Raw genomic sequence first — 110,595 nt, 5'->3', positions numbered from 1 at the left:
AAATATGCAATATAGATCTTGTTTGATATTTCTCGATTAATTCTATTATACAAAATTTTCAAACTCATGAAAAACATTATCGCTAAAGATATAGGTACCGACCGGCCGATAGGGAAATCATACCGACGGTCCCGCCGGGCCATTTTCGGCTACCGGACGGCCGATCCGAGCCGTCCAAAAATTCTTTAAAAAAAAACCGAGGGACCTAATGTGGGAATCAACGGCATCCGAGGTGTGTAGAGTGCTTGATCCGAGCACCCTTTTTTCGTGTATATATCAGATCGGCCGTCCAGTAGCCGAAGACGGCCCGGCGCGGCCATCGGTACGATTTCCCTCCCCGGCCGGTCGGTGTATATAGCAGCACTAAAACATTATAGATTGAAAGATATAAGCGACGAAAAATTATACGAATTTCAAAAATTATCATTCTTTTTTGGACGGAAGGAGTACAAGAATTGAAAAGAGGTAGGGTCATAATGAAATATGATACACGAGGGCAACTGTTAAATAGCACTACTCCACCAATGGGCTCCTGTCCCGGTTGGTAGCTCATATCATTCCCTATGTGAGAGGCCAGGATTCGAGCTTCGTTGTGAGCGTTTGGGATTTAAGGCAACGGATAGCTTTTGAAATCCCAGTGAACTAATCTAATAACACATTGCTAATTTCCATTGATGTACACAGTATTGGCACACAAAAAAATAGCACTACTTTAATTATCTGTCTTTGACAATACAATTTGTACACCTCATGCATGCTCTCATCCTACAAATAAGAATATTCTTTATACAGTAATTTAAAGAGCTACTTAATTGAGATCTGTGAATTGCTGAAAAGAGGTAAAGAAAAATTTATGCAGGAAAAAAGGTTTATTTTTATTAGAAACATGGAAATTACTTTCAGAAAGGGGAATGCGAAATGAATTATAAAACACAAATGCAGAAAGTAAAATGGAGTTGACGCAACAAATGTTGCCATTGATGTACATACACTCATGGAAGGTACCCGGAGACCGGCTTCATATCCAAAACATTGTTGTCAGTTGACACTATTCTCATCACACACACGGAGCAGTGTCCTGAGACCACCAAATAAATTTTCCGGAGCTATGACTTAATAAAAGTATCAGAATACATAAGTATCGAGATATGACCATAGATATGAAGGCACATTGAAATAATCATACCAGAATTTTGAGTTAGAAAATTATACGCTAATTCTGTTCTCCTTTTTTTTTTTGGTTGGCCCATAAGTAACGTTTGTTGGTTAATTAGTAAGTTAGCTAGATTGCTCTGTTACGGGGCGGCGTACTTGAGGCAAGATTGTGCTCAAGAGACACCACGTGTGGCTTCCTACCAAGACATCCTTTTAGTCATGCCAAGCTCCAAACAACGTCCAAGTTTAGTAGTTGAGCACTGTATGTCAATCCGACAAGATTAAGCAAGCAACAATATAGCTAACAAAGTGAACGATGGCAAAATAATCCAAAGGAAAAGTAGTTCATTGGTGAGCCGTTGGCATTACAAAATAAACGAAGTGCTAACAAAGTAAAGACAATAACATTAGAACTCCTTTCTAGTCCCTAACTAAGAAACAAATCCAACAACATCCTCACTGGGGCTCCTTCCTTTGTATATAAATAAAATAAAATAAAGAGACTAATATGGCTTGGGCAATTTTTGTAGTTGCAGAACCACCACACACACAACCCCACCAACACACCCCCACCCCACCCCCCCCCCCCCCCCACACACACACACACACACACGCACACGCACACACGTGCGCACACACACACACAAAAACCCTACCTTGTGTGACATTTTTTTTTTCTTTATAACTCAGGTGTCTGGACTAGCTTATATGCACCTCAATTAATCACGGGACCAATCCCACTCCCATCGTGGGGTCCCACCAGCTTGTGTTGCGTTGATTGTAATCTTTTTTATGATGGCAGACATGGATTGTTGGATGTAGGTATATGTATTTAGAGCTTTTGTGTTCACATCATGTCGATTATAGCATGCATTGCCAGTCAAGGTGGGTTAATTAATAAATATACTATTAGTGTAGAGATTTTCAAGCTATTGTTAGACCATGACATGTGTCATGTATTTCCTTTGGGAATTCCACGCATGTGATGTGCCCATTTGCAGGGTCCGATCTCTTCTGTCCCAAAAATTCATGTAACTCTATGTCGAAAGATTTTTCGGCCGTTAAATTGTTTGCTAAGGGGTTTTCGGCACAGAGAATCGTGCCTCGCCCATTTGCGTATCACTACCTTGAGAGATTTGTATAAGATTTTGGGGACAATTCGATGCAACAATTCAAGGTAATCAAACCCAATGCGAATTTACACGCAGGAAAACTCTTTCATTTGTTTGGGCAAATGTGTTTGCGCATGGTTCTAGTAGCTTTTATGTGTATTTTACAATTTGGATGCAATAATTAATGCCTTTCTGTTCTAGAAAAATTCATGTATTTTTCGTAAATGTAATCAACTACTAATGATTACTCCATATCTTGTGGATTAAATGAGGAGATATAGTTTACAACACATCAACAAATATACTGTACCCATGATCCCTAATTGACGTGGGAGTATGTGAGGGGATGACAAATCTTATTTTAGCGATATATACATAAAGTGACTGTTCTTATAAGATTTTGCTATTGAATATTAGCCGATTGTACGTTCCTTTGATAATCGTGACCCTCAAACAACTCTTGCCATAGAATTACCATACCCCGAAATCAAAGTTTGGAAGGTATTAGAAAGGATAGACCTAGTAGCATGATTCGATTTATGTACTCCGATCATCAATATTACAAAAAAAAAATGTGGATGAGATTTGTACAGAGACAAATAATTGTTCGTTGATCCTGGGACACCGTTTGTGTTGCCTCCAATGCCGTAGTATATCAATTCACATGAACATATGGTATTATGTTACACCGTGTATGAATTGCACATGAATGTGTTATTGTACGGACATCTTCAAAATTAAAAGAAGAAAGAAATGAGAAGGTTATCGTAGCAGCGGTACTACTACCCCACCGCTCTGTTTCACTGCTCTCCTCACCGTAGTGTTCAATTTCACCGTCCGTCTCAACAATTAATGGTTTGGATTTGAAAAAAAAATTCTTTCAGGGGAGACTGGAAAAGTCTTTTAAAATTCGGATCGTCCAAAATACTTTTAAATGGTGAAATTGAGAGCGATGGAGGGAGGAATGAAACAAAGCGGTAGAGTAGATTTTCCGTCGTTGTAGTGCACAATGCATGTATGGATAGCGTATCGATGCAATAACCATCATGGTGTGTGAGTCTTTAATGGACGACACAAATGGAACAATGGATATCGCATGCCTCCCCAGTCCCTACACATGATCTCAAAAATCATTTTGGGTCACAGTACCATATTTGATTTGGGCTGTTAAATGACCAAAGAAAAAGGGCACCCAAGTGGGTCAGAATAAAGTACTCATTTTCATTTTCCATGTATATATGTTTATTTGTTTTTTGTTGTCGACAATCAGGGGTGTTCGATAGTCAGAACTAAGGGTTCTATTATTATGGTCAGGTTACAAGAAAATAATTTCTCATAATTTTGATTTTTAATTTCAGCGAGGATGGCATGCTTTTGACTGAACTGGGAAGGTGATTGGTTGAAATGTGCATAAATTGGCCTGAACATTTTTGACCGTGAAAAGATATTAAATTCTTTCCATCGGCGGTGAAAAACCCCATTTTTCTGCCATCGTCTTTTTTGGTCGTACCGTGTGTTTATTGTTGATCGGAACCGTTCATTTTGTAGACACTACATAATAGTGTATCTACGCAAAAAATAAATTTGATCGGACATCAACATGAGAATCAAAATTTTGAATTTTGTTTGTAAAATGGGCAATTTATCTTTGTTGTTATTGACAGAATCAGATCATCCATTTTATAAATCAAAATTTAAATTTTGATATATCTATCGACTTCCGATCAAACTAATTGTTTGCATGGCAATAATATATTGCGGGTCTTAAAATAGGAACGGTTCGGATTACAATAATAAATGTTTGGTGAGACCCACAATAGACAATGGTGAAAAAGTGATGTTTTACATCGGCGATGGATAAAATTGATTCTCCTGTGAAAAATAAAAGTGAAGTGAAGTACTAAATGCAACGAACCCATAATCGAGTGTCAATAAAAGATAAAGCAAAGTAGTTAAGGGATGATTAGGTTGGTTGGTAAAAAGTGATGAAACATAGTACGGTAACTATCTTGTTTGAAACTACTAGTTCCTTTTTTATTTGGAAAATGATATTGGCATTCCAAAAATTGATGCAAGCACTCTAAAATCAATGTAATTTCAAAGCCATTTTCTTTTGTTTTTGGAGTGCCTGCATCAATTTTTAGAATGCCAATATCATTTCCCTTTTATTTTCTCATAGTTTATAATTAATTTTTATCGCAAGTTGTTGGTATTTTTTTTCCTCATCGAAAACTAAGGAAATCCACTCATCATAAAAATATACTATTATTAGAGTAAAAAATCTCTTTGATAATTGAAAGATGTAGAAAATTAGTACTTCATTCAAGGGTGATTAAATTACTTGATTCGAATCTGATTCCATAGATAATTAAAGTCAATTTAGGTATCAGTTGATAATTAGCAACTTTCTATTATACAGGAGCTTATAAAATGCTGAATTTTTAAAGTTAATAATAAGCGAAATAATCATACTCCAAAAATGCGACTAAAATGTACTCCTTAAAATGATACTCCCTCTGTCCTAATTTATTTGTTAAATTTCAACATACGTGCCATTTAAAAAATTATCTATATCTCATAATCCATAATGTTTTATATAAATTCGAAAACATCGAATCATAGATCTAATCGAGATCTATCAAATAAGATCCATATTGCATATACGAAACATTATATACCGAAACATATAAATAATTTTGTAGAAAATCCCAAATAATGAAAAGAGATAACCAAATCGGGAAACTAATTGACTTTCTACAAATTACCATAAATTACGGTTGAGAATTCTTTTCTAGTCAAAGAGCACAAAAGCCATGTTCAGGCAGGGAAGGAAAAAACGGTGCATTTTCAAATCACAGTCAACGGCCAAGATGGAAACTGAACAGACTCGAGCCAACGCTAGTAATAATATAATCAGTCATGCTACTTGCACGTACATTTTTACACATATCTTGCACATATATTTTTATAGGTTCCACCTCGGATCTCACCAATATGATCCGAACCGATCATTATTTTTTAAAATAATGTTTTAAGAGTTTATGTAAAAAATCAACTCGATAGGATATCGGTAAGGGCTTTTTCAGAAATCCCAAGGCGAAACTTTCGCGCTGCGATTTCTAAAAAAGCCATTACCAATATCCTATCGAGTTGATTTTTTATAGAAACTCTCAAACATTATTTTAAAAATAATGAATGGTTCGGATCATATTGGTAGGACCCGAGGTGGGTCCCATAAAAGTGTATGTGCAAGATATGTATAAAAATGTATGTGTCCTGAGATTTATTGGTAATCATACTAGTAAAAGTACTATTGCTACACCAAATGTACATTGTAAAAGGCATTTTTGAATCTCACACAAATTGAAAAAAAAAATTCATACAAATGATCGGAATCGTTGAATTTATTTAAAATACTCCCTCCGTCCTATTTTTATTGTCCATTTTTGTTTTTTGTGCCGTTTTTTCAATGCTTATATCTCTCAATTTATAATGTTTTTCATAATTTTGAAAACTTTGTATTATAGATCTAATCGAGAAATATCAAACAAGATCCATATTGCATATTTTTGAAGATTTATATTGGAAGATATAAGCGTTAAAAAAATGACACAAAATACAAAAATAGACAATAAAAATTGAACGGATGAGGTACTATTTTAAGAGTTACACAACTTACACTATAAAAGATCAACAATTCATTTCGATTTTTGTCCCTCAGAATTCAAGTACGAGAACGTCATGATCAGCAATTCAAAACACGGAAAATTATAGGGCGGTATTGGGGCAAGCCCCGTGGTATCCTAACACCCATTTTAACCGCATATTTCTGTGAGATCTATCACTAAGTATATGAACCTTAAAAAAAATATAATGAAGAAGAGTGTCGGGCACACATAACCGATATGTGCTTGACATAAGGCTAGGCAAGGCAGGGAACAACATTGCTTGTTGCCGACGCCCCCCGAAAAAATATGACAGGACACATCAAGGCATGACACGACATTTGGTGGTCACCGGGCTAAGCTTCGTTCTTTTGGACTAACTTAAATTTGAAAATTGGATGATTCGTAAACACCATTTCCGATATCGGATTGAGATGATTTTTTTCAGGGACCTTAAACGACGTATTTTGAACAAAATGAGCGACTCCGATCATCTTTGCGAAACTCGAGGAGGGCGCAAAAAGAATCTGTACGCAGCTGCTGTACCAGTAGCATTTTTGATAAATTACTCACAAGACACAACACACCGAATCGGATTAGTCTCAGAATCAGAAAAGGTCCCAAAGAGAAGGCCACGTCGGAGTCCTGTGTTTGGTCATACGAATTAGAGGGGCTCTGGATAACGTTGGATTCCAATGAAACCCCAGCTGGGGATAACATACGACAACGTGGTGACAGCTCTAATCCAGCTGTATATGTACTATGTATTCCAGGGAAGGGACCACGAGTGGGTCCAGCTAATTTGGCGCCATTCGAGGACCCACCCAACCCCTTTTGCCAAACTGTCGCCACCTTCCATACACAATTCCCTAAGCAAATCTAGGCCCCATTTGGAATAACAGTTAAAAAAGAAGAAGTCAATTTGTGTTTAATAATTTGGGAAAGGATTTTGATTTTGGTTTAATAATTTGGGAAAGGATTTTGATATTGACGCTCCAAAAATAACCGTGGGCGCTCCAACAAGTGGAGTGCCAACATCAATTGCATATAGGGATCAATTTTGGAGTGCCGACAGTAATTTTTGAAACACAAAAATTAATCTTCTATGGAAAAATCTTGTACTCCCTGTTATTAGTGATTTTTGTTTTTATTGCTGGGAAATGATTTTCACGCTCTTTTTTCTATAAATGCACTCTACCCATTATTTTTTCCAAAAAAAAAAAAAAAAACAACTAAAAGACAAGAAATAATGTGCATTGATATATATAAAAAAAGAGTGTGAAAATAATTAACTTTGTTGCTAATATAGCTATTTGAAACAAGTGCCATATACGGAACTCTTCAAATGGTATATTTTTAAATGCTTCTTTGACTTTAAGAAATTTATTTTGTTTCCAAAAATTCATTTAGTTGACCAATCATAACGAATAGAATCGATGAGATGCCAATTTGAATAGTAATTTCTCATTCTTCAAACGTCACACAATCGTTGTGTGTGTTGTGTAACTAATTCTGACCGTTCAGATGTGTTTGGACGCTCTAGATTTTAAAAAAACTCTTCAAAAGAAAAGTTTAACTCTTTCAAGGAAAAGTTTGAACGAATCTTGACAAATTATTACAACAATAGACGGATGAAGATTGGTTGTGTTTGATGTTTTGCACAACCGTTGTGCATGTAGCATCTTTGGGACTGCCTTATGCTACATTGTTTTTCAAATATTGTTAGATTTTTTATTTTGCTATCTCTCTCGGAAATGCTCTTACTAGTCTACTTTTTTTTTTCTGGTCGATGATGTCATCAAATACAAATGTTACGGAGTAGTTGTTTCTAAAATAGATAAAATTCAAGTTTGACAAACTAATCCTCGTAAGTAATTAACAAAAGTTTTAAAAGTAGAGAATCAAAAGTAATATAGAAAATTCAATCAAAGTTTTTAAGGCTAATAAAAGTGTTCTCCTTAAAAGTTAGGTTCTCCCAACGAGGAAAAAAGAAAAAGAAAAAAAGAAGTTGAAATCTCACATATGGCACCGCAAAAATGAAACAAATAAAGCATCGATGTTTGCTACCAAATCGAGAACCCTGTATTGAGCAACCATGTAGTGTTTTTTATAGTGCACAATCCGAGTTGTTCATCTCAACAAAATGGTTTACATGTGTTTGTGGAGTAACTCTTACCAGCAAAAGTATACTTTGACCGGTAAAAGTTAATAACGAATCAGAATCATCAATTAGGGAAACATACGTTTTGGATAATCACTACACCCCTACAATAACTTACTCGCTGCAGGTCCCCAGGTCTAAGGACGGAGTTAGGATTTTACTCTAGCAGTAACGAAATGTATACTAAAAAAAATCTAATGGTGGCGAGACTATATAAGTTTGGCATAATTTTTTTTAAATATAATAATAGTATTTTCTAAAAATTTTGTCGTGATAGTCACTGTCACTAGACCCTGGTCCCATCTTTGCCCAGGTCCCGTTTACTACAGTATTCACTTCGTAATCACGTTTTTAGTAATTTAGGTTTTTTTTTGATAAATGTTTCGAGTGAGTTTTACAATTTTGTTTTCTCAAAACTGTTAGTAGTAATTTTTTGAACAGAAAAAAAAAAAAAAAACCAACCATTTTCTAGGAGACACCAAACAGGCCGTATGAAGAAATGGTATCTTCACGTCACATGATATGGAAACAAGAGAGAGAGAGAGAGAGAGAGAGAGAGAGAGAGAGAGCCAGCGAGAAAGCAGAACATGTTAAAATAGTAGCTTTCGGGCCTTTGAGCCGACATTCATCTGTCTAGTCGATGAAAATAAGTACACAGTTGTTTCCGAAGCCACCATTCTTAAACTAAACCCAATCCTCTCTCTCTCTCATCCACTCCATAGTAAGAAACCTATAGATACAAAGTACAAAAACAGAGAGAGAAACACCAGAGGAGGAGGACGACGGCGGAGGAGGAAATGGATCCGTGCCCATTTGTGCGCCTGATAATCGAGTCACTAGCCCTGAAACTACCACAAGCCACCAAACGGGCCGGTTCGGGAGTCTACCCGTCGACGACGCCGTGTTACTGCACCATCAAGCTGAAGAGCTTCCCTTCCCAGACCGCCCTCCTTCCCATCTGCGCCGCCGCCGTGACCGACACCTCCCCGCCGGACTCCTCCGCCGCCTCCGCCGAGTTCCACCTCGACCCCGCCGCCCTCCGCCGCCTCTCCGGCAAATGCGTGACCCTCCGCGTGTCGGTGTACTCCGGCCGCATGGGCCGCACGTGCGGGATCACGTGCGGGAAGCTGTTGGGAAAAATCCACATCAGCGTGGGGCTGGGCGGGGCGGAGGCGAGGGCGGCGGTTTTTCAGAACGGGTGGGTGAAGCTGGGGAGGGAGCCGGAGAGCCCGGCGGCGAGGTTTCACTTGACGGTTCGGACCGAACCGGATCCCCGGTTCGTGTTCCAGTTCGGGGGCGAGCCGGAGTGCAGCCCGGTGGTTTTTCAGATTCAGGGGAATATAAGGCAACCGGTTTTCAGCTGCAAGTTTAGCGCCAACAGGAACGAGAGATCGCGGTGAGTTTTTCCTTGCCTCCCGGCGCATTTTAGCTACATTCATTTACTATTACTCTTACTGGCGAACTAGTTTGCGCACACATTGACAAATTTTGGGATTAATTCCACCGTTCACTGGCGAGAGCAAGTAAATAGGAGTAGTTTACTACTTTAGTAACTTTGAAGAAGTGATTCGGTTACTCCCTCCGTCCCATTTTTATTGTTCGTTATTCTGTTTGTCTTTTTTATGTCTTTTGCCTATATCTTTTAATGTAGATCTTGAAAAATATGCAATATGGATTTTATTTGTTAGATCTTGATTAGTTCTATAATATAAAGTTTTCAAAATTATAAAAAACATTATAGATCGAAAGATATAAATAATTAAAAAATGACATGCAATTAAAAAATGAACAATGAAAATGGAACGGAAGGAGTATTATACATAGGTCTTGTTCCGTTTTTATTTCTTAAGTATTTATTCTCTGTTTGACGGGAAAAGTTATTTTATTACAATGTATTATATTTAATTCAAAAAATTAGTCTTATTTTTCTTAGCGGAATGGGCCATAATATTGCTCTTTGACGGAAAAAAGACAGAGCTAAGAAAAATGGTTTTTACCTTTTGAGGTACTTTAGGGAGGATTTTGGGTTATATTAGCAAAATTTTTATAGACACGCCAAACACCGCCTAAATTCTAATGTAGCCTGGATGTTGTATATTTGTGCAAGTCTATTGATAATCCACTTCCTTTTTCAAAAATAAAATAAAAAATTCTCGTCGAGATTTCTTGGTTAGCTTTGTTTGTTGGAGCTTTTTAGATTTTTTTTTTCCCGAATTGGTTTAATTGTTTTTGACGAGGGATTATTCAGTGTTACTAGATCGTTGCTCGACCCTTGATCCATTTGGAGGTGTGAGGCCACCCATTATCAGTGAGAGAGATTAGTCACATAGTCTTTGATAAGACCCTCCGCTCCAAGTCTCAATCCTCACTTTGCACTTGTAGCATTCTCAATCCTCAGCATTGTGAATTTAGTAGTTTGAGATTCATTCGAAAGACCCTCTCGTGCTCCCACTCACGCATTCACATTATGTGACTTAGGTAATACCCCGGGAAGACTGAATAATTTTTTGGATAATGTTCGATATTATGCACGGAAGATCCACTCGACGCATTGCCTGTTCAAGAAAAGACAGTGGATTTGTTTTGATTTAACGTCAGTCTAGCCTAGAACCATCTAAGAGTAAAGAAATCTAAAGCAAATCTTATGGAAAAAAGACTCCTCTAACTGCGATTTGGACCAATTTTCCCCCCCTTCTCCTACTGGTTGTGTGTTAATCTGGCTGGGGCCTTTGTGTTGGTGGTCCCTGGTATAAAGTGCCCGATACCCATGTGCTTTTGTCTTCTTTTTTTGGTCCTACTATAAATGATGTTGTCAATTAATTTTGGGCTGGTCTTTAACTTCATATGTCAAGTTGGGCAAGACATAATCCAGTACTCCCACCTCCCAAGCAATAATTTCTCCCAAGTTAACCACTTTCAGTTTACCTTTTCATCTGTTTGTATTCCTTTCTTTGTTAGTTACATGTTTCTTGTCTGTAAACAATCAACATCATTTGGGTTTGTTTGGATTCTTTGGAACTCAAGGAAAAGAAAGGAAAATTAGAAGAAGTTCTCTTCCATTGTTGGTTTGGAGAGAAAGAGGGGAGAAAATAGCAAATTCAGTTTTCGTGAACAGTAAACTTTTCCTCCCATTTCCCTCTCATTTTCTTTGAGAGTTCGGAACACAGGGTAAATCGTAGATATTTAGACCTGCCAAATGAAAGAGATAGGAATATGGAATATAGACCCATCACAGGAAAACCCCACATGACTAGCTCCATTTCACCACTTGGCTTCGGAATTGATATTTCATTGCCCTTTCTTTGTTTCTTTTTGTATTGATTGCTTTTCCATGTGATAATGATCAAACTCTTAATCCTCTGCTATCGAAGCCATCAAGTATTGCTAGACAGTGTGTCACTGCCGTTTGGTAGCTGCAAAAAGCCAAAACACACGCCTAAAGATTACGCTTTCTACAATAACTATTTCCAAATTGATCATGTCAGTTTGAACTTTGCCTAGTTTAAACTTCTCCTTTGTCACAATTCCCCATCAAGGGTAAAATTCAGGGTCAAATCTAGAGCAGTATTTTTGGTTAAAAGATCGGTGTAAAAGCTGTTAAGTGTTGGAAGTTGTGATTTATGGTTACAGGAAGCATTTGTTGTGATTGAAAAACATGAAATTCAGCCAATGCACCTAATGTATACGCACGCTTTGAGAGATTTGGTTTCACAATTTACGAATTCGTTGAAGGACTTTCCTTGTTATGCTGTATTTCTCCGATGTGACAATGGTGACAAAAGACGGTAGATATTCGAATGTTCACATCTCACTCATAGTCTACTGAAATTTTCACCGTGTGAATTCTGTTTTTTGTGATAGTCACGCGAGGCGAAATTCTTTGTTTTTTGGAGTTTTGGAAAACCAAAGTAGGGAATCTCAACTTGTATACCAGAGCGTACATCAATGATGCTGATGACCACCTTCGAATTTGTTTTCAGCAAATGGCTTCCAGCTTACAACTAACAAAGTTCTTTATTAGTCTCTAGAAACTTGTCTTAATCATGAAGGCTTCCAAATCTGCATTCCCTGTTTGGGTCAAATAGATGAGATGAATATCTAATTCCCCCACAAGCTGTGTCTTTCTCAACCACCATGTGAGTTCCCACCATGTGCACTTATCTAGTTGTGATGATAATGTGCTTTGCATTATTTGCTGATATTCTTGTTTGACCTTTTGCTGTTTTCATAACTAAGCTATATATTTTATTTAGGTAATACATTTTGTTGTGTTCTTGATTTTTTTCTTTTTAATTTACATTTGCCTGTCTCTCTCTTTCCTTTTTTTTTTTTGTCAAAACCAGATCTCTCCCATCAGATTATACTACCAACAACACTAGAGGATGGCTGAGAACCTTTTCAGGCGAGCGGGGAAAACCCGGAAAGGAACGAAAGGGATGGATGATCACGATCCACGACCTCTCCGGCTCCCCGGTTGCAGCTGCCTCGATGATCACTCCCTTTGTCCCGTCGCCATCGCCAGGCTCTGACCGTGTTTCCCGGTCAAACCCCGGTGCGTGGGTCATCCTCCGCCCCCATGGTTTCTGTTTCAGCAGTTGGAAGGTGTGGGGCCGCCTCGAGGCCTGGAGGGAGAGAGGACCCGTCGACGGCCTAGGTTATAAATTCGAGCTTGTTACGGACGCCGGGACTGGCCTCACTAGTGGAATCCCCATCGCTGAAGGCACGATGAGCGTTAAAAGCGGCGGTCAATTTTGCATTGACAGTAGATTGAAAGACTCCGCGTTGGGTTCTCTGTCACTCGTTCGAGGGTTTGTCATGAATTCGACTGTGGAAGGGGAAGGAAAGGTGAGCAAACCAATGGTTCAAGTCGGGGAGCAGCACGTGACTTGCATGCCGGATGCTGCCCTGTTCGTTGCTCTTTCGGCTGCCATTGATCTTAGCATGGATTCTTGTCAGCTTTTCTCGCGTAAGCTTAGAAAGGAATTCTGGCATGATGAACAAGAATTCCTCTAGCACTTGATCCGTTATTTTTTTGAAAAGAATTTCCTTTGCCAAATTTTCTCTTCATGTGCAGTGATAACCAATTATTGGTTTGAGCATAGAACACATTCCCATCCTTTGCTTTTCCAACCCTGATTTTTCTCGCGCTCGAAAATATACTTTGGTTCGATTATTTTTTTCCGAATGAGAGTGTGATCTTTGAGTTGGCCTGTGAATTTTAATCTCAACTGATTATCTTTGATTCTTTTGTCCTTCTGTCCCAATGTTTTTGTTGCTGGTTTTGGATTTTTGGTCAGTTTGGTTGTGGGTGGAATTTGCTTGTAGAGTTGTACTAGTAGATAACTGTTCTATTGGATTGAAACTGTACAGAGTGAGAAATGAGCAATTGTTTGTCTATGTTTATCTACTTTTCTGGTATTGTCGTTTTACACTTCGGTCTTTGGTCTCCTTACAAGCCCGGCCCTAGGCATATTTCATCAGGCTACCGCTTAGGACCTCCAGTTTTGAGCATCCAAATAGTGGAATATATTAAATATATTTTACATCAATGTGAATGTGGCATGGCGGTGAGGCACGTGTGATATAAGCACTGCATCCCGAGTTCGACTCTTGGCCCCTTCAGTTTTTAGCTTGAACTCACGACTTAAAGTTTTGAAATGGTAGTACAATTAGGGTGTGCCACTAAACAAGACTCTCTTGTTTTCCATATCGAACATCTAATTAATATAGAAAACATGAGAGGCTCCGTTTTCAAAAACTCCACTCAGAACCCTGAAAATCTCGAGGACGGGCTTGTCTACTTACCTAGATTCCAAGTACACATAGTGAAAGAATATTGCTTACCATATGCTTTGGATTTTATCTGTCAAATCATGTGCCTGTAAAGTGCCATAGAGTAAGCTTAGAAAAAGTTTACAAATATACTTTCGAAACAGAAACACTACCATATTCAATATTGGGGTCACTAGTCAAAAGCACGCAAACTATCCATATCCAACAGGCACCTTCACATGGCCTGGTAGTACAAATGGCCAATGATAATTATTCCACTTTGCAATCACGACAACCTGTGATTTGGCTTATTCTATGGGCACTACTCGCGAGTAGGTAAGAGTACCCAGTCAGGTGTGGTGACAAATCGGGAGGGCCGACGACATTTCGGGTTTGAGGGTGTTTAGGATTTTGTTGGTCTTTGATCAGCGCTTGGGTCTCGGATAACTATAGAGATTAATTTAATTTTCTTGTGCTTTTATCCTTTTAATCTCTCTAATTTTTGAATTCGGTAATTAATAAATTTTTTTGTTGATAAAAAAAACTCCCTACTCATTGTGGCACCCACACGAGAAGTAAGCATGGTATTGTATTCGAAAATGCTTGGAACATAATTAAATAAATGGACATAAATGTTCCGCCGTAGCTTTAGCACACTGATATGCGTGAAATTGTTCAGTGTGTGTAAATTTTACGTGCATCGGGGACAGTCTTACGTGCTCGAGACGATGCTGAACCCATTTGTGTCCGTAACAATGCTCATTATACTTGCCAAGAGGTCTTTGGCCCAACGACATTAATATAGGACTAGTTTCACTCACCAAAAAACAAAGGAAAGCACCTTCCATAGTAAAAACTCGTTTAAATAGTACTCCGTATATTGTAGGGTATCAACATGTCATGAAAGTCATGTTACGAATTATATTTTAGGGTAGGGTCACATTTAATTTGTTTAAATTGTTTCCACTGATTTTTGAAAATGGGATCCCAAAAGAATTAACATTTAATTTGTTTAAATTGTTTCCACTGATTTTTGAAAATAGGGATCCCAAAAGACACCAACATATAGTGCCTCAGCTCCTTATTTCACTACAATTGAGTGAGATCTACATACCTTATCTTAATCTATGTATCATATGTGGCGGAAAAGAGATCATGGGTGTTCAATAATTTTCTTTTTTTATCGGCAACATTTTAATAATTTTTCAAAAATGACCCTGCATTTATTCGTTTTCTAACTGAAACTTACATCACAAATAATAAGAAGAATCAACAAACTAGTAAGAGAAATAGCTAACAACGTGATTCATACAAAACTTCGAGAAAGGAAAACGGAACGGTGCCGTTCCGTTAAGGTTCTTATTTTTAAGTACTTCTTTCCGCTTTACGAGACAGGTCATTCTCTCACAATACATCACCTTTAATTCAAAAAATAAGTACATATTAACAGAACAGGGAGTAAACTTTGGTCACCAAAATTTCTCACCATTGACCACCCACGTGCGAGACAGGTAGAAAAGGAGGTGCGACGGCGTTACTTCCTGCATCTCTAATCACCAGAACTCCAAGTCGTGAATCCCTTGGACTATGAACTCCATGGTCAGGCTTGCTTCTCCAACTTGCCCTTCAGAGCCCAAGTTAGCCCGGAAATCCATTCTGAGGGCTATGAACAGTGACGGAATCTGTAAAACCAATTGTATTTTCCGCGGTTGTAGGAGTTAGTCCCCTATGGGTATTTCGCCCCAGGCTTTCAGCATTTCCAACCGATTCTACGTTTAGCTGGTCCAACTGAGGATCCTTGAGCCGGCAAAACTGCTGCAAGAAGAGGACCATGGAAGGAAAAATGGAGTTTGTTCTTCAACGAGGCATCACGGCTAGTAAACTTTCCTTATGAAGTTGACACAAGAAGTGCTTCACAGTTCAAACTCCTGGATCAGTGTATCATCTTTTATTTGGGAGAAAAGGAGGCCAGGAAAATAATGTTTCATCTCTCAGATAGCCACCACAGCCCTTTTGCACAGGAGACGAGCATTCTTCTGCACGAGCCATTTCTTGATGCAACTAAAATGAAACTCATGCCCACAGTCGAGCTTTCCAAGTTCCTCGCCGTCTGCATAGTTTTCCTGGCATATAACACACATTTCTTCCACTGGATATCCTGAATTCAGCAGTTGATAGCTATGCCGCCCTACTCCTGCCACACCATCAGTGGGAGCCACATATGAAACCACAATGATATCAACCATGTGTATTCATATCATATTAAGAAATTCAGATACACAAGGATATGATGAAGCATAACAAAAGTAGTCGTTAATAATGTATATGGAAGATGAAAAAATAAAGGAAACCTAAATCTTATGCCGGCCGAAGTCTTAATGCGAAGGACTAACAGGCATTAATCCAACTAGTATTTGTTTTACATCAAATCCTACTTATTTTCCAAACTTAATAATGTATATGGAGATGCCTAAATGGACCCTTGTTTCTCCCAGGTGCCCAAAATTGTTCGAATACTAACAGGAAGTTCAGGAAATTAGACTCTTTTTAGATGTGTTAACAAAACGTGGATGTCCATGCCGATGTCTGACATAACTGCGACATGGACACGCATCTTCTTAGAGATGTCCGAGCTTCTTAGATGCTAAGAAAAAGTTCACAATTACAATGACCAAGAGGAAAGAGCCAAAGGAAAAAAAAACAGTGGTACATATAACAAAAATACTGACCACATGAGTGCACACATGCAATGCAATCAGTTAATATTTTTTTGAGTTTTACCAATCAACAAAATAGTGGTAGGATCTGGACAAAAAGCACTCTATAAAGTACAACTCGGTAAAGCTAAGGTTTAGGGGGACGAAACAGCAGTGAAGGAAGTACAACCACACAGACCGCAAGCTTACATGTTGTCACAGAGACAATCAAAGGAATCCCCATATCTTCTAGTGGGTTTTGCCAGTCAATTCCTACCAGTTTCAGATAGTTCCATAGTCTAGAAATATGAATTCATTTACCTCATCCTTTTCGAGGATATATTCCGCACAGTCGTCTGGTATCTTGAGGTTTATTGGTTTCGACCAAGTAGATATTTTTGGTGGAGCCTACCTGCAATTGGTGTAACAAATGGAAATATCACACCATTCTTAAAGGTGCCATAGAAATGTCCAGGACTAAGATATAAATTTATCTAGGTCGAAAAAAAAAGAAAAGAAAACTTCATCCAACATTTAATAGGAAGAATCACACAACTATATCTGTGTATTTTTTATTTTCTGCACACACATGTGGGTGTTTGTACTCATATTTGTAGACGGTCTACGACTATTTCATGACCTAGTTACGAATAATAGGAAGTAGTTATTGTTGTCAACATAAAGATACGCCCCATGCTATCATGGTAACTTCTTTACAATGTGGACCACATTATTAACTGCATCCGTTAAAAGTAGTTTAACATCAACGGGATGTAAATGGTCTTTTAACGGGTGCAATTAATACGGTGGTCCCCATTGGTAAGAAGTTCGTTAATGTACTATGGTCGTTTGGTGTGTATCTTTAGGTTAACAACATTTAATAGTTTCTATTATTCGTAGCTAGGTCATGAATTTGTTGTTCTCACAAACGCACATATAGAGAAGGTGTAAAGAAAGAGTCATAGAATCAAGTATAGTAAGTATAAATGGGGTTTCGTCACTCAAGTATAAAAACAAAAAAAAAGGGGCTTAGATCAACTAGATCTAGGGTTTAAGAATCTCAACATTTGGTTTCATGGATGAAGCAGATAGCCAAAACCACATACCTGAACCATCACAAAGATACCGTCATTCATGACGACCTCCTCCTCGGGTGTCCGATTATCCTCCCTTGAGTGCTATCAGAAATGAAAAACAATTAGTAGTTGCATAAGTTCATCAAGGAATACAACCTTCTATGTTGTCCTATGTATAAGCAAATCCCAAAAACCCAGTGGTGGCTTTTGTCAATCAATTTGAGCAGCCTAGAGATAAGATGAATGTCCAACTTAAAAGAACGTGACAACTAGACACACTCCCTTGCCAACAACGTCCAAGTCCATGCAAGCCAAGCCACAACAAACAGCAAGGGTTTGTAATTAAACCTTAAACTACCTGTCACCAAAGAAACATACATAACTACAAGAAGCAACCATTTAACTTCAAGGTCATTGCCTACCAACAACACTACTAATGCTTGGATCAGCTAAGAATTCAAGAATGTGCAAGCATCTACAACTCCCAAATCCCAAATTTGGACATTAACGTAATTGCAGAAGATAAAAGAGAACTAAATGAGAAGAGATTAGGGAAATGGAAGCTATCCAATACATCAAAGCAAAATGGATATAAGAAACCTGTTACCCTGTGACAGTCAAAACCCGAACCACAAACTACAAAGCAATCATAAGCTCAAGACTCCCTATATCTTGCGAACTTATTCAATGGTTAGGAGCCATTGGTCCGGAAAACCTTACAACCACACATTTAAAAGTCCTGGCAATATTTAAGTACCCGGTAAACAAATCCCCACAAAAGCCTAGAAAGTGTTCACCTGGTACAAGTGAATGAAACTGTAGGACGATGATGCCAAATTTATCAAAAGCATAGTAAGTAATGTCTTTGACATGTTGGGAAGCGAGGGACTGAGGGAAACTATCACCTCTCAAGAGTCAAGATGAGCACATGCATAGATCTAGAAAAAAAGCATTCAGGACATCGATAACGTTTTAATCCCACACCCAAAGGACCACCATTATACCCCAATCTGTTGATGGTAGAACAAGAAAAGCATGCGCTTCTGAACTAAGCATTTAGACAATGATGACACAGAATTGGACCCAAAGATATAACCCCAGATGCACACACAAGGGAATAGTTAAGTCGTAGAAATCAAATACATCTCAAATCGGTAAAAGAATAAGAGTCAGAAAAAGCTAATGCAGCAATACAAAAAATAAAGGTGAATAACTCAGATCGTGAAGCACAAAACCAAAAGACATTTCAAAGAGCAAAGTTCTCATCAAACCTCGCAGTCTGGTAAATCACTGATCTGATGCTCAAAAGACATGCACATCTCCATGTCTTTGTCATCTTCATCTTCTTCTTTGACCGAACTGTCCATCGTTATCAAACAAGGACTGGTGTGCGAGAGCCGAGAGTAGTAGCCGCCTTCGGATGAAGTTGGGAATATATAAGAGGCACATTTAGGGCAACGCTTGTGCGAGAGCCAAGAGTAGTTGCCGCCTTCAGATGAAGTTGGGAATATATAAGAGGCACATTTAGGGCAACGTGTGGATTTCCTTAGTTCTGTTGAAACTACCAAATTGCCCATTGCATTTTTCTCTGTTTTCATCTTTCATTTTCCTTCTTTAATGGGGTAGATTTTGTTGACTCGTACAAAGCTCAAAAGGGTACATGTGCCCGGTAAGGCAGTAACAAACACAATACGAACACAATCCGTCCATTAATATATTTGGTGCATATAAAACTGACAGTAAGGAGATGTTAATAGCAATAAAAAATAAAATTACTAAAGTTAACATAATTGTCTAAAATAAAATTATCAGCTCCATGTGACTAATTTTGCATTTATCTAGTCCGTTAGTTATCCTATTTAACCTCATCAAATAACATACAGAATCGTCAAAAACCTGTGTCATGTTGCATTAGTATTACTTTATGTTTAAACTCCAAAATACTAGATGGACACCTACAAGAGTATCATAAACACGATCGTAGTCCCCAACAAATTCAGTTGGCCAACGGGAACATTTTCCTAAGATTTGGAAATGCAGAATAACTTTTCCATCATCAATAGGCCAATGAAAAATCAGATGTGCATCCTATTACGTACTGAATGTATTAGTACCCGGAGAATATCCTACCGTCCCTCCTACTACGGTCCCTCCTGAGAACCAAAAAAGCCACTTAAAGAAACAGTTGAATCAGAATAAAGCAGGCAATAATAATTTATTGAACCATTACATAATGGTATTTAGATTGACTTAAAATCGAACCATCATGGTTACTAGGACTAAAACAGGAATGACTTCCTCTTTCATTACTTCATTCTTTCCATATCCCTCTCCTTTGTTCTCAGTTACTCATCAAATGGCACTCAATTCATATCTTTAAGTTGCCATTGTGGCTGCAACTGATACAGTCGAGGATTTAAAATAGAGAAAAAAAATTACTGCAGGCTCCACATTTAAGACCAGAAAAATAATTTATGTTTTTAAGACCGCCTGTTCATATTGGGAAAACAAGAATAAATAAACCTAAACTACATTAGAGTTACTGTTACCTAGAAAGATATGTGGGATGAAATAAAGCAAAGGAAAAATTGTCCTTATAAAACGTTTTGCATTACTAGTTTCTTTTTCCCTTATGACTACCAGGACTCCCTTGCAGACAATTTGTAAACACAGAGCAGGCAAACAAGACAAATTTTTAAATACTTTGCCAAAGGATCCTGGGGAGGATGATCTCAAATGCCCATCCATGTATTACTTCTGAGTGGAAGACAATAATACTAAAAATCACTGATCAGCATGTATCTAAGTGCTTAACTCACCTCCCATAGGAGCTCCAAGTAGCCAATAATAAATGTGGAACAAAGGCATCAGGATTCAGAACCAGCCAAGGCCCAACAAATAGCACTATAGCAGTAAAGCAAGCACTATGGTCCTAGAGAAGTCCAATAAGAAATGCAGAAGTCGGATATATGTTGCACCTAACAGAGGAGCATTCTGGTTCAAGGACTCTTGAAGCCAACAAATTTCCAAACGAAGCGCTGCAGAAACTGGAACAATTTCAGCAGTCAACTGCACAACTGGCATCCAAGCAACCACAAGTGGCGTAGCATTGCGCTGCGAAAGGCATGCAGATCTGCAGTTATGAGTGGGCAATCAGATCTATCTTGTATTTTCCTCCGTGGTTTTGCTTTAGAATCATAGTGTCTGATATGTTCTAATATAAAAGGAGAACACCAATTTAGTGTCTCATGCTTTTGTCATTGTGTCAACTTTTCATCATTCCAAATTACCATAAATTGAACTGTTTGTGCTTTCTCAAACCCAAGGACAGAAAGTAAAATACTTTATCCTTAACCACCCACAGTCAATAACTACCTCTTCAAATTGAAGTGCGCACACATACTATTCCCCGTCTCAACCACCAGAAATCCAGTAATTAGAATTTAGAGGGAGAGTGCTTTCCTTTGTTTTCCGCCAATGGCCATTCGTAGGGCTGCAAACGAACCAACTTGCTCAAGTAACTTGTAGCTCGGTTCGTTAAGGCTCAGGTCGGCTTGTTCAATGATAGAGTTGGGCTCGAGGTTTAAGCTCGTTTTTGCTCAAGAAGCTCATGGTTCGGTTCATTAAGGCTTGGGTTGGCTTATTTAATAATCGAGCTGAGCTCGAGTTTTAGACTCGTTTAGTAAACGAGCTGAGCTCAACACTCAAAAGCTCATCTCGGCACGCAAAAGCTCAACTTGTTTGAATAGGCTCAACTTGTTTAAAGAGGCTCGTTAAGTATTTAACCGAGTTCGGCCCCTTTACAACCGAGCCGAGCTCTAACACTAGAAAGCTTGTCTCCGCTCGTTTGCACCCCTAGCCACTGGCCGATACATAGTCGTTCTACTCATCCTAAGCCTCGTAACCAATCCATCTTGTGACCAATCATTCAAACCAGGCAAAAAAAAACCTTTGAATTTCCCAACCCGACCCGTACTCCATCATACGGTTCTAGGGCCACGGCGGTGAGTACTTGTACTACGACAGCTGGAGGTACTCTGTCGAGACCAATGACACTGGAGTCAGATTCGAGCGAGGAGTGAACAATAGGTGGAGGTGTACATGACCTGTGGCCAGTACCAGCGGAAGTGTTCGTCCTTTACAAATGTGATTTCTCCGACAATTGTTTTCCAAGGAAGCAAAGGCAGAGGCCTGAACCAGAGTGCTATGCGATCCCTAGAGGTGGATTGAATTGCAACCCTAGGATTCATGGAGCAAAGACTATCCTATGTGGAGCATTGGGTGAAACCCATGCTAATAGTTCTAGACATTCATTACCATGAGAGAATACAGGGACAGATTTTTCAGAACATGTGGTAATGGCTGTATCTCATCAGAGCTTATGGCTCACAACTTCCTAATTCAAATTTTGGTAGATTTGGTAAATCTGGTCTTTGTTCTGTCTTTCTTGTTTGGATAACATATGTCCGGAATGCAATTGTAATGGATTCAAATGGGAACACATGTTACAAAACGAAGATTTAACCCATTGAAAACTATATGTTTGTATGAATGTCTGTATGCATGTATACATACACAAACGTAACGAACCCATATTGTGGAGTGAAGTCTGTGCAAATGTATCATTGTATCTTGCTCACCATGTAAGGATCAAGAAATGTAACACATAAATCTTGAGAAAATATGGGCTCCAAGTTAACCCTGCGATGCTAACATTCGTTCTAACATTCTGTTGCGAATTATGAGCTAATAATTAGTGAAGAAAGCATTTATCCTGCTGATCTCAATAATTCAGTCTTCGTCAACAGTCAGAACAATCTCTCACCTGATAAACAGAGCCAACTAAGTTGATGTCATGGCAATTAGGATCAGAAGTCCACGAGCAAACATATCAATTTCCACTAATACACACAAAATAGCCAACAAAAATGGAGAAAAGAGGAGATGAATAAGACATTGAATTATTCAAATGGATCGTGGAGGAGCAACAATGAGTCAGTAACATCCAATAGAGAATTTTTTTCATAACAGCACCAGATTACAGGATTACCGATTACCTATTTCAAGCAATGTAATACATCGGATTTGGTAGTTTAAAAGATCAGGCAGCTATTGCACAGCCTGCTCCACTGATCTCCAGAGCTCCCATGCATCGTATAGCCTTCATCTTCTAGCGCCTTTCTCCTCTCAGATTTGTATACAATAGCCAGAAGATGCTAAGTCTTGCGAGCTTGTCTTTTCGAACCCATGTGGTCTATTCTACAATAACCTCCGGGTTTTGCTGGTTTGTTTCTTCATACCGAGCCCATGCTTTTTTAATGGACCGGTATTGTTTCTGTGTCCCCGGTTCAAAGTAGAACTAAACTCTTTTGTTAAGTTTAGGACCTGTTGCCAACAGGACAAAGGTTAAGTAGTAAAAAATAAAGAGAAGAAGACAGAATCAAGCAGACTGAAAGGAAAGATTCAAAATGACCAAATTTTTTTGCAAGTTCATGTTGAAGCCCCATAGGAGCATGATTTTTGGTAACTTAGGTGTCGGGGCCAGCATTCGTGCACGTCAACTATGAACTCCATAGTCAGGCTTTCCTCCAGATCACAATGTGGGGCCCACTAAGGGTCCCACAAACTATTCGAGCCGTTCATTAAGTTTACAGATCCTAAAATCCGAATGAAAACTTATATGATTGGACTTTGGAGAGCTCTTTGAGGTATCGTATTGAGCTGGTTTTACATGAGGGCACTTGAAAAAATATTTTAAATTTAATGAATGGCTTGGATCGTTTGTGGAGACCCCATAGTGGGCCCCATGGAGCCGTTTGGGCAGGATCTGGAAAAAAAAAAAAAAAAGCACTATATAAAGTACAATCGGTTAAAGCTAAGGTTTTTGGGGGACGAAACAGGAGGCAAAGGAAGTACAACCAGACAGACCGCAAGCTTACATGTTGTCACATACACAATCAAAGGAATCGCCATATCTTCTAGTGGGTTTGTCAATCAATTCCTACCAGTTTGCAACCTTCTATGTTGTCCTATGTACAAGAAAAATCCAAAAAACCCAGTAGCGGGTTTTGTCAATCAATTTGTAGCAGCCTAGAGATAAGATGAATGTCCAACTTAAAGGAACATGACAACTAGACACACTCCCTTGCCAACAACGTCCAAGTCCATGCAAGCCAAGCCACAACAAACAGCAAGGGTTTGTAATTAAACCTTAAACTACCTGTCACCAAAGAAACATACATAACTACAAGAAGCAACAATGTAATTTCAAGGTCATTGCCTATCAACAACACTATGCTTGGATCAGCTTAGAATTCAAGAATGTGCAAGCATCTACAACTCCCGAATCCCAAATTTGGATATTAACATAATTGCAGAAGTTAAAAAAAAAAAAAAACTAAATGAGAAGAGAAAGTGAAAAAAGAGATTAGGGAAATGGAAGCTATGCAATGCATCAAAGCAAAATGGATATAAGAAACCTGTTACCCCATGACAGTCAAAACCCGAACCACAAACTACAAAGCAATCGGATCCAAAAAAAAAACTACAAAGCAATCATAAGCTCAAGACTCCCTATACCTGGCAAACTTGTTCAGCGGTTAGGAGCCAGTGGTCCTGAAAGCCTTATTTAAGTACCCAGTAAACAAATCCCACAAATGCCTAGAAAGATGATGGTGCCAAATTTATCAAAAGCAAAGTTATGTCTATGACATGTTGGGAAGCGAGAGACTGAGGGAAACTATCACCTCTCAAGAATCAAGATAAGCAGATGCATAGATCTAGAAAAAAAAGTATTCAGGACACCGATAACGTTTTAATCCCATGCCCAAAGGACCACCATTATAGCCCAATCTGTTGATGGTAGAACAAGAAAAGCATGCACTTCTGAACTAAGCATATAAACAATGATGACACAGAATTGAACTGAAAGACATAACCCTAGATGCACACACAAGGGAATAGTTAAGTTGTAGAAATCAAATACATCTCAAATCAGTAAAAGAATAAGAGTCAGAAAAAGCTAATGCAGCAACACAAAAAATAAAGGTGAATAACTCAGATAGTGAAGCACAAAACCAAAAGACATTTCAAAGAGCAAAGTTCTCATCAAACCTCACAGTCTGGTAAATCACTGACCCGATGCTCAGAAGACATGCACATCTCCATGTCTTTGTCATCTTCATCTTCTTCTTTGACCGAACTGTCCATCATTATCAAACAAGGACTGGTGTGCGAGAGCCGAGAGTAGTAACCGCCTTCGGATGAAATTGGGAATATATAAGTGTTGGGATTTGTCCCACATTGGTTAATTGTCTCCTCCAAAACTAGTATATAAGCCTGGGTGGCCTCTCCACTCTTTGCCAATTGGTTTGGAGTTGGATGCTTTAACATGGTATCAGAGCTAGGCTTTCGGAGGCTTTTCCCCTTTGTCTGTGCCATAGTTGCACTTTGTTTCATTGTGATCCGTGTGTTTCGGATCCTTTGTTGACCTCTCCACGTGCGAATCGGGGGTCGCACGTGCGGGGGAGTGTTGGGATTTGTCCCACATTGGTTAATTATCTCCTCCAAAACTAGTATATAAGCCTGGGCGGCCTCTCCACTCTTTGCCAATTGGTTTGGAGTTGGATGCTTTAACAATAAGAGGCAGTGAGGCACATTTAGGGCAACACAATGGATTTCCTTAGTTCTGTTGAAACTACCAAATTGCCCATTGCATTTTTCTTCCTTTTCCATCTTTCATTTTCTTTCTTTAATGGGGTAGATTTTGTTGACTCGTACAAAACTCAAAAGGGTACATGTGCCCAGTAAGGCAGTAACAAACAGGATATGAACACAATCCGTTACCATTAATTTATTGGGTGCATACAAAACTGACAGTAAGGAGATGTTAATAGCAATGAAGAAAGAAGAGTGCAACAACATTAAGAGTGCAAAATGGATGAATTTGCTTAATCTCAAACAGTAATGTAGGGCCAGTTTCCCTCGCCGGGAAACAAAAGAAAGCACCTTCTGTGTAGTTCTTTGTTTTCTGGCAGTGAAGATGGGAAGTCAACGAAAGTAAAGACTCGTTTAAATAGTATATTGTAGGGTGTCAACATGTTGCAAAAGTCGTGTTATGTATTACATTTGAAGATAGGGTCACATTTAATTTGTTTCCACTGATTTCTGAAAATAGGGATCCCAAGAGACCCCGGCACATGGTGCCTTAGGTCCTTATTTCACTAGTACAATAGAGTGAGATGTATATACTTTATCTTAATCTCTGCATCAATATGTGGCGGAAAAGAAGTCATGGGCATTTAATAATTTTCATTTTTTGGTCGGCGAAATTTGATAATTTTTATAAATGACCCTGCATTTATTTATTTTTTTGAACTGATAGTACATCTGATATTATAACTAGAATCAACAAACTAGTAAAAGAAATAGCAACAACTGATTCAAACAAAACTTCGAGAAAGGAAAAGGAACAAGTAAACTTTGGTCACCAAATTTCTCTCCATTGAGCACCCGCGAAAGGGTGCGAGACACGTAGAAAACGAGGTGTGATGTCGTTACTTCCTGCATCTCTTATCATCAGAAGTTCAGAACTCCAAGTGGTGAATCCCTTGGATTACAAACTCCATAGTCAGAGTTGCCTCCAACTTGCCCTTCAGAGCCCAAGTTAGCCTGAAAAACCATTATGAGAGCTATGAGCATTGACGGAGTCTGAAAAACCAATTGTATTTTCCGCTGTTGTAGGAGTTAGTCCCCTACGAGTATTTCGCCCCAGGCTTTCGGCATTTCCAGCCGATTCTACGTTTTGCTGGTCCAAGAGAGGATCCTTCACAACGGCTGCAAGAAGAGGACCATGGAAGGAAAAATGGGGTTTGTTCTTCGACAAGGCATCATGGCTAGTAAAGAAGAAGGGCTTCACAGTTCAAACTCCTGGATCAGTATATCATCTTTTATTTGGGAGAAAAAGGAGGCCATGAGAATAATGCTTCATCTCTCAGATAGCCACCACAACCCTTTTGCACAGGGGACGAGCATTTTGAGAGATAGCCACCACAGCCCTTTTGCACAGGGGACGAGCATTCTTCTGCACGAGCCATTGCTAGGAGCAATTGAAATGAAACTTATGCCCGCAATCGAGGTTTCCGAGTTCCTAGCCATCCGCATAGTTTCCTGGCATATGACACACATATCCTCCACTGGATATCCTGAATTCAGCAGTTGATAGCTACGCCACCCTACTCCTGCCAAGATTGTTTCCTCACCCAATCCGATTTTCGCATTTCCAGTATCCTCACCAAGGCCACCAACTCCTCATAAGACATATCTTTGCGCACGTCATCCTCCCAATCCTCAAGGTCCCCTTCATCAACCTCAGGGCCACGGACTTATCTGGCCCAGCACACCATCAGTGAGAGCCACATATGAAACCACAATGATATCAAACCATGTGTATTCACATCATATTAACAAGTTCAGATACACAAGGATGATGAAGCATAACAAAAGTAGTTAATAATGTAGAAGGAAGATGAATAAAGAAGGCAACCTATATCTTATGCCGGAAGTCTTAACGCAAAGAACTAATGGGCATTAATCCAACTAGTATTTCTTTTACATCAAATCCTACAAATTTCCCAGACTTAATAACGTATATGGAGATGCCTAAATGGACCCTTGCTTCTCCCAGGTGCCCAAAATTGTCCAGGAGCAAAAATATTAACAGGAAATTCAGGAACAAATTAGACACTTTTTAGATGTGTTGACAAAAGGTGGATATCCATGCCAATGTCTGACATAACTGCAACATGGACACGCATCTTCTTAGAGATGTACGCGCTTCTTAGATGCTCAGAAGAAGTTTTCACAATTACATAGAGAAAGAGGAAAGACCCAAAGGAAAAAAAGCAGTGGTTCATATAACAAAAATACTGACCACATGAATGCACGCATGCAATGCGATCAATTAGTATTTTTGTGAGTTTTACCAATGAACAAATAGTGGTAGGATCTGGACAAAAAGCACTCTACAAAGTACAATCCGGTAAAGCTAAGGTATATGGGGACAAAACAGCAGCGAAGGAAGTACAACCACACAGACCGCAAGCTTACATGTTGTCAATCACATAGACAATCAAAGGAATCCCCATATCTTCTAGTGGGTTTTGCCAATCAATTCCGATCAGTTTGCAGATAGTTCCATAGTCTAGAAATATGAATTCATTTACCTCATCCTTTTCGAGGATGTAATCCACACAGTCGTCTGGTATCTTGAGGTTCATTGGTTTCGACCAGGTAGATATTTTTGGTGGAGCCTACCTGCAATTGGTGTAACAAATGGAAATATCACACCATTCTTAAGGGTGCCATAAAAGTGTCCAGGACTAAGATATGAATTTATCTAGGTTGAAAAAAAAAGAAAAGAAAACTTCATCCGACATTTAATTGGAAGAATCACACAACTATATATGTGTATTTTTTTATTGCGCGCACACATGTGGGTGTTTGTACTCATACTTGTAGACGGTCTACGGCTATTTCATGACCTAGTTACGAATAATAGAAAGTAGTTACTGTTGTCAACATAAAGATTCACCCCATGCTATCATGGTAACTTCTTACCAATGTGGACCACATTATTGATTGCACCGTTAAAAGTAGTTTAACATCAATGGGATATAAACGATCTTTTAACGGGTGCAATTATTACGGTGGTCCCCATTCGTAAGAAGTTCATTGGTCTTTTGGTGCGTATCTTTATGTTAACAACATTTACTAGTTTCTATTATTTGTAGCTAGGTCATGAATTTGTTGTTCTCACAAACGCACATATAGAGAAGGTGTAAAGAAAGAGTCATAGAATCAAGTATAGTAAGTATAAATGGGGTTTTGTCACTCAAGTATAAAAAAAAGGGCTTAGATTAACTAAATCTAGGGTTTAAGAATCTCAACATTTGGTTTCATCAAAGCAGATAGCCAAAACCACATACCTGAACCATCACAAAGATACCGTCATGCATGATGCCCTCCTCCTCGGGTGTCTGATTATCCTCCCTTGAGTGCTATCAGAAATGAAAAACAATTAGTAGTTGCATAAGTTCATCAAGGAATACAACCTTCTATGTTGTCCTATGTACAAGCAAATCCCAAAACCCATTAGTGGCTTTTGTCAATCAATATGAGCAGCCTAGAGATAAGATGAATGTCCAACTTAAAGGAACGTGACAACAAGACACACTCCCTTGCCAACAACGTCCAAGTCCATGCAAGCCAAGCCACAACAAACAGAAAGGGTGTGTAATTAAACCTTAAACTACCTGTCACCAAAGAAACATACATAACTACAAGAAGCAACTATGTAACTTCAAGGTCATTGCCTACCAACAACACTACTAATGCTTGGATCAGCTAAGAATTCAAGAATGTGCAAGCATCTACAACTCCCAAATCCCAAATTTGGACATTAACGTAATTGCAGAAGTTAAAAGAGAACTAAATAAGAAGAGATTAGAGAAATGGAAGCTATCCAATACATCAAAGCAAAATGGATATAAGAAACGTGTTACCCCGTGACAATCAAAACCCGAACCACAAATTACAAAGCAAGCATAAGCTCGAGACTCCCTATATCTTGCAAACTTATTCAGTGGTTAGGAGCCATTAGTTCGGAAAACATTACAACCACACATTTAAAAGTCCTGGCAATATTTAAGTACCCAGTAAACAAATCCCCACAAAAGCCTTCACCTGGTAAAAGTGAATGAAACTGTAGGACGATGATGCCAAATTTATCAAAAGCATAGTAAGTAATGCCTATGATATGTAGGGAAGCGAGAGACTGAGGGAAACTATCACCTCTCAAGATGAGCAGATGCATAGATATAGAAAAAAGTATTCAGGACATTGATAACGTTTTAATCCCACGCCCAAAGGACCACCATTATAGCCCAATCTGTTGATGGTAGAACAAGAAAAGCATGCACTTCTGAACTAAGCATATAGACAATGATGACACAGAATTGGACCCAAAGATATGACCCCAGATGCACACACAAGGGAATAGTTAAGTCGTAGAAATCAAATACATCTCAAATCAGTAAAAGAATAAGAGTCAGCAAAAGCTAATGCAGCAATACAAAAAATAAAGGTGAATAACTCAGATCGTGAAGCACAAAACCAAAAGACATTTCAAAGAGCAAAGTTCTCATCAAACCTCGCAGTCTGGTAAATCACTGATCCGATGCTTAAAAGACATGCACATCTCCATGTCTTTGTCATCTTCATCTTCTTCTTTGACCGACCTGTCCATCATTATCAAACAAGGACTGGTGTGCGAGAGCCGAGAGTAGTAGCCGCCTTCGGATGAAGTTGGGAATATATAAGAGGCACATTTAGGGCAACGCAATGGATTTCTTAGTTCTGTTGAAACTACCAAATTGCCCACTGCATTTTTCTCCGTTTTCCATCTTTCATTTTCCTTCTTTAATAGGGTAGATTTTGTTGACTTGTACAAAACTCAATAGGGTACATGTGCCCATTAAGGCAGTGACAAGCACGATACGAACACAATCTGTTACCATTAATATATTTGATGCATATAAAACTGACGGTGAGGAGACGTTACAACAACAACACAACCCATCTAGTCCCCAATCATTGGGGGTATGGTATGGGCGGGGGATGATTGGAGACAGACCTAACATTTGGCAATATATGCACAAAGTGGCTACTCTCAGAATACCACTAAAACAGTAGCTCCCCAAACCTCCAAGAACCGAGGAGCTATAAGGACGTTTTGTTGTAAAACCATGCCCCCAAATCAAAGCCAAATAGCATCAGAGAGGGCAGGCCTAGAGATGCAAATCAATTTATGTGCACATCACCATGCTTCCTTCATTGATAGTTAACATACAGAAATCCTATTGGTACCGACGGTACCCATAGGGAAAATGCACCGACGGCCACCGGATGGCCGTCTCCGGTCACCGGACGGCCGATCCGAGCCATCCAAAAATTTTAAAAAATAAAACCGAGTGGGCCTACGCGAGAATCAATGGCATCCGAGGTGTGTAGGGTACTTGATCCGAGTACCCCTTTTTCGTGTATATACACGTATATACAAATATACACGAAAAATGGGTGCTCGGATCAAGTACCCTACACACCTCGGATGCCATTGATTCTCGCGTAAGGCCACTCGGTTTTATTTTTTAAAATTTTTGGACGGCTCGGATCGGCCGTCCGGTGACCGGAGACAGCCGTTCGGTGGCCGTCGGTGCATTTTCCCTATGGGTACCGTCGGTACCCATAGCAGTACTCGTTAACATAATAGCAATAAAAAAATAAAATTACTAAAGTTAACATAATTGTCTAATTCAGTAGTATCAGCTCCATGTGACTAATTTTGCATTTATCTAGTCCGTTAGTTATCCTATTTCAACTCATCAAATAACATACAAAATCGTCAAAAGCCTGTGTCATGTTGCATTACTCATTAGTATTACTTTATGTTTAAACTCGAAATACTAGACAGACACCTACAAGAGTATCATAAATGTGTTCGTAGTCCGCAACAAATTGAGTTGGCCACCGGGAACATTTTGCTAAGATTTGGAAGTGCAGAATAACTTTTCCATCATCAATAGGCCAATGAAAAATCAGATGTGCATCCTATTACGTACTGAACATATTAGTACCCGGAGTATATCCTACGGTCCCTCCTGAGAATCAAGAATCCCATTTAAAGAAACAGTTGAATCAGAATAAAGCAGGCAATAATAATTTATTGAACCATTACATAACGGTATTTAGATTGACTTAAAATCGAGCCATCATGGTTCCTAGGACTCAAACAGGAATGACTTCCTCTGTCATTACTTCATTATTTCCATATCCGTCTCCTTTGTTAACCCTGCAATGCTAACATTCATTCTAACATTCTGTTGCAAATTATGAGCTAATAATTAGTGAAGAAGCATTTATCCTGCTGATCTTAATAATTCAGTCTTCGTCAACACTCAACAGTCAGAACAATCTCTCACCTGATAAACAGAGCCAACTAAGTTGATGTCATGGCAATTCCATCAGAAGTCCACGAGCAAACATTATCAATTTCCACTAATACACACAAAATAGCCAACTAAAACAGAGAAAAGAGGCGATGAATAAGACATTGAATTACTCAAATGGATTGTGGAGAAGCAACAATGAGTCAGTAACATTCAATACGGAAATTTTTTTATTACAGCACCAGAGTACAGGATTACCGAGTACCTACTTCAAGCAATGTAATACATTGGATTTGGTAGTTTAAAAGACCGGGCAGCTATTGCAAAGCCTGACAAATCACTCCACTGATCACCAGAGCTCCCATGTATCGTATAGCCTTCATCTTCTAGCGCCTTTCTCCTCTCAGATTTGTATACAATAGCCAGCTTCCCTAAATCTGATTCTTGCCTATTTCATCAACCAAATTTTACTCGTCAATTATTCATAATATTTAACCACCTTTTGATCACAAATACTATATCAGATGTCTTAAATATCCATATTTTTAGTCAAAGAGTAGAAGAAAATAGTTTCCATCATAAAAAATGCTGCATACCTCAGTATAAGCCTTTTCCAGTTGCTGTACCCAGCATAATGCAGGTTTTTCACCGTGATATTTCTTTGGGACTCATCACGCCCTGTCAACAGAAATATTGTGAACCCCTGCTGTTGAACCTCCTTGTACAACTTCAAACTTGCTGGTAAGGCAGGGGCCTCAGCTAAATCCACCCATTCGTCCCAAGACGTTTCATTGTACTTTTCTGATCTACATTCAAAACAATATAACTTGGTAACTTATATGGAGATCCACATTCCCAAAGAAATTATATGTACATTTGCCAAAGCTGCATATTAGATTAACTTAAGCAAAAACAAGGAAATAATAGCATGATCAATAATTCAGAGAAGGAAGAATCTAAGTTAACAAAATGAGTATAAGCTAATTGAAAAGATTGAACCACAATAAACTCCAATGCAATGACCACCCTGAACTCGTGTAATGGAGATTTGGTGGTTCAACAAAAAGGTCTCTCCCGCATCGTGAAGGGGGAAGTTTTGCATTTTTGGGACTATTTCATCAGCTTGGTGTACGGTCCTGATTGGGACTATCCTGTCCAATCCAAAACTTGGACCAGAGGGAATTCAAACTCTTTCTTAATGTTGTACACATGTCAAAACATCAAATTTTGTCCAAGCACAAAGTTATGGACAGAAATAGAGAAGTCCAAGTCTTCATAGCACTCACCTTGTGCATTGAAAAATTGTTTAAAACTAATCTTTTCTCCTAGTAAAAGGAAAACACAAATGATAATAACTGTTTTCTCTTCTACCACTTATAAATTCAAATACAATGACTAAGGTGTGTAGGCCAATAACGCCCAGGCAACAGGCCAAAAACATAAGACAACTGGCCTTTCACCATGTGGAAAGCCTTGAACCATGGCATTCGTTGGATACAAATTTTGTTCACTCATTCTAAGGTGGGGAAAAATTATTCACAGCGGCAGGCACCGAGTGGTCATGCCACATAAACCCACAATTAAGTGGGGCACCCTAAGGCCCCATCAGTTGCATATAAAGAAGTTTAATTACCAAGAAAGTTGTGGAATCTACAACTCCAACTTTAGCACTAAGAAACACTTTCCTGCTAAATTGATTCTACTTAAAAGGAGGAATTTCAATTTTCCTATAAAGTTTCTGCCAAATAGATGCTACATGTAAGTAAAATGAGAAATTTTGATTTTCCTGCAAAAAATTTTGTCAACCGAACATTTTCCATCTGCTTCAAATTTTTGTAAAATATATTTCCCACGCAACATTCCTAACAACGGAACAAAGCCCAACCGGTTGAAAGCAAAAACAAAGAAAACCAATCAAAGGAGTAATTGTTCCATGCCTCTCGGGCACCACGTGGCGGTGCCCCAAACTCACCCGAACCCGCGGGCTGCGTAGTAAGGCACGTTGGAGAGCAAGGTCTCATCAATATCGAAAACCCAGGCGTCCATTCCGTCGCCGGAGACATTCACCGTCTCAGCGAACGCCGACGCATCGACGGCGACCAACTCCGAGTCAGACCGGTACCGGCCGCCGGTTATGTACTCCTCCACATACTCTTCGCACCTCGCCGGAACCAGACTCCACTCTCCGGCGTCATTGGTCTCGACGGAGTACCTCCAGCTGTCGCAGTACCAGTCGTCGCCGGTGACGCTCCGGGGCAGTGATCCGTCGGATGTCGGGTCGGGTCGGGCGGATTTTAGTAGTTTCTCTGGCGTGGTTTGGATGAAGATGGGTCGGGAGATGGATTTGGATACGAGGGTTAGGATGAGCAGTGCGACGGCGTATCGGCCAGTGGCCATTGGCGGAAAATAAAGGGAAGCAATCTCTGTGTTATGAAGATGAAGCTAACATGGACTCTGTTTTATATAGTAATGTAGGGTATTTTGGCTCGGTTTGAATGACGAAAATCTTTGTGGGTATTTGAATTTTATTTCGATGTTTGAATTAATTTATTAATTTTTTCCAGCCTTTTATTTATTTAGAAAGTTTTTTAAAGTCAAATAATTATTGTTTTTGCATAGATCGATGAAAAACCTTGGGATCACTTATGCGTAAAGATCTTTTAGTTAGAAAAAGCTGGTGGAAGCCGTAGCGATTTTGTCCTGTGGTGCTCGTAAATTGGTTCAGGGACACTCTGCGTTATAAAAAAAAATTCTAAGATTCTCGAGGGACAAGAATAATCAGATTCCTAATTAATTTGAGAATGCAATTACACTTTGAAAATGTGATCAGGAATCGTGTTTCTATTCCCGCTAATTTCAAACGTAGAAAACATGAAAAATATGGCATCACGTTTTCATTTCCTCTAAAGATTGTTGTCGTCCAAATTGAATCTTATGATTTTTAATGATCAGGATGTCGTGAAATTCGTGTTGCTTGTTAAATAGTAATATAATGTCACGTTTCATATGTTCTCCATAGTTTTAAATAAATTGTTTCAACTCTTACTAGGGACTAGGGTGTATAAAACCTATCTTCTTTTGATTTAACAAGTATAACACGACTTTTCACGACATTATGTTTATTAAACACTACCAAATCTGACCTTACATTAAACGAGGCCTTGTTTTATATTGGCTCCGTCTTCGCCATCAGAAATTGCACAGAAAGTGCTTCGCTTGATTTCGGGCAATGGAAACTGGCCCTACATCATGCGAACCTCCACTAATTCCGTGACCAATTTTACCGTCCGTGGCCACTTGCCCATTGCCAGTTGCGGTAGTCATTGATGTATTATCGCATAGCCATGGACAAATGTAAGCGTACTGAGTATGGGTATTGTTACGGACGTAGATGTTTCGACACACATTTTGCAAACAAATATTTTCGACATCGTCTAAAGCACCTAAACCCTACACGATGCACGTGAAATTCACACACATCAGACGACTTCACACACCCATTTGGACTAAGTCTGTTATCGGAACATTTCCCAAGCATTTTCCAAATAAAATACCATGCTTAACTTGTCGAGTAGGTGGCAGTGAGTAGGTAATTTTACTTGCCCCCGAGTAGTATCAGTACTAGAATAAGCCAAATCACATGTTATCTTGATTGCAATGTGGTATACTTGTGAATCTATGATTGACCATTTACTTCTTCTTTTTTGTGTAAAGGTGATTGGCCATTTATACTAGCATGTCATGTGAATGTGAGGGACACTCGCAGGTGTTTGCGCTTAGCGTAAGCTTGTCAGGATTGGATTGCACTTCAATATTTAAATAGGCTTGAGCTGACTTCTAATATGGCGATCGTTTATGGCTTAAGGGTCAATCCACAGGGTAGTTCTTGCTTTGCCTCAACGAAATTTTTCCCAACCGTTGTGAAAAATGGAAATTAATTGAAGCTTAAGACCAATAATGGAAATTACAGTTAAATCAAAGAAGAAAACGTTAGTAATTGTCAAAATAACAAAAGTTTCAAACGGAAATGGAGGAGGACATGAAAGGACAAGGGAAATTGCTAGGCTAAACTAGTCTTAGAATTTGGCTTGTTAGTTCTTCGTCGATTTTTTGAGGATTATTGTTTCGTTATGACGAGAGAAATTTAAAAAAGTAAAAAATTACAATCAAAATTCAATATTTTTTGAATAAAGATAAAAAAATTAAATTTTAATCATAATTTTTAAATTTTTAGATTCATATCAATATATCATCATGACAAAAAATCGACGTAAAACTAAAAAATAAGAACAAAAAATTGAATAAGAACCAAAAAAAAAAAAAATCATTTGACTTATTTTTTTGTTAGTACGTGGAATTACTCTCTTACCCTCATTTCAAAAAAAGCCATTTGACTTATAATGCCAAACGCTCCACATAGAAAATTTTCGGTGCTGGGTGAGTATATTCCACGAAGTATTCACTTGGTACATCCCGGCTGTCCATTACACCTTTGGACGCCTCGGATTGAAATCTTCTCTCTCCTCTCACCCCAATATTTTCTTTCTCCAAATTCGAACTGTCCAAAAATACAATGGACGGCTCAGATACACCGAGCGAACACCACGTGAAACCCAACCAGCACTGAAAAATTATCCCCTAAAACAAGTCCATACTTTTGTTTGCTCTCCCTCCTCACTACCACAAATCCATTAACTCCACAGAGAGTGTCCTTCGCCTTCCCTCTCTTTTCCACCAATGGCCACCGCCCAATACGTCGTCGTAGTACTACTAATCCTAGCCCTCGTATCCAAATCCATCTCCCGAACCACGCTGGAGAAACTCAAATCAGCCCGACCCGACCCGACCCGACCCCCGACGGAGCAGCGGTTCGGGGCCCCAGAAAACACAGGTACTGCGAGAGCTGGAGGTTCTCCGTCGAGACCAATGACGCCGGAGTGTGGACTCAGATTCCGGCGACCTGCGAGAAGTACGTGAAGAATTACATGAACGGCCACCGTACCGGTACGACTCGGGCATTGTCGCCGTCGATGCGTCGGCGTTTGCTGAGACGGTGAACGTCCCCGGCGACGGAATGGACGCCTGGGTTTTCGATATCGATGAGACGTTGCTCTCGAACCTTCCGTACTACGCGACGGTCCGATACGGGTGAGTGCAATCTCTTTGTGCTGTTTGATTGGCGGTATTGATTTTCACGGTCCCATGTTTATCCGAATGCTCGCTTTTCTTTTATTTTTTATTCACGTGAAATTACTAGATTATCATTTTTAAACTTAGGGCTGCCAAAGAACCAAGTTGTTTGTCAGCAGCGCGAGGCTCGACTTTAGTAAACAAGTCTAGCTGGAGCTCGAATTGTAAGCTACCAAACGACTGAAATGAACTAGTTGTAGAGGCTTGGCTCGGTTATAGAGTTTAGTAAACAAACTGAGGTCAAGCTCGATTAAACTCGAGCCAAGCTAAAGCTAGACTAGTTTTAAACTAGCTGAGCTCGAAGCTCACCTTGGCTCGTTTGTAGTACGATTTCAAAATGTGAAGAAAAGCATGTATGAAAAGCAATTATGTAATTTGTATGAAAAGGACCAAAAAAAAAATGGAGCGTGTTTCCACAAAAGGTAGTGCTAAAATTAATTCTCTTAAATGCTTTTTTTTGGCTTTCCCCTAGTAAATGGTGTTAATTGATTGTAAGTTGTTCGTGAGCAGCTCAAGACTTGGCTCGTTATGGATTCAACTAAATAAACGAGTCTAGCTCAAGTTAGAGTTGTAAGCGCGTTTGGTAAACAAGCTTGTTGTAGACATTTATAGAGGTTCATTAAGTAAACGGACCGAGCTGAAGCTAGACTAGTTTTAAACATGCTGAGCTCGAACACTTTCAAAGCCCGGCTTGACTTGTTTGCAGTACTTTTAAAATGGGAAGAAAAGCATGTACTAAATGCAATTATGTAATTTTGCATGAAAAGGACAAAAGAAAATTCAGAGCATTCAAACAAGGGAGAGTGCTAAAATCAATTCTCTTCATTGGTGTTTTTGCTTCCCCCAAGTGAGTGGTGTTAATTGATTGATCGTTTGTGGCATGACCTCTTGGTGCCCATGGTTTACCAAGGCAGCCCCAGGATTTTAAATCAGTAGTGATAAAATTATACCCAATTGACTATGTATTTTACCATATTTTAGGTTGCAAAAGTTATTGAGCTGCATATATTTCGTTTTCGCCTTATAATATATAGTTACTCGCTAGTTTAATGGACTGTCATTTTTTTCTTTTTCATACAAGTGATCCAACGTTGACAATACGAATGAAAATTAAAATTCAATATAAGAAGATATACTTTTTTATTGTGTTTTTGGAACTTAGGGTTCAACCGAACCCTTTCAAATGATAGTAGAGCCGCCTATGCACTAAATTTTTCCCCAGCTTAGATCCATGAACAATTTTCTATCCACGGAATGCCATGTTTCAAGGCTTATCGTTTTGTATTTTAATTGCACTTGTAAACAATGTTAGATTAGAAACTATGTGCCAGTGCAGAAGATGAGTTCTATGAAACTCTCATTGTGGTGTTTAGAATTCACCTTTAACTTTGTGCTCAGCTGAAAACTGATGAAACTAGGTTATAAATTTAGAAGCTCCCCTAGAGGAATAGAGTCATTTGTAATGAGCACCGGAGAGGCCTTTTTGTTGAACCAACAAAAGTTACAAGAATTCAGGGTAGTCATTGTCATCACCTCGCTCAATAAGTACATCAGTAGTTTACACAAGTTTTTTCTGTTCTGGATATTGTTGGCATACTAAATCCATGGCTTCTAAATACTAGAAGTCTCATACTGTTCGAAATCCATCTCCTCTTTCCACTGATGTAAGATGATTCCTTAGTCTCGCATGTATCTTAGGATCACACGATGTAGTTCTGGAGTTGCAATAGGATTATTTGTATGGCTTGCCAAATTCAGCTGGACCCTTGACACAAGATTGAGCTACACATTGTTTCAAGGGTGCAGCCATTGCATAAGAGTTCATTGTGGTTCAATCTTTTCAGTTAGCTCATACTCATTTTGGTTGCTTAGTTTTCCTTCATCTATTTATGCGATGATTACCTTGCTTTGGTTTAGCTGTGTTACGATTGTGGATGCCAGATGTCACTGGCAACCAACCTCGGAAGACGACTTATTCAACCGCCTTAATGCCCCTGCTTAGGTTACATGCTCTCGCTACAAAGCCTAAGTTAACCTAATATGCAGCTTTGGCAAATCTACTTGTATTTTCTCTGGGAATATGGATCATTTATATTAGTTACCAAGCTATCTTGTTTTTGAACGTAGACTAGAAGAGTACAACCAAACCTCTTGGGACGAATGGGTGGATTTGGCTGTGGCCCCTGCCCTACCTGCAAGTTTGAAGTTGTATAAGGAGGTTCAACAGCTGGGGTTCACGATATTTCTGTTGACAGGGCGTGAGGAGTCTCAAAGAAATGTCACAGTGAAATATACAGCAACTGGAAAAGGCTTATACTGAGGTATGCAGAAAATCTGATCATGAGGAACTATTTTCTTCTACTCCTCTTTTACAAAAAAATATTACTATTTATGACGTTAATGATTGATGAGCAAATTTTGGTTGTTATCACCTGGTTGTGAATGATCGATGAGCAAATTTTGGTGGACAAAATAGGGGAGAATCGGATTCAGGGACACCAGCCATTGTATACAAATCTGAGAAGAGAAAGGAGGTAAAAGATGAAGGTTATACGATACATGGGAGCTCTGGTGATCAGTGGAGCGACTTGTTTGGCTTTGCAATTGCCGAACGGTCTTTTAAACTCCCGAATCCAATGTATTACATTGCCTGAAATAGGTATTCTGATACACTGATACTTAAATTAAAAAAAAATTCTCTTTGGATGTTAGTGACTCATTGGTGCTTCTCCACAATCCATTTGAATAATTCAATATTTTATTCATCTTCTCTTTTTAGGTTTATGCCGTCTATTCTATGTGTATTAGTGGAACTTGTTACTGTTTTCTTGTTGATTTGTGATCTCAATGGCTATGACATCAACTTAGTTGGCTCTGTTTATCGGGTGAGAGATTGTTTTATTACTACTGACGAAGACTGAATAATTAACATTAGCAGGAGAATCTGAGTTGAATCATTTCGCAACATGTTAGCACCACAGGGTTAATTTTGAGCCCATGTTTTTTCAAGATTCATGTCACATTTCTCGATCCTAAACATGGTGAGCAAGATATAATGATAAACTTGCACGGACTTCACTCCATATCGTGGATTCTTGTATGTATACATGCATACCGCCATGGGTTGAATTTTCGTTCGGTAATACCTATTCCCATTTGAATCCATTTGTATTGATTCTGCACATATCCTTTCCAAGAAAGAAAGACATGAAAACATTAGATTTACCAAGTCCACCGAAAAAATTGACTTAGGAAGTTGACAGCCATTAGCTCTCTCATGGTTATGAATGCCCAGAACGATTCCCGTTAAGTTACATCGAATGCCCCACAGAAAATAGGCCTTGATCCAGGAATCCTAGGGCAATTTAACCCACCTCTAGGGATCACAGAGCACTCTGGTTCAAGCCTCTGCCTTTGCTGCCACGGAAAACAATTGCCTGAGAAATCAAAATGCACATTCCTATTTGACAATTTCCCACATTCATGGCCTAAATCACTAAAGAAATTGCTAGTGACAGTCAATTCCACAAGGCTCCCCTGTGAGCAAACCAAATCAGACAGTTCTCCGGAGAACCTGTTGTGAGCCAAATTAAGGACTTCAATGTCGTTCAAGCAAGAAATGGAGCCAGGCAAATGACCTGACAGCGAATTACGACTTACGTCCAAAACTCTCAAATCTTGCCAAAACCCAATCCCCTCCGGAATACAACCCGTCAGCTGATTATTTACGAACAAAATCTCCTTTAATCTTGGACCAACGTTTGCCAGACTAAATGGTATGTTACCGGAAAATCTGTTGTTAGCCAAAGTTATCACAGAAGCAGGGGAATTCCCTAAATTTGAAGGTATTTGCCCCTCAAACTGGTTATTGTTTAGGAAAATGGCATCGAACCTTGTATCAAAGATAGCTTCAGGGATAGGCCCTGAGAAGTTGTTGAACCTCAGGTCTAAGAATTCGAGGTTCGGAATGAGGAGAGACGGGGATGGAAACGGACCCGAAAACTGGTTGTTGCTAAGGTCCAATTCAGTTAGAAAAGGGAGATCCTTGAAAGTGTCAGGTATTACGCCTGTGAACCTGTTGCTGTTTAGGTGAAGAAGGGACATGTCTGTGACGAGAGACAGTTCTTTGACCAAAACGCCCTGGAGATTTGCATGGTTTAGATCTATGCCTGCAATTGTAGGTCCAGTTGGGTCACCCAATCCATCTTGAGGATCCACACAGAAGACTCCCGTGTAGCCACACACATTTGATCCCACCCAAGTGTCCAAAACCATGTTTGGGTCATCTGTGATTGCAGATTTCCATGCCTGAAGAGCGGTGTAAACCCGGCTTTGCTTCGAATCAGGCGGGGCTGTGATTCCTCTGCCTATCCAAACAGCTCCCCGAACTCCGCCAATGCTGATGGAAACACCACCACTCAGGTGGGATTGGGTTGTGACTATTTGGAGGAGGAGAAAACACAGGAAACAAAAGAAGCTCTTCGCCATTTTCTGGTGAAGAAATAATGTGCCTTTTGCCCTAGAAGTTTTTGCAGCATTGGGGAAGGGGCAAGGTGATGGTGTTAATGGGTTTTCAATGTGATTTATTGTTTCTGTGCAAAACATTCTCTTGCTCTTAATTTTCTGCTTTTATGCTTCGAGATTTATTATTGTCATAATGGAGGCTGACCTTAGATAAATGTTATCTTGGTGATGAAACTGTTGATGGGCGAATTTAAAGTTTTGAAATGGCTATAGAACCCAGGTACTTTCAAGTAATGGTGAAAAACAAAATAGTGAATGAGGTTTTTTCATTTCAAAATGTCTAGGAAACACATTAAAACACAACTCCGGATACAACCGTGTTGTTCGGAACCGTCAGATGTGTGTGGATCCATGAGCATCTAGCGGTTCCGGACAAAGTTGTGTCCGGAGTCGTGTTTAAAAGGTGTGTTTGTAGTGTTGCTCTATTTATTTTGGAGACAAGAACAATCTAGACTAGAGGAAGAGGGAAAGGATGAGACTTAAAACCCCAAACATCAGGTAAAGCCGTAAAGGTGATCCCTAACCCTCCTGGGCTATCCATATCTGTCTTATACGTTGAAATAGTCACTTGTAACATGCGAGAACATGCTTTCTGCAGAAGTCCCTACATGCCAATGACTTGCGAGCGAAAGTGAGAGCGCGAGGGTGAAAGTGTCTTCCGAAAACATCTCAAGCTATTGATATTCACGAGAGCAAGAATAGAGAGCGGGAACGTACTACTTAAAGTAAGTATTGAGAGTGAGACGCTGAGACCGAAGGCTGAAGATTGTACTATGACTTAGCCCATGACGCCCCTTGACACCAGAAAAAAGGAACAGTGGGACAGAATTTGGAAAAGTAATGTGATTATGCAATAAATGTGGCCATATATATCTCATAATACATATTGGGTAAACAGTACTAACAAAAGCAGAAGTAAAACATGTTTGCTTAAGGGTTTTCTCTGTTTGCTCTGTTTTGAATTCAATATCCATGAAAGGGAGTTTGCAAATGCCAATGTATCAGCACTCGGTTGGAGGATGGAGACCGTGCGAAAGTACAAAGTTTCTCGAAACTTCGTAATACTTTCGATATATGTGAAAATTTCCTTTCTGAATACAATGTTGATACACATTTTCGTTATGTCTTAACGTTTCTCTTGTTGAAAAAAAAAAAAACACATTCATCTCAATCCCACCAACAAAGAATTGTTTTTGGCTGCTATATACCGTATCTTTGGGGGAAAAGAAATCAGAAGGTTTTTCAGCACAAGGCCATGGATGCTGAGGCCAAAATTGTGGAGGCCATCAGAGCAAAGAATGAGCAATTGGAGATCAATTAAGGACGCGCCACAGAATAGAATGCTGAGGCCAAAATTGTGGAGGCCATCAGGCTTAATCTGTTTTTGGAGCCTGGGTTGGCCTCGAATTTGGTGGATTTTGTTCTGTTTTCTCGGGTGTGTTCGTTTCTTTTTGTGCGGGCTTTGTTTTTTACTTTTCAATAAACCGGTACATGGACCAGCTCGATTAGTTCCGGAACCGGAAGTTTGTTGGAGATTTCTCAAAATAAAAAGATTGCGGGAGGTTATTTGTGAAAATGTGCGACACCTTTTCACATGAGGTATGTCTTTATGTGAATAGTTATAACACCTATTAACTTAGAGTGTGATTATTAGAATGTGGTGTGATTGTTAAGAATGAATGTGATACATGGGGGTGCCTCCAAGAGGCATGACTCTTCCTAATTAATTATTTTCTTGAAAGGGTGTCTACTAAAAGGTGTCTACTAAAAGGTATGATCCTTTCTATTGATTAATTATGACATACCCTTTTCTAATGCGTGTTTACTAAAGACACAACCTTTCAAGTAAGGGTGCCTATAAGTCTATAAATAGGCCATTGGTTAAGTCATTCGACACACCAAAAAATATCCAGAAACTCTCCCTCTCTCTGACTTGTTGTTTTTTGCGCTGTTATTTCGTTATTCTGCAAAAACGGAATTAACAGTCCTTGGTTCAATTGATTCTCTTAGGCTCGGTATTCTGTCTGTCCTTCATTTGTGCAGATGCAGGTAGAAGATCATTGATCGGGCTTCGTTTTATCCTCAGAACAGATTCGCTGTAACCCGGTGCACACCAATTGGTGGGGGCAAATATTGTTTTCGGAAAGCGACGTCGTAACGTGACTCGAAGCGGTTTCCATCAGATTGTTCAAGTTGCAGAAAGCTCCAGATTTTGAAGGTTCCAGTTTTTGCACCAACAAAGTTAACAATTGGGCTGACCTCCAATGGCACCAAAATTCAAGATATTTGGCCTCCGTAAAATTTGACCTTGCGATCTCTCAAGAATAAGCCTTTTTCGTTGTTGTCTGGTGTTTTGTTTTGTTCCTTGGGCTGTGTCTGATCTCTCTCTGTGAGTAGCTTTTGTGGAGTTGGCAGGTTTGGCTGGCTTGAGTCACTCAAGTTGAGTGCTAGGGCCTTGCCTTGACTCTGTACTGTTCATTTAAGGCCTTTCTATTCAATAAACTAGCTTATCCCACACACACAAAAGAAATGAGAATAAACAAAAGATTGACAAAACATTATCCATCCGTTTTATTATAATGTCATCAATGTTGACTTGGGGGGGGGCGGCGGTTGGTGTCATCTGTGATTTCTTCATTTCTTGGACCATTGATGGTAAGGAAATTGTGTTGACTTTTGTGTTGTGTCCATGCAGCGGTGCTACCCTGCCGCGCTATTTCACCGCTTCCCCCACCACAGCGCTGGGGGCGGCGGCGGCTAGTGTCATCTGTGATTTCTTCATTTCTTGGACCATTGATGGTAAGGAAATTGTGTTGACTTTTGTGTTGTGTCCATGCAGCGGTGCTACCCTGCCGCGCTATTTCACCGCTTCCTCCACCACAGCGCTCAATCTCACCGTCTGTCTCGGCAATCAATGGTCCGTCCGGATTTTAAAACTCTTTTCTGGAAGAGTCTTCTAAAATCCGGACCGTCCAAAACACTTTTGGACTGTGAGAATGAGAGCGGTGGGGAGCAGTGAAACAGAGTGGTGGGGCCGTGGGGGTAAACTTTTTGGTGTCCATATTCCCTAAAGTGCTTTTCTATAGTATCACACATGGACATGGAGGCCGTAAGAACCAGAAGTTACAAAGTGCAGTGGAACTCTAGGGTGGTTCTCAGAAAATGTCCTCAGGTGAGCTTTCAGTTCTGGTTAGCTTGTTTAAAGAAGCTGTCTATATATAACTACAGAAAAGCTTGGGAGGTGGGGCATGTCTGTTGAGTCTCAGTGTCCTTTGCTCACAGCAGGATGAAACTGCCTTGCATTAATTCTTCGAATGCAACTACTCTAGACAGATTTGGGAGACCAATCTACGCAAGTTCCAGGTTCAGAGGCGAGCTGGGAATTGGTATGTTGATCTGAACTGGGCAATGGGTTATTGCAGAGGGAAAAAAACATTCAAAGACTTACTATTATATATTCAAGCTATAGCTGCAGGGGTGTATCACATTTGGCTCAAGAGGAACTGTAGGGTCTATGGAGGGAGTCCCAAGAGTCCCGGTGCGGTTTTACTGTGTTGAAGACAATATTAGGCTACGAATTTGTTGAAGACAATTTTGTGTATAAATTTTGATACGAATTATAATTGCCTTTATAATTTGGGGTAAAACATAAATTATTGAAAATTTCAGTAGGGGCCGTGCTCCCCCAAGCATCCGCCACTGGTTGAAGACAATGTTAGGCTACGGATTTGTACCAGGCTCATCAGAACGGCTAATGGTTTTGTGTAACAAACATATGAATAATTTGGCTTCTTTGGACTATCGATGTAGAGTTTTTTTTTTAACTCAGGTGTCTGGCTAGCTTACATACATCTTAACTGATTATGAGAGGCCAACTTCACCGCCCACTTGTGGTGTTCCCAATTAAAGGCAATCTGGGCGTCCAATTATAAGTTTTCTTAACCATTTCAAAATGGAACTGCCAAAATGCGACTGCTTCTCATAGTGTGGTTTTAGACTTCTTAGGAGTCGGGGTCCTACTAAAATATACTATATGTAAACTACCAAGAAACATTTTCCTTGAACCACCAAATTTTATTAATTAGTTGGTAAATTTCGGCAAGTTGATTACTGATGGGTCACATTGATAATCACTAGTCCTATTAACAATCAAATATTTGGCTGCAACGATAATACGATTTTCATGTGATGTGACTGAAGAAATAATTTACACCAATACCGACCAATAGGGTTGGAAGTTTTAGGACCATTTCCGGGGACTTGGGGGCTGCTGGACAGCAACATTCAGAATTCAGCAGCGTTCAATCTTACCGTCCGTTTCAACAATCAATGATCCGGATTTTAAAAGAACTCTTACAGAGAAGAGTTCAACTCTTCTATGTAGGAGTTGTTCTAAATTTCAAACCGTTCAAAATAATTTTGGACGGTAAAATTAAGCATTGCTGATTGCTCAGCCCCAGTCCCATTTCCGGAGCCAATAAGAGGTTGTGGGATTTTGGAAAACAATTACAAAATCTAGAATTGATCTACTTGTAGTAGTTGAGTCTACGCTTTCAGGGATTGTGCTTTGAGAGTCAATCAGCATATTCTGTGAGGATCCCTTGCTAGGAATAGGGACATATCAATAAAAACATGTGGTCACACTGACGGACCCAACTAAGGAAAGGGATGACAGGGGGCGGGGCCAGGCGGGGTCGGATTTATTATACTTTACCTCCGTCCCCATTTTTGTTAGGGCGGGAATCAAGTTGGAAAAATCGAGAAGTTGTCGGGCGGACTATGTAGCACGAATACGAACACGGAAACGAAACACGGAGTTTCTACAAAAATGAGAACAGGGACATTTAAGAAATAATAATACTTCCTTCGTTCTTTTTTAAGTGTCCCACTTCGTAACTCCAACTTATTAAAAAAAAATCATCATTACACATTTCACATCAACTTTTACCTTCATTTCCCCTACTTATCCTCTATGAAGATATTATTATTACACTTTTACTCACTAACTTTTCAAAATGGAATCTAGTTTTAGGGGCAAAATGAGAAATGTAACCATTTTTACCTATTAACTTTACAAAATGAACACTTATTAAGGAACAGTCCAAAATAGAATACTGGACATTAAAAATGAGACGGAGGGAGTATTTATTTTATACCAATAGAAACATAATTACATGTAAAAGTAGCAAGCATCAATAGTACATATTTTTCGCTCAATTTTTTTTTTTAAATTGCATATCTAACTCCTGCCGTGTTCCTACACTTGTCCCTGTACGTTTCCAATATGGTTTTTTTTTTGTTGTGTTTCAGATGTGTTGTGAACACGCTGACCTCTAAGAGTGTTGGTGCTTTATAGGTGACAGGACTGAAAAATACTCAATTACCATTTCATGATGAGCGACCAACCAGTCCGCAGTCCGTCCGGTCGTATATTTGTCATTTTTCTCATGCCTTAAGTTCGAAGATAGGACACTGTTTCAACTAATTAAAGACTTCCAAAGAAGTCACCTAACTAAAGGAACCAATGGAATGTGGGTAACTTGGAAAGGGTTCTTTTCGAACAAGTCCCCAAAGTGAAGTTAGCATCCGACCAACTTTATTTATTTGGCTGTCATCATCAGAAAACTGCCTATATCTATATGTTGTGTGTGAACAACCCAAATGGCCAGGTTGATTCTTTTTCTTAAAACCAGATATCCCGGCTATTTTGCGTCCACTTCGATTAATTCCGGAAGCCGTACTAATTCGTAAAGTTAACGATCGGACAAATTCTTGAATGGGTACTCCAAGATTTGGAATGTTTTGATCTTTCTAAAATTCGGACATGCGACCTCATGAAAGACGACGATTTATTAATTTTTTTATTTTCACTTGGCCAAATCCTTCGGATTTGGTGGGGCAGGTTGATTCACATCACACTCTTGAATAAATGAAACCACTATGTCCTCAAGTCTTATCTGATGATGCCAATTTTCATTGTCAATCAATGTATAGATCAGCTATATAGCTTTTTCCTTATGAAAGTACTTCGAGATGTTTTTTTTATGAGCTAAAAATGTAAAATTTCAGTGTTACACTAAACTCGAGTTTTACTTTAAATATTTCGCGGAGAATCTTATTTATTTTAAATAGTTCGAACTCACACTCTACCTCTCATGCCTTTGCAATCCTAAAATACAAGGCGCAACTTCAACCTCTATTTTATAGTAAAACATTGTATGTATATACGGACATGCGTCGACAAATGTGTAAGTGATTATGCGGTTGTCAATTTTGTCTATTCCTTGTAAGGTCACCTTAAAATTAAGTCTCGGATTCAAATCCATGTATCCCTCTCTCCATCCCAATTTCCATACATAAGTGTGTGTATAACACAAACCTAACGATTTATTGTGCCATTAGACTTCTCTTATCTTATTAAATACAAAAGGCTTAATTAGCTAGGCATTAGATTCCTCCCTCCATGAATAAGAGCATTTCTTGATTCCCAGTTAATTCCCCCACTAGGTTAACTGTATGAAACTTTGGATTGTGATGGATTCTTCACTAAATTACTAGTATAATTTTATTTTTTTCACTCTTAACTTTTGCATCTTTACTATTTCTTTGGTCTCAATCAAAACCCAAACCTCTTTCTTCGCTCATATTGCATGCCTGTCGTCTCGTTTATGTTAATTTCACCCTTAAATATTATAGTATAGTATTAGAACCATTTTGCAGTTGGTACATGTATGAACGCCTAGTCGTTACACATATCAACGCCTGGGCGAATCTATGTATTGCCAAGTGACCCCAATAAATTGAAAATTAAATAATTGCTAGAGTACTATCTATAGTTTGAGAGTTTTACTAGTATTATTTTCGATCCCATACAAATTGCTCGATCGGATTGCCTAGAGAACTTTTTGAAAATTTTAGTTCTTGCCCCATGTGTTCCTCATAACAAATTATTGACGGTTCTAATAATTATTAATTAGTACTTAATCCCACCATCGATTAACTATAACTCCGTCCGTTGTTGCAAATCAGCTTACATAGAGAAGATTAATAGGTTTGGCATTATTATGGAAGATAACAACTACTTTTAGGGACCATGACGATTTTTATCGCGCCTAATTCAACGATTGGAACAATTCATTCGTAGAGCTGATCGACACATCAACCGCATCAATATTATATTTATCGGATATCAATTGCATGATTGCATCATATTTTTCCTAAAAAGAGAAAAGAGTTTTCAAGTCAACGGGTAAAATTATTTGTTTAAGAACAAATGTGAAGAGATCGTACATTGATTTTTTAAACATCAATGATGTTCTCGACAAATTTGCAAGTGATTATGCGGTTGTCAATTATGGTTATTCCTTGTAAGGTCACCTTAAAAATCTCGGATTCAAACCCATGTATCCCTTTCTCCATCCCAATTTCTGTACATAAGTGCGCGTGTGTATATATATGTGTACACACATACCTAACGATTTGTTGTGCCATTAGACTTCTCTTATCTTATTAAATACAAAAGACTTAATTAGCTAGGCATTAGATTCCTCCCTCCATGAATAAGAGCATTTCCTGATTCCCAGTTAATTCCTCCACTAGGTTAACTGTATGAAACTTTGGATTGTGATGGATTCTTCACCAAATTACTATCATAATTTTATTTTTTTCACTCTTACCTTTTGCATCTTTCTTTTTCTATTCCTTTGGTCACAATCAAAACCCAAACCTCTTTCTTCACTCATATTACATGCCTGTCGTCTCGTTTATGTTAATTTCACCCTTGAATATCGTTAACTATTACAGTGTTAGAACCATTTTGCAGTTGGTATACGTACAATAATTAGTACTTAATCCCACCATCGATTAATTATAACTCCGTCCGTTGTTGCATATCAGCTTACATAGAGAAGATTAATAGGTTTGACATTATTATGGAAGACAACAACTACTTTTAGGGACCATGCTTCAACGATTGGAACAATTCATTCGTAGAGCTGATGGACACATCAGCCGTATCAGTATTATATTTATTGGATATCAATCGGTGCATGATTGCATCATATTTATCCTAAAAGAAAAGAATTTTCAATTCAACGGCTAAAATTATTTGTTTCCGAACAAATGTGAAGACATCGTACATTGAGTTTTTAAACATCAATGATGTTCTTGATTATTTTTAAAAACAATAAGTCTAGGTACACTACATCCAACTACTACACTATCCACTACATTTTTTATAGGGCCCACCTTGGGTCCCAAAAAAATACAGAAAAATGTTCATAAATTTTAAAATAATATATTATGGAGCCCTGTAAAAAATTAACACCAACAAATATCGATAAGTATTATTTCTTGATTCGTAAGGGCGAAACTGTACAGTTGAGCTATTTCACCCCTACAAATCAAGAAATAATATTTACCGATATCCGTTGGAGCTGATTTTTTACAAGGCTCCATACAATATTATTCTAAAATTTATGGACATTTTTCTGTATTTTTTTGAGACCCAGAATGAGCTCCAAAAAAGATGTAGTAGATAGATGGTAGTGTATGTAGCATCTCAATAAACTATTTCAGTTGTTATTAAGAGATTTGAGAAGAGCTGTCACAGATGGATTAACAATACCTTTCAGTCCCTAGTTTGAGTTCGATTTTGTTCACCTTCACTGAATAAGAGTGAACGTTATCCTCCCTTCTATTAGCTTCTTGTAATTGGTATGTCCAACCAAGTTTAATCATAGTGATAACTCCCTTGTAATGTAACTCCATCACCATTATTAATCTTTAATTTATGCTCTCGAAAGAACTTCGAATCTCAATCACAAAGTGTTTTTTCATCGGACCAAATGCACGCCAAAAAAGGGCATTTGTACGGGACTCGGAGTGAGCCAGTGTAACCGTCGATGCTCCTTGTCAGTTTCTGTAGCAAAGTTGGCCAAAAAATTTGTTCTGATTCTCAGGAGAGCGATACCACGTCTTTCACTCCTTGTGTTGCAAAGGGATAATTTTCTAAAAAATAAGTGGATCCCGTATTACTGTACTTCCAAATTTTTTTTTTGGAAAAAACCCGAAATGGTCCATGTAGTTTAATATTTGTGTCAACTTGGTCACTGCAGTTTGAATTGGCTCGATTTACACTTTGTAATTTTCATTTTGTTCCAACTTGGTCCAATTACTAACTGCCGTTAGCCGTCGTTAACCTTAGACACAAATTGGTCCATTTTCTAGTGAATTACCGAACCTTTTTTCTCTAACCTCGCAGACCTAAAGCATTTTCCTAAAAAGCAAAACAGTCACTTTTTTCTAAAAATCGGATTCTCTGGCCCGTGTTCTTTTCTCTAAAATACTTGAATTATTCTTCCGATATTCAAGAGGTGATCAGGCACATCTAAACTCTATACTCGGTGAAGACTCTAAGTTTTTTTCTAAACCCCTTTTGTGGCCCGAACTCTGTCCGGACTTGATTCTCCTTTACCCGGAGATATGTAGGTAACTTGATGAAAGCTCGATCCATTTTTAAAATAAAATCCACTTCATTTTCTAAAATTCAAACATTTTTTAAAAATATCCGAACCCCTTTTTATAGAACACAAAACTCCTCATTTTTTATTTCTTTTCAAGAACTACGTCGCAATTCATAGGAATCGGATCACTTATTCAAGCCCTAATCCCTCTCACTCCTTCCCCCGAAAGCAAACGAGACACGTTTCGGTCGAAGGTAAAATCCCGGGGGTGACAAATGGAGAATGAAAGTCGTGAAAAAAAATGAAGAAGGGAATAATAAGACTCTGTGTTTTGATTCAGAGGTATATTAGGGTAAGATGAGAATGACAGATTACGGTTTTAACCCTTTTGTATCAGGAGAATGACAGATTACAGTTTTAACCCTAGAAAAGGGGCCCATTCGTGTCTGGGGTTAACGGAGTCTAACGATAGTTAGTAATTGGACCAAATTGAAACAAAATGAAAACTACAGAGTGTAAATCGAGTTAATTCAAACAGCAAAGACCAAGTTTTCACAAACACTAAACTACAAAGATCATTTCGGTTCCCCCCCCCCCGCCCCCCTTCCCTTCCCCATTTTTATTATTATTATATTATACTTGAAAGCACCAACGCGAGGGTGGACAAAATCGGATTCCGCAATTCTCCGTCTCGTTCAAGAGAGATGCTAGAGGCACATCAACCACACCCCTCTCACATACAGGTGGGTCCCGTTCCAGTGGAACCCACGGGACCCACCTGTATGGGAGAGGGGTGTAGTTGATGTGTCTCTAGGTGACGTGCCTCTAGTATTTTTGCTGGTTCAATTATGAAATTACAGGTGGGGTGGAATTTTTGCATATTTATAAGGATCTCACTAAGGCCCCGTTTCAGAAACTTTCTTAAAAAATAAGCAGTTTATTTCACATTTTCAAATTTAAAAATAATGTAAATAAAAAATATTTTTAAAATTTTTTTACCACCGTATTAAAGATATTAATGAGATCTATTAAACAAGATCCATATTAGTAGAAAAATTATTTGCGTAAACACATTATTTTTGAGCTTGAAATTATCTTCTTAAAAAATAAGTACTTATTTTACGTTCCGAAACGGAGTCTAACACTCACATATCATGCCATTTTTTAAAAAGAAAAACATAGCATGCGATAGATAATATGCAAATAATGTCAAAATCATTTCGGATTTTAATACCCATCTCACGAATACTTGTACACTTTTACATACATCAATACGTTCAATGTTCAATATTCTCAATATTGATACACCTATTCTAATTATCCTCAACCGTGTTGTTGTTTACATTTGAATATCGATTTTGGGCGCTTCAAAAATTACTGTCGGCACTCCAACAAAGAGAGTGTCAAAAATTAATTTCTATTGACACTCCAATTTTTGAGTGCCGACAGTAAATTTTGGAGGAGATTAAATTCTTTACACTGGCGGTGGAAACACTCTGCCGCCCATTGTGGACTCCACTATGTGTTTATTATTATAATTTGAATAGTTTATCTTGTATCCGAACCCATAGTTTTAACATTTTCCTTTAAACAAGGGGTCTACTGTTTCCACCACCGCCCATTATGGACTTTACTATGCGTTTATTGTTATAATCCGAACCGTTCATATTGTATCCGAGCCCATAGTTTTAACATTTTCCTATTTACAAGGTGTGTAGACTGGAGATAGCAAAAAGAAGGGTGTGTTCCACGCATGTGTTTGACTTCACCTTCCCTACTCCAACGCATCAAGAACAAACCTCCCTCCCACTCTCTCTCTCCTCTCTCCTCGACAAAACTGTTGATAATCACATCACCAAATTGCCCATTTCTCTCCGAATAATCAACCATACGAGATGCCGGATTTCAATTCCCAATTGCATAATCCACTCCCATTCCGCACCCCCACTTAGGGTTGTTCCATTTTGTCACCCACTCAAATTCATCGGATTTTTAAAGTCGGCGATTTGTCGGGGTTAGGGTTTTGATTCTGTTGGAATTCCGTTTGCGATCTGTGAGATGAAGATCGAGGAGTTGTTGGACGACGCCGTCGAATCGGACGGGAGGAGTTGTTACAGTCAAGATCGACAGATTGTTAAAGTCGACGCAAAGAGAGCGATCGTCGGAGCCGGGGCTCGGATTTTGTTTTACCCGACCCTCTTGTACAACGTTTTCAGGAACAAGATTCAGGCAGAGTTCAGATGGTGGGACGAAATTGATCAGGTTTTGGTTCCAAAAATCCCTTCTTTTTCTCTTTTTCCTTTTTTTTCTTCTGATATGACTAATCTGAAGAAGACCAATCCCACAGTCTAGTAGCGGGACTCGATTAAAGCCCGAGCAAAGTTCCTGTATGGATACAGGCCCAAAGGGTTGATAGTTTGAATCTGATACCTTAAACTCTGTTTGGTTTGGTTTGGATTGGGTTTTGTTGGATGTTTTTGGGGTAATCAGTGGAGATAGATAGATAAGAGAAATGAGGGTAATAATTGGGGAAAAAATTATTTGGGACCCGCGGAGAGGGGTTGGTTCTAGAGGGATCCCCTGTGGCCTTGTATCTTTGGGGTCATCAAGGGACTCCGAGTCCACATTGATAAACTGCTTCATCTCACGAAGATAAACTTGTAAATCTTCAATCAGATAGTGTCGGCAACATCCTGATCGGGAAGAGGCATTAAATCGCGGTACAATTATGATGAAACTCGTTTTGAACCTCACCCTTTGTTCAGTTGTTACCAAGAAGTCTGAGCAGGTCACTACAAACGTGTAGTGCACCATCCGGACTATCAATTCGCCAAAGCACTCTTACCCGTTAAGAGTTAACTTCTTACCGGTAGGAGGTAACATATCTGCAACCATTGATCGCCGAGATGGATGGCTCGGATGCCGCACTATAGTAATCCCATTTCCGTTCTAGAGACCCAAAGCGAACACAATAAATCTCATCTTATACATGCATGCGATTGTGTACGTTTTCGTAGAGGCCCTTTAGGTTTTGAGAAATTGAAAAGAAAGGTGAACTCTTGCACTTAAGAGGTGAGGAATGGTGAGATGTGATGAAAAACAAATAGAAAATAGGAGTTTTTGTGGGTCCATTTTTACCTCACCATTTCTTGCTACTATCTTTCTTGGTTTTTTTTTTTTTTTTGTTGGCAACCATTTCTTGGTACTGTCAGTCCATTTTTTGGTGTAATTTGGTGAGAAATTGAAAAGAAAGGTGAATTCTTTTACTTAAGAGTTGTGAAATGGTGAGGTTTAGGAAAAAAAGAAAGAAAAAAGGGGGCTTTCTTTGGTCCATTTTTATTGCGGACCATTTTTTGGTACCATTGGTCCATTTTTTGGTGTAAATTTGGTGAGATATTGAAAAGAAAGGTAGGTGAACTCTTTCACTCTTAGAGCTGTGAAAACTAAAGGGAAGTACGAGTTTCTATCGGTCCATTTTTATTTCTCACCAATTTTTTGTTCATTGGTCCATGTTTGCGATTTGGTGCGGAATAAAAATGCTTTCTTTTCTCCTCCCTTCTCGCAATCCACCGGTAAGTGCGTGTTTGTTTGTTCGCGAGCTTATGTCATTGTGCTTGTAGGGTGTAGTTTCTGGAGTTGAATTTGTTTTGTTTGCTTGCTAGCTCGGAAAATTTAATAGCAAAAACGTAAAATGAGATGATTTATTGAGTGTTGGTTCAGTGAATATTGGAGATTGTTCTTCATGCTCCATTTGATTGATGAAAAATTAGAAAATGACTGAATTTGGATATGTATTGTGTTCCTCTGAAAACCGGTTACCGGAGAAATTGCAGGAGGAAAGATGTGAGAGGACATTTCTGGCCTCATTTGTCAACAGCGGTAGTTCTGGCATGAGCTCCTAGATATGGAATGAAACCTATGAATTTGGTACCACACAGGCAACTAATTGAGTATTGTCCGGACACTTTGATGCTTGATTAGAAGTGGAAACAAGGCAGATTACGAGCTTAAAAGAGTTAAGAGTCATTGAGTTGTGTGTATTTTCCCCTTGATCTATTTGGCTTCATGCAGATGTGTTTCCCTTGTGTCTGTTTAGGATTGCTTGGCTTGGAGGCTACTCTGGCGTCTTGAAGCTCCAAGATGGATTGAGATTTGTTCTCTGAGAATTTTTCCCGGTGTGCAGAGTGTAGGCATCCTCATAAGCATAATGGTTGATCTCATAACCAGTTATAACTGCCTCATGTGCTTTTATTACATGGAAAACACAAATCATCAGGATGCTATGCCCTGCACATTGGGGAATACCATGTGGAGATCATTATTCATTTGTGATCACAATCGATTTGGGAAATTCTAGACGCTAGAGTATCTGAAATGTGATAAGACTTCACCTCGAAGCCAAGAAACAATAATAGGAGGACCAACTACAAAGACATGTAGATCGAGGGAAGGTACACACTATTCTCGTACTTGTTGGGCAGCTTGGGCTCATGCTCTACTTTGATCCCTGTAATTTAAGCATCCGACTTTTTCTCCAGTCAACAAGTATCATTGGACTTTATGGATGCAGAGTTAGAGACGTCCTTTCAGTGTCTATGAATGACCTCAAGCCACAACCACCGTATAAGTCAGTACAAGTCAAAACAAGCGTGGCTGGGTTTGACTTTGTCCTCTCACAATAAAGGACATTGGAGTATTTGACTCTTGGAATTCTGTTATAGTAGATTAGAGAAAAATAAAAACCTCTATTAGAATTTGACCAATGCAACTACGTTACATTTAATTTTGTCAGTGTTCTTGTTACGGATATAGAAAGAGAGCTTAAAGGGAACAAGATTATTGATTCCTGTTTTATTCTTTTTTGGTTTGTAATCAGTATCTATTGTTGGGGGCGGTTCCATTCCCTAAGGATGTTCCACGTTTGAAGCTACTTGGTGTTGGTGGTGTCATCACCCTTAATGAGCCTTATGAAACATTGGTTTCGACTTCATTGTACCATGTGAGTCATTTCTGCCCTTGTCAGTCTTTTTTTGGTTTTTTTTTTTTCCCGGGTGGTATGCCGTTGACTAGTTGTAGCATTTATGATGATGCATTTGCATTCTTGGACTTCGATGTTTTAACAATTGGCTTATTACATCAGGAATAAGAGGACACACTAGTTGGCATTGCCCTGCTTTGTGTACCTGATATAACAAATAGGAGCTGACATTTACCTGGATATTAGTATCCTACTATAGCCGACTCTTATTTTCTACTTCGCAAAAAAGATGTGTGCTTTTTTCAGTTTAAAGTCTTCAGGGGTGGGCTGGAGACATCAATACTCAAATGCTAAGATCTTCTCTTGTTGATGGGGTAGCAAGAGTAACCCTCTTCATTAGGATTTGGTTGGGGAGGGTGCAGGCATGACAGGCTGGTTTCTTGGTGGGAAACGATCTATCAGCTGTCTTTAATCACAGTGTGAGAAGCAAATATCTGGTACTGATACTTGAAGGCTTTTGCGGTAAATTTGCATAGCAGGGCTTCTGTTTCCTCTCTGAACAATATTTATGATGAGAGTATAAGTATGTTGAAGGTGGATTCATATAGGTTTAATTTACGTTTTTCTAGTTTCGATCCTCATTATTTTTTTCCCTGGCTGTAGGCCCATGGGATAGACCATTTGGTCATTCCCACGAGAGACTACCTCTTTGCTCCTTCATTTGTCGATATTAATCGGGCTGTTGATTTCATTCACAGTAAGTGGAGCTTCTTTAAACTTGTTTCAGCTACTTGGATCATAAACTCTCTTGCTTGATGAATGATGATGTATGATTTTCATCTTTTTTGGATGCAGAGAATTCATCTTGTGGGAGGACTACTTATGTCCACTGTAAAGCTGGGCGGGGAAGGAGCACAACCATTGTGCTTTGCTATCTTGTAATGTCCTGTGGTTACAATTTGCCTGTCTGGTTGCTCTAAGTGCCTTAACTCCTGGTAGATCATCTTGAAATAGATATTACTCATTTGTTTTCACACTTCTTAGGTGGAGTATAAGCAGATGTCTCCTGCTGATGCCCTGGAATACGTGCGTTCTAGACGACCTCGAGTGCTTTTGGCTCCGTCACAGTGGAAGGTAAGTAATCAGATCACTATCTAGTAATGTAAAGTCGAAGGAGATTTTATGAAATCATTTTGTACACTACGTCAATTTGGAACCTTTCCCAACTGGCAAAAGTGATCAAGAAAATGTGGAGCGTATTTGAAGTGCATTCGTACTGCATGGATTTTGGGGTGAAATGGTTTCATTTCATTCTCAACGATTTTAGAAAGAAAATAATAGAGGAAGGAGGGGAATGGTGTACTAAGGTATTTTTGGTAAGGTTTTCTTGCACTGGAACTTCAAGGGTCTGTTTGGATAGATTTGAATTACAAATGAACAGACTAGATGCTTTAATTTCAACAATAATTTATGAGGTCTAGTTATTAGGATCTTGTATGCCTACAATACTTAGCATGATAAGGTTTTAGAATCATTCATGGTATATACTTATTCCAAATCTGTCATGACACGGCTTCCAAACTCAACGTTTCGAATCTAAATTTCAGCTACTCTTAATTGAATAATGTGTCGAATTCCTTTATTTAAAATCCACATTTTGAACACTAGGAAATCTGGTAATTTTTGTTTCAGTAGGTGAGATCTTCAACCTTTAGGTTAAGTAACAAATAATCCATGATCAATAATTTGGCTTTTCATTTTTGTTCTTGGCTTGACATAGATGGCTTTTGATAAGCAGGCAGTCCAAGAATACAAGCAGCACCTATTAGCTTCTACTCCTCACTCTCCCTCCTCTGGGGATGCAGTTTTGATTACGAAAGCCGATTTAGAAGGCTACCGTAGCTCTGGTGATGAAGATCACAAAAAGGAGTTGGCAATTGTCCCGAGAATGGCTAGGTCTAACCCAATGATTGCAAGGCTTTCCTGTCTCTTCGCTTCTTTGAGAGTCTCCGGTGGTTGTGGACCTGTTCCTAGGCAGCTGACTGAGAGGCACGTGCTTGCTAAGGCCTAAAGGCATCCGTAGTAGTTAAGGCGGTTGCTTGTACAGTGTTGGTGGAAATAGCATAAAGCAAAGTAACCTATTTCCATGTTTCCGGTAATCTTGTGTTTAACGGAGAGAAAGATGCTGAATAATTGCCAAGAGGGGAATTTGATTTGTTGCCCAGTTGAATCGTTATGTAATGATTGCACAGTACAACCTGCAAATCTATCTGTAGATGACTCTTTGCATCAGTTTATATTTTGCGATTTTGAAATCAAGTTCCTCGTGAAGTGTTGTCAGGCCATTTCCAGGCCCAAGCTGTCATCAAAGATACATGTTGTGCATTTTCTGAATCGTGTCTGTACAACTCCAACCAAGAGATAGGTTGCGATTTTCAGCTACTGTCACATGCCTTGTTTTCCTGCAACAAAATACTTATACAACTCCAACCAAGAGACCGTGCGGTTGCAATTTCCAGTTATTATTCTCCTATTTCTGTTTGCTGTTTAAAAAAAAAAAACGCATGCCAAGCTTATATATAGATGGGTAGGAACGCATACATTTGCTGATGGACATCTTGCATTGAACCCATAGCTCCTAAACCGCTAAACAGGTCCTTTTAGTTGGGATTATTCCTGCTCTTTTTATTTTTTTGATAGGTGTGATGAGTTTCTTTTGCTGTTTTTTTCATTATTGCTAGGTACCCAAAAAACTTACCGAGAAAGTACCCCGCGGGTCCGGATCATCTTTTGAGCGAATCTGGACCCTTGATTTCCCTTTTCGGGATACTTTCTGGGTAATTTGTTTGGGTACCTTGCATTGCTCTTGTTTGAGGTGTAACCTTTACGTTGTACTCTTCATTTGTCCTATTAATAAAAAATCCTGTTCTTTTTTTCTTTATGCTGAGAAAATTATTTTAGTGTGCGGATCAGAAAACTAGAGACCTTTGGTTTCAATTGCGCAAAGCGCCCTGTTCCGCTCTTTAGGAACCAAAAACCGTTACCGATAAGAGTGTAAAGATAAAACTTACAAGATAAGCACATAACGTCTGGAGTCTGGTTCCTCGATCACCAACTTTTTGGGTCTTAAGGCAAATGATTGTCGAGAGCTGGGGTGTCAATCTTGTTGGGATGCCAGTTTTTCTTCGTTGTGATGCCGTTTTCTTTGTCCTGTTCATGATGATGGCATGCAATGTCACCAACGGCGCCATCAAAAACCTGTGCGCAAGTAGATAAACAAACAAACAAACAAAGAATTAGATCCAACAGTAAACACCATAATTTTGTTACACTCACACCCACTGCAATCAATTGCACGAGCTCTGTGTAGCTTGGGTTTTTCTTGCCGTCACCATAGGGGGGATAAATTGTTACAGAACTACTTCATCGGGTAATAGGTTGACATGCAGTAGCTTTGAATACGTTCCGTCAAGTTTCTTATTTTTTAACTACTTTTATTTCATGTCTTACTAGACAAGTCATCTATATTATAAAACAGGACGGGTATCTTACAGAATATTCTTTCTCAACGATTCAGATTTATCCCTGTCCAAAATTTATCTACCCATACAAACAAATATGACGGTTTAGATTTGTTTTCATCTTTCCTTCTACAACATGGAAGTTTGGTAAATATCGAAAACTTCAAGACCAAAAAAGGAGCTCATTTGAATTGAAATATCCTAATCAATCATGGTAATCTAATATTACAAAAATTTGTAAGTTTGAAATATTGAAAAGGAACACAATCAAACCTTCAATTGATTCCAAACGGCAATCAAAGCTTATTTTATTCCCAAAATAGTTACAAAATAGTTAACAATTCAAATTTCGGGTTTTAGCTTGAGTAAAGATCTCTTGCTCCATGTTTCTATAGATGGTATAGAAAAACGGAAACCAAAGCTTATTATTTGATTCTTAATTACTAGCAATTCAAAGCTTAATTGATTCCTAAAATAAATCTAAATTGCTGAATTCCGGTTAGGTACGTAGGCTGTATCAATTAGGTAGGTTCCATAAAAGCTAATTCCTATGATTTTATACCTCTATACATAGAAACGAATTTTTTGGGTGAAACTATAGAACCAACAAAGTATATCAAGTTTTCAACCCCCGACCTTTCTACCGCCGACGCCGCTACTTCAAACCACTTCAGGTTAGTGGGCTTCCGAGTCTATTCTTTTTCGTTTCTTTTTTTGAGTATCTTCGTTTTCTCTCCGAAATTTTTAGTATCTTTATTTTTTTTGTCCCGCTTACAGAATGAATAATAAGAATGTTAATCCTAATGTTGTCCGACGCAATCGAAAGCGGCCATTATCTGTATGCCACACCGATACTGAGATGTCCAAACAAGCACGCCATGTTAGGTCAAGGGTCCCACTCAACAAAAAGCTTATTCGTGAAGATACTAATATCCATCACCCAATACTTCTTTTTAATCAAGTCTTGCTTACCAGTTACCATGAAGTATTTTTTTAATAATGATAATGTTAAACGATAGGGGTGCATACTCAAGTTCAACCGATGAGGTGTACGCTGGAGCATTGAGGGAGATAAATTTGAATGGCACAGCATCGCATGGTAAGATTTCTAATCGCACGATTGGGTCAACTGATCATAAATCAAAGTCGTGATAATTTTTAAAAACGCACGTGCATAGAAGAGATTCTCTTCTTCATCAAACAATATTACTTCTACTTTGATAAAGACCACCTCTACTGCTAATTAACAAGGACTGCAGCCAAAAATATCGTTTTGAGTTTTTTTAAATTGATTCAAGATCCGTTTGGAATAAGCAAAATTACTTGGCTTACAATTTCCTTAACAATTTGGAATAAGCAAAATCGATTGGCAATTCAAATTCCTTTAGCTTGAGTAAAGATCTCTTGCTCCATGTTTCTATAGATGGTATAGAAAAACGGCAACCAAAGCTTATTATTTGATTCCTAATTACTAGCAATTCAAACTTTCTTTAAATCACTTAGACTTACAATTTCCTTATCGATTTGAGTTTTTTTAAATTGATTCAAGGACCTGTTGCAATTATTGATTTCCTGAAGCATCTTTATGATGGTATCGAGTAAAAGTCCTCATCAGACATATAGCTAGAGAGATGCTTTTAGTTTATCCAAATTATGGTTTTGTTAGTTTACTTTGACTTTTATAGTTTATTTTCAATTTCAGCTATAGTTCCTAATTATTTTTGATAAACTCTTTTTTACTTTATATGGTAGCAGAAAGGAGGTGATGATTGTGTTTTTTGAGAGAGCCCTCAAAGTTAGTGTTTTATTGTGTTTCTGAACAATTTTTTTCTACTACGCACCCCGGTTGAAATTAGTGTTTTTACTTTAACGTTAGTGTTTTGCACCAACGTTTAGATTTAATATGCACGTATCTAGAGATAGAAGGTGGTGGTGAAGGTCATACTGTTGGCTATCCTTTTCCGAATGACTCACATTCTATCTTCTTCTTCTTATATTGTTGGCTAGCATTCTATTTTTTTTATTGTTGGTAGCTGTTAAGTGCTACATCAATTATGGTGGCTTCGAATTTAAGGGGGATGGCCCCCTCTATGTACTGAATTCATTAGTCTTTACTGACATTGAATACGTTTTGATCGACTTAGTTAATGTTTGTGATTGGAATAGCAGCTTCGAAACGGTTTTGATTCCTACGTAATATTTTTTATTAAAAGTAGGTAATTTTATTGTTGATAGTGCTAGAAACTTTTATATTAGGTTAATGCCTTTTAATTAATAAGCGCTTTCAAGCATAGACTCATTTGTTGAGAACGTGTTGCATCATGCCTTCAGGCAGGGGCACAATCTCTAGGGATTGGAAAATTGTTTGTTCTTTATTTGCTCATTCAAGTTAAATATGTCAATGAATATGCTTGGGTTATTATTTTCCGCATAGTTGGATTTGTTGGGCAGTGATTGATATATTGCACGTGGGTTCAAAATTTATTTGCGTGTACTGATTGTTCGTGCCGTGCCTTCAGGCACGGGCATACACTAGTTCTCTTATAATACATCACATTTAATTTAAAAAATAAATATTTATTCAAAAAATAACTACTTATTTTCCTTAGGATAATGGGTACAAGTCTTTCTTTCTTTTTTCAGGTGAAAGAGATTATTTGAAAGGAGATCATAATTCAAAAAAGGTGTTTGAATTGGGAAGATAGTTATTAATGCCGGGAGGATAGATATTTATCTCGAGGAGAATAATAGAAAGAGCATAAAAATATAAATCAAAATTGAAAAAAAAAAGTTCAAATTATTTTACTGTCGTAAGCGAACTTTTTTATTTTGTGCTTTTGATCGTAATATTCTGTTTTAAAGTTCTTCTCTTGAATATGAATAATATATGTAAAAATTGAAAACTAAACTCAAAGCTTACAACAATTAAAAAAAAAAAGACAGATAGAACTATTGAGATCTAATAAGCTAAATGGCTTATTTTTTTGTCTTTATTCAAAAAAACCTTGCATTTGATAGTTTTTTTGTCGATTTTTTTTGGATTATTGCTTTGTCATGAGAAGAAGAATTTAAAAAGTAAAAAATTACAATTGAAACCTTTTTTTTTTTTTTGAATAAAGACAAATAAACCGATAAACTAATTTGGTTTCGATTGTAGTTTTTTCCGCTTTTTCTCTAGTACGGTATCTAATTTCTGTTGGGCTGAGGTCGGTCAAGAACATGGCGAATTCTTCCCTCCCCACCAAACAATTCCTCTCCGCCCAATCCTCGTCGGACTACCGATCTTTGCAAGGGCGCGGTCACCTCAAGCTCCCTTCTCCAGCCCTCAAATTCTCTAGTCCTCGATCCCGCTTCAAGAAGCTCGGTGAATTTTTGATTAATTCAATTCGTCAAATGATCCTTCCAATAGTCCATTCGCTCGCGCTCTCAATTCTCGCACTCACGAATTTTTTTCGGGTCTAAGTCCTATGGTAAGCAACCTCAGAACTAGAGCTGCAAAATGAACCCAGCTGCTTGTGACTTGGCTCGGCTCTCTTAGTAGTCGAGCCGAGCTCGAGTAGTTTTAGGCTGAGCTAAAGACTCAAAAGCTCGGCTCAGCTCGTTTAAATTAAAGAGGCTTGTGAGGTAAATTAACCTGGGCTCGAGCTCGTGTTTTTTGCACGCTTACTAAACGAGCCGAGCTCAAATACTATAAAGCTCGGCTCATTTGCACCCCTACTTGGAACTGAAATTGACGATTCCTCGAGATTGAAACCTGAAATCTCTCTATCGCTCTATATAAAAAAACTCGTAAGTGCTTGCCAAACCAAATCTATGCTCGGCCAGTCGACGGATTTTCCTAGTGTACATGGAGATATTTTTGGTCATGCACGGCGCTAGCATAGTGTGAGGGGGTTTTTTTTTTGTCAAATGGAAATATTATATAACACCAGCGAAAGCGAGTCATACTACGAGTAACAAATACAAACCATTCTAAAATAAGATGGCCAACCCCCACGGAATCCGCAAGGACAAATTCCCTCGCCGCAAACGGAATAGCCTCAATGACAAACAATTCTTCATCTTCTTGTTGTGACCCCAGACAAGCAAGGCAATCCACAACTTGATTAGCTTCGGGGGGTTTAGCTGAACCCTTTGAGGTTTAAAAAATTGATCACAAACATATGAAGTCATGCGTATGTGTGGAGATCGCAGCCTTCCACTGAACTCTGTTGAATTGGTTTTGTATCAGTTTAACTTACAGGCTTGTATAAGAACATTTGCAATAAACTTTGGAACATGCTACACATTTTAAATGGCAGCATGGGCTACTGGTATCAGTATCACGTTTTACCAACATATTTGAGCACAAGAAAAGCAACATGATTTGATGATTTGAGTAGCGTCTTATTTTTTGTGATTTTAAGCCAATAGGGCTAAAATTCTCCTGGGTTGAAAATGTCAAAAACACTGCACACTCAGAACAAGTGCAATTAGGGGAACTTGGCAAGCTTCTATTGAAATTCTGGTCTCTCCTCAATGGAGATCAACATATGATCAAAAGCTCATCTTACTGTATGATCAAGTATTTGGATACTCAAACGTTCGTCTCTTTCATATTTGATTCGCAGTAATACAGGCAGCTGGGAATACATTTGGAACTTACTTCCGTGTTACCACATTTGGAGAATCTCATGGTGGTGGTGTTGGTTGTGTAATTGATGGATGCCCTCCTAGGCTTCCTATTTCTGAAGCTGATATGCAAGTAGAGCTCAACAGATGGTAATGGTGTGAATGGCAGTTGTTGTCTGCTTCGTAATTCTGTACTTTAGTTTCGTAATTCTGTACCAATTCTTCTACTATCGAATTCGAATACCAACATCCATTCAATAGATACGCAAGCGATTTTGTACGAGATCTGGAGGATGACGTTGATGGACCAAAGTAGGGTGAACGCATTAATCATTGCCACATTGCCGAACAAACCACCGGTTCTGTTCCTTTTTTCCTTCTTGTTCATACATTGCCGTAGTAACTTCTTGTAAAGGTTGTTAATATGGAGCAGTAGCATTGCTCAAATGTTGTCTCCTCAGACAAAATGAAAGGTGCCTTGCCCTCTCCACATCGTCTTATTCTGCTTCTGCATTGGTATCCGGTCCAATGTAATTAATGTGCATTACAAACAACCCGTCTTGGGCCAGGATTGCACACACATCCACCAAGGCACCAACCGTTACGTGCCCATCAAAGAGCCAAAAAAAATTGCAATCAGTAGCAGTAGCATTGTACCGTTGTAGCATGTCCAAAATCCTTTACCGTGTGGCCTCCATATGAGGTTGAGGACATACAGAACGGCCATGAGAATCTAGCAACCAACTTCCCAATTAACAGCATGCTCGGTATTTTTGGTTCCCCAGTATATAGCTCCCACGTGAAGGATGATCAGCAGTCCAAACATCACAAAAGTTATACCAGCAACATATGGCGTGCCTTTCATTTCTCCTTGAAACCTGTAAACGCATGAGCCAAAACCGTCGTACACAAACAGATTTGTAAATAGAAGATCACTGAGTAAACGAAAAGGAAAAGGCTGAAAAAATTAAGACAACAACATACCCTTTGCTACCTTCCGGTGTACCGGCAGCGGTCTATATAGAGAAATAGAGTGAGGCTGAAAAAATTAAGATAACAACGTACCCTTTGCTACCTTCGGGTGTACCGGCAGCGGTCTATATAGAGAAATAGAGTGAGAGATACGTATAATAGTTGAGCGAGAAATAAGAAACTGTTAGGCAAGAGGGGGGCCCCCGAGATTTGAGAGAACATAAATAGATTCATTGTCGCAATATTCTAGAATATTAGCATCCAGTTCACAACAATTACGAGGCAAAGACATGAAAGCAACTTTTTTATATTTTGAAACTTTTGTTCTTTGGTGGTTTTTTGATCTCTTTGTCAAAAAAATTTACGTTTTCCACTCTTCCTCAATTGTCGAGCGAAATTTAAAAAGTAAAAAAAGAATATGGTTTAAAGTGCAATTACACGAACAACAAAAAATCAAAATAAAAAATCGAGTATTTAATTTAACCATCTGTAATTAAAATTTCCCAACTAAAACATTTTTTTCCTGTTTCTTCTATTCAAAAAGAAACGAAGAAAGCATAATTTTGAAAATTGGAAAATAGTTAGTATGGCTGAAAATGTAATCTAACAAGGTTGCGGTTCAAAAAAAAAAAATCTAACAAGGCTGTAAGGTGGTCTGAATACTTGGGTTATGTCTGGGGACTAGGCTCATATGGATTTGTTGTTTATCCAGGTGAAAATCAATCGCCGAATATACTTAGCAGTGGCAACAAGAAACTGAAGATTTTCAAATCGGGCCCATTTGATTACCAAAGCATAATTGAGGCATGCAATTTATAGGCCTATTTTACCTTTCGAACAAGTGTTCTTACTTTTTTTAAGGGGATATTACTAAAAGTGAGGAAAGTTATTCGCACAAAGACTCGTGAAAAATGATTCCACGAATGTACTTGATCCACTGAATTAGGACTAATCGTTACGTGATTGAACAATTCAGTCGCATTCCTAATTTCCAGGAGTCCAAATACACCGGCCCCCTAAAAAGAGGGCGGTTTCAAGCGAACTACGTACACTTTGTAGTTCGGCATTTTCTTAGTTGGATCCTAAGAAAGGATGTGATGAGAAATGAATTTGTTTTATTTTATTTTTTTATTTGTGAGAAACTCTACCAATTCCTTTTTCTTTACTTACCAAATCACTCAATCCAAAAGGACAGTTAAACCAAAGGTTTTTTTTTTCTTTTTTCTTTTACCGATCGTCTATATATAAGTGTCTCGTCATCTTTATTTGATAAATCCCCAAAAAATATTTTTTTTAATCTTGAAAAGGGAGAACTATGGTTACAGATTATTAAAAGGGGGAAAATTGAACTTGAGGAGTGATTTGTTCTAAAATTAGGACTACATCTCTCTGTCTTTCACTTTCAAGCCTTTTATTATTCACCTATTGAAATGCACTGCAATTAATTTGACCAACTGTTGCTACTTACCTTAGATAAAAAAAAAAAAATTGGTCTAGGGTGCACTATAGCATGTTTGTAACCTATCTCACTATCAAATGTGAGGGGATTTTGTACAGATAGTATAGCTCCGTTTGTTTTCACTTCTAAGTTAGATTAGTAGGTTATAATTATTTTGATTACCCACTTAATTAAAAAACTTCAAATAAGTTGGAAACGTGTTTGGTGCAACTTTTTATAAGCACAAGTAAAAGTTAAAAAGTAAAATAGATTATTACCATGTAGATGTCTAGATCAATCTCAATAACATGGTAGCCCTCTTTTTTTTTTTGAACGGCAATGGTAGCCCTCTTGAATTTAGTTCATAATAAAATTTATTTTTACATCTTTAAATAAACAAATAAAGTTACAAATTGAAACTTAAAATAATTAATTGTTCTGGTGAAATAAACTCAGAAAACTAAATATGTAATTATTCACATTTAATACCAAATACCATTTATGAACTTTTTTAAGCAAATAAACCTATAATAGATATTAAACTAAAAGTGCTAGAAAACGGGGCCTATTTTATCTTTTGAACAAGTGTCCATACTTTCGTGGATCTCTATCCACCGAATTAGGACTAATCGTTACGTGATTGAACAATTCAATCGCATTCCTTATTTTGGGTACTCAAAATAGTAATTTCTCCTTCCACTATATATGTATTCCAACCCTGTCATTTTCCCAATAGTTCTGTTCTTGAAACAATCACTTCATCTTCATGATTGAAATAGAAGTGCTTTCTCTCCCTCTCTTTCTTTCTGAGGATTGTGCATCACAAATGTATAATTGCCATCTGCTACGATCCACTATGCACCCAATCCACCCTTTTACGTTTTTGGCCACATGTAAGTGCAATGTGCTTGGAATCCTAGGTTCACACCGGATCATAGTAGATGGCATTATATAGGATTCATACTGTCCATTATTTGCATTTTTATAGTAGTTTAGTTCTTTTCATCTCTATTATTTGAGAAGTGGAGTGTTCTAAAAAAAATCAAACTTTCGATCGTTCTAACAGAGACATCAGTTTTTCCGGCATATATATACCAACAAATGTCAACTCCTGGTTCCTCATTGGAACTTATTGCCCAGTTATTATCTACCCGTTCTTGAAGTATAGCTCGCCCACCCATCAATACCTTTTTTCTTTATCCCTCACAACAGGGAATCAATCTCATGACCTTCTTCCAGCATTGGTGTTTCGGCAACTAAGTTTTGAGTTGGTTGCCAATTATTTTTAATCTTCTTGCGACAAAATATGTTTTGGTCACCTAAGTATTTAGTTTCAGCGACGACATTTTCTGTTGGCTGCTTAAGTGTTAGATTTCAGCTGCTAAATATTTCATTAGTAGCGGTATTTGGTCGCCAAATGTGTAACAGCGGTCCCTGTTGTGAGGGATAAAGAAAGAAGGTATTGATGGGTGGGCAAGCTATACTTTAAGAACTGGTAGATAATAACTGGGCAATAAGTTCCAATGAGAAACCAGGAGTTGACATTTGTCGGTATATAGATGCCGGAAATACTGATGTCGCTGCTAGAACGATAGGAAGTTAGATTTTTTTTAGAACACTCCACTTCTCAGATAATAGAGATGAAAAGAACTCAGCCACTGTAATAACGCAGGTATGTTTTGGTCGCTTAAGTATTTAGTTTTAGCAACAACATTTTCTGTTGGTTGCCTAAGTGTTAGATTTCAGCAACTAAAATATTTCATTAGTCGCGGTATTTGGTTGCCGAATGTGTAATTTCTTGTAGTGACGTTATTATTGTAAGTAGTATTTCTGTTATTGAATCACTTCCCTTAAATATATTTGCAACTCTTATTCCACGACTTGTGTATGTGCTCATATACCAACTTTAGGCGGGTGCTTGGTCTACAAGTTCCACGCCCTGAAGTGATACACTTTGCTAAAGAAGTTGAATTAACTTTCTTAGGGTTTTGCTGCAACCTTTTTGTTCGTACTTGTAATGTTTACAATCGTCTTTCCAAAGTGCTATAACCCGTATCACTTTGTTTATATTACTTGGAGGTACCTCGGAATTAAAATTAGATAGTTCTATCTCCAATCATGGAATTACTAACGGCAAAGAGTAATTATAACCCGTGTCACTTTGTCTTTCCAAAGTGCTATAACCCGTATCACTTTGTTGACACACGACTAGAAAATTAAGGAAATTACTAACGGCAAAGAGTCCCTTTAAATGATAAAACAAGATCGTTTGATTTAGTTTGTATTTCAAAAAACGGAAAGCGTAATTTTTGCCAAACGCCGAAGTAGTTCCAATAAAAATAAATGATCTAATTTTACGTGAATCTTTTCTAGGTCTTCTTTCTTCAAACATGTGACTTGCAGAAGGAGTAAATAACTGTGAAAATGAAAGAGAAAGTAATGAAGTAAGGGAGCAATGCACTATTGCAATAAATTGTGGGTTCCATCGTTTCTATAGTTACTTCTTAAACGGTGAGGTCTTCACTATACACCGGAGCCTTTTACTTCATTTTTCTTGGTAACTTGTACAGTTACCACTCTTTGGCTCTACCGATAAATTATCCAGTAATAGATCTTTCACAACGAGATCTATCTATATAATCAAATTAGTTCTTTGGTTGTTGAAACGAACTCAAACTTCGCTAGGTTTCGCGTTCTTTATACTAATTTTCTTTTTTGACGAGCAAGAGAATCGCAAAAAGTGTAACAGAAGGGTAGAAAGAGCGCACTTTTGCGGCAATTCTCTTAAGAAACAAGCCCTTAAGAAACAAAAATGGTGGCAGTATTTCAGCGGCGCACGGCAGCGACAACAGGTCGACTGGCATGGGAGGGGCTTCTTTGCCGCTTTGGGGCAGCAACAGGGGTTGGTTCTCCGGATTCCGATAGCGGTGATGGAGCGTCTTCATTGTTTGGCAGCTGTTTTGGGTGCATTTGGCAGATTGGGTGGGTTTTTTCTGGCTGGTTTACGGCTCAGGCAATGGGGAGAGGTAATGCTCAGAAGATATCGGTAGACAAATTTTGACTTATGGAGAGAGGTAATGCTCAAGACTTGGCTCTCAATTCTCTTTAAAGAAATTTGGATAAGGTTGTCCTAGCAGTATGCATCTATGCATAATGATCTCTTATTGTGTTTTTTGTATGCATATTTATTGCATCTAATGGATTATATAAGCAAGTATTGAGAAAGAAAAATCCGTGTAAATTTGTTTCTGGATGCTCTATTTTATGTCTAAATGATATATGATTTGTTGGCATATGCTCTTTCTAGCCTTCTGTGGTGTGAAAGATACCCTCGTCTGCCATGCTAGACTATGTACTAGTCCCACATTCTTTTACTAGCTTAAAAATGATGTCGAAAGGTTGTTCCTTGGAGCAAGACAATGCATTCTAGTTTCCTCACTATTTGGCAGGACTTTCTTAATTATGTGGTTTTGTTCTTTGCAATGTCTCATGAAACAACCTGGAGCTATTGTCCCTTAGGAAAGCCTCCTCATGTTGGACCACAGTTTGGCACTTGTGGTGCATCATGTGCCTGTTTCCTCATATTGGAATGAACCATGTTTCAGGTAAGTAACATAGATTTGGAGATCTGTTGATCAAAAACAAACAGAAAATTCGGTTGATCTATTTTTCTCGGTTCCTCCGTCTCCATAATCGGACATTGGATGAGTTTTATTTCCATCTTGCTGACCGAGGATTGGCCAAATGCGTGTTTTTTTCTTGTTAATCGTGCAGTGTGTTTATCGCTTCTGTACAGATATAGTAGTTTAGGAAAAAGGAATCTATACAAGAGTAGACTTAATTCTCTTTCACCTTTAGAAAAGTTTTCTTACTTCATATCGTTTATGTTTTAGGAAACCTATGGAGCATTTCTTGGGGGCTGTGGACGAAGTTTCAGCTAAGGGTATTGCTTCCATTGCTCAAAAGCTTATTTCTTCCCCCCTTACGATGGCATCTCACGGAGACGGTAGTTACCTGTTTCACAAGTTTTGTGACTAGTATCCTCGGTATTTTTTGGTGGAACTTTTCCCTAACTCAACGTTTTGAATCTAAATTTCAGCTACTCTTAATTGAATAACGTGTCGAATTCCTTTATTCAAAATCCACATTTTGAACACTAGGAAATCTGGTAATTTTTGTTTCAGTAGGTGAGATCTTCAACCTTTAGGTTAAGTAACAAATAATCCAAGATCAATAATTTGGCTTTTCATTTTTGTTCTGGGCTTGACATAGATGGTTTTTGATAAGCAGGCAGTCAAAGAATGCAAGCAGCACCGATTAACTTCTACTCCTCACTCTCCCTCCTCTGGGGATGCAGTTTTGATTACAAAAGCCGATTTAGAAGGCTACCGTAGCTCTGGTGATGAAGATCACAAAAAGGAGTTGGCAATTGTCCCGAGAATGGCTAGGTCTAAACCAATGATTGCGAGGCTTTCCTGTCTCTTCGCTTCTTTGAGAGTCTCCGGTGGTTGTGGACCTGTTCCTAGGCAGCTGACTGAGAGGCACGTGCTTGCTAAGGCCTAAGGGCATCCGTAGTAGTGAAGGCAGTTGCTTGTACAGAGTGTTGGTGGAAATAGCATAAAGGAAAGTAACCTATTTCCATGTTTCCGGTAATCTTGTGTTTAACGGAGAGAAAGATACTGAATAATTTCAAAGAAGGGAATTTGATTTGTTGCCCAGTTGAATCGTTATGTAATGATTGCACAGTACAACCTGCGAATCTATCTGTAGATGACTCTTTGCATCAGTTTATATTTTGCGATTTTGAATTCAAGTTGCTTGTGAAGTGTTGTCAGGCCATATCCAGGCCCAAGCTGTCATCAAGGATGCATGTTGTGCATCTTCTGATTCATGTCTGTACAACTCCAACCAAGAGACCGGTTGCAATTTTCAGCTACTGTCACATGCCTTGTTTTCCTGCAACAAAATACTTATACAACTCCAACCAAGAGACTGCACGGTTGCAATTTCCAGTTATTATTCTCCTATTTCTGTTTGCTTTTTAAAAAAAAAAAACACATGCCATGTTTATATATAGGTTGGAACGCGAATCTATGCTAATTTCATAACCTGAAGAGAGCCCTATCTTCCCACTAGAGAAAATTGAATTGCACTGAGCAACCTGTACTTGTTTTCTATACCTTCAACTGTCATATATACATTTGCTGATGGACATCTTGCATTGAACCCATAGCTCCTAAATCAGCCCAGGGAAGCTCTCAAACCGCTAAATCGGTCCTTTTAGTTGGGATTCTTCCTGCTCTTTTTATTTTTTGATAGTTGGGATGAGTTTCTTTCGCTGTTTCATTATTACTAGGTACTCAAAAAACTTACCGAGAAAGTACCCCGCGGGTCCAGATCATCTTTTGAGCGAATTTGAACCCTTGATTTCTCTTTTCGGGGTACTTTCTGGGTAATTTGTTTGGATACCTTGCATTGCTCGATCTTGGTGTTTGAGGCGTATAACCTTTACGTTATACTCTTCCTTTGTCCTATTAATAAAAAATCCTGTTTTTTTTTTTTTTTTTTTTTCTGAGAAATTTATTCTAGTGTGCTGATCAAAATATTAGAGACCTTCGGTTTTCAATTGCGCAGAGCGGAAGCCTGTTTCGCTCTTTAGGAACCAAAAACCATTACTGATAAGAGTGCAAAGATAAAACTTATAAGATAAGCACATAACGTCCGGAAGCTAGTTCCTCGATCACCAACTTTTTGGGTCTTAAGGCAAATGATTGTCAAGAGCTGAGATGTCAACCTTATTGGGATGCCCGTTTTTCTTCGTTGTGATGCCGTTTTCTTTGTCCTGTTCATGATGATGGCATGCAATGTCACCAACGGCGCCATCAAAAACCTGTGCGCAAGTAGATAAACAAACAAACAAACAAAGAATTAGATCCAACAGTAAACACCATAATTTTGTTTGCACTCACACCCACTGCAATCAATTGCACGAGCTCTGTGTAGCATGGGTTTTTCTTGCCATCACCATAGGGGATAAATTGGTACAGAACTACTTCATAAGGTAATAGGTTGACATGCAGCAGCTTTAAATAGGTTCCGTCAAGGTTTTTATTTTTTAAGTACTTTTATTTTTTTTTTACGAGACAAGTCATTCTCTTACAATACATCACACTTAATTTAAAAAATAAATATTTATTCAAAAAATAACTACTTATTTTCCTTAGGAGAATGGGTACAAGTCTTTCTTTCTTTTTTCAAATGAAAAGGATGATTTGAAAGGAGCTCAAAATTCGAAAAAGGTGTTGGAATTGGGAAGATAGTTATTAATGCCGGGAAGATAGATATTTATCTCAAGAAGAATAATAGAAAGAGTATAAAAATATAAATCAAAATTGAAAAAAAAATAGTTCAAATTCTTTTACTGTCGTAAGCGAACTTTTTATTTTGTGCTTTTGATCGTAATATTTTGTTTTGAAGTTCTTCTCCCGAATATGAATAATACTGTAACACCCCAATCCACAAGCACCCAAAAAGTAGAAATTAAATTTGTAAAACTTAAATGTATCAACCTGGATCCTCAAATACTTTTATTTTAAAATCAACCACTCCACGCATAAACTCTACTTCCAAAACTCCCCCGCACACATAGATGAAAACTAAACTCAAAGCTCACAACAATTAAAAAAAAAAGACGGATAGAAACACTATTGAGATCTAATAAGCCAAATGGGTTTTTTTATCTTTATTAAAAAAAATCGAATTTGATAGTTTTTTTGTCGATTTTTTTTTGGATGATTGCTTTGTCATGAGAAGAAGAATCTAAAAAGTAAAAAATTACAATTAAAACCTCTTTTTTTTTTGAATAAATACAAAAATAAACCGATATACTAATTTTGGTTTCGATTAATTTTTTCCTTTTTTTCTATAGTACGGTATCTAATTTCCGTTAGGCTGAGGTCAGTCAGGAACATGGCGAGTTCTTCCCTCTCCACCAAACAATTCCTCTCCGCCCAATCCTCGTCGGACTACGGATCTTTGCAACTGCGCGGTCACCGCAAGCTCCCGTCTCCAGCCCACAAATTCTCTAGTCCTCGATCCCGCCACAAGAAGCTTGTTGAGTTTCTGATTAATTCAATTCGTCACATGATCCTTCCAATAGTCTCTTCGCTCGCGCTTTCAATTTTCGCACTCACGAATTTTTTTCGGGTCTAAGTCCTATGGTAAGCAACCTCAGAACTAGAGCTGCAAACGAACTCAACAGCTTGTGACTCGGCTCGGCTCTCTTAGTAATCGAGCTGAGCTCGAGTAGTTTTAGGCCGAGCTGAAGACTCAAAAGCTTGGCTTAGCTCGTTTGTATTGGCTTGGCTCGTTTAAAGAGGCTTGTGAAGTAAATTAACATGGGCTCGAGCTCGTGTTTTTTGCACGTTTACTAAACGAGCCAAGCTCGAACACTATAAAGCTCAGCTCATATGCACCCCCACTTAGGAACTGAAATTGACAATTCGTTGAGATTGAAACCCAAAAAATCTATGTAAGAGAATTCGTAAGTGCTTGCCAAACCAAATCTATGCTCGATTTACGTACTCAAACTATCTATTTGCCTATTTGTGTACTTTGATGTTTACCCCGGCCCGTTCGACGGATTTTCCTAGTGTACGTGGAGATGTTTTTGGTCATGCACGGCGCTAGCATAGTGTGAGGGGGTTTAGCTGAACCCGTTTGAGGTTTAAAAAATTGATCACAAACATATGAAGTCATGCGTACGTGTGGAGATCGCAGCCTTCCACTGAACTCTCTGTTGAATTGTCTTTGTATCGGTTTAACTTACTGGCTTCTATAAGAACATTTGCAATAAGCTTTGGAACATACATAAAAATGCTGTTGGTCCAAAAGCAACCCAAGAGGGGGGTGAATTGGGTTTCTCACTGACTATTCGCAAATTAAAAAACTAATTGCGAGGTGAAACAAAAACAACGCTGTAGCACAATATTTGAGTCGACTCAACTAGTAAGTACACCAGCAAGCTTAATAGATTGAACTAGCTCAAAGATTAGAAACACAGCAGATGCATATAACAACTCAACAGATTCTATGATTGCAATATAAGCACGAAATCAACTAATTATGCAAGCTTTTCTACCCCAAGTGTGATTTCAGAATTATACCAATTTTCTTATGCGATAATGATAAGCAAAACTGAAAGTAAAAGAGTAAGGGATAGAGAAAATTAACACGAGGATTTTATAGTGGTTCGGTCCGCAACTTCACGGCCTACTCCACTCCCCAAGTGTCCTACTCAGGAATTGCTGCACTATCTCCAATAATCGTTACAAACCTCTAGCTTCGCGGGTGCTAGAAAACCTTACAACGAGTGATTACTCCAAATCTACTTCCAACTAGCTAAGACTCCGGCGCTAGTCACAGCTAAACCCAAATGATTTTTCTACCAAAAAATCACTCAGAAGAAACAGTCTCAATCTCAGACGAGGGTGTGAAAAACCCTTTTACAATATGGTTCAAAGATAACACTCAACCTAGTGTAGAATAATCAAGATGAAGAACAAAGTTAACTGATAGAATTTCAAGTAATAGCTCACTGGGATTTTTGCTCAAGAGATCTGTTTTTCTTCGACCTTGCTCCTGCTTTTCTTTTTAACGTGGAAAACCCAATTGAACGTTGGAATTTCTTCTCCTAGCCGTTGCAAGAAATCAGCCACAATCTTACCTTATTTGCTCCTTAATTCAATCTTTGTATTCCCAGCAGATTTCTTCTTTCCTTGCAAAGCTTTTCCAGCCGTTAAAAATTAGGAGGAGATTTTCCTTCATCTCTCTCCTTCTTCAATTTACTTGTCTATTGGAGATAGCAATTTGATGGAGAATATCCCTTCAATTTGAATCCTTGATTGATCCGAAAAAAACTTTGATTCTTCATCCGCCGAAAATCTCTTCCCTTTGATAGTTTCCATTGCCGTTCTTATTTTTATCGAAGAAGCCTAGGTCAGGAAAGTTATTCACTGTATCAATCTCACAGCTTGTACAACTTATACAAAAGGGAATTGCTCATAAGTCCCTATAAAAATAAGTAATGGCAGAATTAGTTCGATTAAAACATATTATTCCAATTGAGCCCAATAGGCTAATTTAATCCCAATTAGGATGTGTTTGTTATCATCAAAATCTAATTAAACCATGGGCCTAACATGCACCATACAAAACATGCTACACATTTTAAATGGCAGCATGGGCGCCGGCTACTGGAAAAAACTAGTGTATCATCTATAGATTCGGGGAACTTATATTTGAAAAAACTAGTGTATCATCTACACATTTTAAACTAGTTTTACCAACATATTTGAGTCATTTGAGCTCATCTTACTGCACACTGCACGCTCAGAACAAGTGCAATTAGGGGAACTTGGCAGCTTCTATTGAAATTCTGGTCTCTCCTCAATGGAGATCAACATGTTCTAGATTTATTACTACTTGCCTTTTAAGCTCATCTTACTGTATGATCAAGTATTTGGATACTCAACATTCGTCTCTTTCATATTTGATTCACAGTAATACAGGCAGCTGGGAATACATTTGGAACTTACTTCCGTGTTACCACATTTGGAGAATCTCATGGTGGTGGTGTTGGTTGTGTAATTGATGGATGCCCTCCTAGGCTTCCTTCCTATTTCTGATGCTGATATGCAAGTAGAGCTCGACAGAAGGTAATGGTGGTGGTGTTGGTTGTGTAATTGATGGATGCCCTCCTAGGCTTCCTATTTCTGAAGCTGATATGCAAAGTAGAGCTCGACAGAAGGTAATGGTGTGATTGGCAGGTGTTGTCTGCTTCGTAATTCTGTACTTTAGCTTACGTAGTTACGTGTGTAGTTGCGTGTATGATCACTTCGTTTTGAGATAATTAGTTGGGATTCGGGAACTTAATTCGACTGCCGGAGGACACGTTGTGAAATGAATGGTGATTTTAGATTGCCTATATCTGTCTGTATATGTGAGAGACGATCCACAGCAGTGGCATAACGTTTCGAGTATAATTGCAAACTGAGTTTTGAACTCTCATATTAATCCAAACAAGTCAAATGTTCGTTGGAATCAAACAAACCCCGTGTATAAATCAACAGCAAGCGCCTATTTGCACAAATGGTGCCAGCGAGAGCCACAATTGATAGGGAAAACGTTACGATCGCATAGACCAATTCTTCTATTATCGAATTCGAATACCAACATCCATTCAATAGACACGCAAGCGATTTTGTATGAGATCTGGAGGATGACGTTGATGGACCAAAGTAGGGTGAACGCATTAATCATTGCCACATTGCCGAACAAGCCACCGGTTGTGTTCCTTTTTCTTCTTCTTGTTCATACATTGCCGTAGTAACTTCTCGTAAAGGTAGTTAATATGGAGCAGTAGCATTGCTCAAATGTTGTCTCCTCAGACAAAATGAAAGGTGCCTTGCCCTCTCCACATTGTCTTATTCTGCTTCTGCATTGGTATCCAGCCCAATAAAATTAATGTGCATTACAAACAGCCCGTCTTGGGCCAAGATTGCACACACATCCACCAAGGCACCAACCGTTACGTGCCCATCAAAGAGCCAAAAAAGATTGCAATCAATAGTAGTAGCATTGTACCGTTGTAGCATGTCCAAAATCCTTTACTGTGTGGCCTCCATATGAGGTTGAGGACATACAGAACGGCCATGAGAATCCAGCAAGCAGCTTTCCAATCAACAACATGCTCGGTATTTTTGGTTCCCCAGTATATGGCTCCGACATGAACGACGATGCGCAGTCCAAACATCACAAAGTTATACCAGCAACATATGGCGCCTTTCATTTCTCCTTGAAACCTGTAAATGCACGAGCCAAAACCGTGGAACACAAATAGATTTGTAAATAGAAGATCATTGAGTAATCGAAGAGGAAAAGGCTGAAAAAATTAAGACAACAACGTACCCTTTGCTATCTTCGGGTGCACCGGCAGCGGTCTATATAGAGAAATAGCGTGACAGAGACGTATAGTTGGGCGAGAAATAGGAAACTGTTAGGCAAGAGGGGGGCCCCCGAGATTTGAGAGAACATAAATAGATTCATTGTCGCAGTATTCTAGAATATTAGCATCCAGTTCACAACAATTAAGAGGCAAGACATGAAAGCAACTTTTTTTATATTTTGAAACTTTTGTTCTTTGGTGCATGGTTTTTTTGTCAAAATTTTATGTTTTCCACTTTTCCTCGACTGTCGAGCGAAATTTAAAATGTAAAAAAAGAATATGGTTTAAATTGGAAATTAGTGCAATTACACGAACAACAAAAAATCAAAATAAAAATCGAGTATTTAATTTAACCATCTGTAATTAAAATTTCCCAACTAAAACATTTTTTTTCCTGTTTCTTCCATTCAAAAAGAAACGAAGAAAGTATAATATTGAAAATTGGAAAATAGTTCGTATGGCTGAAAATGTAATCTAACAAGGTTGCTGTTCAAAAAAAAAAAAAAAATCTATCAAGGCTGTAAGCTGGTCTAAATATTTGGGTTATGAAAAAAAAAAGGGCTCATATGGATTTGTTGTTTTTCCAGGTGAAAATCAATCACCGAATATACTTAGCAGTGGCAACAAGAAATTAAAGATTTTCAAATCGGGCCCATTTGATTACCAAAGCTTAATTGAGGCATGTAATATTTATAGGCCTATTTTTCCTTTCGAACAAGTGTCCTTACTTTATTTAAGGATACTACCGAAAAGTGAGAAAAGTTATTCGCACAAAGACTCGTGAAAAATGATTCCCCCAACGTACGTGATCCACCGAATTAGGACTAATTGTTACGTGATTGAACAATTCAGTCGCATTCCTAATTTTCAGGAGTCCAAATACATCCCCTAAAAAGAGGACGATTTCAAGCGAACTACGTAAACTTTGTAGTTTGGTATTTTCTTAGTTAGATCCTGAGAGAGAAAGGATGTGATGAGAAACAAATCTCACGATTTTTTTTACTCTACCAATTCCTTTTTTCTTTACTTACCAAATCACTCAATCCAAAGGGACAATTAACCCAAAGGTTTTTTTTTTCCTTTACCGATCATCTATATATATATATATATATATATATATGAAAATAAGTGTCTCGTCATCTTTATTTGATAACTCCCCAAAAAATATTTTTTTAATTATTAAAAGGGGGAAATTTGAACTTGAGGAGTGATTTGCTCTAAAATTAGGACTACATCTCCTTTTTTTTTTTTTTGACACGGACTACATCTCTCAGTCTTTCACTTTCCAGCCTTTTATTATTCACCTATTGAAATGCACTGCAATTAATTTGACCTAGTGTTGCTACTTACCTTAGATAAAATATTAGTCTAGGGTGCTCTATAGCATGTTTGTAACCTATTTCACTATTAGGGATTTTGTACAGATAGTATAGCTCCGTTTGTTTTCACTTCTAAGTTAGATTAGTAGGTTATAATTATTTTGATTATCCACTTAATTCAATAACTTCAAATAAGTTGGAAACGTGTTTGGTGCAACTTTTTATAAGCACAAGTAAAAGTTAAAATTGTTTGGTAAATAAATGGTAGAATAGATTATTACCATGTAGATGTCTAGATCAATCTCAATAACATGGTAGCCCTCTTTTTTTTTTTTTTTTTGAACGGCAATGGTGGCCCTCTTGAATTTAGTTCATAATAATAGATATTTCTGTTTTAAAGTTCTTCTCTCGAATATGAATAATATATGTAAAAATTGAAAACTAAACTCAAAGCTCACAACAATTAAAAAAAAAATAGATAGATAGAACTATTGAGATCTAAGAAGCCAAATGGCTTATTTTTTTGTCTTTATTAAAAAAAAATAGCATTTGATAGTTTTTTTGTCGATTTTTTTTGGATTATTGCTTTGTCATGAGAAGAAGAATTTAAAAAGTAAAAAATTACAATTGAAACCTTTTTTTTTTTTTGAATAAAGACAAATATACTGATAAACTAATTTTGGTTTCGATTGTAGTTTTTTCCATTTTTTCTATAGTACGGTATCTAATTTCTGTTGGGCTGAGGTCGGTCAGGAACATGGCGAATTCTTCCCTCCCCACCAAACAATTCCTCTCCGCCCAATCCTCGTCGGACTACCGATCTTTGCAACGGCGCGGTCACCTCAATCTCCCGTCTCCAGCCCTCAAATTCTCTAGTCCTCGATCCCGCCACAAGAAGCTCGGTGAATTTCTGATTAATTCAATTCGTCAAATGATCCTTCCAATAGTCCATTCGCTTGCGCTCTCAATTCTCGCACTCACGAATTTTTTTCGGGTCTAAGTCTTATGGTAAGCAACCTTAGAACTAGAGCTGCAAAATGAACCCAGCTGCTTGTGACTTGGCTCGGCTCTCTTAGTAGTCGAGCCGAGCTCGAGTAGTTTTAGGCCGAGCTAAAGACTCAAAAGCTCGGGATCGGCTCGTTTAAATTAAAGAGGCTTGTGAGGTAAATTAACCTGGGCTCGAGCTCGTGTTTTTTGCATGCTTACTAAACGAGCCGAGCTCAAATCCTATAAAGCTCGGCTCGTTTGCACCCCTACTTGGAACTGAAATTGACGATTCCTTGAGATTGAAACCTGAAATCTCTCTATCTCTCTCTATATAAAAAAACTCGTAAGTGCTTGCCAAACCAAATCTATGCTCGATTTACGTACTCAAACTATCTATTTGCCTATCCGTGTACTTTGATGTTTACCCCGGCCTGTCGACGGATTTTCCTAGTGTACATGGAGATATTTATGGTCATGCACGGCGCTAGCATAGTGTGAGGGGGTTTTTTTTTTTTGTCAAACGGAAATATTATATAACACCAGCGAAATCGAGTCATACTACGAGTAACAAATTACAAACCATCCTAAAATAAGATGGCCAACCCCCACGGAATCCGCAACGACAAATTCCTTCGCCGCAAACGGAATAGCCTCAATGACAAACAATTCTTCATCTTCTTGTTGTGACCCCAGACGAGCAAGGCAATCCGCAACCTGATTAGCTTCGGGGGGTTTAGCTGACCCCTTTGAAGTTCAAAAAATTGATCACAAACAAGTCATGCGTATGTGTGGAGATCGCAGCCTTCCACTGAACTCTCTGTTGAATTGGTTTTGTATCGGTTTAACTTACAGGCTTGTATAAGAACATTTGCAATAAACTTTGGAACATGCTACACATTTTAAATGGCAGCATGGGCTACTGGTATCAGTATCACGTTTTACCAACATATTTGAGCACAAGAAAAGCAACATGATTTGATGATTTGAGTAGCGTCTTATTTTTTGTGATTTTAAGCCAATAGGGCTAAAATTCTCCTGGGTTGAAAATTTCAAAAACACTGCACACTCAGAACAAGTGCAATTAGGGGAACTTGGCAAGCTTCTATTGAAATTCTGGTCTCTCCTCAATGGAGATCAACATATGATCAAAATGTCAAAAATACTTGCCTTTTAAGCTCATCTTACTGTATGATCAAGTATTTGGATACTCAACGTTCGTCTGTTTCATATTTGATTCGCAGTAATACAGGCAGCTGGGAATACATTTGGAACTTACTTCCGTGTTACCAAATTTGGAGAATCTCATGGTGGTGGTGTTGGTTGTGTAATTGATGGATGCCCTCCTAGGCTTCCAATTTCTGAAGCTGATATGCTAGTAGAGCTCAACAGAAGGTAATGGTGTGAATGGCAGTTGTTTCTGCTTCGTAATTCTGTACTTTAGCTTACGTAGTTATGTGTGTAGTTGCGTGTATGATCACTTTGTTTTGAGATAATTAGTTGGGATTCGGGAACTTAATTCGACTGCTGGAGGACAAGTTGTGAAATGAGTGGTGATTTTAGATTGCCTATATCTGTCTGTATATATGCGAGACGATCCACAGCAATTGCATAACATTTCGAGTATAATTGCAAACTGAGTTCTGAACTCTCATATTAATTCAAACAAGTCAAACGTTCGTTGGAATTAAACAAACCCCGTGTATCAATCAACAGCAAGGGCCTATTTGCACGAATGGTGCCAGTGAGAGCCACAATTAATAGGGAAAACGTTATGATCACATAGACCAATTCTTCTACTATCGAATTCGAATACCAACATCCATTCAATAGATACGCAAGCGATTTTGTACAAGATCTGGAGGATGACGTTGATCGACCAAAGTAGGGTGAACGCATTAATAATTGCCACATTGCCGAACAAGCCACCGGTTCTGTTCCTTTTTTTCTTCTTGTTCATACATTGCCGTAGTAACTTCTTGTGAAGGTTGTTAATATGGAGCAGTAGCATTGCTCAAATGTTGTCTCCTCAGACAAAATGAAAGGTGCCTTGCCCTCTCCACATCGTCTTATTCTGCTTCTGCATTGGTATCCGGTCCAATGTAATTAATGTGCATTACAAACAGCCCGTCTTGGGCCAGGATTGCACACACATCCACCAAGGCACCAACCGTTACGTGCCCATCAAAGAGCCAAAAAAAATTGCAATAAGTAGCAGTAGCATTGTACCGTTGTAGCATGTCCAAAATCCTTTACCGTGTGGCCTCCATATGAGGTTGAGGACATACAGAACGGCCATGAGAATCTAGCAACCAACTTCCCAATTAACAGCATGCTCGGTATTTTTGGTTCCCCAGTATATAGCTCCCACGTGAAGGATGATGAGCAGTCCAAACATCACAAAAGTTATACCAGCAACATATGGCGTGCCTTTCATTTCTCCTTGAAACCTGTAAACGCATGAGCCAAAACCGTCGAACACAAATAGATTTGTAAATAGAAGATCACTGAGTAATCGAAAAGGAAGAGGCTGAAAAAATTAAGACAACAACATACCCTTTGCTACCTTCCGGTGTACCGGCAGTGGTCTATATAGAGAAATAGAGTGGGGCTGAAAAAATTAAGATAACAACGTACCCTTTGCTACCTTCGGTTGTACCGGCAGTGGTCTATATAGAGAAATAGAGTGAGAGAGACGTATAATAGTTGAGCGAGAAATAAGAAACTGTTAGGCAAGAGGGGGGCCCCCGAGATTTGAGAGAACATAAATAGATTCATTGTCGCAGTATTCTAGAATATCAACATCCAGTTCACTACAATTACGAGGCAAAGACATGAAAGCAACTTTTTTATTGTTTGAAACTTTTGTTCTTTGGTGGTTTTTTGATCTTTTGTCAAAAAAATTTACGTTTTCCACTCTTCCTCAATTGTCGAGCGAAATTTAAAAAGTAAAAAAAGAATATGGTTTAAATTGCAAATTAGTGCAATTACACGAACAACAAAAAATCAAAATAAAAAATCGAGTATTTAATTTAACCATCTGTAATTAAAATTTCCCAAATAAAACATTTTTTTTCCTGTTTCTTCTATTTAAAAAGAAATGAAGAAAGCATAATATTGAAAATTGGAAAATAGTTAGTATGGCTGATAATGTAATCTAACAAGGTTGCGGTTCAAAAAAAAAAAAATCTAACAAGGCTGTAAGCTGGTCTGAATACTTGGGTTATGTCTGGGGACTAGGCTCATATGGATTTGTTGTTTATCCAGGTGAAAATCAATCGCCGAATATACTTAGCAGTGGCAACAAGAAACTGAAGATTTTCAAATCGGGCCCATTTGATTACCAAAGCATAATTGAGGCATGCAATTTATAGGCCTATTTTACCTTTCGGACAAGTGTTCTTACTTTTTTTAAGGGGATATTACTGAAAGTGAGGAAAGTTATTCGCACAAAGACTCGTGAAAAATGATTCCCCGAATGTACTTGATCCACTGAATTAGGACTAATCGTTACGTGATTGAACAATTCAGTCGCATTCCTAATTTCCACGAGTCCAAATACACCGGCCCCCTAAAAAGAGGGCGGTTTCAAGCGAACTACGTACACTTTGTAGTTTGACATTTTCTTAGTTGGATCCTAAGAAAGGATGTGATGAGAAACGACGAATTTTTTTTATTTGTGAGAAACTCTACCAATTCCTTTTTCTTTACTTACCAAATCACTCAATCCAAAAGGACAGTTAAACCAAAGGTTTTTTTTCTTCTTTTACCGATCGTCTATATATAAGTGTCTCGTCATCTTTATTTGATAAATCCCCAAAAAATATTTTTTTTAATCTTGAAAAGGGAGAACTATGGTTACAGATTATTAAAAGGGGGAAAATTGAACTTGAGGAGTGATTTGTTCTAAAATTAGGACTACATCTCTCTGTCTTTCACTTTCAAGCCTTTTATTATTCATCTATTGAAATGCACTGCAATTAATTTGACCAAATGTTGCTACTTACCTTAGATAAAAAAAAAAAAATTGGTCTAGGGTGCTTTATAGCATGTTTGTAACCTATCTCACTATCAAAAGTGAGGGGATTTTGTACAGATAGTATAGCTCCGTTGTTTTCACTTCTAAGTTAGATTAGTAGGTTATAATTATTTTGATTACCCACTTAATTAAAAAACTTCAAATAAGTTGGAAACGTGTTTGGTGCAACTTTTTATAAGCACAAGTAAAAGTTAAAAAGTAGAATAGATTATTACCATGTAGATGTCTAGATCAATCTCAATAACATATATGGTAGCCCTCTTTTTTTTTTGAACGGCAATGGTGGCCCTCTTGAATTTAGTTCATAATAAAATTTATTTTTACATCTTTAAATGAACAAATAGAGTTACAAATTGAAACTTAAAATAATTAATTGTTCTGATGAAATAAGCTCAGAAAACTAAATATGTAATTATTCACATTTAATACCAAATACCATTAATTTATGAAGTTTTTTAAGCAAATAAACCTATAATAGATACTCCCTCCGTCCCAATTTCATCATCCAAAATTCCCCTTTTTTGTGTCCCAAAAAGATTGTCCATTTGACAAGACAAAGGCACAAAATTCTTTAGTTTTCCCATTTTACCCTTCTCTCAAATTTGTAAGAAGAATGTTTGAATTTTAAATTTTGTACTGTATGTCTTTCTAGACTTGCCCAAACTTTAAAATACCCGCCTCAATTTTTGGGATTGATACCACCAAAATTTCTGACTCTAACTTTAAGTGCATGAGTGGGAAATTCAAATTGAGGCCAGAAAAATTACTCAAAGGTATTATTGGAAATGTGAAGTTTTGAAAAGGTAATCATGATGTTCCCTTAAATTTGTAGTATTTCGAAATTGGACGATGAAAATGGGACGGAGGGAGTATTAAACTAAAAGTGCTAGAAAACGGGGCCTATTTTATCTTTTGAACAAGTGTCCATACTTTTGCGGATCTCTATCCACCGAATTAGGACTAATCGTTACGTGATTGAACAATTCAATCGTATTCCTTATTTCGGGTACTAAAAATAGTTATTTCTTCCACTATATATGTATTCCAACCCTGTCATTTTCCCAATAGTTCTATTCTTGAAACAATCACTTCATCTTCACGATTGAAACAAAAGTGCTTTCTCTCCCTCTCTTTCTCTCCAAGGATTGTGCATCACAAATGTATAATTGCCATCTGCTACGATCCACTATGCACCCAATCCACCCTTTTGTGTTTTTGGCCACATGTAAGTGCAATGTGCTTGGAATTCTAGGTTCACACCGGATCATAGTAGATGGCATTATACAGGATTCATACTGTCCATTGTTTGCATTTTTACAGTAGTTTAGTTCTTTTCATCTCTATTATTTGAGAAGTGGAGTGTTCTAAAAAAAATCAAACTTTCGATCGTTCTAACAGAGACATCAGTATTTCCGGCATATATATACCAACAAATGTCAACTCCTGGTTCCTCATTGGAACTTATTGCCCAGTTATTATCTACCCGTTCTTGAAGTATAGCTCGCCCACCCATCAATACCTTTTTTCTTTATCCCTCACAACAGGGAATCAATCTCATGACCTTCTTCCAGCATTGGTGTTTTGGCAACTAAGTTTTGAGTTAGTTGCCAATTATTTTTAATCTTCTTGCGACAAAATATGTTTTGGTCGCCTAAGTATTTAGTTTCAACGACAACATTTTTTGTTGGTTGCCTAAGTGTTAGATTTCAGCGGCTAAATATTTCATTAGTAGCGGTATTTGGTCGCCAAATGTGTAACAGTGGTCCATGTTGTGAGGGATAAAGAAAGAAGGTATTGATGGGTGGGCAAGCTATACTTTAAGAACTGGTAGATAATAACTAGGCAATAAATTCCAATGAGAAACCAGGAGTTGACATTTGTCGGTATATAGATGCCGGAAATACTAATGTCGCTGCTAGAACGATCGATCAGAAGTTTGAATTTTTTTAGAACACTCCACTTCTCAGATAATAGAGATGAAAAGAACTCAGCTACTGTAAAAACGCAGATATGGTTTGGTCTACAAGTTCCGACGCCCTGAAGTGATACACTTTGCTAAAGAAGTTGAATTAACTTTCTAGGGTTTTGCTGCAACCTTTTTGTTCGTACTTGTAATGTTTACAATCATCTTTCCAAGGTGCTATAACCCGTATCACTTTGTTTATATTACTTGGAGGTACCTCGGAATTAAAATTAGATAGTTCTATCTTCTATCAAGGAATAGTAGTTGAAACACGACTAGAAAATTAAGGAAATTACTAACAGCAAAGAGTCCCTTTAAATGGTAAAACGAGATCGTTTGATTTCGTTTGTATTTCAAAAAACAGAAAGTGTAGTTTTTGCCGAACGCTGAAGTAGTTCCAATAAAAATGATCTAATTTTACGTGAATCTTTTCTAGATCTTCTTTCCCCAAACATGTGACTTGCAGAAGGAGTAAATAACCGTGAAAATGAAAGACAAAGTAACGAAGTAAGGGAGCAATACACTATTGCAATAAATTGTGGGTTCCATCGTTTCTATACTTATTTCTCAAACGGTGAGGTCTTCACTATACACTGGAGCCTCTTACTTTATTTTTCTTGGTAACTTGTACAGTTACCACTCTTTGGCTCTACCGATAAATTATCCAGTAATAGGTCTTTCACAACGAGACCTACCTATATAATCAAATTAGTTCTTTGGTTGTTGAGACGAACTCAAACTTCGCTAGGTTTCGCGTTCTTTATACTAATTTTCTTTTTTGACGAGCAAGAGAATCGCAAAAAGTGTAACAGAAGGGTAGAAAGAGCGCACTTTTGCGGCAATTCTCTTAAGAAACAAGCCCTTAAGAAACAAAAATTGGAAGACAAATGCTCCTGCAAAGTCTTGGAAGGTTATTTCGATTTCTTTAATTAGCCGAATGTATACCACTTAGGACGTGGGAATTCTTGTAGGCCAAACACCCAGCTAAAGTTGGGATCTGAGCTCATACAAAAGTCAGGGTAAAAGAGGTGTACATATTAAAGAAAAGTCATCGAATAGCTAAAATACTACTTGCAATAATGAATATTCCTTTTTACTCTCCCCTCTCTCTCTCTCTCTCTCTATAGAATTCAAACAGGCATGGTGGCAGAGGGTTGTTTGCTGGTGGCGATGTGTGCAGGTTGCAGGAGCAAGGGTTCATGGATCTGGCGGTCATTGGCGGTTCAGGTGTTGGAGTCGTTGGTGGCAGATGGGGGCTGTGTTGGGCGGCGGCATCATGGTGGCAGCGGCGGTGGCGATTGGGGCACATGGTGGCTTTTGGGTCAGCAACAGGGAGGCGGCAGTGATGGATCGGCAACAAGGGGGCAGCGATGTAACGGAGCAAGGCGGCAGCAGTGCAATGGAGGCAACGAGGGTGGTTTCTCAGGCGGCAGCTCTCACGTCATGGCAGCATGGTGGCAGTATTTCAGCGGCACACGGCAGCGACAACAGGTCGACTGGCATGGGAGGGGCTTCTTTGCCGCTTTGGGGCAGCAAAAGGGGCTGGTTCTCCGGGTTCCGATAGCGGTGATGGAGCGTCTTCATTGTTTGGCGGCTGTTTTGGGTGCATTTGGCAGATTGGGTGGGTTTTTTCTGGCTGGTTTACGGCTCAGGCAATGGGGAGAGGTAATGCTCAGAAGATATCGGTAGACAAATTTTGACTTATGGAGAGAGGTAATGCTCAAGACTTGGCTCTCAATTCTCTTTAAAGAAATTTGGATAAGGTTGTCCTAGCGCTATGCATCTATGCATAATGATCTCTTATTGTGTTTTTTGTATGCATATTTATCGCATCTAATGGATTATATAAGCAAGTATTGACAAAGAAAAATCCGTGTAAATTTGTTTCTGGATGCTCTATTTTATGTCTAAATGATATATGATTTGTTGGCATATGGTCTTTCTAGCCTTCTGTGGTTTGAAAGATACCCTCGTCTGCCATGCAAGACTATGTACTAGTCCCACATTCTTTTACTAGCTTAAAAATGATGTCGAAAGGTTGTTCCTTGGAGCAAGACAATGCATTCTAGTTTCCTCACTATTTGGCAGGACTTTCTAGCCTTCTGTGGTTTTGTTCTTTGTAATGTCTAATAAAACAACCTGGAGCTATTGTACCTTGGGAAAGCCTCCTCATGTTGGACCACAGTTTGGCACTTGTGGTGCATCATGTGCCTGTTTCCTCATATTGGAATGAACCATGTTTCAGGTAAGTAACATAGATTTGGAGGATCTGCTGATCAAAAGCAAACAGAAAATTCGGTGGATCTATTTTTCTCAGTTCCTCCATCTCCATAATCGGACATTGGATTAGTTTTATTTCCATCTTGCTGACCGAGGATTGGCCAAATGCGTGTTTTTTTCTTGTTAATCGTGCAGTGTGCAGTAGTTTAGGAAAAAGGAATCTACACAAGAGTAGACTTAATTCTCTTTCACCTTTAGAAAAGTTTTCTTACTTCATATCGTTTATGTTTTAGGAAACCTCTGGAGCATTTCTTGACAGCTGTGGACGAAGTTTCAGCTAAGGGTATTGCTTCCATTGCTCAAAAGCTTATTTCTTCCCCCCTTACGATGGCATCTCACGGAGACGGTAGTTACCTGTTTCACAAGTTTTGTGACTAGTATCCTCAGTATTTTTTGGTGGAACTTTTCCCTAACTCAACGTTTTGAATTTAAATTTCAGCTACTCTTAATTGAATAACGTGTCGAATTCCTTTATTCAAAATCCACATTTTTAACACTAGGAAATCTGGTAATTTTTGTTTCAGTAGGTGAGATCTTCAACCTTTAATTTGGCTTTTCATTTTTGTTCTGGGCTTGACATAGATGGTTTTTGATAAGCAGGCAGTCAAAGAATACAAGCAGCACCGATTAACTTCTACTCCTCACTCTCCCTCCTCTGGGGATGCAGTTTTGATTACAAAAGCCAATTTGGAAGGCTACCGTAGCTCTGGTGATGAAGATCACAAAAAGGAGTTGGCAATTGTCCCGAGAATGGCTAGGTCTAAACCAATGATTGCAAGGCTTTCCTGTCTCTTCGCTTCTTTGAGAGTCTCCGGTGGTTGTGGACCTGTTCCTAGGCAGCTGACTGAGAGGCACGTGCTTGCTAAGGCCTAAGGGCATCCATAGTAGTTAAGGCAGTTGCTTGGACAGAGTGTTGGTGGAAATAGCATAAAAGGAAAGTAACCTATTTCCATGTTTCCGGTAATCTTGTGTTTAACGGAGAGAAAGATACAGAATAATTGCAAAGAGGGGAATTTGATTTGTTGCCCAGTTGAATTGTTATGTAATGATTGCACAGTACAACCTGCAAATCTATCTGTAGATGACTCTTTGCATCAGTTTATATTTTGCGATTTTGAATCAAGTTGCTTGTGAAGTGTTGTCGGGCCATTTCCAGGACCAAGCTGTCATCAAAGATGCATGTTGTGCATCTTCTGAATCATGTCTGTACAACTCCAACCAAGAGACCGGTTGCGATTTTCTGCTACTGTCACGTGCCTTGTTTTCCTGCAACAAAATACTTATACAACTCCAACCGAGAGACCGTGCGGCTGCAATTTCCAGTTATTATTCTCCTATTTCTATTTGCTGTTAAAAAAAGAAAACGCATGCCAAGCTTATATATAGGTAGGAACGCGAAGCTATGCTAATTTCACACCCTGAAGAGAGCCCTATCTTCCCACTAGAGAATATTGAATTGCACTGAGCAACCTGTACTTGTTTTCTATACCTTCAACTGTCATATACATTTGCTGATGGACATCTTGCATTGAACCCATAGCTCCTAAATCAGCCCAGGGAAGCTCTTAAACCGCCAAACCGGTCCTTTTAGTTGGGATTATTCCTGCTCTTTTTATTTTTTGATAGGCGTGATGAGTTTCTTTCGCTGTTTCATTATTACTAGGTACCCAAAAAACTTACCGAGAAAGTACCCCGCGGGTCCAGATCATCTTTTGAGCGAATCTAGACCTTTGATTTCTCTTTTCGGGATACTTTCTGGGTAATTTGTTTGGGTACCTTGCATTGCTCTTGGTGTTTGAGGCGTATAACCTTTACTTTGTACTCTTCCTTTGTCCTATTGATAAAAAATCTTGTTTTCTTTTTTTTATTCTGAGAAAATTATTCTAGTGTGCTGATCAAAAAACTAGAGACCTTCGGTTTTCAATTGCACAGAGCGAAAGCCTGTTTTGCTCTTTAGGAACCAAAAACCATTACTGATAAGAGTGCAAAGATAAAACTTACAAGATAAGCACATAACGTCAGGAGTCTGGTTCCTCGATCACTAACTTTTTGGGTCTTAAGGCAAATGATTGTCGAGGGCTAAGGTGTCAACCTTATTGGGATGCCCGTTTTTCTTTGTTGTGATGCCGTTTTCTTTGTCTTGTTCATGATGATGGCATGCAATGTCACCAACGGCGCCATCAAAAACCTGTGCGCAAGTAGATAAACAAACAAACAAACAAACAAAGAATTAGATCCAACAGTAAACACCATAATTTTGTTTGCACTCACACCCACTGCAATCAATTGCACGAGCTCTGTGTAGCATGGGTTTTTCTTGCCATCACCATACGGGATAAATTGGTACAGAACTACTTCATAAGGTAATAGGTTGACATGCAGCAGCTTTAAATAGGTTCCGTCAAGGTTTTTATTTTTTAAGTACTTTTATTTCTTTTTTGACGAGACAAGTCATTCTCTTGCAATACATCACACTTAATTTAAAAAATAAATATTTATTCAAAAAATAACTACTTATTTTTCTTAGGAGAATGGGTACAAGTCTTTCTTTCTTTTTTCAAATGAAAAGGATGATTGGAAAGGAGCTCAAAATTCTAAAAAGGTGTTGGAATTGGGAAGATAGTTATCAATGCCGGGAAGATTGATATTTATCTCGAGGAGAATAATAGAAAGAGTATAAAAATATAAATCAAAATTGAAAAAAAAAAGTTCAAATTCTTTTACTGTCGTAAGTGAACTTTTTATTTTGTGGTTTTGATCGTAATATTTTGTTTTGAAGTTCTTCTCCGGAATATGAATAATACTACATGTAAAAATTGAAAACTAAACTCAAAGCTCACAACAATTTAAAAAAAAAGACGGATAGAAACACTTTTGAGATCTAATAAGCCAATTGATTTTTTTTTTGTCTTTATTCAAAAATAATAGTCGCATTGGATAGTTTTTTTGTCGATTTTTTTTGGATTATTACTTTGTCATGAGAAGAAGAATCTAAAAAGTAAAAAATTACAATTAAAATCTTTTTTTTTTTTTGAATAAAAACAAAAATAAATCGATATACTAATTTTGGTTTCGATTAATTTTTTCCTTTATTTCTATAGTACGGTATCTAATTTCCGTTAGGCTGAGGTCAGTCAGGAACATGGCGAGTTCTTCCCTCTCCACCAAACAATTCCTCTCCGCCCAATCCTCGTCGGACTACGGATCTTTGCAACGGCACGGTCACCGCAAGCTCCCGTCTCCAGCCCACAAATTCTCTAGTCCTCGATCCCGCCACAAGAAACTTGTTGAGTTTCTGATTCATTCAATTCATCACATGATACTTCCAATAGTCCCTTCGCTCACACTCTCAATTCTTGCACTCACAAATTTTTTTCGGGTCTAAGTCCTATGGTAAGCAACCTCAAAACTAGAGCTGCAAATGAACCCAGTTGCTTGTGACTCGGCTCGGCTCTCTTAGTAATCGAGCTGAGCTCGAGTAGTTTTAGGCCAAGCTGAAGATTCAAAAGCTCAGCTCAGCTCATTTGTATTGGCTCGGCTTATTTAAAGAGGCTCGTGAAGTCAATTAACCTGGGCTCGAGCTTGTGTTTTTTGCACATTACTAAACGAGCCGAGCTCGAACACTATAAAGCTCAGCTCGTTTGCACCCCTACTTAGGAACTGAATTTGACGATTCCTTGAGATTGAAACCCAAAAAATCTATATAAGAGAACTCGTAAGTGCTTGCCAAACCAAATCTATGCTCGATTTACGTACTCAAACTATCTATTTGCCTATTCGTGTACTTTGATGTCATTTGAGCTCATCTTACTGCACACTGCACGCTCAGAACAAGTGCAATTAGGGGAACTTGTCAGCTTCTATTGAAATTCTGGTCTCTCCTCAATGGAGATCAACATGTACTAGATTTATTACTTGCCTTTTTAAGCTCATCTTACTGTATGATCAAGTATTTCGATACTCAACGTTCGTCTCTTTCACATTTGATTCACAGTAATACAGGCAGCTGGGAATAAATACATTTGGAACTTACTTCCGTGTTACCACATTTGGAGAATCTCATGGTGGTGGTGTTGGTTGTGTAATTGATGGATGCCCTCCTAGGCTTCCTTCCTATTTCTGAAGCTGATATGCAAAGTAGAGCTCGACAGAAGGTAATGGTGTGATTGGCAGTTGTTGTCTGCTTCGTAATTCTGTACTTTAGCTTACGCAGAAACGTGTGTAGTTGTGTGTATGATCCCTTCGTTTTGAGATAATTAGTTGGGATTCGGGAACTTAATTCGACTGTCGGAGGACAAGTTGTGAAATGAATGGTGATTTTAGATTGCCTATATCTGTCTGTATATGTGAGAGACGATCCACAGCAGTTGCATAACGTTTCGAGTATAATTGCAAACTGAGTTTTGAACTCTCATATTAATCCAAACAAGTCAAATGTTCGTTGGAATCAAACAAACCCCGTGTATAAATCAACAGCAAGCGCCTATTTGCACAAATGGTGCCAGCGAGAGCCACAATTGATAGGGAAAACGTTACGATCGCATAGACCAATTCTTCTACTATCGAATTCGAATACCAACATCCATTCAATAGACACGCAAGCGATTTTGTACGAGATCTGGAGGATGACGTTGATGGACCAAAGTAGGGTGAACGCATTAATCATTGCCACATTGCCGAACAAGCCACCGGTTGTGTTCCTTTTTTTCTTCTTGTTCATACATTGCCGTAGTAACTTCTCGTAAAGGTAGTTAATATGGAGCAGTAGCATTGCTCAAATGTTGTCTCCTCAGAGTCTTAGACAAAATGAAAGGTGCCTTGCCCGCTCCACATCGTCTTATTCTGCTTTAGCATTGGTATACCGTATCCGGTCCAATGTAATTAATGTGCATTACAAACAGCCCGTCTTGGGCCAAGATTGCACACACATCCACCAAGGCACCAACCGTTACGTGCCCATCAAAGAGCCAAAAAAGATTGCAATCAGTAGCAGTAGCATTGTACCGTTGTAGCATGTCCAAAATCCTTTACCGTGTGGCCTCCATATGAGGTTGAGGACATACAGAACGGCCATGAGAATCCAGCAAGCAGCTTCCCAATCAGCAGCATGCTCAGTATTTTTGGTTCCACAGTATATGGCTCCGACATGAAGGACGATGAGCAATCCAAACATCACAAAGTTATACCAGCAACATATGGCGCCTTCCATTTCTCCTTGAAACCTGTAAACGCACGAGCCAAAACCGTGGAACACAAACAGATTTGTAAATAGAAGATCATTGAGTAATCAAAGAGGAAGAGGCTGAAAAAATTAAGACAACGTACATTTTGCTAGCTTCGGGTGCACCGACAGCGGTCTATATAGAGAAATAGCATGACAGACGTATAGTTGGGCGAGAAATAGGAAACTGTTAGGCGAGAGGGGAGCCCCTGAGATTTGAGAGAACATAAATAGATTCATTGTCGCAGTATTCTAGAATATCAGCATCCAATTCACAACAATTATGAGGCAAGACATGAAAGCAACTTTTTTTATATTTTAAAACTTTTGTTCTTTGGTGCATGGTTTTTTTGATCTTTTTGTCAAAATTTTATGTTTTCCACTTTTCCTCAATTGTCGAGCGAAATTTAAAAAGTAAAAAAAGAATATGGTTTAAATTGGAAATTAGTGCAATTACACGAACAACAAAAAATCAAAATAAAAAATCGAGTATTTAATTTAACCATCTGTAATTAAAATTTCCCAACTAAAACAATTTTTGTCCTGTTTCTTCCATTCAAAAAGAAACGAGGAAAGCATAATATTGAAAATTGGAAAATAGTTAGTATGGCTGAAAATGTAATCTAACAAGGTTGCTATTCAAAAAAAAAAAAAAAATCTAACAAGGCTGTAAGCTGGTCTGAATACTTGGGTTATGAAAAAAAAAAAGGGGCTCATATGGATTTGTGGTTTTTCCAGGTGAAAATCAATCGCCGAATATACTTAGCAGTGGCAACAAGAAACTGAAGATTTTCCAATCGGGCCCATTTGATTACCAAAGCATAATTGAGGCATGTAATATTTATAGGCCTATTTTACCTTTCGAACAAGTGTCCTTACTTTTTTTAAGGATACTACCGAAAAGTGAGGAAAGTTATTCGCACAAAGACTCATGAAAAATGATTCACCCAACGTACGTGATCCACCGGATTAGGACTAATCGTTACGTACGTAATTGAACAATTCAGTCGCATTCCTAATTTCCAGTAGTCCAAATACATCCCCTAAAAAGAGGGCGGTTTCAAGCGAACTACGTACACTTTGTAGTTTGGTATTTCTTTAGTTGGATCTTGAGAAAGGATGTGATCAAAAACAAATCTCACGAATTTTATTTTATTTTTACATTTTTGTGAGAAACTCTATCAATTCCTTTTTTCTTTACTTACCAAATCGCTCAATCCAAAAGGACAGTTAAACCAAAGGTTTTTTTTTCCTTTACCGATCGTTTATATATATATGAAAATAAGTGTCTCGTCATCTTTATTTGATAAATCCCCAAAAAATATTTTTTTTAATCTTGAAAGGGAGAAGTATGGTTACAGATTATTAAAAGGGGGAAAATTGAACTTGAGGAATGATTTGTTCTAAAATTAGGACTACATCTCTGAGTCTTTCACTTTCCAGCCTTTTATTATTCACCTATTGAAATGCACTGCAATTAATTTGACCAAATGTTGCTACTTAACTTAGATAAAAAAAAAATTGGTCTAAGGTGCCCTATAGCATGTTTGTAACATATCTCACTATCAAAAGTGAGGAGATTTTTTACAGATAGTATAGCTCCGTTTGTTTTCACTTCTAAGTTAGATTAGTAGGTTATAATTACTTTGATTACCCACTTAATTAAAAAACTTCAAATAAGTTGGAAACGTGTTTGGTGCAACTTTTTATAAGCACAAGTAAAACTTAAAATTGTTTGGTAAATAAATGGTAGAATAGATTATTACCATGTAGATGTCTAGCTAGATCAATCTCAATAACATGGTAGCCCTCTTTTCTTTTCTTTTTTGAACGGCAATGGTAGCCCTCTTGAATTTATTTCATAATAAAATTTATTTTTACATCTTAATGAACAAATAAAGTTACAAATCGAAACTTAAAATAATTAATTGTTCTGATGAAATAAGCTCAGACAACTAAATATGTAATTATTCACATTTAACGCCAAATACCATTTATGAACTCTTTTAAGAAAATAAACTTATAATAGATATTAAACTAAGAGTGCTAGAAAACGGGCATGCTGAGAACATTTATTAATGCTGAAAATATCCTTAGCGGGTATTAATTATCAAAATACGTCATTGGTCATCATTTTCCCTTTTATCTTTTGAACAAGTGTCCATACTTTCGTGGATCTCTATCCACCGAATTAGGACTAATCGTTATGTGATTGAACAATTCCATCATTTTCCCAATAGTTCTGTTCTTGAAACAATCACTTCACCTTCAGAATCTCTCTCTCTCTCTCTCTCTCTCTCTCTCTCTCTCTGGATTGTGCATCATAAATGTATAAGTATAATTGCCATCTGCCACATGTGATATCAATGTGCTTGGAATCCTGACTTCACACCGGATCATAGTAGATGGCAATTATATAGGATTCATATTGTCCATTGTTTGCGTTTTTATATTAGTTGAATTCTTTTCATCTCTATTATCTGAGAAGTGGAGTGTTCTAAAAAAAATCAAACTTTTGATCGTTCTAGCACATCAGTATTTTCAGCATCTATATACCAACAAATGTCAACTCCTGGTTCCTCATTGGAACTTATTGCCCAGTTATTATCTACTAGTTCTTGAAGTATAGCTCACCCACCCATCAATACCTTCCTTCTTTCTTTATCCCTCACAACAGGGACCGCTGTTACCATTAACAGAATTAAGTATAGCTCACCCACCCATCAATACCTTCCTTCTTTGCTGATGGACATCTTGCATTGAACCCATAGCTCCTAAACCAGTCCAGGGAAGCTCCTAAACCGCTAAACCGGTCCTTTTAGTTGGGATTCTTCCTGCTATTTTTATTTTTTTGGTAGGTGTGATGAGTTTCGTTTCTCTTTTTTTTTTGAACGGCAAAAAAAGAATTATATTAATAATGAAAGAAGTCATGATAGTAGCATCCCACTAAATTGGCACCCTGCACCACGACAACCATATGTTATTCTAGCACCAAGGATTGACAAGAAATCAACCCGAACAATGATAAGTTTCTTTTGCGGTTTTATTAATGCTAGATACCCAAAAAACTTACCGAGAAAGTACCCCGTGGGTCCAGATCGTCTTTTGAGCGAATCTGGACCCTTGATTTGCCTTTTCCGGATACTTTCTGGGTAATTTGTTTGGATACCTTGCATTGCTCTTGCTGTTTGATGCGTAACCTTTACGTTGTACTCTTATTTTGTCCTATTAATAAAAAATCCTGTTCTTTTTTTCTTTATGCTAATAAAATTTTTCTAGTGTGCTGATCAGAAAACTAGAGATCTTCGGTTTTCAATTGCGTAGAGCGCCCTGTTCCGCTCTTTTAGGAACCAAAAACCATCACCGATAAGAGTGCAAAGATAAAACTTAGGGGGAATTACATTTCGGAGGCTGGTGGGGCAATTATTTCCCAACTCATGGACACGTTTTTGGGTAATTACTCTAGGAATGAAAAGGAGAATAAATAATTTCTAAGACATGAAAACAGAAAGCTAAATGACTAAGGTACCTCCTCCCAAATCAAACGCAAAGCTCTGCTGCCATGGAGGGCACAGCAGCCACACCCAGCACGTGGTTGTATTATTCTTACTTTGTGTTTTTTTTCCTTGACGCCCCACCCCGACCCCGACCCCACAACCCCATTTCCACATTTAACCTCCCCCCTCTTTCCAGTTTGATTGTTTTTTTTTTCTTTTTTTTTCTCTTTATTTCCTTTTCTTTCTTTCCTGTTTGATTTTTTTTTCTTTATCTCTTTTTCTTTCTTTCCAGTTTGAATCTTCTTCTTTTTTTCATTTTTTTTCTCTTTATTTCCTTTTCTCTCTTTCTATCCGACTGTTTTTTTTTTCCTTTTTTGTCCTTTATAGATTAAAAAATATAGTTACAAAAATAAGTATTTCAATTTTCAATCTGTTTGAACCGGTGCAAAGATATTATTTTTTTATCATTTCATCCTAAATGGTCGTAATAAAACTTTCACTCTAAGGCCTTTCAATGTGCACCCTAAGAGAACTCTAAAATTAAATAAGGAATCTTAAGGTGTTCGTTGAAAGGCCTTAAAGTCAAAAATTTACTACGACCATTTAGGATGAAATGGTCAGAAAAATACTATCTTTGTACCGGTTCAAACGGATTGAAATTTGAAATATTTTTTTATACCATTTATATATTAAAAATATATTTTAAAATTATGTATTTCAATTTTTTAGTTAAAAAATATAGTTGAAACACAAAGTCCTCTTTTTTTAGCCTCCAGAAATAACATTTTTGGCACACGAATCAACACTCTAAGCATGAGATGTAAGTATTGCCTCTAATGAATCCGACTGTTTTTTTTTCTCCTTTTTTTTCCAATATACATATTAAAAAATATAGTTAAAAAATAAGTGTTTCAATATTCAATCCGTTTGAGCCGATGCAAAGATGTTATGAAAATAAGATGCACCTTGTATCAAGGTATCAAGATGTGTTAATTTAAGTTGTCCCATGTATGAATCTAAGTTGCCTCGTATATGAACCTAAGTTGTCCTCTAAGTTGCCCTGTGTATGAATCTAAATTGCCCCATGTATGAATCTAAATTGCCCCGTGTATGAACCTAAATTGCCCTCTAAGTTGCCCCGTGTATGAACCTAAGTTGTCCTCTAAGTTGCCTCGTGTATGAATCTAAATTGCCCCATGTATGAATCTAAGTTGCCCCGTGTATAAGCTTAAGTTGCCCTCTAAGTTGCCCCATGTATGAATTTAAATTGCCCTATACATGAACCTAAGTTGCCCTATGTATGAACCTAAATTGTCCTCTAAGTTGCCCCGTGTATGAATCTAAATTGCTCCATGTATGAATCTAAGTTGCCGCGCGTATGAATCAAAATTGCCCAATGTATGAACCTGAGTTGCCCTCTAAGTTACCCCGTGTATGAACCTAAGTTGCCCTGTGTATGAATTTAAATTGCCCCGTGTATGAACCTAAGTTGCCCCTGATTCATGACAGAAGGGAGGGGTATTTTTGTCTTCAATTCCATGTCTTGAGAATTATTGTTTTCCTTCCCAAGATTGAGCAATTCCAAAAACATGGTCCATGAGTTGGGCATTTTTTGCTCCACTCTCCACTGAAATGCAATTCCCCCTAAAACTTACAAAATATGCACATAACGTCCGGAGTTTGATTCCTCACCAACTTTTTGGGTCTTTAAGGCAGATGATTGTCGAGGGTTGGGGTGTCAACCTTGTTGGGATGCCAGTTTTTCTTCGTTGTGATGCCATTTTCTTTGTCCTGTTCATGATGGTGGCATGCAATGTCACCAACGGCGCCATCAAAAACCTGTGCGCAAGTAGACAAACAAACAAACAAACAAAGAATTAGATCCACAAATACTTCATGTAACTTCAAGTCTTCAACAGTAAACACCATAATTTTGTTTGCACTCACACCCACTGCTATCAATTGCACCAGCTCTGTGTAGCTTGGGTTTTTCTTGCCATCACCATAGGGGATAATTGGTACAGAACTACTTAATTCATAGGGTAATAGGTTGACATGCAGCAGCTTTAAATACGTTACGTGAAGGTTTAAGTACTTTTATTTTCTGTTTTACGAGACAAGTCATTCTCTCACGGTATATCACACTTAATTTAAAAAATAAATATTTATTCAAAAAATAACTTCTTATTTTCCTTAGGAGAATAGGTACAAGTCTTTCTTTCTTTTTTCAGATGAAAAGGATAATTTGAAAGGAGCTCATAATTCAAAAAAGGTGTTGGAATTGGGAAGATAGTTAATTAATGCCAGGAAGATAGATATTTATCTCGAAGAGAATAATAGAAAGAGTATAAAAATATAAATCAAAATTGAAAAAAAAATAGAGTAGTTGAAATTCTTTTACTGTCGTAAGCAAACTTTTTTATTTTGTGCTTTTGATTGTAATATTTTGTTTTAAAGTTCTTCTCCTGAATATGAATAATATAAAAAATATGTAAAAATTGAAAACTAAACTCAAAGCGCACAACAATCAAAAAAAAAAAAGACGGATAGAAACGATATTGAGGCCTAACAAGCCAAATGGCTTATTTTTTTGTCTTTATTCAAAAACAATTCGCATTTGATAGCTTTTTTGTCGATTTTTGTGGGTTATTGCTTTGTAATGAGAAGAAGAATCTAAAAAGAAAAAAATTATGATCGAAACCTAAATATTTTTTGAATAAAAGACAAAAATAAACCGATAAGCTAATTTTGGTTTCGATTGTAATTTTGGTCAAGAACATGGCGAATTCTTCCCTCTCCACCAAACAATTCCTCCCCGCCCAATCTTCGTCGGACTACAGATCTTTGCAACGGCGCGGTCACTGCAAGCTCCCGTCTCCAGCCCTCAAATTCTCTAGTCCTCTGATCCCGCCGCAAGAAGCTCGGTGAGTTTCTGATTGATTCAATTCATCAAATGATCCGTCCAATAGTCCATTCGCTTGCGCTATTAATTCTCGCACTCACTAATTTTTTTGGGTCTAAGTCCTATGGTAAGCAACCTCGGAACTAGAGCTGCAAACGAACTAAATTGCTTGTGACTCGGCTCGGCTCTCTTAGTAATCGAGCCGAGCTCGAGTAGTTTTAGGCCGAGCTGAAGACTTAAAAGCTCGGCTCAGCTCGTTTGTATTGGCTCGGCTCGTTTAAAGAGGCTCGTGAAGTAAATTTTCCTAGGCTCGAGCTCGTGTTTTTTGCACGTTTACTAAACGAGCCGAGCTCAAACGCTATAAAGCTCGGCTCATTTGCACCCGTACTTGGAACTGAAATTGACGATTCCTTGAGATTGAAACCTGAAATCTATATAAGAGAACTCGTAAGAGCATCTCCAATCTAATACTCTATTTGAGAGTATCAAATTACTCTATTTTATTCATAAAATGATTTTAGAGGAAATCACTATTCCTATTTACTCCAATCACAAACCCTCTATTTATTCATAAAGTGATTTTAGAGGGGATCCTCCATATTTTCTCTCATCCTCTAAATATGGAGGATCAAAATCTCATCCTCTCAAATATAGGAGGCTTGAGAGGATGGGTTGGAGGAGTTCCATACTCTCAAATGGAGGAATAAAGCATGGGTTGGAGATGCTCTAAGTGCTTGCCAAACCAAATCTATGCTCGATTTACGTACTCAAACTATCTATTTGCCTATTCGTGTACTTTGATGTTTACCCCGGCCTGTCGACGGATTTTCCTAGTGTACGTGGAGATGTTTTTGGTCATGCACGGCGCTAGCATAGTGTGAGGGGGTTTAGCTGAACCCGTTTGAGGTTTAAAACATTGATCACAAACATATGAAGTCATGCGTACTTGTGGAGATCGCAGCCTTCCACTGAACTCTCTGTTGAATTGGCTTTGTATCGGTTTAACTTACTGGCTTCTATAAGAACATTTGCAATAAGCTTTGGAACATACAAAACATGCTACACATTTTAAATGGCAGCATGGGCTACTGGAAAAAACTAGTGTATCATCTATAGATTAGGGGAACTTATATTTGAAAAAACTAGTGTATCATCTACACATTTTAAACTAGTTTTACCAACATATTTGAGTCATTTGAGCTCATCTTACTGCACACTGCACGCTCAGAACAAGTGCAATTAGGGGAACTTGGCAGCTTCTATTGAAATTCTGGTCTCTCATATTTATTACTAGTTTTACCAACATATTTATTACTACTTGCCTTTTAAGCTCATCTTACTGTATGATCAAGTATTTGGATACTCAACATTCGTCTCTTTCATATTTGATTCACAGTAATACAGGCAGCTGGGAATACATTTGGAACTTACTTCCGTGTTACCACATTTGGAGAATCTCATGGTGGTGGTGTTAATTGGTTGTGTAATTGATGGATGCCCTCCTAGGCTTCCTTCCTATTTCTGAAGCTGATATGCAAGTAGAGCCCGACAGAAGGTAAAGGTGGTGGTGTTGGTTGTGTAATTGATGGATGCCCTCCTAGGCTTCCTATTTCTGGAGCTGATATGCAAAGTAGAGCTCGACAGAAGGTAATGGTGTGATTGGCAGTTGTTGTCTGCTTCGTAATTCTGTACTTTAGCTTACGTAGTTACGTGTGTAGTTGCGTGTATGATCAATTGGTTTTGAGATAATTAGTTGGGATTCGGGAACTTAATTCGACTGCCGGAGGACAAGTTGTGAAATGAATGGTGATTTTAGATTGCCTATATCTGTCTGTATATGTGAGAGACGATCCACAGCAGTTGCATAACGTTTCGAGTATAATTGCAAACTGAGTTTTGAACTCTCATATTAATCCAAACAAGTCAAATGTTCGTTGGAATCAAACAAACCCGTGTATAAATCAACAGCAAGCGCCTAGTTGCACAATTGGCGCCAGCGAGAGCCACAATTGAAAGGGAAATTAAACGTTACGATCGCATAGACCAATTCTTCTACTATCCAATTCGAATACCAACATCCATTCAATAGATACGCAAGCGATTTTGTACAAGATCTGGAGGATGACATTGATGGACCAAAGTAGGGTGAACGCATTAATCATTGCCACAATGCCGAACAAGCCACCGGTTGTGTTCCTTTTTTTCTTCTTGTTCATACATTGCCGTAGTAACTTCTCGTAAAGGTAGTTAATATGGAGCAGTAGCATTGCTCAAATGTTGTCTCCTCAGACAAAATGAAAGGTGCCTTGCCCTCTCCACATCGTCTTATTCTGCTTCTGCATTGGTATTCGGTCCAATGTAATTAATGTGCATCACAAAAAGCCCGTCTTGGGCCAGGATTGCACACACATCCACCAAGGCACCAACCGTTACGTGCCCATCAAAGAGCCAAAAAAAATTGCAATCAGTAGCAGTAGCATTGTACCGTTGTAGCATGTCCAAAATCCTTTACCGTGTGGCCTCCATATGAGGTTGAGGACATACAGAATGGCCATGAGAATCTAGCAACCAACTTCCCAATTAACAGCATGCTCGGTATTTTTGGTTCCCCAATATATAGCTCCCACGTGAACGATGATGAGCAGTCCAAACATCACAAAAGTTATACCAGCAACATATGGCGTGCCTTTCATTTCTCCTTGAAACCTGTAAACGCATGAGCCAAAACCGTCGAACACAAACAGATTTGTAAATAGAAGATCACTGAGTAATCGAAAAGGAAGAGGCTGAAAAAATTAAGACAACAACATACCCTTTGCTACCTTCCGGTGTACCGGCAGCGGTCTATATAGAGAAATAGAGTGAGGCCGAAAAAATTAAGATAACAACGTACCCTTTGCTACCTTCGGGTGTACCGGCAGCGGTATATAGAGAAAAAGAGTGAGAGAGATGTATAATAGTTGAGCGAGAAATAAGAAACTGTTAGGCAAGAGGGGGGCCCCCGAGATTTGAGAGAACATAAATAGATTCATTGTTGCAGTATTCTAGAATATCAGCATCCAGTTCACAACAATTACGAGGCAAAGACATGAAAGCAACTTTTTTATATTTTGAAACTTTTGTTCTTTGGTGGTTTTTTGATCTTTTTGTCAAAAAAATTTACGTTTTCCACTCTTCCTCAATTGTCGAGCAAAATTTAAAAAGTAAAAAAAGAATATGGTTTAAATTACAAATTAGTGCAATTACACGAACAACAAAAAATCAAAATAAAAATCGAGTATTTAATTTAACCATCTGTAATTAAAATTTCCCTACTAAATTTTTTTCCTGTTTCTTCTATTCAAAAAGAAATGAAGAAAGCATAATATTGAAAATTGGAAAATAGTTAGTATGGCTGAAAATGTAATCTAACAAGGTTGCGGTTCAAAAAATAAAAAATCTAACAAGGCTGTAAGCTGGTCTGAATACTTGGGTTGTGTCTGGGGACTAGGCTCATATGGATTTGTTGTTTATCTAGGTGAAAATCAATCTCCGAATATACTTAGCAGTGGCAATAAAAAACTGAAGATTTTCAAATCGGGCCCATTTGATTACCAAAGCATAATTGAGGCTTGCAATTTATAGGCCTATTTTACCTTTTGAACAAGTGTTCTTACTTTTTTTAAGGGGATATTACTGAAAGTGAGGAAAGTTATTCGCACAAAGACTCGTGAAAAATGATTTCCCGAATGTACTTGATCCACTGAATTAGGACTAATCGTTACGTGATTGAACAATTCAGTTGCATTCCTAATTTCCAGGAGTCCAAATACACCGGCCCCCTAAAAAGAGGGCATTTTGAAGCGAACTACGTACACTTTGTAGTTTGGCATTTTCTTAGTTGGATCCTAAGAAAGGATGTGATGAGAAACGATTTTATTTTATTTTATTTTTTAATTTTTGAGAAACTCTACCAATTCCTTTTTCTTTACTTACCAAATCACTCAATTCAAAAGGACAGTTAAACCAAAGGTTTTCTTTTTTCTTTTACCGATCGTCTATATATAAGTGTCTCGTCATCTTTATTTGATAAATCCCCAAAAAATATTTTTTTTAATCTTGAAAAGGGAGAACTATGGTTACAGATTATTAAAAGGGGGAAAATTGAACTTGAGGAGTGATTTGTTCTAAAATTAGGACTACATCTCTCTGTCTTTCACTTTCAAGCCTTTTATTATTCACCTATTGAAATGCACTGCAATTAATTTGACCAACTGTTGCTACTTACCTTAGATAAAAAAAAAAAAATTGGTCTAGGGTGCACTATAGCATGTTTGTAACCTATCTCACTATCAAAAGTGAGGGGATTTTTTACAGATAGTGTAGCTCCGTTTGTTTTCACTTCTAAGTTAGATTAGTAGGTTATAATTATTTTGATTACCCACTTAATTAAAAAACTTCAAATAAGTTGGAAACGTGTTTGGTGCAACTTTTTATAAGCACAAGTAAAAGTTAAAAAGTAGAATAGATTTTTTTTTTTTTTGCTCGGCAAACGAAACATTTTTATATTACTCGAAGGGGGTACATCGAGGGAAGACTCAAAACACACAAGAGCTTTGATACACCAAAAGATACACTAATACATACACACGCATCCAACAGATAGTTGAATGGCACACCAAAAATGGTAGCCCTTTTTTTACCAAGTAGAATAGATTATTACCATGTAGATGTCTAGATCAATCTCAATAACATGGTAGCCCCTTTTTTTTTTTTTTTTGAACGGCAATGGTAGCCCTCTTGAATTTAGTTCATAATAAAATTTACTTTTACATCTTTAAATGAACAAATAAAGTTACAAATTGAAACTTAAAATAATTAATTGTTCTGATGAAATAAGCTCAGAAAACTAAATATGTAATTATTCACATTTAATACCAAATACCATTTATGAACTTTTTTAAGCAAATAAACCTATAATAGATATTAAACTAAAAGTGCTAGAAAACGGGGCCTATTTTATCTTTTGAACAAGTGTCCATACTTTCGTGGATCTCTATCCACCGAATTAGGACTAATCGTTACGTGATTGAACAATTCAATCGCATTCCTTATTTCGGGTACTAAAAATAGTTATTTCTCCTTCCACTATATATGTATTCCAACCCTGTCATTTTCCCAATAGTTCTGTTCTTGAAACAATCACTTCATCTTCATGATTGAAACAGAAGTGCTTTCTCTCCCTCTCTTTCTCTCCAAGGATTGTGCATCACAAATGTATAATTAAGGCGGGTATGTGCTCATATACCAACTTAAGGCGGGTGCTTGGTCTACAAGTTCCACGCCCTGAAGTGATACACTTTGCTAAAGAAGTTGAATTAACTTTCTTAGGGTTTTGCTGCAACCTTTTTGTTCGTACTTATAATGTTTACAATCGTCTTTCCAAAGTGCTATAACCCGTATCACTTTGTTTATATTACTTGGAGGTACCTCGGAATTAAAATTAGATAGTTCTATCTCCAATCATGGAATTACTAACGGCAAAGAGTAATTATAACCCGTATCACTTTGTCTTTCCAAAGTGCTATAACCCGTATCACTTTGTTGACACACGACTAGAAAATTAAGAAAATTACTAACGGCAAAGAGTCCCTTTAAATGATAAAACAAGATCGTTTGATTTAGTTTGTATTTCAAAAAATGAAAAGCGTAATTTTTGCCGAACGCCGAAGTAGTTCCAATAAAAATGATCTAATGTTACGTGAATCTTTTCTAGATCTTCTTTCTTCAAACATGTGACTTGCAGAAGGAGTAAATAACTGTGAAAATGAAAGAGAAAGTAATGAAGTAAGGGAGCAATGCACTATTGCAATAAATTGTGGGTTCCATCGTTTCTATAGTTACTTCTTAAACGGTGAGGTCTTCACTATACACCGGAGCCTTTTACTTCATTTTTCTTGGTAACTTGTACAGTTACCACTCTTTGGCTCTACCGATAAATTATCCAGTAATAGATCTTTCACAACGAGATCTATCTATATAATCAAATTAGTTCTTTGGTTGTTGAAACGAACTCAAACTTCGCTAGGTTTCGCGTTCTTTATACTAATTTTCTTTTTTGACGAGCAAGAGAATCACAAAAAGTGTAACAGAAGGGTAGAAAGAGCGCACTTTTGTGGCAATTCTCTTAAGAAACAAGCCCTTAAGAAACAAAAATGGTGGCAGTATTTCAGCGGCGCACGGCAGCGACAACAGGTCGACTGGCATGGGAGGGGCTTCTTTGCCGCTTTGGGGCAGCAACAGGAGTTGGTTCTCCGGGTTCCGATAGCGGTGATGGAGCGTCTTCATTGTTTGGCAGCTGTTTTGGGTGCATTTGGCAGATTGGGTGGCTTTTTTCTTGCTGGTTTACGGCTCAGGCAATGGGGGGAGGTAATGCTCAGAAGATATCGGTAGACAAATTTTGACTTATGGAGAGAGGTAATGCTCAAGACTTGGCTCTCAATTCTCTTTAAAGAAATTTGGATAAGGTTGTCCTAGCAGTATGCATCTATGCATAATGATCTCTTATTGTGTTTTTTGTATGCATATTTATTGTATCTAATGGATTATATAAGCAAGTATTGAGAAAAAAAAATCCGTGTAAATTTGTTTCTAGATGCTCTATTTTATGTTATATGATTTGTTGGCATATGCTCTTTCTAGCCTTCTGTGGTTTGAAAGATACCCTCGACTGCCATGCTAGACTATGTACTAGTCCCACATTCTTTTACTAGCTTAAAAATGATGTCGAAAGGTTGTTCCTTGGAGCAAGACAATGCATTCTAGTTTCCTCACTATTTGGCAGGACTTTCTTAATTATGTGGTTTTGTTCTTTGCAATGTCTCATAAAACAACCTGGAGCTATTGTCCCTTAGGAAAGCCTCCTCATGTTGGACCACAGTTTGGCACTTGTGGTGCATCATGTGCCTGTTTCCTCATATTGGAATGAACCATGTTTCAGGTAAGTAACATAGATTTGGAGATCTGTTGATCAAAAACAAACAGAAAATTCGGTTGATCTATTTTTCTCGGTTCCTCCGTCTCCATAATCGGACATTGGATTAGTTTTATTTCCATCTTGCTGACCAAGGATTGGCCAAATGCGTGTTTTTTTCTTGTTAATCGTGCAGTGTGTTTATCACTTCTGTACGGATATAGTAGTTTAGGAAAAAGGAATCTATACAAGAGTAGACTTAATTCTCTTTGACCTTTAGAAAAGTTTTCTTACTTCATATCGTTTATGTTTTAGGAAACCTATGGAGCATTTCTTGGGGGCTGTGGACGAAGTTTCAGCTAAGGGTATTGCTTCCATTGCTCAAAAGCTTATTTCTTCCCCCCTTACGATGGCATCTCACGGAGACGGTAGTTACCTGTTACACAAGTTTTGTGACTAGTATCCTCGGTATTTTTTGGTGGAACTTTTCCCTAACTCAACGTTTTGAATCTAAATTTCAGCTACTCTTAATTGAATAACGTGTCAAATTCCTTTATTCAAAATCCACATTTTGAACACTAGGAAATCTGGTAATTTTTGTTTCAGTAGGTGAGATCTTGAACCTTTAGGTTAAGTAACAAATAATCCAAGATCAATAATTTGGCTTTTCATTTTTGTTCTGGGCTTGACATAGATGGTTTTTGATAAGCAGGCAGTCAAAGAATGCAAGCAGCACCGATTAACTTCTACTCCTCACTCTCCCTCCTCTGGGGATGCAGTTTTGATTACAAAAGCCGATTTAGAAGGCTACCGTAGCTCTGGTGATGAAGATCACAAAAAGGAGTTGGCAATTATCCCGAGAATGGCTAGGTCTAACCCAATGATTGCAAGGCTTTCCTGTCTCTTCGCTTCTTTGAGAGTCTCCGGTGGTTGTGGACCTGTTCCTAGGCAGCTGACTGAGAGGCACGTGCTTGCTAAGGCCTAAGGGCATCCGTAGTAGTTAAGACAGTTGCTTGTACAGAGTGTTGGTGGAAATAGCATAAAGGAAAGTAACCTATTTCCATGTTTCCGGTAATCTTGTGTTTAACGGAGAGAAAGATACTGAATAATTTCAAAGAGGGGAATTTGATTTGTTGCCCAGTTGAATCGTTATGTAATGATAGCACAGTACAACCTGCGAATCTATCTGTAGATGACTCTTTGCATCAGTTTATATTTTGCGATTTTGAAATCAAGTTGCTTGTGAAGTGTTGTCAGGCCATATCCAGGCCCAAGCTGTCATCAAGGATGCATGTTGTGCATCTTCTGATTCATGTCTGTACAACTCCAACCAAGAGACCGGTTGCAATTTTCAGCTACTGTCACATGCCTTGTTTTCCTGCAACAAAATACTTATACAACTCCAACCAAGAGACCGCACGGTTGCAATTTCCAGTTATTATTCTCCTATTTCTGTTAGTTTTTTAATAAAAAAAAACACATGCCATGCTTATATATAGGTTGGAACGCGAATCTATGCTAATTTCATAACCTGAAGAGAGCCCTATCTTCCCACTAGAGAAAATTGAATTGCACTGAGCAACCTGTACTTGTTTTCTATACCTTCAACTGTCATATATACATTTGCTGATGGACATCTTGCATTGAACCCATAGCTCCTAAATCAGCCCAGGGAAGCTCTCAAACCGCTAAACCGGTCCTTTTAGTTGGGATTCTTCCTGCTCTTTTTATTTTTTGATAGTCGGGATGAGTTTCTTTCGCTGTTTCATTATTACTAGATATCCAAAAAACTTACCGAGAAAGTACCCCGCGGGTCCAGATCATCTTTTGAGCGAATTTGAACCCTTGATTTCTCTTTTCGGGGTACTTTCTGGGTAATTTGTTTGGATACCTTGCATTGCTCTTGGTGTTTGAGGCATATAACCTTTACGTTGTACTCTTCCTTTGTCCTATTAATAAAAAATCCTGTTTTTTTTTATTTTTATTTTTTATTCTGAGAAAATTATTCTAGTGTGCTAATCAAAATATTAGAGACCTTCGGTTTTCAATTGCGCAGAGCGGAAGCCTGTTTCGCTCTTTAGGAACCAAAAACCATTACTGATAAGAGTGCAAAGATAAAACTTATAAGATAAGCACATAACGTCCGGAGGCTAGTTCCTCGATCACCAACTTTTTGGGTCTTAAGGCAAATGATTGTCGAGGGCTGAGGTGTCAACCTTATTGAGATGCCCGTTTTTCTTCGTTGTGATGCCGTTTTCTTTGTCCTGTTCATGATGATGGCATGCAATGTCACCAACGGCGCCATCAAAAACCTGTGCGCAAGTAGATAAACAAACAAACAAACAAAGAATTAGATCCAACAGTAAACACCATAATTTTGTTTGCACTCACACCCACTGCAATCAATTGCACGAGCTCTGTGTAGCATGGGTATTTCTTGCCATCACCATAGGGGATAAATTGGTACAGAACACTTCATAAGGTAATAGGTTGACATGCAGCAGCTTTAAATAGGTTCCGTCAAGGTTTTTATTTTTTAAGTACTTTTATTTCTTTTTTTACGAGACAAGTCATTCTCTTACAATACATCACACTTAATTTAAAAAATAAGTAGTTATTTTAAAAAATAAATATTTATTCAAAAAATAACTACTTATTTTCCTTAGGAGAATGGGTACAAGTCTTTCTTTCTTTTTTCAAATGAAAAGGATGATTTGAAAGGAGCTCAAAATTCGAAAAAGGTGTTGGAATTGGGAAGATAGTTATTAATGCCGGGAAGATAGATATTTATCTCAAGGAGAATAATAGAAAGAGTATAAAAATATAAATCAAAATTAAAAAAAAAATAGTTCAAATTCTTTTACTGTCGCAAGCGAACTTTTTATTTTGTGCTTTTGATCATAATATTTTGTTTTGAAGTTCTTCTCCCGAATATGAATAATACTGTAACACCCCAACCCACAAGCACCCAAAAAGTAGAAATTAAATTTGTAAAACTTAAATGTATCAACCTGGATCCTCAAATACTTTTGTTTTAAAATCAACCACTCCACGCATAAACTCTGCTTCCAAAACTCCCCCGCACACATAGACGAAAACTAAACTCAAAGCTCACAACAATTAAAAAAAAAAGACGGATAAAAACACTATTGAGATCTAATAAGCCAAATGGTTTTTTTTTTTTATCTTTATTAAAAAAAATTCGAATTTGATAGTTTTTTTGGATTATTGCTTTGTCATGAGAAGAAGAATCTAAAAAGTAAAAAATTACATTTAAAACCTTTTTTTTTTGAATAAATACAAAAATAAACCGATATACTAATTTTGGTTTCGATTAATTTTTTCCTTTTTTTCTATAGTACGGTATCTAATTTCCGTTAGGTTGAGGTCAGTCAGTAACATGGCGAGTTCTTCCCTCTCCACCAAACAATTCCTCTCCGCCCAATCCTCGTCCGACTACGGATCTTTGCAACCGCGCGGTCACCGCAAGCTCCCGTCTCCAGCCCACAAATTCTCTAGTCCTCGATCCCGCCACAAGAAGCTTGTTGAGTTTCTGATTAATTCAATTCGTCACATGATCCTTCCAATAGTCCCTTCGCTCGCGCTCTCAATTTTCGCACTCACGAATTTTTTTCGGGTCTAAGTCCTATGGTAAGCAACCTCAGAACTAGAGCTGCAAACGAACCCAACAGCTTGTGACTCGGCTCGGCTCTCTTAGTAATCGAGCTGAGCTCGAGTAGTTTTAGGCCGAGTTGAAGACTCAAAAGCTTGGCTCAGCTCGTTTGTATTGGCTTGGCTCGTTTAAAGAGGCTCGTGAAGTAAATTAACATGGGCTCGAGCTCGTGTTTTTTGTACGTTTACTAAGCTAGCCGAGCTCGAACACTATAAAGCTCAGCTCATTTGCACCCCTACTTAGGAACTGAAATTGACAATTCCTTGAGATTTAAACCCAAAAAATCTATGTAAGAGAATTCGTAAGTGCTTGCCAAACCAAATCTATGCTCGATTTACGTACTCAAACTATCTATTTGCCTATTCGTGTACTTTGATGTTTACCCCGGCCTGTCGACGGATTTTCCTAGTGTACGTGGAGAT

General features: G+C 38.1%; 7 protein-coding genes, 1 non-coding gene and 1 pseudogene across 22 annotated transcripts; 5 read left to right on the top strand and 4 right to left on the bottom strand.

The window, feature by feature from the left end:
* Positions 1–8,763: 8,763 nt before the first annotated feature.
* LOC131325935 (uncharacterized) lies at positions 8,764–13,490 on the top strand. Its single transcript, XM_058358441.1, has 2 exons — positions 8,764–9,489; positions 12,437–13,490. Exons 1-2 carry the CDS (start codon positions 8,891–8,893, stop codon positions 13,104–13,106), a joined length of 1,269 nt encoding a protein of 422 aa, XP_058214424.1. The 5' UTR covers positions 8,764–8,890; the 3' UTR covers positions 13,107–13,490.
* A 1,696-nt stretch (positions 13,491–15,186) lies between these two features.
* Positions 15,187–30,249, bottom strand: LOC131325934 (uncharacterized). Of its 11 annotated transcripts, none has more exons than XR_009199881.1 (4): positions 18,909–19,770; positions 17,668–17,995; positions 16,883–16,973; positions 15,187–16,059 (listed from the first exon to the last, which is right to left on the bottom strand). XR_009199881.1 is itself a non-coding variant. In XM_058358439.1 (4 exons), exons 1-3 carry the CDS (start codon positions 29,942–29,944, stop codon positions 16,884–16,886), a joined length of 261 nt encoding a protein of 86 aa, XP_058214422.1. In that variant the 5' UTR covers positions 29,945–30,249; the 3' UTR covers positions 15,187–16,059; position 16,883. The 11 variants fall into 11 exon arrangements, 5 of the variants coding, with proteins under 5 accessions (XP_058214422.1, XP_058214421.1, XP_058214418.1 ...); XR_009199878.1 differs by having other exon boundaries at positions 17,668–19,097; positions 19,172–19,770; XM_058358439.1 differs by lacking the exons at positions 17,668–17,995; positions 18,909–19,770 and adding exons at positions 28,623–28,694; positions 29,846–30,249.
* A 174-nt stretch (positions 30,250–30,423) lies between these two features.
* LOC131328126 (small nucleolar RNA snoR100) lies at positions 30,424–30,531 on the bottom strand. The gene has a single exon (XR_009200407.1). It is a non-coding gene; the product is annotated as a small nucleolar RNA snoR100 (small nucleolar RNA).
* A 1,257-nt stretch (positions 30,532–31,788) lies between these two features.
* Positions 31,789–34,134, bottom strand: LOC131325933 (acid phosphatase 1-like). The gene is made up of 3 exons (XM_058358434.1): positions 33,613–34,134; positions 32,237–32,446; positions 31,789–32,088 (listed from the first exon to the last, which is right to left on the bottom strand). Exons 1-3 carry the CDS (start codon positions 34,035–34,037, stop codon positions 31,911–31,913), a joined length of 813 nt encoding a protein of 270 aa, XP_058214417.1. The 5' UTR covers positions 34,038–34,134; the 3' UTR covers positions 31,789–31,910.
* A 2,116-nt stretch (positions 34,135–36,250) lies between these two features.
* LOC131327453 (acid phosphatase 1-like) lies at positions 36,251–39,612 on the top strand (annotated as a pseudogene).
* Positions 39,613–39,867: 255 nt separating this feature from the next.
* LOC131325932 (leucine-rich repeat extensin-like protein 4) lies at positions 39,868–41,579 on the bottom strand. The gene has a single exon (XM_058358433.1). The coding sequence runs from the start codon at positions 41,433–41,435 to the stop codon at positions 40,137–40,139; it is 1,299 nt and encodes a 432-aa protein (XP_058214416.1). The 5' UTR covers positions 41,436–41,579; the 3' UTR covers positions 39,868–40,136.
* Positions 41,580–52,530: 10,951 nt separating this feature from the next.
* On the top strand, positions 52,531–89,047 carry LOC131325928 (phosphatidylglycerophosphate phosphatase PTPMT2-like). 5 transcript variants are annotated; one of them, XM_058358425.1, is made up of 8 exons: positions 52,535–53,080; positions 54,915–54,968; positions 55,695–55,817; positions 56,460–56,553; positions 56,652–56,734; positions 56,841–56,930; positions 57,595–57,861; positions 70,903–71,097. In XM_058358425.1, the coding sequence occupies exons 1-8, from the start codon at positions 52,877–52,879 to the stop codon at positions 70,957–70,959; spliced, it is 972 nt and encodes a 323-aa protein (XP_058214408.1). In that variant the 5' UTR covers positions 52,535–52,876; the 3' UTR covers positions 70,960–71,097. The 5 variants fall into 5 exon arrangements, with proteins under 5 accessions (XP_058214410.1, XP_058214408.1, XP_058214409.1 ...); XM_058358427.1 differs by lacking the exons at positions 57,595–57,861; positions 70,903–71,097 and adding an exon at positions 88,529–89,047 and having other exon boundaries at positions 52,531–53,080; XM_058358426.1 differs by lacking the exon at positions 70,903–71,097 and having other exon boundaries at positions 52,536–53,080; positions 57,595–58,115.
* LOC131325931 (chorismate synthase 1, chloroplastic-like) lies at positions 79,379–81,170 on the top strand. The gene is made up of 2 exons (XM_058358432.1): positions 79,379–79,564; positions 80,891–81,170. The coding sequence occupies exons 1-2, from the start codon at positions 79,420–79,422 to the stop codon at positions 81,043–81,045; spliced, it is 300 nt and encodes a 99-aa protein (XP_058214415.1). The 5' UTR covers positions 79,379–79,419; the 3' UTR covers positions 81,046–81,170.
* LOC131325930 (uncharacterized) lies at positions 86,831–88,325 on the top strand. The gene is made up of 3 exons (XM_058358430.1): positions 86,831–86,993; positions 87,046–87,313; positions 88,162–88,325. Exons 1-3 carry the CDS (start codon positions 86,848–86,850, stop codon positions 88,207–88,209), a joined length of 462 nt encoding a protein of 153 aa, XP_058214413.1. The 5' UTR covers positions 86,831–86,847; the 3' UTR covers positions 88,210–88,325.
* Positions 89,048–110,595: the final 21,548 nt, after the last annotated feature.

Source organism: Rhododendron vialii, chromosome 5a, assembly GCF_030253575.1.
Source record: "Rhododendron vialii isolate Sample 1 chromosome 5a, ASM3025357v1".
Lineage (NCBI taxonomy): Eukaryota > Viridiplantae > Streptophyta > Magnoliopsida > Ericales > Ericaceae > Rhododendron > Rhododendron vialii.
Note: the sequence above shows the minus strand (reverse complement) of the source record. Positions and strands in the feature narration are given on the sequence as shown.

What these genes read in the sequence shown, in the direction of transcription:
- LOC131325935 (XM_058358441.1), top strand. Translation starts at nt 8,891, where the DNA reads ATGGATCCGTGCCCATTTGTGCGCCTGATAATCGAGTCACTAGCCCTG. An exon ending in AACAGGAACGAGAGATCGCG is followed by an intron (nt 9,490 to 12,436) that starts GTGAGTTTTTCC and finishes TGTCAAAACCAG; the next exon opens with ATCTCTCCCATCAGATTATA.
- LOC131325934 (XM_058358435.1), bottom strand. Translation starts at nt 19,235, where the DNA reads ATGAAAACAGAGAAAAATGCAATGGGCAATTTGGTAGTTTCAACAGAA. An exon ending in GTGATTTACCAGACTGCGAG is followed by an intron (nt 17,740 to 18,908) that starts GTTTGATGAGAA and finishes CATTTCTGATAG; the next exon opens with CACTCAAGGGAGGATAATCG. An exon ending in GTATCTTTGTGATGGTTCAG is followed by an intron (nt 16,974 to 17,667) that starts GTATGTGGTTTT and finishes CACCAATTGCAG; the next exon opens with GTAGGCTCCACCAAAAATAT.
- LOC131325933 (XM_058358434.1), bottom strand. Translation starts at nt 34,037, where the DNA reads ATGGCCACTGGCCGATACGCCGTCGCACTGCTCATCCTAACCCTCGTA. An exon ending in TACGCAGCCCGCGGGTTCGG is followed by an intron (nt 32,447 to 33,612) that starts GTGAGTTTGGGG and finishes TTTTGAATGTAG; the next exon opens with ATCAGAAAAGTACAATGAAA. An exon ending in TGGAAAAGGCTTATACTGAG is followed by an intron (nt 32,089 to 32,236) that starts GTATGCAGCATT and finishes TTGATGAAATAG; the next exon opens with GCAAGAATCAGATTTAGGGA.
- LOC131325932 (XM_058358433.1), bottom strand. Translation starts at nt 41,435, where the DNA reads ATGTTTTGCACAGAAACAATAAATCACATTGAAAACCCATTAACACCA.
- LOC131325928 (XM_058358425.1), top strand. Translation starts at nt 52,877, where the DNA reads ATGAAGATCGAGGAGTTGTTGGACGACGCCGTCGAATCGGACGGGAGG. An exon ending in AAGCTCCAAGATGGATTGAG is followed by an intron (nt 54,969 to 55,694) that starts ATTTGTTCTCTG and finishes GTTTGTAATCAG; the next exon opens with TATCTATTGTTGGGGGCGGT. An exon ending in CCATTGTGCTTTGCTATCTT is followed by an intron (nt 56,735 to 56,840) that starts GTAATGTCCTGT and finishes CACACTTCTTAG; the next exon opens with GTGGAGTATAAGCAGATGTC.
- LOC131325931 (XM_058358432.1), top strand. Translation starts at nt 79,420, where the DNA reads ATGGCGAATTCTTCCCTCCCCACCAAACAATTCCTCTCCGCCCAATCC. An exon ending in ATCCCGCCACAAGAAGCTCG is followed by an intron (nt 79,565 to 80,890) that starts GTGAATTTCTGA and finishes TTTGATTCGCAG; the next exon opens with TAATACAGGCAGCTGGGAAT.
- LOC131325930 (XM_058358430.1), top strand. Translation starts at nt 86,848, where the DNA reads ATGGATCTGGCGGTCATTGGCGGTTCAGGTGTTGGAGTCGTTGGTGGC. An exon ending in GCAACAGGGAGGCGGCAGTG is followed by an intron (nt 86,994 to 87,045) that starts ATGGATCGGCAA and finishes GCGGCAGCAGTG; the next exon opens with CAATGGAGGCAACGAGGGTG. An exon ending in GGCTCAGGCAATGGGGAGAG is followed by an intron (nt 87,314 to 88,161) that starts GTAATGCTCAGA and finishes TTTATGTTTTAG; the next exon opens with GAAACCTCTGGAGCATTTCT.